Genomic DNA, 144,179 nt, shown 5'->3' with positions numbered 1-144,179 from the left:
TGCCCACCTCATAGAAAATTCCCTTTTCAAATAAGTGCCCCCTTCCCCATATGAGGGTGAATCCTCCACAGCTGTGCATCTGCCACATTAGTCGGTTTCTCAGAACATGGGTGAGTAGATTAGGGAGGAGACCTAACCATGCTGGGCCAGCTAGATTCTCCTCTCGGAGACTATGCACTTGTAACAAAAAAACCTCTTAGCCTGGATCTGTCTCCTAAATGGAGGAGCTGGGAACTAGAGAATTGTGAAGCATTACCGGTGTACTCGTAAGGCTGTGTCCCTCCATCGGGACCATTTTGTTCCCATAAGAAAAGGGCAGCCCTCTAGGTAGATGCAGCTTCAGATGCAGGGCACAAATGTATGTAGTGACCTTGGGCAGCCATAGCATTTTTCTTCATAGCTGGGGAGGCAGAAAAATTTGGGTTTCAGACAGAGCAAAATGAACCAAAAACGAAAGAGACAAAGAAAGAGAGAGAGAGAGAGAGAGAAAGACAAAGCCACTGCCTGGTTCCTGTCAGCTTTCCAGAAACTGGGTATAGTCCCTATTGAGATACCATTGCATATGCCTGAGAAAATCCAGTATTCTTCCCCAAAACTCCTTTTTCACTCAAGGCAAAATGAGTTGTGCTTTAGTCATGTAATCCCACAAGGCTGAGAGTAGTTTTTCAGAGTAACTTGCAATGTCAGGCACCTGCTATATATATTTTGAATGTGGGTTGGACTCCTTGTCCTTAATGTTGGCTGTACATCAGAAACACCCAAGATGCTTTTAAACCTACCAATGCACACATCCCACTGCAGACCAGTTAAATTCAAACTGGCTTGGATGGGAGGGCTCATGCATTTGATATTCTTTTAAAGCTTCTCTGATAATTCTAAAATGTAGTCAGGAACTATAACTGGGTTAGATGTTATGAAAATACAAACACTGAGGAAGAACTGCTAGAACATTAAGCCATTTTTATTTGTTAACTCATCTATGTTGAATCATTAATAGATTAAACAGTTTGGGGAAAGTTTTCAACAGTATGGTAGGGTCAGGGTAGCATCAGAAGCAGTAAAGAAAAATGTATAAAAAGACAGAGAGGATTCACAGAAAGATAGACAAGATGAAAAGGCAGAGGGCTGTGCACCAGATGAAGGAACAAGATAAACACCCAGAAAAACAACTAAATGAACTGGAGATAGGCAACCTTCCAGAAAAAGAATCCAAAATAATGATAATGAAGATGATCCAGGACCTCAGAAAAAGAATGGAGGCAAAAATCGAGAAGATGCAACAAATGTTTAACAAAGACCTAGAAGAATTAAAGAACAAACAAACAGAGATGAATTATACAATAACCGAAATGAAAACTACACTAGAAGGAATCAATGGCAGAATAACTGAGTCAGGAGAACGGATAAGTGACCTGGAAGACAGAATGGTGGAATTCACTGCTGCGGAACAGAATAAAGAAAAAAGAATGAAAAGAAATGAAGACAGCCAATGAGACCTCTGGGACAACATTGAACACAACAACATTTGCATTATAGGGGTCCCAGAAGGAGAAGAGACAGAGAAAGGATCCGAGAAAATATTTGAAATGATTATAGTCGAAAACTTCCCTAACATGGGAAAGGAAATAGCCACCCAAGTTCAGGAAGCACAGAGAGTCCCATACAGGGTAAACACAAGTAGAAATAGGCCGAGACACATAGTAATCAAATTGGCAAAAATTAAAGACAAAGAAAAATTATTGAAAGCAGCAAGGGAAAAACAACAAATAACATATAAGGGAACTCCCATAAGGTTAACAGCTGATTTCTCAGAGGAAACTCTACAAGCCAGAAGGAAGTGGCATGACATACTTAAAGTGATGAAAGGGAAGAACCTACAACCAAGATTACTCTAACTGGCAAGGATCTCATTCAGATTCGATGGAGAAATCAAAAGCTTTACAGACAATCAAAAGTTAAGAGAATTCAGCAACACCAAACCAGCTCTACAACAAATGCTAAAGGAACTTCTCTAAAGGGGGAAACACAAGAGAAGAAAAGGACCTACAAAAACAAACCCAAAACAATTAAGAAAATGGTCATAGGAACATACGTATCGATAATTACCTTAAACGTGAATGGAATAAATGCTCCAACCAAAAGATACAAGCTCTCTGAATGGATACAAAAAAAGACCCAGGGATTCCTTGGTGGCGCAGTGGTTAAGAATCTGCCTGCCAATGCAAGGGACACGGGTTCAAGCCCTAGCCCGGGAAGATCACACATGCCGCAGAGGAACTAAGCCCGTGTGCCACAACTACTGAGCCTGTGCTCAAGAGCCCACAAGCCACAACTACTGAGCCCACGTGCCACAACTACTGAAGCCTGCATGCCTAGAGCCCGTGCTCCACAACAAGAGAAGCCACCGCAATGAGAAGCCCACAAATCACAACGAAGAGTAGCCCCCTTTTGCCACAACTAGAGAAAGCCTGTGCACAGCAATGAAGACCCAACATGACCAAAAATAAAAACAAACAAATAAATAAAAACAAAACCCACATATATATTGTCTACAAGAGACCCACTTCAGACCTAGGGACACATACAGACTGAAAGTGAGGGGATGGAAAAAGATATTCCATGAAAATGGAAAGCAAAAGAAAGTTGGGGTAGCAATACTCATATAAGATAAAATAGGCTTTAAAATAAAGAATGTTACAAGAGAAAAGGAAGGAAACTACATAATGATCAAGGGAGAGAAAAGGAAGGAAACTACATAATGATCAAGGGTTCAACCCAGAAGAAGATATAACAATTATAAATATATATGCACCCAATATAGGAGCACCTCAATACATAAGGCAACTACTGACAGATATAAAAGAGGAAATTGACCATTAACACAATAATAGTGGGGGACTTTAACACCTCACTTACACCAATGGACAGATCATCCAAACAGAATATTAATAAGGGAACACAAGATTTAAATGACACAAAAGACCAGATAGATTTAATTGATATTTATAAGAGATGCCCTCAAACAACAGCAGATTAAACTTTCTTCTCAAGTGCACATGGAACATTCTTCAGGATAGATCATATCTTGGGTCACAAATCAAGCCTCAGTAAATTTAAGAAAATTGAAATCATATCAAGCATCTTTTCTGACCACAACACTATGAGATTAGAAATCAATTACAGGGAAAAAAACATAAAAACACAAACACATGGAGGCTAAACAATACGTTACTAAATAGCCAAGAGATCACTGAAGAAATCAAAGAGGAAATCAAAAAATACCTAGAGACAAATGACAATGAAAACATAATGATCCAAAACTTCTGGGATGCAGCAAAAGAAGTTCTAAGAGAGAAGTTTATAGCAATACAATCCTACCTCAAGAAACGACAAACATCTCAAATAAACAACCTAACATTACACATAAAGGAACTAGAGAAAGAAGAACAAACAAAACCCAAAGTTAGCAGAAGGAAAGAAATCATAAAGATCAGAGCAGAAATAAATGAAATAGAAACAAAGAAGACAATAGCAAAGATCAATAAAACTAAAAGCTGGTTCTTTGAGAAGATAAACAAAATTGATAAACTGTTAACCAAACTTATCAAGAAAAAGAGGGAGAGGATTCAAATCAATAAAATTAGAAATGAAAAAGAAGTTACAACAGACACCGCAGAAATACAAAGCATCCTAAGAGACTACTGCAAGCAACTGTATGCCAATAAAATGGACAACCTGGAAGAAATGGATAAATTCTTAGAAAGGTATAACCTTCCAAGACTGAACAAGGAAGAAATAGAAAATATGAACAGACGAAGTGAAAGTAATGAAATTGAAACTGTGATTAAAAATCTTCCAACAAACAAAAGTCCAGGACCAGATGGCTTCACAGGTGAATTCTATCAAACATTTAGAGAAGAGCTAACACCCATCCTTCTAAAACTCTTACAAAAAATTGCAGAGGAAGGAACACGCCCAAACTCATTCTATGAGGCCACCATCACCCTGATACCAAAACCAGACAAGGATACTTCAAAAAAAGAAAATTACAGAGCAATATGACTGATGAATATAGATGCAAAAATCCTCAACAAAATACTAGCAAACAGAATCCAACAACACATTAAAAGGGTCATACACCAGGATCAAGTGGGATTTATCCCAGGGATACAAGGATTCTTCAATATACGCAAATCAATCAATGTGATACACCATATTAACAATCTGAAGAATAAAAACCGTATGATTATCTCAATAGATGCAGAAAAAGCTTTTGACAAAATTCAACACCCATGTATGGTAAAAACTCTCCAGAAATGGGCATAGAGGGAAACTACCTCAACATAATAAAGGCCATGTATGACAAACCCACAGCAAACATCATTCTCAATGGTGAAAAACTGAAAGCATTTCCTCTAAGATCTGTAACAAGACAAGGATGTCCACTTTCACCACTATTATTCAACATAGTTTTGGAAGTCCTAGCCATGGCAGTCAGAGAAGAGAAAGAAATAAAAGGAATACAAATTAGAATCGAAGAAGTAAAACTGTCACTGCAGATGACATGATACTATACATAGAGAATCCTAAAGATGCCACCAGAAAACTACTAGAGCTAATCAATGATTTTGGTAAGTTGCTGGATACAAAATGCACAGAAATCCCTTGCATTCCTATACACTAATGATGAAAAATCTGACAGAGAAATTAAGGAAACACTCCCATTTACCATTGCAACAAAAAGAATAAAATACCTAGGAATAGGGGCTTCCCTGGTGGCGCAGTGGTTGAGAGTCTGCCTGCTGATGCAGGGGATATGGGTTTGTGCCCCGGTCTGGGAAGATCCCACATGCCGTGGAGCGGCTAGCCCCATGAGCCATAGCCTCTGAGCCTGTGCGTCCAGAGTCTGTCCTCTGCAACGGGAAAGGCAACAACAGTGAGAGGCCCGCATACCACCAAAAAAAAAAAAAAAAAAAAACCAAAACCTAGGAATAAACCTACCTAGGGAGACAAAAGAACTGTATTCAGAAAACTATAAGACACTGATGAAAGAAATTAAAGATGATACCAACAGATGGAGAGATATACCGTGTTCTTGGATTGGAAGAATCAATATTGTGAAAATGACTATGCTATCCAAAGCAATCTACAGGTTCAATGCAATCCCTATCAAATTGCCAGTGGCATTTTTTTATAGAACTAGAACAAAAAATCTTAAAATTTGTATGGATCCACAAAAGACCCCGAACAGCCAAAGCAGTCATGAGGGAAAAAAACAGAGATGGAGGAATCAGACACCCTGACTTCAGACTATACTACAAAGCTACAGTAATCAAGACAATATGGTACGGGCACAAAAAGAGCAATATAGATCAATGGAACAAGGTAGAAAACCCAGAGATAAACCCACGCACCTATGGTCAACTAATCTATGACAAAGGAGGCAAGGATATACAATGGAGAAAAGGCAGTCTCTTCAATAAGCTAGTAAGAACCTGCTGATTTAAAAGATAAATTAAATTTTTTAAAAATGGAGCTTAAATTCTTTTATGGGAAGAGGGAGGGGAAATACCTAATTTTAAAAAAAAATAGAGGACAGGCATTGAGTTTAGTTCATATTTTTTCAAACAGCAAATTATTAGGGCACTAGGAGTGGTTGTATAAACCAGTAGCTGATCAAACAGAAGGAAATGGGTTATGATAGTCATTTTCATTCCAAAAATATGGAATTCTTTTGAAAGGATATCTTAGAAAACAATATTTTGCTAAAATTTTAGCTAATATTTTAGGAGGCAGCATAAACTTCCAAGAATACTTGGAAGTTTTTTATTTTATCCCTCCCCTCCTTTCCCCACTGCTAACCATAAGATTGTTTTCTACATCTGTCACTCTATTTCTGTTTTGTAAATAAAACAGAATTTGTACCATTTTTTAGATTCCACATATTAAAATATGTATTTTTAAAGCTCTATTCTTGATTTCCCCACACTGTTCCCTGAACTCAAGTATGACTTCATTCTGCTTAAGACATTGTTGGTACTGTACTTCTTCTTAATGCATTCTATCTGGTACTGCGGCTATTTCAGCACTTGTCTTTGCCTTCTACTTAATTAGAAGTGCCTTGAGAGAAGCTTCTCACAGAACCTTCTTCAATTAGAGCATGTTAGTTTTATTTGTTGGGTTAGGCTGTATCATTTAGGCATAAATTCTACTGAAAATAAGGTAAACCATACCACAATGGCTTAAACCATGGGTTTATTTTTCTTCTGTAGCAAGAAATCTAGACCCATGCCCCTATGGTCAACTAATCTATGACAAAGGAGCCAAAGACATACAATGGAGAAAAGACAATCTCTTCAATAAGTGGTGCTGGGAAAACTGGACAGCTACATGTAAAAGAATAAAATTAGAACACTCCCTAACACCATACACAAAAATAAACTCAAAATGAATTAGAGACCTAAATGTAAGACTGGACACTATAAAACTCTTAGAGGAAAACATAGGAAGAACACTCTTTGACATAAATCACGGCAAGATCTCTTTTGATCCACCTCCTAGAGTAATGGAAATAAAAACAAAAATAAACAAATGGGACCTAATGAAACTTAAAAACTTTTGCAAAGCAAAGGAAACTACAAACAACAAAAAGACAACCCTCAGAATGGTAGAAAATATTTGTAAACGAATCAACCAACAAAGGATTAATCTCCAAAATATATAAACAGCTCATGCAGCTCAATATTAAAAAAACAAACAACCCAATCCAAAAGTGGTCAGAAGACCTAAATAAACATTTCTCCAAAGAAGACATACAGATGGCCAAGGAGCACATGAAAAGCTGCTCAACATCACTAATTATTAGAGAAATGCAAATCAAATCTACAATGAGGTATCACCTCACACCCATTAGAATGGGCATCATCAGAAAATCTACAAACAACAAATGCTGGAGAAGGTGTGGAGAAAAGGGAACTCTCTTGCACTGTTGGTGGGAATGTAAATTGATACAGCCACTATGGAGAACAGTATGGAGGTTCCTTAAAAAACTGAAACTAGAATTACCATATTACCCAGCAATCCCACAACTGGGCATATACCCAGAGAAAACCATAATTCAAAAAGATGCATGCACCCCAATGTTCATTGCAGCACTATTTACAATAGTCAAGTCATGGAAGCAACCTAAATGCCCATCAACAGAAGAATGGATAAAGAAGATGTGGTACATATGTACAATGGAATATTATTCAACCATAAAAAGGAACGGGGCTTCCCTGGTGGCGCAGTGGTTGAGAGTCCGCCTGCCGATGCAGTGGACACGGGTTCATGCCCCGATCCGGGAAGATCCCACATGCCGCGGAGCGGATAGGCCCGTGAGCCATGGCCGCTGCGCCTGCGCGTCTGGAGCCTGTGCTCCGCAACGGGAGAGGCAACAACAGTTAGAGGCCCGTGTAACGCAAAAAAAAAAAAAAAGGAACAAAATTGGGTCATTTGTAGAGACGTGGATGGATCTAGATACTGTCACACATAATGAAGTAAGTCAGAAAGAGAAAAACAAATATCATATATTAACGCACATATGTGGAACCTAGAAAAATGGTACAGATGAAACAGTTTGCAGGGCAGAAATAAAGACACAGATGTAGAGAACAAACTTATGGACACCAAGGAAGGAAAGTGGCGGGGGTGGTGCTGGTGGTGAGAAGAATTGGGAGATTGGGATTGACATATATACACTAATATGTATAAAATGGATAACTAATTAGACCCTGCTGTACAAAAAAATAAAATTAAATTAAAAAAAAAAAAAAGAAATCCAGATACAGGCAGACCAAGGTTGGCACAGTTTCTCAAGGAAGCAATACATTCTTTCCATCTCTCTGATTCTGTTGTCGTTACTATTTAGCATGTCACCTCATGGTCATAAGATGGCTGGTATACCTCTAGGCATTGCATTTTTTTGCAGGCAAGAAGGGGACATGTTCAAAATGTCCAAAGGAACATTCCAACCCAATCATTCCTTTTAAAAATCTTTCCTGGAATCTTAGCCAGCAACTGCTTATTGGTTAGAATTGGACACGTGGTTACCCCTGGACCAATACTGAAAAGATGATTAGGGAAAAAAGAATTATGCATAGGGGTTGAGCCAGCCAGAAACATTGTACCATAATGTTTTATTCTAATTAGACTTGAAATGAGTATTACAGATTATTTCGCACCCCCTACCGAGATCTGACAGCCAAGATAATCTTGGGCCAGAAATGTCTGAGATCCATAGCCAGGTAATGGCAGAACAGAGACTAGATTAAGATCCAGCTATTACCATTCCTAAGCCATCAAGTGTTACATACATCTGCACGTGGACATTTAAAAGGTCCTACTTTAGAAGCTATGCATCATTTCCAAAGACAGAATTTAGAATGTTGGAACTTTGCTTTAGCCATCTCCCAAAGAACCTTCCCCTTCCTATAAATCATCAGAGCAACAAATAGGAAAATAGAACTTTCAGTCCCACTTTGATTTAAAAGATGGCAAAATTAACTGTTCAAAATTTCCGTGGGATATGTCCTCCATAAGTTGTCCTCTTGCTTTGAGTAACTGGGAAAGTTGTTTTTAAAAATCTCTAATGCAGAACTAATTCATTATACAGTGAAAATCCAAAAGCGTTTACATGCAATCCCAATCTTTGTTACTTTCCCTTAGTATACACTACCATTGATTATTTTTGCTAGGAAACTTTTTTATAAATTATTGTTGCTATCAAATGACTTTGACCCTTGACTCCCCAAAATAAGGTTTTGCTAAATGTATACCACCTAAATAATTATCATTCCATAATTTTTGTTTCCCCAAATGACTAATTTTAGCTCCCTAGGTATGATATGCACACTTCAGGAATAAAACAGTATACCTCCATTTCAACCAACTAATGCTCTGCAAGAGTGTTGATTATTACTTCTCCACATCTATGATTTTTATCATTATGAATAAATGCTAAGTGGTAGTTATTATTAAGTTCCGGTTGCTATAAGTTCAACAAGACAGTGGATACACATCTTTGAATGTTAAAATAGAAATCAGTTGTATTCTTATGTTCAAACACGTTTGGGCCTGAATTTTTAGGACTTGTTTTTTCATAACTATATTATTACCCTTATACATATATGCATAGCATATACATAATTTAACCATTCAGCCATCTGCTGTCATGTTTCCTTTTTTCTTAACCACTTTAAGGATTATTCAGCAATAATCTTGCTACCACCACAAACTGTGTTAGGGATAATAATTCTATGAAAATTCAACCTCATAAGCTAGCATTTTAAATAGGGAAGTACAGTAAAGAAATGTATACAAAATGTTTTACATACATTTTGTAATACCCCTCCGTAGTTTTTCTAAATCAATTTTAATCTGTTTGGGATGTGTAGTTTATCAGTTATATTTCAATTTCTATGGCAACAGATGCAGTCATTGCATACACATTCTGCAGCTGGGTAGACAGACAGTCTCCTCTGAGACTTTAACTTGCAAATAAAGCAGTGTGTGAGTAAGAGGCAAGCGTTCCTCTCCTCCAGGAGACTGAGTACATTATACTTGCAGGATACCAGGCTGAGGCCATCCAAAGAAAGTCTTCCAAATGCAACCCTTTCTCCAGGTTTTCATGGAACGATTGAGACATCTTTGCACAAGGCATAAAGATACTTCCACTGCTGCTTTTCGAATTTGGGACTTAGGCTAAATAAAACACAATGGAAAAATGTTCACTAAGTACCTGGTTCTCATCCATTTCTTAAGACTTCCTGTGTTTCTGAAGTGGAAATTTATAAAAACACAGTTCAGATGTTCTGAAAATAAAACTTAAATGATGATGAAAATAAAGTAATAGAAGTCACTGCACACACACACAAAAAATTAGGAACCAAAGAAATCTCTGTAACAAAAATTCCTTAAAAGTCTTTTGTGATGCCCTGAAACTGAGATTGTGCATTCATTTGAGCTACTTCTTCTGAGCAAGTGAATGTTTTATACATAGTTGACTCAATTAAAGGAAAGATGCTTTCATTTTTTTTGTTACATAAAATTTCAAATATAAACAAAAATGGAAAATACTGTACAATGAACTTTTATGTACTCACCTCCCAGATTCAGTTATTATCAATACTTTTACATGTGTTTTATCTATAAACCCACACAAACTTCTTTTGACAAATTATATTAAAGTAAATCATGTCCTTTCAGTCATATATCTACTACATCTCTAATTGGTAAGGATTCTCTAAATGTAACAATTGTGCTGTTATCTATGACACTTAAAATGAGCAATTATTTAATATCAGAAATATTCTATTTTAAATTAATAATGTGAAAAGAGATTGATGTTAACAAATGAATCACTTTCATAAAAAAATTTGTTTTTCCCATGGAGAACAAAATACGTTTTAAAAATCACTTTTTATTTTGTCCCTAAATTTTGTTTTTCTTTTCTAGAGGAGGTATGATCATGAAGTTATTTCCTATCCTACAATAGTGTAGGGACTACCCATTGAAGAATTTAATTTTAATTAACTGAAATAATGTTTAGGTATCTCTGTCTTCAATTTCCCTTCAGTTGGCCCAGAGGTAAATACCAAGAGGTTATCATCCGCCATATACCCATCATTGCTTAACACTAATGTTTATTAAATGTTTCAGTAAATGTTATTGATTAAGCTATTTCTCCATGAAAACCTTTCTCTTAGAATGACCCGTGTTCCATTTGTTGAGTGTCTGTCTCTTTGCCTTTCCACTTAACTCCTATGAGAGTCTTTCTGATACATTTCCTTGTCTCTTTATTCTTGATTTGTCCACCTATTTATATCTGTGAGTATCTTTATCTTTTTTTCTTTTTCTCATTTTTCTTTTTCTCCATTTCCACCTTCTGTTGCCTCTAATCTCTGCCTCTCCTTCATGGTTGTTATATTTATTGAGTATATGGCAATATTCCGTGTTCTTAATTTTAAAAATAGATAAAAGAAACATTTGGGGCTTCTCTAAAGGAAAATAAAATGGCTTTTCACTTGATTTGTTTTCTTCCTTCAAAGTAGTAACTATCTTAGCCTCTTTGTTTAGAATACATATTTAGGCATTCTAAGAGGTATTGAATGTTTACTGAAGATGATTTCCAAAGAATTTTTTTTCAAAGAATAATTCAGTTTATTTAAACAAAAACAAAAACAGTTCACCCATTACTCCCACTTCCCCACTGCTCCCATCCCGCCCCTACCGCCCCCCAGCCTCTGGCAACCACCAGTCCATTCTCTCTATGAGCTTGGATTCATTGATTGCTATACCTTTCTTTCTTTCTTTCTTTCTTCCTTCCTTCCTTCCTTTCTTTCTTTCTTTCTTTCTTTTTCTTTCTTTCTTTCTTTCTTTCTTTCTTTCTCTTCTTTCTTTCTTTCTTTCTCTTTCTTTCCTTCCTCCTTCCTTCCTTCTTTTGTTTTTTCCTTTCCTTCTTTCCTCTCTTCCCTCCTTCCTTCCCTCCTCCCCTCCTTCCTATCCATTCATCCATCAATAAGCACTTAGGTTGTTTCCATATCTTGGGTATTACAAATAATGCTGTAATGAACATGGGTACTCATATATCTTTCTTTTGGGGTTAGTTTTTGTTTTCTTTGGATAAATACCCCAAAGTGGAATTCCTGGATCATATCATAGTCCTATTTTTAATTTTTAAAGGAACCTCCATACTTTTTTCCATAGTGACTGCACCAATTTACATTCCCACCAACAATGCACAAGTGTTCCCTTTTCTCCACATCCTATTTAATACTTGTTATTTCTTGCATTTTTGATAATAGCCATTCTAACAGGTATGAGGTGATATCTCACTGTAGTTTTGATTTGCATTTACCTGATGATTAGTGATGTTGAGCACCTTTTCATGTACCTATTAGCCATCTCTATGTCTTCTTTGGAAAAATGTCTATTCAGATTTTCTGCCTATTTTTTAAATTGAATTGTTTAGTTTTTGCTATTGAGTTGCATGAGTTTTTTATATATTTTGGATATTAACCCCTCGACAGATAGATGATTTGCACACATTTTCTCCCATTCGGTAGGTTGTCTTTTCATTCTGTTGATGTGCAGAAGCTTTTTAGTTGATGTAGTCCCACTTGTTTATTTTTGCTTTTGTTGCTTTTGTTTGGTGTCAGATTTTAAAAATCATTGCCAAAACCTATGTCAAGAAGATTACCACCTATGTTTTCTTCTAGGAGTGTTATGGTTTCAGGTCTTACGTTCAAGGCCAATGTTTCCTTATTGATTTTATTTCTGAATTACCTATCCATTGATGTAAGTGGGGTATTAAAAGTCCCCTACTATTATTGTATTGCTGTCTATTTCTCCTTTTAGGTCTGTTAATATTTGCTTTGTATATTTGGGTGCTCCTATGTTGGGTGCATAACTACTTACAAATGTTATATCTCACAGGTTTGACCCCTTTATCATTATGTAATACCTTTCTTTGTCTCTTATTACAGTCTTTGTTTTAAAATCTATTTTGTCTGATATAATTATAGTTATTCCAGCTTTCTTTTGGTGTTCATTTGCATGGAATATCCTTTTCCATATCTTCACTTTTAGTCTGTGTGTGTCGTTATATCTAAAGAGCCTCTTTTAGGCAGCATATAGATGGATCTAATTTTTTTTTTAATCCATTTAGGCACTTTATGTCTTTTGACTGGAAAATTTAGTCCATTTATATTTAAAGTAACTATTTATGTGCTTATTGCCATTTTGTTCATTGTTTTCTGGCTGTTTTTGTAGTTTCTCTCTGTTCCTTGTTTCTTCTTTTGCTCTCTTCCTTTGTGGTTTGATGACTTTCTTCAGTCGTAACTATAGATTTTTCCTTTGTGGTTACCATGAGGCTTACATATAACAGCTTATATCTATAACAGTCTATTTTAAGTTGATAACATCTTAAGTTTGATCACATTGTAAAGCTCAACATTATTACTCTACCCCCATCATGGTTTATGATTTTGGTGTCACATTTTACATCTTTTTAGCTTGAGCATCCCTTAACTAATTATTATAATCATAGTTATTTTCACTGCTCTTGCCTTTTAACCTTCATACTAGCTGTATAAGTGATTAATCCATTGTCTTTACTATATATTTACTTTCCAATGCAATTTAACCTGTCATATGTGTTCTTGTTACTAATTAGCACCTTTTCTATTCAGCTTAAAGAAGATCCTTTAACATTTCTTGTAAGGTCAATTTCCAAAGAATTGTAAGCATTTTTGTAACTAGGAATTTCACTCCTTCTTGTGGCTTCTATGCTAATAGTATAAAGGGAATTGTGTAATGCTCTGATTTTTAGAAAGGGTCACTCAGTTTAGAGAGTTTCAAAACATCACTCAGCAAATGAGTGCAGACCCCTCATAGTGCTCAGTGTTTTACTTAGTAAATTTATAGTTATTCCAATTGGATTCTGTACTAAGTACAGATTTTTGTGGGCTTTGTTAAAGTCTTAAACATGGAGGACATCTTAGAGACAATATACCCTAAAAGTCCTTCATTTTACCAGTTGGAAAACAGAGACCAGGGGAGGCTAGGTGACTTCCAAGTATCTCCTCATAAGTACGAAATAGAGGAAGAACTAGAACCTCAGTTTAATGACTATCAGCGTACTTCCCCTACAATTTTTGGAAATAGGAGATGATTATATGTTACATGGTGTGAGAGGACATAATACTTGCTTACATCAGTATAACATGCACTGTGAGTTGTTTTTTGAGGGTGCCTAACCCTCCCACTCTTTGATCCAGTGGTCTAGAATGTTGAAACACATTAGAAGGACAGCTGGCCAGATAGATAAAGAGGTATGGAAAGTTTAATCTGCTTTCATTAGCATCATGCTAAGATGCAGCTAATGGTAACTTTACTAAAAATAAGTCAGGATACCCTTGCCTGGGAATTTCAAAATGGGAAACTACCCCCAGTGAAGAAAAAATATATACATTGGAATGAATTTATAAAACAGTATTAGTTTTCATCTCTGAAAGAGAAAGGATATCGATTATTTTCTCTACCTTAAATGATCCCATGTATTTGTTGGCTTAATAATATAGTTCCTGTCATTTTTGTTCCATTTCGTTACTAGGTTCCCAAAAAGCATGTTACTTGCTTTAATTATATGATAAGCATAAATGGGTACACATGCCACATTCTTGCTGTGAATAAAGTGCCTTGATAATAATGATAATGGGGAAGATAATAACACACATGCCCTAAATACTCATTTAAGTGATTTAAACCCAATGCCTTTTGCTCTCCAAAAGCAACTTTAGGAAATTCAACCCCTAGTGGATAAGCTATATTTTAAGATGTTATTAACTTTACTTAATATTAGATATTTGTCTCATGTATTTTAAAAATTATTAGGTTTATTTCTATTATGTTTTTTAAAAACTCCCTTTTATGACACACAATTTTATTAAAAGGATACATTATCAACAATTCACTGTTTTTCAGTAGGTTTAGAACTACTGCTAAAAAAACCACTCTCCTTCATTCTGTGTTTCCAATGAGAAAATAAATAACTATTAGAAATGTCACTTCGGTGAGGTTATTAACAACCTTAAATTATAGGGAGGTTCCCCTGAAGGGGAAAAAAGGATGATAAAACACATCTACTTGAAATGGCTTCATAGTTTAAGCAAACAGCATAGCCCCCAAAAAAAGTTCCACCCAGCAGGAAATGGTAAGAACAGCCATAAAATATTCCAGAGAAATAGACTACTTCAACAAAAAATTAGGGGAAAAAAGTCAGCCCACGACATCAATTGAATTTTGACTGAGACTGTCAAAGACTTGGGCTGGAAAAACACAACACTAGAGAATCTAAAATTTTTAAACAGCACTGGAAAGTGCAGCCCCTAGGAAAAATAATGGAGGCTAATGCATAAAAATAAGGTATAGATACTGATCATATGTTGTAATTCAGTCTCTTTTTTTCACATTAAGCTTTAAGAATAAAATCGAACACTGTCACATCATAGCTAATTAATCTATTATAATATTATTAAAATGCACTCACTAAAAACACACAATTCCAGATCGCTGTACTTCACATCTAATTCATGCTGTGAACTATTAAAATTATTTCTATAAAAGTTTCTGCTGATATCCCCAAAAAAGTTCTTAACTTGCAGTAGCTTTCCCCTAACTTTAGTATCAAATAACAACCAAGAAACATAAATAGAATCTAGTCATAGGAGTTGACATAATGGGAAAAACTGGGGCCTTCAAAGTTAGTTTAAATGTTTACACTAGTTGCTAGTCAATGACCTTGGATAGGTTGCTTAACTTCTCTAAGCCTCCATTTTCTTTATATATACAGTGGAACTAATGATATTTATCTTATTGGGTCTCCTTTACCACTTAAGCAAGATTGCATATATCTTGGCTTAGAGCATGGTAGATGCTCAATTAATGCTTATTTCTTACATTTTTATGATTAGGATAGAGCTTGAATTAAAACCTGGATTTCTTTAAATGCAGGCCAGTGCTCTTTTCCTGTAGATTACACAAACTGTTGCAGTCAGCTGGAGGGCCACCCTGAGAAGAAGGCTGGAGAGTAAATATTTGTCTAAAGAAAACAGAAACCACCAAATGTAAAATAGATAGCTAGTGGGAAGCAGCCTCATAGCACAGGGAGATCAGCTCGGTGCTTTGTGACCACCTAGAGGGGTGGGATAGGGAGGGTGGGAGGGAGACACAAGGGGGAGGAGTTATGGGGATATATGTATATGTGTAGCTGATTCACTTTGTTATAAAGCAGAAACTAACACACCATTGTAAAGCAATTACACTCCAATAAAGATGTTAAAAAAAGAAAAGAAAACAGAAACCTTCATCAAGTTTAAAGTGTTCAGATAGACAGTATAGTAAGCAAGAAGACTGTGTATGAATCAAGTATGGAAGTGATGCTTCAGGTTTCTGTATCTCCAATATCTAGTGCATCATAGGAATCTTTGTGGAAACACAAGTACCCTAACACATTGCGTTGTGTTCTGCCTTTATTTTAAAGGTGTTTTCTTGTTAATCTCAAATTTTCTCAATGAAGCCTGGTATTTTTGTTTTCTGATTCTTAATAATTTGATTCTTATAATGTATGCATAGAGATATTTTATTTTACAAATTGTACAGGTAATAGTTAAGGGATTGGTGAGCATTTGTATAGAACATTGCCACCTTTGGTTAGGTTTTAATGAAAAAGCATATGTTTTAAGCGAGCTGTCTGGAAATACATCTTTACAAAACTCAGAAAAGGCTATGCAAGAGCTATCTCAAATATATTTACTTTTATTTAACAACTCCATTAGTGGTTGTGTAAGCAGATAGGGTAGGGGTCCCGGGAGAAAGAGAACCAGGCATGGCTTTCTTGACAAAATAGAAGCCATTTTTGGCCTAAGCCATTTTGTGATCTAAAACTGGCCACATGCTTGCCTTTGAACAGGTCTCAGTAATTAATGATCTTGAACAAAGAATGAAGACTGTTATCAGGCAAGAGAAGTAACAATAGCAAAGATAATATATCAGTTGTGAAGACTCCCATTTCTCTTTCAATGGAAAGATTAACCTGAAGGACTTAACCACCAGAACAGTGGAACCTAAGGTATGATGATGTTGACCTTTTCTGACCCTCATGAATTCAATCAACTAAAGCTTGGACTCAGTCTACCACCCAAGCCCCTTCATGAATATGCATATACACTTACCTTAAAATTTCCCCAATTTTGCTATTCAGGGAGACACTGCTTTGGAAAAGCCCCCTGTGTTCTCCTTACTTGCTGCAAATAATAACTCCTTCCTTCTCCCAATCTTTGGCTTGGTGGTGTTCTTTTGGCTGGACACTCACCAAGGGGTGAACCCAGTTTTAGGGAGCAGTATGATCTGATCAACTCAAAAGGATTTTCCCTCTTATTTCTACTTAGTTCCTGGAGAATGCTCTGAAAAATGCCACTATCAACTAGGTAAGTCTAAATTCTCAGTCTTTGTCCTATGATATGGAAGGGCATAGTCACTGAAGATGATGACTTCTACTTAGGAGGCCATGTTTAGTAAAGCAGAAATAGCCTTAGCAGCAAACTAAAGTTTCACCATACTTACTGGATGTCATTACTCATTGATTCCCATGAGATATGTATTATAGTTTTCTTTCTAGACACCTTTTTAAGAACTTGGCTCTACTTTTATTATCTCCTTTTAACAGATCAAGGAAATTTAACTTAGATAAAAATTCACAGCTTGATTGGGACAAAGGTGAAATGGAAACCCCAACTAATGACTCCAGAACCATGCTCATAAGAGCAACACCATATTCCTGAAATAGTTAATAAATATTTTTTCCCCTAATGGCAACTCATCTTCCAGGGTAGAAAACAAGAATTGCCAGGCCAAATCAGGAGGAGGCTGGCTCTGTTTTCCATTCTTTCACCTACCCACCCTTAGAAATTCCATGTGTTCCAATGACCTTAATTTGCCCATGTATTCAACATGCACTTCCTACCTCAACCTCTGTCTTGAATTCAAATTCCAAACCCACATTGCTGACCTTTGGCTGGGTGTCTCCTCTTGGATGCTCTACCATTACAGAGACTCAACCTGACCAAACTGAATGCTTCTTTTCCTGAAATAACTTTCCCTTCCAAACTGTCCCCAAATCACTCTTGTTTTTGATTTTTCCTTCTTCCTCTTTCCTTACATCCTATCAGTCACATAATCTTGTTAATTGGTTAATTGATTCAGTCTTTACATAGGTCCTGGGTATACATTGTGCCCCCAAGCACAGGCCTGGGAGCTAAGAATATCAAGATAAGTCTCTTCCCTCTAGGCTCACAGTGAATGGATTTCAGAGTCTTATTTAATGTCTTTCACATCCAATACTTTCTTTCCATCTCCACTACCAGTATTTTAATCCAATTCATAATCTTGTCAGGATCAGACTTTTGCAAGCATTTCCTAACTGGTGGTCTGTGGCTTCTATTCTCTGCTCATCCCTAGTCTGAGCCCCCATTCCTTGTGCTCCATCTAACCATTTTTTTCACTACCAACAGCAGACTCTTCCTGAACCCTGCTTTGCAGTGTTGCTTCTTTGCCCATATGCCTTTAATGCCTGCTATTGCTGGCAGAATTATGTTCAAACACATTAAGCTAATTTTCAAGGATCTCTACAACCTGCTCCCCCTTTTTTTTTTTTTTTCAACCTGCTCCTTTGTTCAGCTTTATTTCCTACCAAAGGAGTGTTTCGGAAAGTTTGGTACTCAGATTCCCTCAATCAGAACCACATAGGCATTTTTTCAGGAATACAGATTTCTTGTTACCAGTGAATCAGTTTCTCACGCTCATTTGAAAAACTGAAAAGCAGTCACTGACATCCAGGATCTGGTCTGGCCCTCACAGCTGGGCACTGTGTTTTCTTGTTGAACATGAGCCATGTCACAGAACACCAACATCAGACAAGGCTCCACAGTGGCCATGACAACCAACCTGCAATCAAGCATCAGCACAGACAAGAACAGGAACATTGTCTGTTTTCCTGTAAACGAGTCATATGCATTATTACTTATCTGAATCCTTTCTATCCTGCAAAGCTAACTTACATTCCCCTTCATCACTGAGGGCCCCCTGACCCTGCCATTGCACATCATTTCCTCCTTCACTGAACTCATACCAGTGTGCGCATTTGGAACTAAGTACAAAACATTGCATTGCTCCCTCATCCCTTAACACTGCATGGACCTCCTCTCCTTAAAAACTGTGGCTTTTCAACATCAGACTCTCCAGAGGAAAAACGATTCTAATTGATATCAACAGAAAAATCTTCCTGAATCCTACTTTGTAATGCTGCTTCTTTGCTGGTACACCTTTAATGTTGCTATTGCTGGCCAGAATTAATTTCAAATATTTCAACCTGTTAGGAATGAATAAACTGGGCTGTTCAATATCAGACCCTTAAAAGCAAAAGATAGGAAAGAGAGGGCATTCTGGGAGTGTCAGGTCTCTGCCAGGACCACATCTAGGAAGAGGCCCCCAGGAAGGCTCCAGAGGACAAACAGGAGAGGCAAAATCTGGCATTGTTGAGTAGCAAGGAGGAAGGTAATAAGTACATGAAGAATTAAATGAAAAATAATTAATGAATGCTTGTGTTCCTAGCAGATTTATCATCAGACATGCTTGAATAGCCCTACATGTTGATTTCATGTCTTTCTGATATTTTTCTTTTTTTTTTTGAAGAAAGCATGAATATGATAACTGGTCTTTTTTTTTTTTTTAACCCTCTTTTACCTCCATTTATTTATTCCTTTTTTCACTACACAAATGTTTTGAGAGCACTTTCCATATGTAAGGCACTGTGCTAGGGACTGGTGGCACAAAATTAATTAAGAAAGACAGGTCCCTGCTCTCACTGAAAGCCCACAATATACTGAATGGAAAGGGAAAATTAAATATCAGATTGCTCTAAATTATGCTAAGTACAGAACAAGGGACTATTGGACTACATAGGAAGGATTCTTGGAAGGAACAACTTTAAATGGACACCTAAGGGATTAGAAAGAGTTAGTCATTTTATAGAATTGTAGCGAATCATTTAATATATGTGTTAAGGTCTTTTTAAAATACCTTTATATCTAGTTACTCAAATAAAAAGTTTTAGATACCAAGGTTTAAGAAGTTATTTTCTAAGGACTTACCTCCTTCAATATGCTCTTGACAATTGCTAGCTACCTGCTTTTAAAATACTTCACTTTTCTGTCTCTCCAACATTTGTGTTCTTTGTATCTTATTATGTGAGTATATCTTTCTGTCCTGAAAAGCATTGTGTTGCAAGATCTTATAAGGTTTTCTTTGGTAAGAAATATCACTATGGCATAATGTCAGATCAAAAAATGGATCCGGGCTTCCCTGGTGGCACAGTGGTTGAGACTCTGCCTGCTAATGCAGGGGACACGGGTTTGAGCCCTGGTCTGGGAAGATCCCACATGCCGCGGAGCAACTAGGCCCTTGAGCCACAGCTACTGAGCCTGCGCGTCTGGAGCCTGTGCTCCGCAACAAGAGAGGCCGCGATAGTGAGAGGCCCGCGCACCGCGATGAAGAGTGGCCCCCGCTTGCCACAACTAGAGAAAGCCCTCGCACAGAAACGAAGACCCAACACAGCCAAAAGTAAATTAATTAATTAATTAATTTTTAAAAATTTAACAACATAAACATACAAGTTTAAAAATGAAAATAAAAATGACTGGCCAAAATATTGTTTTTAAAAAATGGATCCTCCATTGGGGAATATCATGACATACCACAAGTATTGCCTTCAAACATTCCTGGGAGCTGCTGCAGTTTATGTGTATTATTGATCAATTACTTTTTTCCCCCAATATTGTACAGACTACTTGGGTAGCAAATAACAGGAAGGCAGGGTCCATGTCTATCTTATCTATAGCAGAATGTCCTCCCAACACCTAGTACCATTTCTTACACCACATCATAATGCCCATAATATAAAGAAAATGATAATACACCTTTGCAAAAATTGGAGAGGATGTAACCAATAGTATAGGGAAACAGAAGAGGGTAGAAACAAATAAACCGAGGAATTTGAATTTTACTGGAGATAAAATGGTGGCAACTTGAAATGCATAGTGATCCAAAATTCTTGTGGTTTCAGAGAAGGTATACAGAAATAAGTCCACATACACTCACATTTCAAATGAGAAGAACTTGTGGTTAGAAGAGGATTACTGAATGAGACATGATCCTTTACTTCAGCAGCCTACAGTCTAGCTGAGGAGACAAGGCTCAAGAACAAGAAACAACCTGGTAGCAATTAAGTTCTAGGCGTGAGGTGCTGAGAGGCTGAGATATGAAAGAAGCAGACAGAATGAGGAGAAGGAAGAAGAACGTGCATTTTGAATTTAGTGTCACACCCTTTTATATGCTTGTCTATGTCAATTTGTTCATTTAAAAATATAAGTTCCTAGAGGGTAGCAACCATGTCTATTTGGTTGACTAAACTCTGATAGCTAGGACAACTTACACATCAAATGTCTTACAGAGTCTCCTAATCTATAAAGTAATTCTAGCTTCTCTGTAACTGCCTCCTTTAGGTCATTTCACCTGTGTCCTCTACTGACCTTTGGAGTTAAAGTCTTAGGTGCCAACTTTCCCAAAGTGTGCCAATTTTGCTGGCTCTCCAATCCTCCAGCCTCGACATGGTGATGGACGAGACCTACGGCATATATTTGCTTCTCTTAACTGACCTACTTAAACATGATATAGTCCTGTTTAGTCCTCTTGCTGAAATGAATTCCTGCCTGTCCTTTCCAGGCTAGACTGTGTGTTATCACTCCTGCCCCTCTGTGCAAGTTATCTGTTGCTGTACAACAAATTACCCCAACATTTAGTGGCTTAAAACAATGAACATTTATTATCTTATACAGTTTCTCAGGATCAGGAATCTGGGAGCAGCTTAGCTGAGTGGTTCTGATTCAGTCTCTCATGAGGCTGCAGTCACACTGTCAGCTGGGGCTGCAGTTATCTAAAGACTGGAATGGGGCTGCAGGATTCACTTCCCAGCTCACTCACATGACTGTTGGCAAGAGGCCTCAGGTCCTCACACAAGGGCCTCATTATAGGGTTGTTCATGGTACTGCAGCTGGCTTCCTCCAGAGTGAATGATGAGAGAGAGAGAGAGAGAGAGAGAGAGAGAGAGAGGAAGAGAGAGAGAGAAACACTGCTTCTTAGGACATGCACTATTAATTCCACCTTTTTCTGTTCATTAAGAGCAAGTTCCTAAGTCTGGCCAATATTCAATGGGAGGGGATTACACAAGGATGTGAATACCAAGAGGCATAAGGGGTTGGGGTTTTTTTTGTTTTTCTTTTGGCTGTTCCACACGGCATGTGGGATCTTAGTTCCCCGACCAGGTATCGAACCCGTGCCCCCAGCAGTGGAAGCGTGGAGTTTGAACCACTGGACCACCAGGGAAGTCCTATAAGGGGTTGTTTTATTACTTTTTTTTGTACTTTTATTTTATTTATTTAACATCTTTATTGGAGTATAATTGCTTTACAATGGTGTGTTAGTTTCTGCTTTATAACAAAGTGAATCAGTTATACATATACATATATCCCCATATCTCTTCCCTCTTGCATCTCCCTCCCTCCCACCCTCCCTATCCCACCCCTCTAGGTGGTCACAAAGCACCGAGCCGATCTCCCTGTGCTATGCAGCTGCTTCCCACTAGCTATCTATTTTACATTTGGTAGTGTATATATGTCCATGCCACTCTCTCACTTTGTCACTGCTTACCCTTCCTCCTCCCCATATCCTCAATTCCATTCTCTAGTAGGTCTGTGTCTTCATTCCCATCTTGCCCCTAGGTTCTTCATGACCTTTTTTGTTTTCTTAGATTCCATATATATGTGTTAGCATACGGTATTTGTTTTTCTCTTTCTGACTTACTTCACTCTGTATGACAGACTCTAGGTCCATCCACCTCACTACAAATAACTCAATTTTGTTTCTTTTTATGGCTGAGTAATATTCCATTGTATATATGTGCCACATCTTCTTTATCCATTCATCTGTCGATGGACACTTAGGTTGCTTCCATGTCCTGGCTATTGTAAGTAGAGCAGCAATGAACATTTTGGTACATGACTCTTTGAATTATGATTTTCTCAGGATATATGCCCAGTAGTGGGATTTCTGGGTCGTATGGTAGTTCTATTTTTAGTTTTTTAAGGGACCTCCACACTGTTCTCCATAGTGGCTGTATCAATTTACATTCCCACCAACAGTGCAAGAGGGTTCTAAGGGGTTGTTTTATAAAGTCACCCCTTTATAAGGTGACTTCTCCATTCTTCATTTGAAGTAGTTACCTTAGTTTTCTCATATATTTATTAACTTCCTCATGGAATTAAAGTGAATTCTAATCTGTTTGCCTGTGAAACTATGTGAAGTCAATATTTTATCTGGTAGCCTCAAAATAAGAGTTCCCCTTCCTCCTACTGACAAATTTTACCTTTTTGAGAATGAAAACATACTTGTGTTTCCACCCAATATTGTCTTCCTCTGAAAGCTGTAGGTTACCTCTTCTTGCTTATTTTGATTTGTAAGTCTGTCAGAATAACAGCACAAAACATTCTTTAAACTCACAATGTCAAAAAGCAAACAGAGAATTCCTTCTCCTCCTTGCTGCCAACTGAAAATATTCATATCCAAGTCCTTCGCCATTCAGTCAGCAGGGCAAACCCAATTCACTGTAAAAGCTAGCATTTGCCAAATGTTTTTTTTGGTTTACTTACATCGAATAAATAAAGAACTCTATTAATGTGAGCATTTGTTCATTTCATAAATAATTGAGATAATTCAGGGCTTGAGTCTTCAGTGTTTAGAGGAAGCAAGGATTCAGCAGCTCAAACATAACCTACTGTTGCCATGATTTGACTCGGGGCAAGATTCTTTTAAGCCAGGTATAAATTGGAAATTGGAAGTCAAGGTCATGGCCTCTGTCATTCAGGAATTTACAGCTGGTGAATACGTTAGAGCTTTGGTTCCTGAAACCATCCCTATTGTCACTAAGAAAGCAAAGACTGGTCTGATAACTCCCTTCTTGCTTTTAAGGCAGCAGTAAAGATTTTCCTTTCTTAAATGCATGCCTACTTGGACAGCACTGAAAGGATTGTCCTAAGAAGGAATAATACTAAAATACCCCTGATGGATGCTTGAGCAGAAGTCATTTGCATTCATAGATTTGGTCCTCGGTCAAGTGCATGAACAGAATGTAGACAGGATTGTATTCCAGTCTCAGTTCCACCACAGCTGTATTAACCTCAGCAGTATCTCTGAGCTTAGTTTCCTTAAAAGTGAAATGGGAATAATGAATAAATATACTTGCAGATTTGTTTTGATGACAAAATGTGTCAAAATACTGGTAAAAGGGTTGACACATAGTAGGCATTCAGGAAGTGCTGATTCTTCTTCCTTTTGTGTCCCATTAAAATGTGCTGGAAATAACTCTACCAGGAAGCTTTTTCATAGCTGTTGCCTCATTTTCTGGCCTGGCTGGCGAATCTGGTGTGGAGGGAAGCTTTTCTACCTTCTTCATGCAGGACATTATATTGTTAACTGTATTCCAGAGACTTAAGAGTGAATTAACTGAATATTTAAGTACTCCCTGAAGTCAATGCACGATTTAGGAAATTATGTATATTAGAATGTTATGCTGCAACATGATACATTAAGTCCCAATGAAGCTGTGGTTCCTAGTTCAGACTGTATTAAGTTTCTCTGCTTAAATTTTATTATAATGGAGATCATCGATATCAAGTGAATCAAGCCAACTATGAAAGCATCACTAATAAGAGAAAAACATTTTAATGTATCAAAAAACCACTCTATGAAGTTTTACACAAAATACACCACTTATTTCAGAGACATTTGCTAGAAAGTTGCTAATGTTGAGTTTTATATTAACTTATGTTTACCAAATGCTTTGCAGTCACCTTTATTTCCCACCTCCAAAGACTTCTGATAATGGATCAAATCAAACCACCACCTTGGAGAAATGATTTTGTTGAGATAGAAGGCACCATTACACCACACGCCAACTGAAAATTTAGGATAATTTGGTCTACAGTATTTTGTAGAGCCCCTTCTACTGTCAAAATAGCCAAACAATAGTGTTGAACTTTTTCTCAAATAATTGAAAACTATATTGTCTCCCAAACTCCCTTCACTTTGCCCGCAGAGCAGGGAAGAAGAATCAGAATCTTTTTCTCACTAGAACTTAATATACTCAACCCTGTCACATCATCTTGGTTTCCTTGTCACATTCATGCTTGATGTATTTTTGAACAATATCCCACCCATGCTCAGTCTTTTCCATCTCACACCATCCAAGTTCACAAAGGACTGCTATGTAAACCATGGTTCAATTTTTAAACATATAGTGATAAATATGACTCTGAAGAGAATGCAACTACTCATGTTGAAAATGAGTCCATCCTATCCCTGGAGACCAGGAATTTATGAGGAAGCCTTGGCAGAATCAGAGGCTGTTTAGTGAACATGGAAGCAGAGTAGATAATGTTAGATGATATTCCAAGTTAATGCCTTTAAGCTATGACTGCCTGATGCTCCCCTTCACTAAAGAAATGCTGCTAAACAGACTAGATATTTGACCAGTTCACAGGAGACAATATAGACAATAACTATATTGAAGGCATGCAAAACTTCTATAGTACTTTTTGCCTTCCTCTTAATAGGTCCCGTGCAGACTTGAAAACATGGGATATATTTGTTAACTATAGCCTATCTTTTCTTTACTTAAACACAATGTAAATGTTTGGACTCAGGCATTCTTACTTGTAGTCACCTTGATAAATCTTGGGTATTCCCGTATTACCTTAACTATGCATTTGCAAGTAAGCACATCTATTGATAGTTACACCATGTTATTTTTCCAAAATTCATCTTGAGAGGCTGTTCAAACCTCTTGTGCCCCACCTCACATTCTCTTAACATACTTCTAGCCTGGGTGTTATTATAACAACCAGGCATACACAAGCATAATGTGACAGCACTTACCTCCACTGCAATTCCTTGCTTTCTGCATCAGGAAATTTTTGCTGTAGCACCTGTGGGAATCTGTTCAGCTAAATTTTGACTCACACACAAACCTGGAACTGGGAACTGTGAGGGAATTAACAAAATGTAGGACAAGAGTCAGTAGAGAAATAATTCCCTCTTCCACCCCTTGGGTGGAGAACTCTAAGGCATGTTCCACACAGCTCCTCAGACTGTTCCCGTATGATAAGATCACATTGGTTGATTTGCTATGTTTCTTAAACGGAATTTTTTCCCCCTCAATTGAAAAATGTGAGATTTAGGAATATTTTAGTTATGCCCATTTTTACATTGGCAAGTAGATATGCCATCATGACTTTAAGAAGTATTTTATCAGCTCCCAAATCAATATGCATATTTTCCAGAATATTTAAACAAATCAAAATATTTGGACTATTAAAAAAGTAAACACAGCATGAGAAAATTTTTAATGAGAAATGTGAGTAAATCAAATGTTAAATTGCATGATTCTCTCTGTTCAGTGTTTTAGCATAAAAAGTGAAAAATTGGGAATTTCCTGGTGGTCCAGTGGTGAAGACTCTGCACTTTCACTGCCCAGGGTCTGGGTTCGATCCCTTGGTCGGAGGATCCTGCAAGCTGCCTGGCATGGCCAAAAAAAAAAAAAAAAAAGGAAAGTGAAATAGTGGATATTTGCCCTTGGAAACATATTGTTTTTCTCTTTTTAAATAATGGAAACTAGTAACAAAATAAAATTACTGCAGTATAAATATAAAAAGTGTAAAAGCCCTAGTATATGACATGATCTTTGAATTTGCCTCAAAATGATTTCCCATTTAATACCTTCCCTTAAATATTGATACAGAATCAGAGGTCAGCCAAACATCTTGGCAATGCTTAAGAAATTATACTTTAAATGAAGTATGCAAATACTTATTTTTGTTTTCTAATCTTAATTCAGAGAAGATGGAAAATACAAGTATTCTCTCCCTAAAGAAATATTAACTCATCAAACTGGGCTGCTTTGGAATAAAAAGTCCTACATGTGTGCCCTGTGAACTTATTTAATATAACTATGAGTACTGTAATTTCTGCATTTCCTGATTGGTACTAAAATTGCAAGTATATTAGTTTAATATTTTATAGGGGTTTTGGAAGACTGCTCTTGAAATTTTCAAGGTATAGGGTTGTTTTTCCTCTGGAAGGAAAATCCCAGCATCTGACAATAATTCTCTGTAATCTTTTACTTGGACAAAAGCTCTGATTGGTTATAGTCATGGCTTTTCCTCACACACAAATTGAACAATTTCACAAGTAAAGAGGCTTCACTTTTTTTCCCTTTCATTCAAAATAACAAAAACTCTACATCATACTCTCCCTTTTCCTCTGTCCTAGAGTCACCAAAGTATTAGGTCTAATCCCAGACACCCTGATTAGTTACCCAGTCTCCATAGTTACTTTTTTAATTTTTAAAAAAATTTTTGGCCATGCCCCGCAGCTTGCAGGATATTAGTTCCCCAATCAGGGACCGAACCCAGGCCCTAGCAGTGAAAGTGCTGAGTCCTAACCACTGGACCACCAAGGAATTCCCCATAGCTACTTTTAAAAAGGGAGAGTTTTGATCTGAGTACTCAGAGTGTGCTTCATGGTTTGCAACAGTTCCATTGACATTATCCTTTGTTCTGTGTGATGTTGTTTGTTATTTATATTTCTCTGTTTTTGTGACCCTACACATCCACAGAGCACTCTGTTATTGACTATAGACAAAAATCTTCTCAAATAATCAACCTTATCATAATTGTGAACTATTTTGTGGAAATAACAGGCTTATGTTCAGATGCATAGTCTAGCCTACATAAACCTCTCCCTCCCCAAAAATATAGGTAATTTTATTTTCATGTGGTCATAAGAAACAGTAAACTTCTTGTTTATTATTTTTCACAGCAATATTCATGGAGTTTACATTTTTGGTATATTGGTTACATTACCTAGAAACTTCCTAGAAATCAAAAATTCACTTAAAAATTCAAGAAAGTAGGCAGATGATTTTATAATTATCAAGGGCTCATTTTAAAAGTAGTACAAAACAGAGCTTCCCTGGTGGCGCAGTTGTTGAGAGTCCGCCTGCCGATGCAGGGGACAGGGGCTCGTGCCCCGGTCCGGGAAGATCCCACATGCGGTGGAGCGGCTGGGCCCGTGAGCCGTGGCCGCTGAACCTGCGCATCCGGAGCCTGTGCTCTGCAACGGGAGAGGCCACAACAGTGAGAGGCCTGAGTACCGCAAAAAAAAAAAAGTAGTACAAAACAAAGTAGCTAGCGCTTACTAAACACTTCTTTTTAGGCATCTGTGACAAATAATAATTAGGTCTCAATCATTCCCTCTGTCTTGGGTCATTTTCATCAACATGCTGGAATGTCTGCCTCCTTTAAAAAACATGCTTTGTGCAGTTTCCCTCAAGTTACTTTCTTTTCCTCTACTTTCCTAAAAACATCTTTTTTTTTTTAATTATTTTTATTGGAGTATAGTTGATTTACAGTGTTGTGTTAGTTTCAGGTGTACAGCAAAGTGAATCAGTTATACATATAAATATATGCACTCTTTTTGAGATTCTTTTCCCAGATAGGCCATTACAGAGTACTGAGTAGAGTTCCCTGTGCTATACAGTAGCTCCATAGTACTTATCTAGTTTACATGTAGTAGTGTGTATATGTCAATCCCAATCTTCCAATTTATCCCTTAAAAGCATCTACACTCACCATCTTCACTTGCTCTCCTCCTATTCCTATTTTTAAACCCCTCTAGTCAGGCTTTCATTCCTCCACTCCACTGAAAATACGCTCTTCAGGGTCATTATTCTTGCTGAATCCAGTGGTTTATCCTCAATCTTCATCTTATTGTACCTTTCCTAGAGCAGGATTTGACAATAATTGATCAAGCCTACTTTTTGAAAAACATTCTTCTTTTGATTTCAGAGACATCATACACCTGTTTTCCCTTCTACAAAACTGACCTTTTTTCTGTTTTTTCTTACTCTTCCTGGCCTCTAATTTTTTTTTTTTTTTTGGCCTCTAAATTTTTAAGAGCCCCAAAGTTATCTTCACTGAAATTGTAAGGTTTCTTTGTTACTGTTTTCATCGAGCTGAGGACTCTGTGGATAGAGATCCTGCTTCCCAGAGGGAGAACATTTCAACCAGGGGACATAGCAAGAGTCCAGTTGAACTACAAAGTATGGCTGCTTTTTGGGCACTTCTAGCTCCTAGTGTCCAGGGACCAGTCAGCAGGATAAGGAGTCACCATTTTTGAAGGGGAAATTGACCCTGATCATCAAGAGGAGGTAGGGCTGGTTAGAATATCTGTGAAGCCCAGGTGATCCACTTGGGTGACCCTTGGTACTCCTTGACCAATTCTGATGGTAAATTGAATTTACCAACTGTAGTAACTCTGGCCAGAGAAGGGCATGGTAAGCAGTGCTCAGACCTCAGAAGAAAGGGTCTGGGTCATGCCAGGTAAACCACTGAGACCAGAAGAGTTGATAGCTGAGGGTGAGGGGATCTAGAACGTATAGTAGAGGAGGGAGACAGCCAGTGTTAGTTGTGGCCCCATGACCAGCTGCAGCAGTGAGCACTCCAGCTTGTCCCACTAACCTTCCTTTTCCAAATTTCCCTCAGGAAGAAAGGCGCATGGGGAGCTGCTTCTGGAAAGTATGCAAAGATTGAGGGACACATGGGGTAGATTGTGGTAGCCATTGTGACATTTCCCCAGCTTCTGGGAAGGCTGCTGGAAGGTGATCCTCAGCTGTCAGCCTTCTATAGGGATTCCCTCAGCTGAAGAAAACTGCCTTGCCCAAGGTCACGACTCCTTTCCAGGATAGCTGGTATCCAGTGACTTATCAGCATGGGAGTATAAAGGTCTGATCCCAGTGTTCCAACCTGAGACAGCTCTGAAGGGCTGTCCCAGTTGCACACCTACACATGGGGTCAGCTGAGGATTCACTTTGACTGCATTTCACCTCAGTTTCTACCTCTGCCTGATCCGACTTCATTCTCTTCCACGAGTGTTGATCCTGAAAGCATTCCTCAATAAACTTCTTATACACTAATCTCCATCTCAAGGTCTGCTTCTGAGGAAACCCAAGTGGAGACAACAGGATATTGTCTCCAATATCCTGAACTCACTATGTGGCTGTAACCAGGAGTATAACTAACTATAATTCCTGAACATACCAAAAGGGTCTGTACATGCTTAGTATGTGTTTTCCCTGCCTCGAGTACCCAGGCTGTTTTTGTCAGGCCAACTCACATTCATCTTCTAAGACTCAGCTCAAGACTCAGTTTCACTACCTCCTTGAAGCCTCCTCTCAACATGTGTTCACCTCCATTCCCAACATGTGTTCCTTCAGAAGCCTGTGCTTCCCTCTATCACATATCTTACTGTACCAATCTGTAATTATATATTTACTTGCCTGTGCAAGACTGAGACTTTCTTAAGGGCAAGATTTGCCTGGTCTTTCATCTTTGTATTTTAATGCTAATACAGGGCATCTGACACAATAAGCAATCAATAAATTTATTTATTTATTTATTTATTTATTTTTTTGCGGTACGCGGGCCTCTCACTGCTGTGGCCTCTCCCGTTGCGGAGCCCAGGCTCCGGACGCGCAGGCTCAGCGGCCATGGCTCACGGGCCCAGCCGCTCCGCAGCATGTGGGGTCTTCCCGGACCGGGGCACGAATCCGTGTCCCCTGCATCGGCAGGCGGACTCTCAACCACTGCGCCACCAGGGAAGCCCAATAAATGTTTTTTAAAAGAATGAATGGAATAGAGATTTTTCTCTATGTCACAGGCAAATGTTTAGGCAATATAGATTTGAAGATACAGATTTTGGAGCCAGACTGGCTTGTAATGGAGACCTAGCTCTATATTTAATTAGAGGTTTGTTGAAATAACCTTGGGAAAATTGCTTAACCACCTCATTTCCCTTATTTATAAAATGGAAATTATAATAACACCAATTTTATAAGATTGTTACAAGAATTAAAACAATAATCATAATGGGCATGATATTATTAAATATCATTCTCATTTGTTGCACCCTACCATACAGCAGAGCACTAAAGCTTTTCACCTGTAATTCTCATTCAGTCTTCCAAACAAATCTACAAAGTTGATGGCAACTCCATAAAGATTAAAAAACAAGAACAGCAGGGAATTCCCTGGCGGTCCAGTACTCAGGACTCTGTACTCTCACTGCTGCCGTGCGGTATGGCCAAAAAAAAAAAAATTGACCATTATTTTAATCTGAAATTTTAATTTTTATTTGTTAAATCTGGCAAGCTTACCCAAAATCCATAGGTTTCATACATGACTAAAACCTGTTGCTAATTTCAAGTGGCGAATTACTTCCTCACCTAAAGTTATTTAAAAATTTCTAGCCAACACAAACACATCTGCAGGTTGAAATTTGTTAGCCACTTGCCAATTCACAACTTAAGCTGCACCATATTACAGTTAAAAAAAAATAAAGCCGTAAAATCGAATTTTAAATCTTGTATCTACCTAAACTCCATCACCAACTAAGGATGTAGCTAGCCTTCTGCAATTTAAGTTACCTGAATCTCACCTTTCCTTATTTGTAAAATTAAGAGGTTTGACTAGAAAATCTTGAGTGCCTTCTTCCTCTTAAAATCTAGTGTCCTATAACTCTACTGTGTTTCTTCTGTAGCAGGGTGTCAGGATATTAATGAAAACATATCACAAATGACACTTCTCTCACAAATAACATGTTTTCTCTCTCACCCAAAGTGTACTCCTCAGGAGGCCATATACTTATTTTGATGATAGTGCTGTTGCTTAAATCATTTTTGGAGAGCATAGCAACATATTGAATATCCTTTCTGGTGGCAAATTATTTTTCCATGAAAGTGGATTTGATTTTTGGAACTAGACCAAAAGTTATTCAGACCCAAATCCAATGGATGGTACAACTGAAAAATATATAGAAATTTTAAACAAAATACGAGATGTGTTTATCAAATAAATGAAACTGATTTATTTTTGGGAATCTTTTTTATTTTATTTTATTATTTTTTTGCTTTTGTTTTAATTTTTGAATCTTATTTTATTTACATTTTTATACAGCAGGTTCTTATTAGTCATCAGTTTTATACACATCAGTGTATACATGTCAATCCCAATCGCCCAATTCATCACACCACCATCCCCACCCCCACGTGGCTTTCCCCCCTTGGTGTCCATACGTTTGTTCTCTACATCTGTGTCTCTATTTCTGCCCTGAAAACCAGTTCATCTGTACCATTTTTCTAGGTTACACATTCTTGCGTTAATATACGATATTTGTTTTTCTGTTTCTGACTTACCTCACTCTGTATGACAGTCTCTAGATCCATCCACCTCTCTACAAATGACCCAATTTCGTCCCTCTTTATGGCTGAGTAATATTCCATTGTATATATGTACCACATCTTCTTTATCCATTCACCTGTCTATGGGCAATTAGGTTGCTTCCATGACTTGACTATGTAAATACTGCTGCAATGAACATTGGGGTGCATGCATCTTTTTGAATTACGATTTTCTCTGGGTATATGCCCAGTATTGGGATTGCTGGGTCATATGGTAATTCTATTTTTAGTTTTTTGAGGAACCTCCATACTGTTCTCCATAGTGGCTGTATCAATTTACATTCCCACCAACAGTGCAAGAGGGTTCCCTTTTCTCCACACCCTCTCCAGCATTTGTTGTTTGTAGATTTTCTGATGATGCCCATTCTAACAGGTGTGAGGTGATACCTCATTGAAGTTTTGATTTGCATTTCTCTAATAATTAGTGATGTTGAGCAGCTTTTCATGTGCTTCTTGGCCATCTGCATGTCTTCTTTGGAGAAAAGTCTATTTAGGTCTTCTGCCCATTTTTGGATTGGGTTGTTTGTTTCTTTAATATTGAGCTGCATGAGCTGTTTATATATTTTGGAGATTAATCCTTTGTTCATTGATTCATTTGCAAATATTTTCTCCCATTCTGAGGGTTGTCTTTTCGTCTTGTTTATGGTTTCCTTTGCTGTGCAAAAGCATTGAAGTTTCACTAGGTCCCATTTGTTTATTTTTGTTTTTATTTCCATTACTCTAGGAGGTGGATCAAAAAAGATCTTGCTGTGATTTATGTCAAAGAGTGTTCTTTCTATGTTTTCCTCTAAGAGTTTTATAGTGTCCGGACTTACACTTAGTTCTCAAATCCATTTTGATTTTATTTTTGTGTATGGTGTTAGGGAGTGGTCTAATTTCATTCTTTTACATGTAACTGTCAAGTTTTCCCAGCACCACTTGTTGAAGAGACTGTCTTTTCTCCATTGGATATCCTTGCCTCCTTTGTCATACATTAGTTGACCGTAGGTGTGTGGGTTGATCTCTGGGCTTTCTATCTTGTTCTATTGATCTATGTTTCTGTTTTTGTGCCAGTACCATACTGTCTTGATTACTGTAGCTTTGTAGTATAGTCTGAAGTCAGGGAGTCTGATTCCTCTTGCTCCGTCTTTTTCCCTCAAGACTGCTTTTGCTACTCGGGGTCTTTGTGTCTCCATACAAATTTTAAGATTTTTTGTTCTAGTTCCATAAAAATTGCCATTGGTAATTTGATAGAGATTGCATTGTATCTGCAGATTGCTTTGCGTAAGATGGTCATTTTCACAATATTGATTCTTCCAATCCAAGAACATGATATATCTCTCCATCTGTTAGTATCATCTTTAATTTCTTTCATCAGTGTCTTATAGTTATCTGCATACAGGTCTTTTGTCTCCCTATGTACGTTTATTCCTAGATATTTTATTCTTTTTATTGCAGTGGTAAATGGGAGTGTTTCCTTAATTTCTCTTTCAGATTTTTCATCATTAGTGTATAGGAATGCAAGGGATTTCTGTGCATTAATTTTGTATCCTGCAACTTTATCAAATTCATTGATTAGCTCTAGTAGTTTTCTGGTGGCATTTTTAGGATTCTCTATGTATAGTACCATGTCATCTGCAAACACTGACAGTTTCACCTCTTCTTTTCCAGTTTGTATTCCTTTTATTTCTTTTTCTTCTCTGATTGCCGTGACTAGGACTTCCAAAACTATATTGAATGACAGTGGTGAGAGTGGACATCCTTGTCTTATTCCTGGTCTTAGAGGAAATGCTTTCAGTTTTTCACCATTGAGAATGATGTTTGCTGTGGGTTTGTCATATATGGCCTTTATTATGTTGAGGTAGTTTCCCTCTATGCCCACTTTCTGGAGAGTTTTTATCATACATGGCTGTCGAATTTTGTCAAAAGCTTTTTCTGCATCTATTGAGTTGATCATATGGTTTTTATTTTTCAATTTGTTAATATGGTGTATCACATTGATTGATTTGTGTATATTGAAGAATCCTTGTATCCCTGGGATAAATCCCACTTGATCATGGTGTATGATCCTTTTATTATGTTGTTGGATTCTGTTTGCTAGTATTTTGTTGAGGATTTTTGCATCTATATTCATCAGTCATATTGGTCTGTAGTTTTCTTTTTTTGTAGTATCTTTGTCTGTTCTTGGTATCAGGGTGATGGTGGCCTCATAGAATGAGTTTGGGTGTGTTCCTTCCTCTGCAATTTTTTGTAAGAGTTTGAGAAGGATGGGTGTTAGCTCTTCTCTAAATGTTTGATAGAATTCACCTGTGAAGCCATCTGGTCCTGGACTTTTGTTTGTTGGAAGATTTTTAATCACAGTTTCAATTTCATTACTTGTGATTGGTCTATTCATATTTTCTGTTTCTTCTTGGTTCTGTCTTGGAAGGTTATACCTTTCTAAGAATTTGTCCATTTCTTCCAGGTTGTCCATTTTATTGGCATACAGTTGCTTGTAGTAGTCTCTTAGGATACTTTGTATTTCTGCGATGTCTGTTGTAACTTCTCCTTTTTCATTTCTAATTTTATTGATTTGAGTCCTCTCCCTCTTTTTCGTGATGAGTCTGGCTAATGGTTTATCAATTTTGTTTATCTTCTCAAAGAACCAGCTTTTAGTTTTATTGATCTTTGCTATTGTTTTCTTTGTTTCTATTTCATTTATTTCTACTCTGATCTTTATGATTTCTTTCCTTCTGCTAACTTTGGGTTTTGTTTGTTCTTCTTTCTCTAGTTCCTTTAGGTGTAAGGTTAAATTGTTTATTTGAGATTTTTCTTGTTTCTTGAGGTAGGCTTGTATAGCTATAAACTTCCCTCTTAGAACTGCTTTTGCTGCATCCCATAGGTTTTGGATCGTCGTGTTTTCATTGTCATTTGTCTCTAGGTATTTTTTGATTTCCTCTTTGATTTCTTCAGTGATCTCTTGGTTATTTAGTACTGTATTGTTTAGCCTCCATGTGTTTGCATTTTTTATGTTTTTGTCCTGCAATTCATTTCTAATCTCATAGCGGTGTGGTCAGAAAAGATGCTGGATATGATTTCAATTTTCTTAAATTTTCTGAGACTTGATTTGTGACACAAGACGTGATCTATCCTGGAGAACGTTCTGTGTGCACTTGAGAAGAAAGTGTAATCTGCTGTTTTAGGATGGAATGTCTTATAAATATCAATTAAATCTGTCTGGTCTATTGTGTCATTTAAAACTTGTGTTTCCTTATTAATTTTCTGTTTGGATGATCTGTCGATTGGTGTACGTGAGGTGTTAAAGTTCCCCACTCTTACTGTGTTACTATCGACTTCCTCTTTTATAGCTGTTAGCAGTTGCCTTATGTATTGAAGTGCTCCTATGCTGGGTGCGTATATAATTGTTATATCTTATGCTTGTATTGATCCCTTTATCATTATGTAGTGTCCTTCCTTGTCTCTTGTAACATTCTTTATTTTAATGTCCATTTTGTCTGATATGAGAATTGCTGCTCCAGCTTTCTTTTGATTTCCATTTGCATGGAATATCTTTTTCCATCCCCTCACTTTCAATCTGTATGTTTCCCTAGGTCTGAAGTGGGTCTCTTGTAGACAGCATATATATGGATCTTGTTTTTGTATCCATTCAGCAAGCCTGTGTTTTTTGGTTGGAGCATTTAATGCATTCACCTTTAAGGTAATTATTGATATGTATGTTCCTATGACCATTTTCTTAATTGTTTTGGGTTTGTTTTTGTAGGTCCTTTTCTTCTCTTGTGTTTCCCACTTACCGAAGTTCCTTTAGCATTTGTTGTAGAGCTGGTTTGTTGGTGCTGAATAATCTTAGCTTTTGCTTTTCTGTAAAGCTTTTGATTTCTCCATCGAATCTGAATGAGATCCTTTCCGGGTAGAGTAATCTTGTTTGTAGGTTCTCTCCTTTCATCACTTTAAGTATATCATGCCACTCCCTTCTGGCTTGTAGAGTTTCTGCTGAGAAATCTGCTGTTAACCTTATGGGAGTTCCCTTGTATGTTATTTGTCATTTTTCCCTTTCTGCTTTCAATAATTTGTTTTTAATTTTTGCCAGTTTGATTACTATGTGTCTCGGCGTGATTCTCCTTGGATTTATCATGTATGGGACTCCCTGTGCTTCCTGGAGTTGGGTGGCTATTTCCTTTCCCATGTTAGGGAAGTTTTTAACTATAATCTCTTCAAATATTTTCTCGGGTCCTTTCTCTCTTCGCCTTGTGGGACCCCTATAATGCGAATGTTGTTGCATTTAATGTTGGTGTCTTAGGCTGTCTTCATTTCTTTTCATTCTTTTTTCTTTATTCTGTTCCGCAGCAGTGAATTCAACCATTCTGTCTTCCAGGTCACTTATCCGTCCTTCTGCCTCAGTTTTTCTGCTATTGATTCCTTCTAGTGTAGTTTTCATTTCAGTTATTGTATTTTTCATCTCTGTTTGTTTGTTCTTTAATTCTTCTAGGTCTTTGTTAAACATTTCTTGCACATTCTCCATCTTTGCCTCCATTCTTTTTTCGAGGTTCTGGATCATCTTCACTATCATTATTCTGAATTCTTTTTTGGAAGGTTGCCTATCTCCACTTCATTTAGTTGTTTTTCTGGGGTTTTATCTTGTTCCTTCATCTGGTACATAGCCCTCTGCCTTTTCATCTTCTCTGTCTTTTTGTGAATGTGGTTTTTGTTCCACAGGCTGCAGGATTGTAGTTCTTCTTGCTTCTTCTCTCTGCCCTCTATTTTGGGGAATCTTAAGCCACAAGTTTAAAGCAGTTAGGAGAGACCTCTAAAACCTATTTTCGAGCAACAGTTGCATCCCTGGAATAAGTGCATTGCCTCCAACTTCAAGGGGCTCACACTCAACAGGGTGTGTAGGTTCTGCCAGTTGGTTACACAAAGTCACCCTCTATCAAGAAGCTAGTGATTCATTGCTATTCATGATAAAGTATTGAAAATACAATTCCATATGATTTATTACCCAAATGCTCTTTTATCCTGAGACATAGTTCCTTTTTGGTGAAATTTTCAACTATGTTTAAGAAAAGAAATGCCAAATCCTGATGGTTTTTTACCTCCCATCAACACACACATACATATATACATATAAAGCTTTTCTTAGCTCATTCATCTAATGATTTTAAAAGTAGCAGTACTTATACTCTACAGTGTAAAGATTATGTGACAATGGAAGAAAACAGAAAAAGTGTTTCTTTCAAAGGGAAAATGTAACATGTCATAATTGAAGATGATTCTACATAAAATGCAAATATTTAAAAATAAAACATATTTCTAGACAGAAACAAAACAGGGATAATCAAATAAATAAATCGAAAGCACACAAATTTGGCTGTATTTCTAGGCCTAGACCAATAAGGTATGTTTTATTGATACAACTATGGACAGACAAATTATAAAGGAGTAGAGTTGAAAGCCCCCTCCCAATTCTTTTTCTGTTTTCTCTCCACTTCCAATTTTCTCTTCTCTTTTCTTTCCTTTTTAAATTTTTATGGAGTACACATACGTTTTTGCATGGTGTGTATACAAGCACACGCATATGTTTAAGAACATTAAAAACACAATTCAAAGTCACTCTAAAGCACGATTTGGAAATATCTATCTAAAAACATTTAAATTTTACCTAACCTGAACTAATAATTCTGGTTTTAGAAATTTATCTTAATAAAACTGTAGTGGGTTGAATGGTGCCCCCCCTCCAAAAGGTATAATTCATGTCCTAATGCCCAGAACTTGTTAACATTACAAGGAAAAAGAGTCTTTGCAGTTGTAATTTAGTTAATGATCTAGTGATGATAAAATCATTCTTGGTGGGCCTTAAATCCAATGACAAGTGTCCTTGTAAGATTAAGGCAAAAGGAGATTGCAAAGACAGCTGAGGAGGAGACAATGTGAACGCAGAGGCAGATAATGAAATGATGCAGCCGCAAGTTAAGCAATGCCAAGAACCACCAGAAGCCAGAAAATGCAAGGAACATTATCTCCCTTAGAAGCCTAGGATCAGTGTGACTCTGCCACATTTCTGATTTTTAGCCCGTAGAACTATAAGAGAATAATTTCTGTTGTTTATACCCACCAAGTTTGTGGTAATTTGTTAACTGAACTCTGGAAACTAATACAAAAACTACCATAAAATCAATAAATATGATAAGTGTAGTTTAATATATAATAGCAAGATGAAAATGGCATCTTATGAAATAGCATATCTATAATAGAGGGATCATTAAAAATTATACCATAGGGGGCTTCCCTGGTGGCGCAGTGGTTGAGAGTCCGCCTGCCGATGCAGGGGACACGGGTTCGTGCCCCGGTCCGGGAAGATCCCACATGCCGCGGAGCGGATAGGCCTGTGAGCCATGGCCGCTGAGCCTGTGCGTCCGGAGCCTGTGCTCCGCAACAGGAGAGGCCACAACAGTGAGAGGCCCGCGTACCGCAAAAAAAAAAAAAAAAAAAAAAATTATACTATAGGGCTTCCCTGGTGGTGCAGTGGTTGGGAGTCTGCCTGCCAATGCAGGGGACACGGATTCGAGCCCTGGTCCGGGAAGATCCCACATGCTGCGGAGCAACGAACCCAGGCACCACAGCTGCTGAGCCTGAGCTCTAGAGCCCACCTACCACAACTACTGAAGCCCACATGACTAGAGCCCGTGCTCCGCAACAAGAGAAACCACCCCAATAAGAAGCCCTCACAGCACAACGAAGAGTAGACCCCGCTTGCCACAACTGGAGAAAGCCCACGCGCAAAAATGAAGACCCAATGCTGCCAAAAATTAATTAATTAATTTAAAAAATTATACTATAAACATATGACATAATATAAATCTTATAGCAAAATAATGTTAAATAATATATTCAAAGTACATAAAATGAAATGAAAAGACACATTGAAAAACAGCCTGTAGTGTATAAGTATTATTCCATGTTTATTTAAAAACATATATTGGGTATTAATACCCAGAATATATAAAGAATTCCTTCAACTCAACAACAGAAAAACCAAAAAACCTGATTTTAAAATGGACAAAGGAGGGAATTCCCTGATGGTCCCGTGGTTAGGACTCTGCACTCTCACTGCCAAGGGCCCGAGTTCAACCACTGGTGAGCGAACTAAGATCCTACAAGGCGCGTGGCTCAGCCAAAAAAAAGAGACGAAAGACTTGACGTTTCTCCAAAGATGATATACAAATGACAAAAAAAATACCAAAAGATTCTCAACATCACTAATCATTAGAGAAATGCAAATCAAAATCACAAGATATCACCTCATACCTGTTAGAATGTCTGCTATCAAAAAAGAAACAAACATAAAATAGCAAGTGTTAGCAAGGACATGGAGAAATTGGAATCTTTGTGCATGGTTCAGCTGCCTGAAGAAATTAAAAGTAGAATTACCATATGATCCAGCAATCTCACTTCTGGGTTTATATCTAAAAGAACTGAAAACAGGATCTCAGAGATATTTGCACAGGCATGTTCATAGCAGCATTATTGACAACAGTCAAGAGGTGAAAGCAGGGCATATGTCATTGACAGATAAGTGGATAAACAAAATTTGGTGCATACATACAATGGAATAGTATTTAGCCTTAAAAAGGAAGAGAAGGAAGGAGTACTTGTCATATGCTGTAACATAGATGAATCTTGAGGACATTATGCTAAGTGGAATAAGCTAGTCACAAAAAGACAAATACTGTATGGCTCCATACATATAAGTTACCTAAAGTGGTCAAATCCATAGAAACAGAAAGTAGAACAGTGATCACCAAAGGCTGGGAGGGAGGGAAAATGGAGAGCTGTTGTCTAATGGTTAGAGAGTTTTGGTTTTGCAAGGTGAAAAGTTCTGGAGATCTGTCACACAACAATGTAAATATACTGAACACTGCTGAACTGACACTTAGAAATAGTTAAGCTGGTTAAAAAAAAACCAAACTGTGTTTTTTAAAAATTTGCAGTTTATTGTATATGTAAATAAATAAAGCTGTTTAAAGAATATATTGGTGAACTATTTTAGCTAAGAAAATAACTAAGAAAATAAGACTCCAAAGTCAGACTACCTGGCCTCAAATCCCAGCTCTGCCACCTACTAGTGATGTGATCTTGGGCAAGTCATTTAATAAAGCTGTTCCTCAGCTTTCTTTGTAAAAGAGAGTTTATAATAGTATACTGCCTTATAGAACTGTTTTTTGAATTAGATGAGCTAATATTCATAAAACAAGGTCTAGTACATTGTGCTAAATAAATATGGTGACCTATCAATCTCACTCTTGATAGAAGAGTGAGATTGCGATTGTGAGATGAGATTCTCTACATAGAAATATTTACAGATTATTTCTAAGTAGATGTCCTACCAGAGATTTTAATCATTTTCTTCTCAGCTTATCTGAGGGTTCTTTTTAATATATATTTATTTATTTATTATTTTTGACCATGTTGGGTCTTCCTTGCTGCACGCGGGCCTTCTCTAGCTGCAGCGAGTGGGGGCTGCTCTTCATTGTGGTGCTCAGGCTTCTCATTGAGGTGGCTTCTCTTGTTGCGGAGCACGGGCTCTAGGCACACGGGCTTCAGTAGTTGTGGCGCACGGGCTTAGTTGCTCCACAGCACGTGGGATCTTCCCTGACCAGGGATCGAACCTGTGTCCCCTGCATTGGCAGGTGGATTTTTAAGCGCTGCACCACCAGGGAAGTCCCTTATCTGAGTTTTTAAATCTTTTTATTACATATATGTATGATTTTCATAATAAAAGCAATAGAAGGTTTTTTTATGAATACAAAATAAGTCAGATGGTCCATCTAGTTTACAACTTTGTCTCTTGGTAACACTAAGGTAATAATTTCTGGGCAAACATGGATTATTTATTATATTTCAAAAACCTTTCTAATATTTTTAGCACTGTCATTGACAAAAAGAAAGATACTGTTATATGCGAATGAAAATAACAGAGTCTACAATAACAGCCTGTAACTGTTGTTATGAAAATTATGGTCTATAATCCTTTAAATTTTTATAGTTATATTATTAACTATTAGAGTAATTTCCTGTTTGTAGGCTGGGTGACAATAACACAATTTAAATGCGAGACTGCAGAGGTATTCCATATGGATGTCTTCCTGACCCAGTATTTTTGCAATGCTGGGAAAAGCCATGGTAGATTTGGTGTTGATCCTGCTTTTCCTCTGGACAGAGTCAGTTCTGGCCTGCTCTGTCTCTCATTACTGTGATGACGGCCCTATCCAGATGCTAAATACTCAAGAGACACTCCAGTACAGTGTTAAAGACTCTGAACACTTCATCCGCAAAGAATGTAGCATTCCAAGAGAAAACAGGCCTCCTTCTGACACTAGTAAAATTGTGAAGGTGTGTGATAAATCAGGCATCAAAATGAGAGGCCACAAATTCTTAAATATACTCTGCCTCTTACAGTGAGTCCCTGCTCCTCTCTTTCCAACACAGAAATAGTCATATATTCTAAATAATGATAATAAAGCTTGCAAATACACATCAGTAGAAACAACTATAAAATATGTTCAACTATAAAGTGTTACAATAACCTATTATGCAGTTAAGAAGGCTGGTCTAGTTGGGAATCAATAAATAGAGGTGTAACTAACAATGACAACGTGTGAAATGTCTTAAGCTCTTTGAGGCGATTTACGTTGAGAAGATCGGCAGGAATATTTTGTTTTAAGAGCACTGGTTTCTTCCATTTTCCTTCTCTCTCTCTCCCTTCCCTTCCCTTCCCTTTTCTTTCTTTTCCTCCCTCCCTCTATTCCTTCTTTTCTTCCTCCCTCTTTCATACAGATGTTTTCACTCTTTCATATTCAAAAAACAAAAACTACAGGGGTTTAAAGGTACCATTTACTTGAAACATCAACTTTCTAAAGAAATACAAAATTTTTAAAATCTAAAATAATGACTTATCTATCTCAAAGAAAACAAAATGATGGCTTGTTTTTCAAACAAATAGATTTGGCTATAAACTAGAATTATTTTTCCATTGAAAAATAAAACTATTTTAACCAGAAATATGTAAAAGATTGTTTCTAAAATGACCAGTGCTTAGTTTTCTAACAAAAATGCAAAATAATCTGCCTGAGAACAATGGAAATATATAAATTATGACTACTGGTGCTAACTAAAATTTACTAAATATTAGATTTACTTATTATGCTAAAGCAATATGGAATTCCTAGTATTTTTTGTTCCTTTTTACTTTTTACTAAGATATAACTTAATATGAAGTAGAAAAGTTAAGTGTATACCTTGATGAATTGTTACATGTTACAGCCATGATCCACCAGCCAGATCAAGATAGAGAACACTTAAAAGATCACGTTTCCTTCAATTTTAGGTGTATAAATCTCTCCCTTAGGATGTAGTTTAAAATGTAGATTCCTAGACTACATTCCCAGAGATTCAATAATAATACGTCTGGGATAGGGTCCCTGAGACTGAATATTAAATAAACACCTCCACTTGGAGAAACTTTGCCCTCAAAGGAGGCCTAACTTGACTTATGACTCTAAAAGTTCCATTACTCTCAGCTTTAAAGATAATTTTATTAGGAAATCTAGGTGGCTTTCTACCAACATACATAGGACATTTGGTGTCCTTGTGTAATTCTAAGTTTTAGTGTGATTTTTTCTTTTTTTGAGGCAGCATCTTCCATATGAAGTTTCTACTAGTCCAATGGCAAAATGAAAAATTTTAAGTCCCTAGTGAATATATCCTAGTAATATATCCTTTCTGTAGAAAACTTTCAAAGAATGGGAAAACTTAAATCAAGACAACCAAACCATTGTTAATATATTGATTTATTTATTCCAGTGTTTTTCTATGTACAGTTTTTTTTAACAAGAATATATATATATATGTATTAATATATATTGTTCCTGCCATTACCACCCGATTTTTCTTCAGCATTTTCCAATGTCCTTAAAAACCCTTTCAATGTAGTTTTGTCTGTAGAATGTTCTGTCTTATGAAAGCATCATAATTTATTTTACTACTCTGTATTTAAAATTTTAAACATAGAAGTTGTTTCCACTTTAAAAAATGTAAAGAACACTATGATGAACATTTTTGTGCACATTTTAAAACTTCATTTTAAAATATTTCTTTAAGATAGATTGTTAAAGAAATTGATATGGAGGGTATAAGCATTTTTAAGGCTTTTGATATATATTGTGATTCAGTTACCTATTGCTGTATAACAAAATCTCCACAACTTAGTGGCTTAATATAACAACTATTTATTAACAATCATTTTTCAATACATAGTATTGACTGGGTTCACGCATGCAGCTGCATTCAGCTGAAAGCTTGACTGAGGCTGGAATGTCTAAAATGGCTTCACTCATGTGTCTGGGACCTTAGCTGGGGGTAGTTGGAATAGGTGGGAGCTGGCTTGACCTCTTTCTACATAGTCTCTCGTTATTCAGTAGTCTAATCTGAGCTTGTTTATATCACAGCTGTATCCCATGAGAATAAAAGTGGAAATGTCAGGGTTCTTAAGACCTAGAGCTAGAAGCCAAAGCAAGTCATGGCGTCAGCCCAGATTTGGGGGGAAGAGAAAAAGACTCCACCTTTTACTGGAAGAGCTCCAAAATCATGTTGCAGAAGGGTATGTGGGGTTGGAGGTATTGCTAAGGCCCTATCTGGAAACAAATGACCACATACTGCCATATTATTATTTTATAAAGCATAGATTTATTATAAAGATTATATGCAAAATGTACTTCCATCAGATTGGCATGAGTTAAAAAGTGTCAGCAAGAATGTGTAGCAACAACTCTCATATACTCCTGGTGTAGGTGTAATCTTGATGCTCATTTTACAAAACAATTTGTCATTAATTGCCAAAGGTCATAGGTATATACCCCCATGAAATGGGTGCACAGGTAGACCAGGATATATGTTCAATGAGGTTCATAGCCTCATCATTCATTACAGCCTCAATCTGAAAACAACCTAAAGTTCATTGACTCTAGAACATTATATTGTAGAATAGAATATATGGAAAATATAGAACAATGAAAATAAACAAACTATACACTCAGCATTATAGATGAATCCTTCAAACATGATGTTGAATATAAAATACAAGTCCTGGGAATTCCCTGGCGGTCCAGTTGTTAGGACTCTACTCTCTCACTGCCGAGGGCCCGGGGTTCAATCCCTGATCAGGGAACTAAGATCCCACAAGCTGCGCAGCGTGACCAAAAAATAAAACAAGTCATAAAATGATTCATAGAATTTGATTTTATTTACTTGAAGTTCAAAAACAAGCAAAAGTAAACTATTGTTGTTTAGGGATGCATACATAAGTAATTGAACTATAAAGAACAGCAGAGAAATGTTTACTATATTAAAGCCAAAGTATGTGTTTGGCCTGGTAAGGGGGAAGGAGGATGGAGAGGAGCATCCAGGCAGAGGAAAAAGAATAACTGGGCAATAGGAAGGAGATGACGGAATTTGAGGAGTTTAAAGGAAGCCAGTGAGCAAAAGGAAGAACAGGAACTTAGAGGCCAATGTAAGGATTTTCAGACTTCGTGCTAAGAGCAATGAAAAGCCACTGATTGGTTGTAAGCAATATGATTAGATTTTCATTTTCAAAGAGTAATTTTGTCTGTTATATATAAAACAGATTAGGGAAAGTCAAGAGTGGATAGAGGAGTATAGTTAGTAATCTATTTTAAATGGCTTCAAGTGGTACAGTGAGAGTGGTTAAGAAAAGGATGGATCTGAGATGGGCTTGGAAGATGGAATCAATAAGACGTGTTGCTTAGGGAGTTTAGAAAACAGAATGAGTCATCATGATTCCTATTTTCTGGCATGATCAACAAGGTGCCATTAATCAAGAAAGGGAACACTAGTGGGGAACTGGATCTTGATTTGGACTCCTGGAAAAGATGTGTGTACTAGATTCACTGTTTTAAATGTACTATTTAAAACCCACAAGTGCAGATGTTACCCAAGCAGTTGAATAAATGATCCGGAGCTCAGAAGACGTACTGATCTAGCGAGAGAAATTTGATATTTTTTTCTTTTAATGTACCATGGCAGTAAATGATACAGAGCATACCTGAAGTACTAAGGGCAGATAAAATGACTCAGAAAGGACAGATAGAAGCAAAACACAGTGAAAATGTTAATATTATCTATGTCCAAGGCACTATACATGATGCAGGTCACAAAGGTAAGTAAGATATGGTCCCTAGTTTACTGCGAAGTGGAGGAAACACTTAGATTATATAGATCTTACCTGGTAAATGACAAGAACTAAAAGATGCTTTGAGATCCCAGAGGGGTGCAGTTAATGCTGGAAACTTGAATAAGAATCAGTCATAAGGCGAAAGGTGGAAAAGGCATTCCAGGCAGAAGCAATAAGATGCACAAAAGCACTGAGTCTTGAAACAGTGTGGACGTGAGTAATCACAAGCAGTCCAGTAGCATTAACACGCAGGGTTTGAAGGTTGTGCAACAGGAGGTCAGACTAAAGAGAGAGAAAGGCCCCGGTTATGGACTGTCTCGCTTGCCCTTCTCAGGAGTTTAGGATTTATTGGGTAGGAAAGAGGAGTGTGTATTTCTACGTTAGGGAGATTACGTAGACCAAGCATGGAGGGTGAAGGCAAAGCTGAACACAGCAAAGCTGCCTAGGAAAGAAAGAAGCTGCTACATGTATGGGAAGTGGTGATAGGGGTAAAGAGGGGACATCACATTTGATAAATATTTAAGATTACCCTTTAATTCAAAGGGCCTGTGTGAAGTCTTATCCGCTTAGTCCCAGGTTTCTCCCAGCTTTAAATGCAGTTGACGGGTACTTGGGAGAGATGGCAGAAGCCCAGGTTTTAAATCTCTGAATTTCTACAAAACAGAAAGGAAAAACAAGCAAACCACAACCACTACATAAACAGAGCAAATACATGGCGAAGCCCAAACGCCTGGGCAACATATACCACAAAGCTAGGGGACCCCAAAATACACGTGGGTGCGGCCAAACCCCCAACAGTCAGATTCTCAGGGCCTGTGCGGGAGGAAGGAAGCTAGCGGGCGACGGCTGCTAAGCAGGTGCGGGCAGGTGCCCTTGGCCGCCAGGAGCGCTTGGCTCCCGGCTCAGCAGCGGGCAATGCGCAGCCGGCGAGGGAGCGAGCGCTTTGTCGGCTCCCGCCCCGGCGGCGCTCGAGTCCGCAGGACTGCAGGGGTCGGAGCAGCTGGGCCACCCTGTGACTCATCGGTGCTCCGATGTGAGACACGGCCCAACACTGAAGAAGGAGAAGCCGCTGAGAGTAGAATAAATCTCAGCAGCACCTGAACAACCAGGACAAAGTAAAGGAAGTTTCAGGGGGCAGGAAACAGGGCCAGGGAACTCCAGAGAGAAAGCCACCAAGGTTTTGACTGCTACACAAAAGCAACAGAAGAGGGAGCATGCTAGAGTCAGAAAACATTTTCTCCACCAGCCTCACTGTAAAAGTTCAAGGGGGAAAAAAAAAAAGACACCGAAAAACAAAAAAAACCCACAACCCTCCCCCCCCAATTTCCCATAGAAATGAGCATGAGGAAAATATCCAGGGGAAATCCCATACAGAATTTATTATAAGAAAAAATAAGGAGCAAACTAACATCCTTACAGACAAGGAAAGCAGGCCAGGAAGATGTGCCCACAAAAGAGCTCAAAACTGTAACCTACCATTTCAAAACAAACATAAAACACATTAAGAAAATGATTCAAGATGTGAAAGAACATCATGAATCAGAATTAGAAAAGCTCAGCATTGAGGTGACAGACCTCAGTGAAGAATTAGACTAATTAATTTATTAATTAAAAAGAATTAGATTAATGAATGCCTTAAAAGAAATAGAAAGTGCCAAGGGAAAGTTTTTCATTTTGAAAGAGATATTAGGGAATTCCCTGGTGGTCCAGTGGTTAGGACTTGGCACTTCCACTGCAGTGGCCCAGGTTCAATCCCTGGTCCAGGAACTAAGATCCTGAAAGCCACATGTAGCCAAAAAAGAAAAAAATAAGAGAAATTATTTTAAAAATATAAAAGAAATGAAGAGATAAAAACAGTGAATCTAGTACACACATCTTTTCCAGCATCTACAGACTGGGAGCTCTGCTTTTTACCTGTTGCTGCTTCACAGTCTTCCTCCTGGGCATCTTTGTATCTCGTGGGCCCCCTCAGCTCTTGTCACATGGCAAGTATAGAATACCTTTGTTAAATAAGTGGTTCTTAACTCCTGTGACAACTCCCTTATTCCCAATCTCCAGGACTCAGAGGAGTCTTCAAAGATAGGAATACCACTAACCCACTTCCCTTCCTCCATGGCACTGAGTTAATTTCCTATTGCCACTTAGGAGAATAAAAAAGGGGAGACCTCCCTTTCAGAGATCAATTACCAGGACTTAAGGCACTTTTCATGTTCTTTCCTTTTTCAGTAGTTGTACTTCCCCCTGTGCCCACTGTATCCTGGTATGTAAGCAAGTTTTCCTATCATGTAAGAAATTTTCAGAATACAAACATATTCTTTTGGCCTAAATCAGACATATTAATTCATTCAAAACTTCATTCAGCAAATAGTTGTCAAGTAACAAATAGTTATTGGGCAGTAATGAACAAGACCAAAGATTAGGTTCCTGCCTTCATGGAATTACCATGAGCTGAGAAAGATGTAAACCAGTCAACATGTAAACAAGATCATTATAGGTTGTGATAAGCAATGGGAGGGAAATTAACAAAGTGAGGTAATGTTGGGGGAAGCTATTCTAAATAAGAAAGTCAGGGAAGATCACTCTAACCACATCCTAGTCTTAAATCATCTGGTTAGTTGAATAATATTAAGATATTTAAGTGCTTTCATATGAATCCCAGTTGTTATTCCCCTTTGGGACGACCTACAGGCCTTCTTGCCCATGACTTCATTTCCTCCAAAAGGTACATGGATATAGAGGTACATAAATATGCCTCATTCCTGACCTTGAGAACCTACAGTGTAGTAGAAGGAACAGACATGCAAACAGATAAGAAAATACAACATGGCAAAGGGGATACCACAAGCACGAACAAGGTTACTGTTCTTCCTGGTTAACTCTTCGGTCTTGGGCCTCTGGTGTCCCTGGAAAACCCTGTTTACCTGTTTGGGTTTTAGGCTGAAAATTCTTCCTGGCTCCCTACATCATCTTAATATTTACTTTTAAGTTTTTGGCTATATCAGAAGTAACTTGACTTGCATGCATTACTAGCTTAATTCCCTCATAGCCGGTAGATCCCAACATTGGCTTGAGATACGTAACAAAGTACTGGGGAAAATATTTTTAAAAATTACTTTCTTAAAGAGCCCATATTGTTCATGTCAAATTTTTCAAATAAATGCTAAATAAGATGTCTGGCCAGATAATTGAAGCTGGCTGTTATCACACAAGAGAATGTATTCAAATAATAATTGTCATGATTAGAAGCCTGTACTGCATTTCAGTGTCACCGTTTTCCTGTCAGTAACCATGTTAGTCTGGTAACCAGGCAGTGAACATTTATTTGGACTGCAGGAATTTTTAAAGACAGATAACACAGGCACAGAATATGCTATAAAAGACACACAGAATTAGAAGTATTTGAACAGATACATAGGTATTTTAATTATGTTCTGAAGTGGCTAGTGGTTTATTTAGCTTGTCAGCTCTTAAGATTCATCACAACTCTTTCAGATTCCTCTGAGATACTTCCAACTACTGGGAATTGCTACCTTCCCCCAAATAATGGGGTAGGCGCATTCCAGGTGCTAGCATCAGGGACAGATGAGAAAGAGCAGTGATGTTTCCCTTTGCCCGATATCCTTCACTTCACATATTACAACGTCTCCAAGTGAAGTAGATTTAGCTGTCAATCCTAGCTTTATATGAGGTGGTAAGTGAAGAAAGAAGGAGATTTAAGTCCTCCAAAGGCACCTTCTCTCTGTGTGATTCTTTAGTGAGGATGACAGCAGGACTGAGGCTTCTGGAAATTCTCACACAGGAATTAGGTGGAATCAGTACATAAAGAGTTCCAATAAGGTCCCCCAGAGCAAGGGAATAAGGTCAGGAAAAAGTCAGCTTCTGAAGATACACACTCCCAGAAGCAATAATTATTTTGGAAAGAAAGACTGAAAACACCTAGCTGTACGATGTGTCCATGCTTTCAATCTAATTAAAGCACTACATTAATATCCCGTGCACACCTCTATCATTGCACTTACCACACTGAAATATAAATTGTTAGTTTAGGTATCTGTCCCTTCTGCCTAATCATGAGTTCCTTCATGTAGGAACAGCATTTTAGTTATTTTCTCACTCTCAGAATCTAGCACTGTGTCTGGCTAGAATAGGGACTGAATAAATGTGTGTTGAATAAATGAGTGGGAAATATAGTTAAAGAAGGCATACTGCAATAGGCATCTGCATGCAGTACGTAAAAAGGGTAATTGGATTAAATGTAATATTATTTAGTGTTATTTAGAAATATCTAAGAGAGCTATTGAATCAGAAGGCAGGAGCATTCTGAAAGTGTCCACTACAGTAGTGACAGGTATTCATTAGGCTATTCCAAGATATGGATGAGGGACTTCCCTAGCAGTCCAATAGTTAAGACTCCATGCTTCCACTGCAGGGGTCATGGGTTCGATCCCTGGTCGGGGAACTAATATCCCACATACTGCATGGTGCGGCCAAAAAACAAAAACAAAATATGAAAGAATTTCTTTCAAGAACATGTAGGTCTGGATATCCAGGCTCTATAAACATTTATTCATTTCCATAGCATTTGTTGAGTACTTGGTATATGTTAGGTACTGAGACAGGAACTAGGACTACAAAGACAGATATTCATAGTCCTTACACTCAAGATGTTTACAGCCTAATAGGGGGAAAGAAACATTAAAAAATAATAAAAGAGGGCTTCCCTGGTGGCACAGTGGTTGAGAGTCCGCCTGCCGATGCAGGGGACGCGGGTTCGTGCCCCGGTCCAGGAAGATCCCACATGCCGCAGGGCGGCTGGGCCTGTGAGCCATGGCCGCTGGGCCTGCACATCCGGAACCTGTGCTCCACAACGGGAGAGACCACAACGGTGAGAGGCCTGCGTACCGAAAAAAAAAAAAAAAAAAAAGTGGGCTAAAATGTTATAGACTCTGTGATAAAAGTTTGTTACTGGTAGTGAGAGGCTGGAGGGATTGCTTCAGATATGCTCTGCTAATGGGAGACACAGAATAAAGAAGATGATGCTTAATCCAAGTCTTAAAAAGTGAAGAGGTTGGGACTTCCCTGGTGGCGCAGTGGTTACAAATTTGCCTGCCAATGCAGGGGACACAGGTTCGAGCCCTGGCCCGGGAAGATCCCATATGCTGCGTAGCAGCTAAGCCCCTGTGCCACAACTGCTGAGCAACCCCCGCTCGTCATAACTAGAGAAAGCCTGCATACAGCAACGAAGACCCAGTGCAGCCAAAAATAAATAAATAAAAATAAATTTATTTAAAAAAAAAAGTGAAGAGGTGGTCAACAGGGTGGGAGAGGGCAAAAGGGCATTTTAGTCTGAAGGACCTGCTAGAGAGCAAGCGAAGAAATCATAAACTTGTGACTCCGTATAAATTTCAGAAGTGTTTTTTTCTACTTCTGTAAAACATAGCATTGGAATCTTGACAGGGATTGCACTGAATCTATAGATGCCTTTTGGTAGTATTGTTGTCTTAACAATATTAATTCTTTCAATCCATAAACACAGTATGCTTTTACATTTATTTGTGTCTTCTTCAATTTCTTTCGTCAATGTCTTGTAGTTTTCGGAGTAGAGATCTTTCACATCTTCACTAAATTTATTCCTAAGTATTTTATTATCTTTTATGCTATTGTAAATGGGATCAATTTCTTTATTTCTTTTTCAGAAATTACATTATTAGTGTATAGAAACACTACTAATTTTTGTGTGTTAATTTTGTATCCTGCAACTTTACTGGACTCATTGATAAAATCTAACAGTCTTTTGATTGAGTCTTTAGGATTTTCTGTCTATAAAATCACTGTCATCTGCGTATAGAGACAATTTTACTTCTTCCTTTCCAATTCTTATACCTTTTATTTCTTTTTCTTGCCCAATTGCTCTAGCTAGGACTTCCACTACTATGTTGAATAGGCGTGGTAAAAGTGGGCACCCTTGTCTTATTCCTGATCTTAGAGGAAAAGCTTTCAACCTTTTGCCATTGAGCTATGGGCTTATCATACATGGCCTTTATTATGTTAAGATATGTTCTTTCTATGCCTAACTTGTTAAAAAGTGTTTATCATGAATGGATGTTGAATTTGCCAAATGCTTTTCCTGCATCTATTTAGATGATCATATCATTCTTTCCTTTAATTCTATTAACGTAATGTCACACATTAACTGAGTTGCATATGCTGAACCATCCTTGCATCCCATGGATTAATCCCACTTGATCATGGTGAATGGCTCTTTTAATGTGTGGCTAAGTTTGGTTTGCTAGTATTTTATTGAGAATTTTTGCATCTACATTCATCAGGGATATTGGCCTGTGGTTTTCTTTTCTAGTGGTGTCCCTTGCAGTTTTGGTATCAGGATAATGCTGATCTCATAAAATGAGTTTGAGAGTGCCCTCCCCTTCATTTTTTGTTAGCGTTTGAGAAGGTTTGACGTTAATTTCTTATTAAATTTTTGTTAAAATTCACCAGTGAAGCCATCTGGTCCTGGGATTTTCTTTGTTGCAGATTTTTTTTAAAATAAATTTATTTATTTTTGGCTGCGTTGGGTCTTTGTTGCTGTGCACGGGCTTTCTCTAGTTGTGGCAAGTGGGAGCTACTCTTCGTTGCGGTGTACAGGCTTCCCATTGCGGTGGCTTCTCTTGTTGTGGAGCACGGGCTCTAGGCACGTGGGCTTCAGTAGTTGTAGCTTGCGGGCTCTAGAGCGCAGGCTCAGTAGTTGTGGCGCACGGGCTTAGTTGCTCCACGGCATGTGGGATCTTCCTGCACCAGGACTCAAACCTGTGTCCCCTGCATTGGCAGGTGGATTCTTAACCCCTGTGCCACCAGGGAAGCCCCTGTGTGAGTTTTTTGATTATGGTTTTAATATCTTTACTAGTAATTGGTCTATCAGATTTTCTATTTCTCCCTTGGTAAGTTGTATATTTATGAGAATTTTGCATCTGTTCTAGGTTGTCCAATTTGTTGGCATATAGTCATTCATAGTAGCCTCTTATGATCCTTTGTATTTCTGTGGTATCAGTTGTAGTGTCTCTTTTTTCAATTATAATTTTGTTGATATGGAACTTCTCTTTTTCCCTTGGTTATTCTAGCTAAGTGTTTGTCAATTTTGTTTATCTTTTCAGAGAACCAACTCTCAGTTTGGTTAACCTTTTCTATTGTTTTTCTATTCTCTATTTATTTCTGCTCTAATCTTTATTATTTCCTTTCTTCTGCTAATTTTGAGCTCAGTTTCTAGTTCCTTAAGGTGTAGAATTAGGTTGCTTTTTGGGGCTATTTCTCACTTCTTAATGTAGAGAAGCAAAAAAACTTGATGGCTTATTCGAGCAGAAGTTAGCATGGAAGGGGTGTACAGCTCTGGAGAGATAAAGTTCTAAAGAACATCCTACAGTGTGCTAAGATGTTTTTATGTTACACTATATGAAATTAGAAGTGCAGAGTGTATTAGTTTGCTAGGGCTGCCAAAATAAAGTACCACAGATTAGGTGGCTTAAACAACAGAAATTTTTTGTCTCAATTCTGGAGGCTAGAAGTTCAAGATCAATATGTTGGCAGGGTTGTTTCTTCTAAGGCTTCTCTCCTTGGCTTGTAGATGGCTATCTTTTCCCTGTGTCTTCACAAGGTCTTTCCTCTGTACATGTTTCTATCCTAATCTCTTCTTCTTATTAGGACACAGTCTATTGGATTAGGGCTCACCACAATGACCTCATTTTAACTTAATTACCTCTTTAAAGACCCTATCGACAAATACAGTTTCATTCTAAGGTACTGGAGGCTAGGGCTTCAACATATGAATTTCAGGAGAGGGGGGCACGATTCAGTTCATAACAAGGTTAGATGTACATTTAGGTCACCAGGACAGCAGGGCGGAGGACAGGCTAGATGGGTGCAGGGCTAGGGACAGGGAGACCCTTTGGATGACTATTGCAATAGTCCGTCTGTGTGAGGGATGATCAGAGCCTGAACTAGAAAGACAGAGGAAGGTGTGTCAAAGACAGATGATAAAAGAGTTACCAGGAGAAAGGGCCTGCAGGATAGAATCTAAACTCCTCAGCATAGTTCACAGAGCCCTTGACAATTCAGCCCTGACCCCTCAACTCAGACTCATGTCCTGCCACTTGCCATCACACATGCTACCCTCTAGGCATAAAGACCTTCTCAATGTCTCTGATCACACTATGCTTTTACTCAAGGTCAAGTCTGTGTGCCTGCTCTTCCCTCTGCCTAAAACATTCTTTTCCCTTTTTTTTTTTTGTGGTACGCGGGCCTCTCACTGTTGTGGCCTCTCCCGTTGCAGAGCACAGGCTCCAGACGCGTAGGCTCAGTGGCCATGGCTCACGGGCCCAGCCGCTCCGTGGCATGTGGGAACTTCCCAGACCAGGGCACGAACCCATGTCCCCTGCATCGGCAGGCGGACTCTCAACCACTGCGCCACCAGGGAAGCCCCTTTTCCCTTTTCTTAGTCAGTTAAACATCTATTCAGGTAGAGGTAGTCCAGTGTTACCTTCCCCATGAAACTCCAGCTTTCTCTGGCAGCAAATCACTTCCTCCTCCGGACACTCTGTGCATAGACTCTCTCACATGGTGCTATGATTATTTTATATTTTACATGCTTGTCACCTCCACTAAACTGTAAATTCCTTTTAGGCTGGGATTGGTTTCCTTTCTTTGTTTCCCCAGAGCCTGACATGGTGATCAGCAAATGAAAAGTGTTGCATCAATATCTGATGAATGTATGAGAAAGTCTTCACCTGATACCACCTAGATCCTACCAGGTGAGGCCTTGCCTGTCTTTCTTCTGTAATATCTCTTTTTAACTAAAACACTAGGAAGAGACTAAAGCAAGAAAGTCAGATTTTCCATATTTGGGGCTAAATCTCTCTTATAAAAAGAAATAAGATATTTTCACAAACCAGCAAGGAAAATTCCAGGGGAAAAGCCAGGCAAATCAGCAGAGTTTCCAATCTGTCACCACTTTAATCCTTCTTGTAAATCACTTCCAGTTTAATTGTAAAGGACAAAACACCACTGTCTTCATGTCTTTTTCTATTTAAGAACTTAATGAGTGGCTCCCATTGCCTATCTGGTCAAATCCAAGTTTCCCAGTCTGGTTTTGAAAATCTTCCACAGCCTGGCTGCATTTCACCTAACCAATTCACTGTCCACACGACAGTCAGAACTACCTTCCTGAAACATTCTCACACTCAAAAATATTTTAAGGCTCCTCATGACTTCAGATGAATTTCAAATTCCTCACATAAGCTTTCTACTGTTTGGCCCTTGTCTTGTGTTTTCTGGCATATCGTCTTCTATAGTCTTCAGTCTTCAGTCAACTTCCCAAGTTGTCTTTCCCAGATATTTCTTATATTCTTCTGTTTTTGTGTCTCTCTACTGTTCAAATCGTTCCTGAACCACCTGTAATGCTCTCTCCCACATCTGTTTTAAAAGTCAGCAGTTCCAATACAAAAGACATCCAATCCACCAAGCTTTCTCCATTTTCTCTACCCTCATGGAGAATCAATCTCCGTTTGGAGCCAGTTGCCTAGGACCACATGCTCTTCTCATATTCCCTACAGCTTGTCATAATACTCTATCCTTCCATGATAGCTATTTATGTAAGTACTGTAGCATGTCTATCAGCATACACACATCTTTTAAAACACGCTCCCTAGACCCAACATCTATCGTTCCATTTTACTGCTTCCCTTTCTAGTAAAATTCCTCAAAAGATCTGTTTATATATGGTGTTTCACTTTCTCTCCTCCCATCTTTTGAGCTCACATCAAACAGACTTTCATCCACCACTCACTGAAATTGCTTTTATCAAAGTCATCAATAACCTGCATATCTTAGAAAGTCAAAGAGCAACACAGTAAGTGCCCTACGTATAAACCTTCAAGTTGTGAGCTTTCAAAGATGTGAATGTGCATTCAAATGTCCAATCACATAAGTTAGTTCACATGTCTGGTGTACATTGTCACATGCATCCTCTACACGTGCTTGTGCTTTTGTGTACTTTACTGTACAGTACTGTATAGAGTACAGTAGTACAGTATCTTTATTTCAAGCCCAGGATGTCTGGAAGCAAGCGTAAAAGCGGCGGTGATGTAGCTGGTACTGCTAAGAAGCACCAGGAATTGGAGGCCCAGAGAAAGGACAAAGAGAGACAAGAGGAAGAAGAAGTAACTGAAGAACTGAAGAAATTCATGACGCAGGAAGTGGCAAGAGGATTTTCTTTATTTGAGGAGGCACTATTAGTTTTTGAGGCACAGGACCGTGTAGAATGGTACACGAAGGAAGGTTGCAGCAGCTGTTCAGAGTGCAATCCAGTGCTACCGTGTCATCTAAGATGAGAAAAAAAGAGCTATTACTCAGACGTCACTGGATCGCTTTTTTTAAGAGGGTAGATAGAATTAAATCCAGAAAGGAACCAGAACCTGTGCCATCAGCGTCAGCCATGAGTGAAATTGCAGCTTGCCCTCCGTCTCCTATTGCTGAGGATCCTTCAGCTCTACCATCTCCCACCTCCTCTCCCTCCTCCAGTCGGTAACTCCTCTTGCCTGTTCACTCGATGCCAGCCCCTGTATGCCACCTATTGTACTGTACTACTGTACTTTTCAAGGTACCGTACTATAAGATTAAAAATGTTTTCTTTATTTTTTGCGTCTGTTTGCTTTTTATGTATTATTTGTGTGAAAGCTATTAGAGTACAGTGCTATATAGCTGATTGTGTTAGGTGGGTACCTAGGCTAACTTTGTTGGACTTACAAACAAATTGGACTTATGAACGTGCTTTCGGAATGGAACTCGTCCCTATGGAGGGGACTTACTGTATTCAGTTGTCATCTTGAACAAACCATACCATTTGACACAGTTAATTGCTCCTTGGTGCTTGGACCAATCTCCTTCTTTGGTGCCTGGAACACCACTTTCTCTTGTTCCTCCACATTCCTCCTCCACTTCCTGGCCAGTCTTTCTCTGGTGTCTTTACTTGATCTGAATTATCCCAACCTCTACAAGTTGAAGTGCCTAAGATTTAGCCCTCCTCATCTCTTTTCCCAACATACTCACAGTCTGATCTCATCCAGTGCCATGGTTCTAAATTTCATCAGGAGGTTGACAAGATCTAGTCTTCTGTCTCCAGCTCTTACCTTTCTCCTGAATTCCAGATTCATATGTACCACTGCTTAATCAGTATTTCAACTTAGGTGTCTAATAGGCATCCCAAACATAATATGTCCAAAACTTAACTCTTGATTTCTCTCCTCTAAACATGCATCTATCACACCCTTCCTCATCTTAGCAAAGGGCCTCTCATTTCTTCTAGACCTTAGAGTCATCTTGGCCCCTTCTCCTTCTCATCTAATGCATCTAATGCACAAATTTTGCTAGCTATGCATTTGGAATATATTCAGAATTTCACTACTGTCCATAACTCTTTCAATGCTACCTAAGCCACCAATGCTGATCTAAGCCACCATCATCTCTTGCTTGAGTTATTTCAATAGTCCCTTAACTGGTCTCTCTGTGAATGAGCTTCTTCCCCCACCCCCTTCCAAACCCTCAAAGTGGCCTTTTTTAAAAGCATAAACACTGATTATATGCCTTCTCTGCTCAAAACCCTCCAGTACCTTCCCACCTCCTTCAGAATGCAACCCAAAGCCTTTACTGTGGCCTACAAAGCATTATGTCATCTGTCCCACCACTCCCTCTCTGAACTCATCTTCTTCCACACTTCCCCTTGCTCAATCAGTTCCATACATTGATACTTAATGTTCCTTCACCTGGCTTTTTCTCCTCTAGGCAGCCACAGGCACCCTCACTTCCTTCATATCTCTTTTCAAATTCTACTTTATTAGAGACGCCTTCTCTGACCACTTTATATAAATTAGCAACTTTTTCCCATCATTCTCACCCTGCCTATTGTTCTTCATAGCACTTATCACCACTGGACAAATTATGTATTTGTTAATATGTTTTTATCTGTCTCCCCCAACTTGAATATAAGCTTCTTTAGAGAAGGCAATTTGTTTTCTTTACTGCTATATTCCCAGGACCTAGACCAGTGCTTAGCATATTGCAGGTGTTCAATTTATATTGAATGAATGAACAAATAATTGCTACCTATTAGATTGAAAGCTCCTGGGCCAGAGACTAGCTCTTACGGATTATATAGTCCCATTAACACCTAGCTTAGTACCTGGCATATTAAAAGTTCAAAATGTTAATCAAATTGAATTGCATCTTATTTCTCACTGCTTCTCAAAGATGCTCTCTGTTCCTTTTTGGCAAGTTTCTGTACTTCTACCTGCTTCCTTCCTTCCTCTGCTGCGGCTCACTTCTGCTGGAAGCCTCAGTTCCTGCTTTTTCTCTCTTTAACTTCCTCTTTTCCTGTCTATATTCTATTACAGCTTTGGTCTCTGGGCTTACAGGAAACTTCATATTACAGCTATCACCTCTTAGAGGCTACAAAGACTATCCCCTACAATACAGCAGCCTATACCACCACTTATTCTTTGCTTCATGGAAATTCAGCCTTGCTTTCCCAACAATACTGTAATGACACTATGGCAGAGATCATATCATACTCCCAAATCCTTGAAAACAGCTAGTACAAGGTTACATGGATGGTAAGTGATTAACAACTATATCAACTGATCCAGAATAGTATCTCCATTTTTTTTTTTTTTTTTTTTTTTTTGTGGTACGCGGGCCTCTCACTGTTGTGGCTTCTCCCGTTGCGGAGCACAGGCTCCGGACGCGCAGGCTCAGCGGCCATGGCTCACGGGCCTAGCTGCTCCGTGGCATGTGGGATCTTCCCGGACCGGGGCACGAACCCGTGTCCCCTGCATCAGCAGGCGGACTCTCAACCACTGTGCCACCAGGGAAGCCCAGTATCTCCATTTGCATACTAGACAGCATCACTTGGGTAGCTAATAGGAATGTTATTCTGTCTGAAACAGAATTTCTGATTTTAGCACTCATACATATTCCTTTGCCATTCCCCCACCCACCTTTTACTGTCACCAGTAGGTATCCAGTTTTTTAAGCCCAAAGCCTAGGAGTCACTGTTTTTTTTAATTAGACTTTTATTCTGATTGTGGATTCACATGCAGTTGTAAGAAATAATACATGAAGATCCCGTGTACCCTTTACTCAGTTTCTTCCAGTGGTAACATCGTACAAACTTATAGTATACTCTGATGGTTCCTCAAATAATTAAACGTAGAGTTACCGTATAACACAGCAATTCCACCTCTGAATATATATGTAAGAGAACTGAAAACATATGTCCACATAAACATGTGTACACGAATGTTTATAGCAGCATTATTCATAGTAGCCAGAAAGTAGAAAAAAACCAAATGTCCATCAGTGGATGGATGGGTAAATAATATGTGGTATGTCCATATAATGGAATATTAATCAGACCTAAAAAGGAATGAAGTACTGATACATGCTACAACTTGGATGAACCTTGAAAACATTAAGTAAAGTGAAAAAAGTCAGACCCCAAAGGCCATATATCATGTTATTCCATTCATTTGAAAGTCCTGAATGGGAAAATCTACAGAGTGGTTCCTTAGGGCTGTGGTAGAATGAGCAAGAGGAGGAGATAGAGAAGATGAGGTAAGAGAGGTAACGGGTCCAGATGGTGCAGGGCTTTTTAGGCTATTTTGAGACATATGTTTTTCTCTGAGTGAGATTACAAGGCCTGCAGGGTTTTGAGCATAATCTGACTTTTAAAAGTCACTCTGGCTTATATATGGAGAATAAACCACAGGAGGAAAAGAGGGGAAGCAAGGTGATTCGTGAAAAGACTATTTCAAAAACCAAAGCAAGTGATAATGGTGTTTTGGAGTAGGGATTAACTTTGTAGGTGCTGTTAACTGATTGATCAGGACATGCTTTAAAGGTAGAACCAGAGGATTTGTTGGTGAAGTCAATGTAGAGTATAAGAGAAAGAGAAAAGTCAAGGACGACTCCAAGGTTTTGGGTCTGAACAACTGGACAGATGGAGTGGGCATTCACTGAGGTGGAGAAGAGTGTAAAAGGAGCAGGTTTTGACGAGCTACATGGGGAATTTGCTTTTGGACACGTTAATGTTGAGATGTTGGATATATGGAGTATTAGCTGTTAACTAATATGTGGACTATTAGCTGTTAACTAATAGTTTGTGCTGGGGCTCTAATTTGGGAGTTGTCAATGTGTGGATTGCATTTAAAGCCCTTAGGTTGAATGACATCACTTAGGGCATTGGCCTAGAGAGTGAAAAGGTCCAAGACACTCCAAAGGCACTCCAAAATGCAGAGGTCTGAAAGACGACAAGGAGACAAGAGTACTTAGAATAAAATACTCACATTCCCTACCTTAATGGAGACCTGGCCCTTCTCCATGTCTGTAACCTCACTCTCCAGTCTGGTAGGATACTCAGTTTTTGAAGGACACCAAGCCCTTTCCTGTCTCATGGACTTTGTCTTTGCTGTGCTTCCACCAGGCATGTTTCCACCCAGGCTCTAATTTTGGTCACCTGCTTCTCTTACCACAACCTCGACTAAATTGTAACCCTGAGTTTTATCTAAACACCCTAATTGAAAAGCCCCAAACTGGCACCGCGTCCCTCACCTCCCTGCCCCCCTGACACCAAGTTATGGCTTTTACTATAATCTGAAATTATTTCACTGTTTTTTGTCTAGAAGACCATCCCATCTTAATTTAACAAATGCTTACAAAACGATTACTATACACCAAATAAAAGCTCAGCTATTCCTCCTTGTACTTAATTTTCTGGAGAGCAGGGGCCTCATTATCTTGTCCTTTGCCGCATCTCCAATACAAATGACATTGCCTCAGCAATCAATTCTGAGTTTTCAGTATTTGTTAACGGAACGGATTGCGGGACACCTACAAACTTGCAAACAAAAGGAATTTTGCCCGCCCATCCACCCCGTCCCAGAGTTGCCGGGAAGGAGGAAGGGAGGGAGGACCTCGCGCATGCGCTATTATTCCCTGAGCGCTCGAGGCTGAACCCCGCCCCTTTCCTTTGGCTTTTTTAACCACTGCACATGCGCAGTAAGGGTCTTGTCCGTTCGTTTGTCGGCGCTATCAATAAAGTTTTAGCGACCGCACACTTCTCTTTTCCTTGGCAAGATGGCGGAGTACGACTTGACTACTCGCATCGCGCACTTTTTGGATCGGCATCTAGTCTTTCCGTTGCTTGAGTTTCTCTCCGTAAAGGAGGTGAGTGGGTTTTTGAGCGCGAGGAAGGCGTGGGAGCGCGTGAGATGCGGGGCAAGGCCGAAAGGCGGTGGCGGTAGCCTTAGGCCTTACCCACGTGTGAGGCGGCCCTGAGTTTGGTCCCGAGTCGGGCAATAAGGATCTGCTGGTAGTTAAGCGTCGTCCCTGTTGATTAGCACCGCGGAATTCGGCCGTGAGTAGGGGTGAGGTGACAATATGAAACTCAGGGGAGAAAGGGAGGGGTCTCTGCTTCACTTCTCGAGGTGCCAGTGCCGCTGGGACTTCCGCATCGTTCCTCTTGGAAGTTGACGATTGGCTGGCTTCCCTGTATTAATGCTTGAGCTTAACATAAAGCTGGCTTCGAGAAGCAAATTGGACTGTTAGAGATTTAAATTTTTCTTTTGGGCACAGTAGGAGGGGTGACCGTGGCTTTGTGTTTTTGCTTGCCGGATCGTTTGGAATGATTTTCTTACACTTAAATATCTAGCCCTTTGGTTTCCGTAAAGTTGGGAGTTCTTTGCGAGGAGTTTAACTGGTGTTTCGGTAAATAGCCACTTCCTAGAAGCGTAGCTTTTTTTTTTTTTTTTGCGGTACGCGGGCCTCTCACTGCTGTGGCCTCTCCCGTTGCGGAGCACAGGCCCCGGACGCGCAGGCTCAGCAGCCATGGCTCAGGGGCCCAGCCGCTCCGTGGCATGTGGGATTCTCCCGGACCAGGGCACGAACCCGTGTCCCCTGCATCGGCAGGCGGACTCTCAACCACTGCGCCACCAGGGAAGCCCAAGCGTAGCAAATTTTGTCTAGTGGGGAGGGGACCCCAAAAAATAATCCGACAGTAATTTTATCTTACGAGTTGTTTTTCGGTGTATAGATGTACAGACTTCGAGTGATTTAAATTGGTTGTTAATGTTCATTGAGCTATTCCGGATATCTTGAAAAAGTATTTGGTCCTAGTACCTCATTTAAAAATATCTCAGTCCTAAAAGTTTGGAGATATTAGGCTTAGTTATACCGTAGTTTATTGGGAAATTGATATATTTTAATAGTTGCAATAAAGTAATATTACTGTGATGAAGGAATTAGAATATTGGTCAGAAAAATGCATTCTATTTCTAGAAGCAGATTAAACCGCAAGTCTACTTAGGGCACTCTAGATTTGGGGAGTAGATTTTGTGTGTTCCAACAGCAATAAAACAAAAAAGCCCTACAAATAAACATTAAATTTTTCTGATAAGTTTTCAAATTTTCCCATGGTTCATTGGATAGGTATAACCCTCAAATTCATATGAACCTTTTCTAAACACCTACACACAACTTAAAGTTAATGATATTAGGGAACAGCAAAGTTTACTTTCAATAAATATTCAAGAATGCCTTGCCATATAAAGCTTTATCTTGAAATGCTTTTGTCTTGATTTTTCTTTTATAGGATGTACTTAACCTGTATTGTAGAACTTGCATAAAACAGCCCAGTCTGCCTTCTGTTTCTCTTTTGGATAATTTAGGATAATTTACCAAAGATCAAGGAATAGAAAAATATCCTCTATGCTTCTGAACTAGCCAAACTTCATATTTTTGTAATGTGTCTTTACACTTTTGTTTTTCAATGCAGACAGATGAAAGGGAGGAATACATAAGTGTAAATTAGTTTTTCATAGGGCAAGACCAAAACTGTGAACGGCAGCTGAGAATCAGTGGAAAATAACTGCTCAAAACCTGTTTCCTTGGAGAGAATGTTGGTAAGATGGCTGTGATACACCAAGGGGAAGACAGATGCTGGAGTATTTATTTATCAATTACTAAGTATAGGACTACCGTGGAATTGTGAGAAATCCAAGATAAAATCCAGACATCTCATCACTAAAAAACTCATCCTTTCGTGGAGATAGAGGTCTGTAATTATAAGGCTAAGAGTAATAAATGTCAGAAGTAGTGGCAGAGTGCTATCAAAATTGAAGAGGTACAGAAAGGATTCTGAGGAAGAGAGGCTTGAAGTTGAGTTTTGAAGGCTAGATGGTTAGGATAGTCAATGATCATGACACGTGAGGGTATCAATTGAATATATTTATAGTATCAATATGTTGGAAAATATAAACTCCATTGGAGCAGGAGCTTTGTTTTATTTCCTTGCTGTGTTCTCAGCAGATAGAGTCTGGCATAAGGGCTTCTCATGACTATTTAATAAATGAGTGAATATATATTTGAACCTTAGTGTTCTTTATTCTCAAGTGAAGTGGAAGGCCAGATAGTGTTTAGCAGCCTGGGTACTGAATTGGGACCTGGATTAGGATCCTGGCTCTGTCACTTAATACCTTTGTGCACTTGAGAACAGTTTCTTTCCCATCTTTTTTTTTTTGCGCGGTACGCGGGCCTCTCACTGTTGTGGCCTCTCCCGTTGCGGAGCCCAGGTTCCGGATGCGCAGGCTCAGCGGCCATGGCTCATGGACCCAGCCACAACGCGGCATGTGGGATCTTCCCGGACTGGGGCACGAACCCGTGTCCCGTGCCTCGGCAGGCGGACTCTCAACCACTGCGCCACCAGGGAAGCCCCTCCTTCCCATCTTAACTAAGCCTTTTCTCATGCGTAAAGTGTTGGTACTACCACCAGCCTCATAGGGTTGTTAGAAAAATTACATGAAATAGTACATATAAAGTATTTAGCCTTCTGGGACAGAGTAGGTACTCCTAAGTGTTTTCTATTAGGAGGCTAGGCCATCCTATAGGAGAGGCATTCAATTGGCTTTGTTTGTTTGTTTTTTTAAGTTTTGTTTGTTTTGGGCTGCATTGGGTATTCGATGCTGTGTGCAGGCTTTTTCTCTAGTTGCGGTGAGCAGGGGCTACTCTTCTTTGCTGTGCGTTGGCTTCTCATTGCGGTGATTTCTCTTGTTGCGGAGCACAGGCTCTAAGTGCGCGGGCTTCAGTAGTTTGCAGCACGTGGGCTCAGTAGTTGCGGCCCGTGGGCTCTGGAGCGCAGGCTCAGTAGTTGTGGTGCACAAGCCCAGTTGCTCCACGGCATGTGCGATCATCCTGGACCAGGGATCGAACCCATGTCCCCCGCATTGGCAGGCGGATTCTCAACCACTGTGCCACCAGGGAATTCCTCAACTGGGGTTTTGAGGAGGGAAATAAAGACTGGAAATGGTGACTGAGGAAACTGACCAAAGACAAATGCAAGGATTGGTAAGTTTGGAGGGCCCAACTGAGATTGGAAATCACACATTTATAAGTGGTCATTCTTGGAGTGAGAGAAATGGTAGTTTATTTGAGTAGTATAGAAATATGTGGAGGTAGGCTGGTGATAAATAAATGCCATCTAGAGATTGATGAAAAGGTTTGCTGATTAGAGAAAAGCACAGATGTGATTGAATAACATTATTGCCTAGTTCTGAAACATTTTATAGGTGACCTTAGCCATAACATAGAAAAGAGGGAACTTTTTTCCAGTGCTAGAGATAGACATTGATTGTATTTGGTTGGAGAAAATGAATGGAATAAATGTTAACCGCTAAAGAGAAGGGCTTTGAAATAGCCAAAAACAATATCCAAACTAATGTAGAAAGTGACAACCAAATAGGGTGATGTAAAAATTAGAAAGAACAGAGGGTATGTTGAGGGTGATGAACCATTTTAGAGGTAATAGTGGAAGAGGTGATGAATGTAAGTTAAAAGTCTTAGAGATGAGCTGATGAAAGTTGTTATGATTTGCGGGATAAAGGAATTTTAAGGCTTGAGGTTTTAAAGAATCATCAGTATGGATGTTGGATTTGTGGAGGATGATAGCAGGAGATGTCAAAAGAAGATTTTTAATCTATTAAAAAGTAGGAGTTGTTTTCAAGAGGTTGATAGACTGTGTTGGCAGACTATAACCTGTGAGCCAGATACAACCCTCTCTGCCTGTTTTGTATAGTCTCAGCTAAAAAAAATTTTTAACAGGTGCAAGATTTGCAACCTTTCTCAATTATAGAACAATAACTGTACACAGGTTAAGTGAAACGTTTCCTGCCCAAAAAGAATTCCATTCTTCTCATTAGTAGAACTGTATTACAGAAAATTTTATAACATATTATATTTTTTATTTCAAAAAGAAAATTGAAGCTTTTCTCTCTTATGGTACTTATATATAGTATCCTTGATTTTTGCTTTTTGGCTCACAAAATCTTACTGTCTTTTCTTTACAGAATAAATGTGCCTATGAGATAAAATTTAGAGAGGATGGTATAAGCAGATATAGATTTAAGAAGAGCCCAGTGAGGTCTGATGGCAGAGGAGAAATGCTTTGGATCTGCAGTTGGGAGAAACATTACAGATTAAAAGCTATTGATGAAGTGGTGAGGAGAGGTGGCATGCCAGGAAGAGGATGTTTTCACCTAAGATTAGGGTTTCTATGGGGCAAACTGAAAGGAAATTTCTTTTTTTTTTTTTTAAAGTAAACTTTTTATCAAGTATAATATGTGAACAGAAAAGTGAGCTGGGCTTCCCTGGTGGTGCAGTGGTTGAGAGTCCGCCTGCCGATGCAGGGGACGCGGGTTCGTGCCCCGGTCCGGAAGGATCCCACATGCCCAGGCGGCTGGGCCCGTGAGCCATGGCCGCTGAGCCTGCGCCTCCAGAGCCTGTGCTCCGCAACAGGAGAGGCCACGGCAGTGAGAGGCCCGCGTACCGCAAAAAAAAAAAAAAAAAAAAAGAAAAGTGAGCAACTATAAATGCTTTTTTTCCCCAAAGGAAAAACACTTATGTGTGACCACCATCCAGATCAATAAATAAAACGTTGCCAACATCCTAAATAACTGCAATTTATTTATCCAGTCTAAAGTTGATAGGACTTGGCTGTTACAAATAGTTCTGCTGGGAACATTCTTGGTAATGTCCTTTGAGTATACGTACCCATTTCTGTTGGGTACTTAGGAGTAGAATTGCTGGGTTAAAGAATATTTTAGCTTTAGAAGATAAAAACAGTTTTCCAAAGTGGTTGTAGTTCTGCCAGCAGAGAAGGTGTTCAGTTACTCTGCAACTATACCAACACTGGTATTGTCCAGTTTTTTTAGTGTGATTTTAATTTACATTTTCTTTATGACTGATGCGGTTGAGGGCTTTTTCTGGTGTTTGTTGGCCATTTGGTTGTGCTCTTGTGGAGTGCCTATTTAAAATCTTTTAGCCATGTTCAATTGGATTGTCTATTTTTTCTTACTGTTTTGTAGGAGTTCTTTATGTAGTTTGGAAGGTTCAGGTTTGATCTCATGGCTATACCGTTTGACCACCTTTATCTTTTCTTTTCATGGGTAGTAAAATGTTGTATAATCTTCCTTCATTTTTCTTTGCTTGACAAAATTAGATTTAGTACAAAAATCTTTTCTTTTGCTGAAACCTTATCTTGACTATTTGATTAAAAATTGTTTTGAATTATGTTACTGTCTCTCTCCTTGAATGCTATTGTGTAGAATCCTTAACATATTGCTCAGTACACTTCATGTTTATGTGAGTTTGCTTATGTATCTATTGGTTCCTGAACTGTGGGTTAAATTACGTTTCTTGAACTCTTTGCAAAAGCTAAAACCTGATATGACAAGGTTGACTGAAAGAATGGGTGCCAATTTGTTTCAGGGGTGTGTATGGGAAGCATTATAAAGGATTTTAACTATTTAGTGGAAAAGTATGTGGGGGAAAAAGGAGAGGCCACCTTAACGAGAAATGGGTAGGCATCATGTGGATGTGAGAGAGACTAAGAAGGTAAAACATTTAAGGGTTGATTCTTAGTTACCTGAATGTGGAGAGGAGTCAACAATACTATGTGCTTATCAGGGGAGTTGGTGTGGTTTATTTACTCACAGCCTTGTTCTAGAAAGACTAAGAGATGACATGTAGGGACACATTAAAAAATGAAGTTGGTGGGAATGGCTTTGTGGTATGTAATTGCCTTTATTTTAAAGTTGCTAGGTAAACAAAATATTTTATGTCTCTGTAGGCTGATTGCTTGCCTTGTTGTAGGAGGGTGAATTAATAGTATATATTTTATTAAAAAAATAGTTCAGGACATATGTTTCCAGGTACGCTATCTTAATATTAACCACTTTACTTGAGGGAACTTCAATTTATTCATTAGAAAGTAATTTTCTCTTGCAGATATATAATGAAAAAGAATTGTTACAAGGGAAATTGGATCTTCTTAGTGATACCAACATGGTAGACTTTGCTATGGATGTATACAAAAACCTTTATTCTGATGATATTCCTCATGGTAAGTTTTGTCATTACATCTGAAGCTTGACTTGTGAGCTGAGGCCACGTGTATTAAAAGTTTTGTGATTTATAAAAGTGCTTTAGCCAGAAGTCTTAATAAGTATTTGAATGATTTAAAAGTTCTTTGGATGAAAGGTAGTATGAAGGTTACAGGTCTTCTAAAGCAGTGGTCCCCACCCTTTTTGGCACCAGGGACCGGTTTTGTGGAGGACAGTTTTTCCATGGTCTGGGGGTGGCAAGGGGATGGTTCAGGGGGCAGTGCGAGCGATGGGGAGCTGCAGATGAAGCTTTGCTCCCTTGCCCGCTGCTTCCCTCCTGCTGTGCAGCTGGATTCCTAACCAACTGGTCTGCAGCCCGGGGGTTGGGGACCCTGTAAAATGTGTGAAACTACTTTAAAACATGGTCATCAAATGTCTGCAGTTCATAGTATGCAGCATCAAAGTTGTACTTATTAATCAGATTGCTTCCTTAGAATTATCTGGGAATTTTGCAGTTTTTTGACTTTTTCAGTTGGCATCTTGTGTGCCTTAGAGATTTCTTTTTTGTCTTGAAGCATCTGGGTTCTCAAAAGCATGGTCCCCAGAACCAGCATCCTCAGCTCACCTGGGAGAACTTGTTAGAAATGCAAATTCTTGTGCCATACCACAGATCTACTTAACCAGAAAATGTTGGCTGAAGACCAGCACTCAAATTAGGGAACTGCTGTGGTATATTTCGAAATCCTTGTTTTCTGTAGTAATAGATGTTCTTAAAACAAGCAAACAGAAAAACCCACTATGCACATAGTATTTTAAAAGATTATAAGAACTCAGTAGAGAAATACAGTTTACTTTGTTTAAATTGACATTTCTCAAAATTTGATCACAGATCCCGTCTGTGTTTGAGAAACACTCTCCTAGTATTAGTACTTTCTAATATATAATGTAGAAATTATTACATAAAACATAATCACTATTTTGACTTCTATTATAGTTCCCTGCAAGAACAGTAGCTCTTTAAATTTTAGTTTGTGGTAAAAAAGTAAACTATTTCTTAGTGAAACTTTAAAACATGCTAACAGGGTAAATTATGTGCAAGTTTTCTCTGACTTCATGATGTGGTAAAAAGAAACTATAGAATTGGTTTTGAGAGATTACAGAACTAGATTTAAAGTGAAAAGAGAAATTATTGACTGGATTTAAATTCCATTCAACCTAGTTGAAAACCTGTAGTAATAATATGTAAACCCCTCTGAGCCTCTTCAGAAACTGTGGGATAATCTCCTGAAAGAATTCAATGAAAACAAATATAAAAACACTGAGGATGAAGTGTCTGAAATGTAGAGTTAGATAATTGTTTCCTCAACAGCTCCTTCTCCTAGGCTGTATCTGTATATTCCTCAGTTTCTTCTAAGAGTAAGAAGAGGATTCACTGTTCCTTTATGTGCCTTTGCAGTGCTAGAAAGAAGAAATTGGATCTGAGGAAGTTACTGAGTTGGTGGCTCCTGGCATATGCATATATTGGGGATAAATAAATGCACAATTTAGATAGACTGAAAAATTTCCAGAGACATCCTCATAGTGAGCAATATAGTTTAACATTATAGTACTCCTTTGCATTTTTAATTAGCTTTGAGAGAAAAAAGAACCACCGTTGTTGCACAACTGAAACAGCTTCAGGCAGAAACTGAACCTATTGTGAAGATGTTTGAAGATCCAGAAACTACAAGGCAAATGCAGTCAACCAGGTAACCTCTTTTTTTAAAAATTATTTTATTGAAGTATAGTTGATTTACAGTGTTGATTAATTTCTGCTGTACAGCAAAGTGATTCAGTTATACATATATATACATATTATTTTTCGTATTCTTTTCCATATGGTTTATCACAGGATATTGAAAATAGTTCCTTGTGCTATACACTAGGTCCTTGTTGGTTATCCATTCTGTATATAATCGTTTGCATCTGCTAATCCCAAACTCCCAATCCATCCCTCCACCACCCCCTCCCCCTTGGCAGCCTCAAGTCTGTTGTTCTCTGTGTCTGTGAGTCTGTTTCTGTTTTGTAGTTCATTTGTGTCATATTTTAGATTCCACATATAAGTGATATCACATGGTATTTGTCTTTCTCTTTCTGACTTACTTCACTTAGTATGATAATCTTTGGGTCTGTCTTTGTTGCTGCAAATGGCATTATTTCTTTCTTTTTTATGGCTCAGCAGTATTCCATTGTTTATATGTACCACATCTTCTTTATCCATTCATCTGTCATTGGACATTTAGGTTGTTTCCATGTCTCGGCTATCGTGAATAGTGCTGCTATGAACATAGGGTTTCATGTGTCTTTTTGAATTATGGTTTTATCCAGGTATATGCCCAGGAGTGGGATTGCTGGATCATATGGTAACTCTATTTTTAGTTTTTTAAGGAACCTCCATACTGTTTTCTACAGTGGCTGTATCAATTTACATTCCCACCAACAGTGTAGGAGGGTTTCCTTTTCTCCACACCCTCTCCAGCATTTGTTTGTAGACATTTAATGATGGCCCTTCTGACTGGTGTGAGGTGGTACCTCACTGTAGTTTTGATTTGCATTTCTCTAATGATTAGCAATGTTGAGCATCTTTTCATGTGCCTGTTGGCCATCTGTATGCCTTCTTTGGAGAAATGTTTATTTAGGTCTTCTGCCCATTTTTCGATTGGGTTGTTTTTTTGTTGTTGAGTTGTACGAGCTGTTTGTTGTGTTTTTGTTTGTTTGTTTTTGCCACAGCATGCGGGATTTTAGTTCCCTGACCAGGGATTGAGCCCTTGCCCTTGCAGTGGAAGCGCAGAGTCCTAACCACTGGACTGCCAGGGAATTCCCTGTATGAGCTGTTTGTGTATTTTGGAAGTTAAGCCCTTGTTGGTTGCATCATTTGCAAATGTTTTTTCCCAGTCAGTAAGTTGTCTTTTTGTTTTGTTTATGGTTTCTTTTGCTGTACAAAAGCTTGTAATTTTGACTAGGTCCTATTTGTTTATTTTTGCTTTTATTTCTGTTGCCTTCAGGTAACCTCTCCTTAATTTGAATTCTAAAAATTCTGTTTTCTGGATTAATACAAATGTTAATTCATACTTTAGTAACCCAGTCTAAAAGTTCACAGTTTAAGAGATAGCCTTATCTGCTTTTTTCATTTATCTTTATTGTGTAGGGACAAGGAAGTCCTTAATTATAAATGTTAATAACTAAATTTTTTTTAGAACTTCTTTACCAATTAATCCAAATCTGATTATGCTGAGCCGCTCCCCCCTCCTCCCCCCTTCCCAGGGGACATTTGGAATGTCTGGAGACATTTTTGGTTGTCACAGCTGGAGAGGTGCTACCAGCATCTAAAGAGGAGAGGCCAGGGATGCTGCTATACATCCTACAGTGCATCAGGCAGTACCCTCACTTCCCCCAAAAGAATTACCCAGCTCAAAATGTCATTAGTCCTGAGGTTGAGAAACTGTGCCTGGGCAATACCTAGAGTACATGGGTTGCTCAATGTATGGGAAAACTGAGCTCACTCTATCACTTTGCTACGTTGTCTCATATCCTTCCATGCTCAGCCCAAGGAGGGTAGTATAGAGCTGATATGGTTATATTTTATTCCTGATTTCCTCTTAGCTAGAAATAGACATTGTTTAGTTTACAAAGAAAGCATGTTACCCTACTCTGGCTTTACTAATTGAAGCCCTTTGGGTCATTAAAAATGTTTAAAAATAGTCTTCTACTAAAACTGAATATTGCCATTGTGGTAAATCTTTTCTATCAATATATTCACCTGAGGAATTGTTTAGGATTTTACCATGTTGCACCTTGAGTTCTTAGGATATGTCATCAAACCAAATTTTTAGAGCGATTGGCTCTAAGTTTTCATTTGTGATTTGAGAAAGTGTTACCAGATATGTTTTAGAAAAGCAGCAAATACTATACAATTACTATACCTTACTATAGTGTGCCATGTTATATAGTATGTATATATATACAGAGATAACTATATCTTAACAAAGCTATTATATATATGTATTTTCATATATATGTATATAGCCTGTATATAGCTATCTCTGTGTGTCTGTGTATACTAGTATACACTTAGAATATCATGAGTAATTGTAGCCCTTCAAGTCATGTGTAAGTGCCCACAAAGGGACAGCTGAAATAATCCAGATGTTAGGGTACGACAGAAAATTTAGGATTTTAATTCTAAGTTTAGTCTAGTCACTTAAATACTGGGAAGTAATTGGATTAAGGTATGAATAAGATGAATATAGATTTGTTCACTAAATATTAGAAAAAGATAACTCCTTTTAGCTTAATAGGCAATAAATTGGAGATAAATGAAAGGATGGAAATGGGGTAAAAACTTGTAATCTAATTTATAACCTATTCATTTTCAAAGTAATAACCTCTCCCTGCCGATTCCCCATTTTAAAATTTCATTGAATATGTAGTTTTGTACTTCTCATACTTTCCCAGAAATACCGTATCAGCCAGAGGACAGTGATTATATGCCTGAGGTGTAAGGCGTATAACACAAAGTTATTCACTATGACCTACAGGAAGTGTTAAGGGTTTTTTTTTGAGATCTCTTTATGTTAAAATTTCATGCATGTTTTTATTTAGTATTATAATATGTTCATGTTAATTTTAGTGGTAACATATCCCCTCCCCATTAAACCTTCAAGTAAAATTATGCTCCCAAAAGACATGCCACGGTATTCATTCTTACAATGAGCATAAGAAAATGGTTTCATTTTTGCAAATGCCCAGAAGGCGGGCAACTCTGCCACCTGTCACTTGTTCCTTGGTGTCTTTGTCATCAATTTGTCTTTTACAAGGCTGCCAACATCTCAAGTTATGCAAAGCTAATTTTAAAAATGTTACATTGGGTTATTTGACACTTTGGTATGAATAATGATCATATAGAGTATGTAGCATAGATAGCATGTGAGTTAGGCATGATTTATTAGTCTTGTAAATTTGCCAAATCACTGTCTGTATGAGAAATACTAACATTGTGGAGGGGGACAAAATTTATGTACAGGATTAATTCCTCCTTGTTTGTATAGTACATTATTTCCATCTCTATCCTATTTTAAGAATATATTACCTATTAGAAAAGTATCCTCAAGAGAGCAGATTCCATTCTCAGTAGGTTAACACCTAAGTAGACCTCACTGACCTCACTATAAGAATAGTCAGAATGTTCTGGTTTTATTACCTAAAAAACTTAGATCATGTGGTGAATCAGAACACATGATTTTCGATTACAGCTAAAGAAATCTGAAAGTGAAATGTTAAGTTTGCAGTTGTCCTTGAGTTCCTATTCCTTATGTTCAAAACATGTAATGTTCTGTTTATTTTATTCCGGAAGTTTTATTTTTAGTGTTTAAGTATTAATATAATTAAATTGGCTTTATGTGAGTAATAAGATAGAAGTTGAATAGGCTTGTTTTGTTTTCTGTGGTCTATAAATTACAATAATTTTTGTTTTTTTATTATTAAGGGATGGTCGGATGCTGTTTGACTACCTCGCAGACAAGCATGGTGTAAGTGGTCTTTTAAAAAATTGTTTAGTTGTCATGTTGTAGTAAGGTTAATTAAAGAATAGTGCGGTATAGATAGATTCATGGCTTGACAAGAGTATAATTTCCAGATTAAGTTATTAGACATAATACCTGGTATGTTTTTGAAACTTTAGTTTTTAAAAATTGGTCCTGATTGGAAAATAATGTCCTTATACTTACCTTTTTAGATAACAGAAATTCTCAAATTGTTTGTTCCAGAATGATCATGTAATAGTTAGCATTTTATATTTCTGATGGATAAACAAGTGGGTAAAAACAGAACTAAATTTGAATTAGAATACCTTGAGCAATAGCATTAAGCTGCCTTGTGGAATACAGTAGCCCTTGACATTACCAAGACCTTCATAAACCCCCATATAAAGGAATGTTGTTATAGGCTTTCCTAGTCATCTCCCAGTCTCCTTCCCCTTGTGTTAACTCAAAGTGTGAGGCTACGTATATAATCAGTTCTTTAACTTGCATTCAAGTTTTATCATTCATTTAACAATTATTGTAACAAGAGACATGCTGACCACTGCAAAATTACTCTTTCTGGTTTCCATATAGAATGTTTGGCATATTTGTTAATGTTCTGGTTCAGAGCCCTTCTCTTGATTTTTTGTCTTTCACTTTGCTTGCATCATTAACTGTAAAAGTTGGTGTAATTTGGGGGCCAGTTTTTTCAGAGAACTAAAGTTTACTATACACATTATTTGTACAGAATCACAAAATCCTCACAGGGATGCATATGCTTGGTAGTTGTCTAAGCTCATTCACCAGCTAAGGGACTCACACATCAGACCTTCAGCTGTAATTCAAGTTTGTATCACAACAAAGTAGGTATTGTTACAGTTCAGAACTATGAAAGTTAAATCCAACAATTCCTAATATGTATTTTAACGGTCATGTGCTTTTCTGATTTTTGGGGGCGGGGAGAGGGTAGTAACTTTTGAAAGAATTGATATCTGGGGATATTTGAAAGAGTAAATGGTTTGAATTTTAAAACTCAAAGTTAAAAAATAGAATTTAAGCTTTTTTCCTTTTTTTAGTTTAGGCAGGAATATTTAGATACACTCTACAGGTATGCAAAATTCCAATATGAATGTGGAAATTACTCTGGAGCAGCAGAATATCTTTACTTCTTTAGAGTGTTGGTAAGTAATTTTTTTTTCTTTTTCTTCTCTTTTGTAGGTTGCCTTGGTTCCTTAAAACATGTCTGTAGATTTGATCTGTCCATTAAGTTTTCAACAGTTATTGGCAAAAGGAGAAAAAAATAAACTTTCAACAAAACCAAATAGAAATAGGAAACCTTATTTCAGGGCCTCAAAATTTGGAGGGAGATTTAACTTGTCCTTGAAATCCAAAAGTAGGAACCACTAATTTTTCATTTTATATATAATTGTATGATTTTAGCATTAGAATTCTATCATGTAGTGAATTTGTTATAGTATTACTGTACAGCACAGTGAGTGGCACATTGTGGGTGCTTAATATTTACTGAATAAATCTATTATTCCTAATTTTAATTCAATATTTTATGCTGCATATATTCCTTGAATTTGTTCTAAACAGCTGTGGAATTCTAATGATATCTGAAAAGATTTTATGCTTTAATAGTAACTTTTTTCTATTTACTTCTGCCCTCAGGTATTAGACTACAAAGCTCAATTTCTTTTCATTATGTAGGGAGTAGATGAGTTTAAATAGTACTGCTAGAAAAAATCCCTAACCTTTTTTTCTTCATTTGTTTACTTGACAAGTTTCCTAGATTCATTGTGTTTGTTAGGGAAGGAGAGTTGCATGAAGCCAAAGGAAAAATCAGGATTTCACATTGACAGATTTCTTTCTTATTCTGCCTTCTGTTTAGGTAATTATATTAATAAATGCCTTCTAAAGTTACCAAAATTCTCTTGTTTTAACTAGCGTCTCATTTGAGAAATTATAATTTGTTACTTTGGATTAGTAAGCAAGTACCTACATCTCTGATATCTCTAGTTAACTCTAGAAGTTGGGAAATGACCTCTTTAAGACAGGGACTTTTTGTCTTCCAACCTTGGAAGAGTCCGTTCTTTCTGTCTCTGTTTTCTGGTGCCTTTTTTCTTTTAGCCCCGCAAGTCACAAAGAAAAGACTCAATGGCTGCTATCTTTGGTTGTTCTCTAGGAAATTAAATTTTCCTTTTTTGCAAGTGAGGAAAGAGTTCAGTATTATTAAATCGAATAAATCCTACACTTAAAAAAAGTGCTTAGACAACTTCATTTTTTAAAGTACCATCCTTCCTTCAAAGAAATAAAGATTTCAGTTTATTTCCAAGTTTGATTTGAAAAAAAAATTATCCCATTTGTAAACGAATTCTTAATTTACAGTTTAGCTGTGGTTAGCTTGCAAGTGCATTGAAGGTAATGGGTGATGCTAAATTTGTAGCAGCTTATCAGAAAATTCCATCAGTTTTACTTTGAATATTATGAAGGATTTAGGAGAGCAAAAGTTGATTACTTTGGAAATGTAAACAGCTTAGACGAGGATTGTAAAATCAGAAGCCTGATATGATTACAGGTACATGAAAAGAGTTGGTTATTCATATCATTTGTTAATGCTGGGAGTGAATTTTGAGAATGAAGATTTAGTGTCATGTTAGAGTTCTAGCACAGTAAATTTATTGTTGCTGGTCAGTGAGTGAATGTGCCATTTTGCTAAGACATGGAAACTTAAGGTAACTGCTGGAAATCCAGATATTGAAACTCTTCTAGCATATCCACCCTTGAAAGCAGATTGGTATGAAGAGCCAACTGTAATGACATGGACTTGAGCCAGAGTAGTATGCATGAATCTTTTGGGGATTAAAAAACTTGCTACACTGCTGCAAAAAGCTTTTATCCTAACACATGTAACATATTTTAGTTTTAATAGTATTATTATGTTTATGTAGTATGGTTTCATAATTAGTCTGAAAATTTCTGCATGTGATAGGTATATACTTAAAAGTTTGCAGAGTTTTTATATTTACTTTTGTAAAATACAAAGATCTAATTAAGTTTCCTGTCTTAAAAAATTCTGGGTTGATCTTAAGCTTTTACATTGCCTAGCAGATCTTATGATGGAACTCAAATGATGTTTAAGTGATTGAATACCATGGTCTGGATACAAAATTAATGTTTTACGTTAAGAGCAGTCAAAATGTAGTGATTGGATAGTGTTCAGAAATTAGGTGCAGTTCATTTTAGTTTTTGTCCCATCTTGTGCCACAGAACAATTGAGTTACGTGGGAGTTGGTTACTTCATGTTGGCATATTGATAAAGGCTAACTAAGCTAAGTTTAAAAATGGATTATTTACTTTTGATTAAGATAGACACCACTAATGAAATCTTGTTAATAGCAAAGATAAAAATCCTGTTTTGGATTTGGGATAAATAATGTCAATGTTTTTGCTTATTAGTTATTTAATTTTACTTTTTTGCAAATGGCCTGTTTTCATTTCTTTTCTGGTGGTTGATTATTCTTTTAAATCTATGGTTAGGGAAACATAAGCTATGAAAGAACCATTGTAACTATGATCTGAGATTAGAATTTGACTCTCTGAGTGACCTATTGTAGGTTAGTGTTGTATAAATTAAAGCTGTATGACCCTAGAATCTACTTTTATTTTTAAAAGACTTCATGGCTTTTAGAATACACCAAGTGCTTAAATGCACCCTATTTGATTGTGAAGCTTCTTTGAATCATGCTCTAAGAAATGCATTAATTTGAATTGAAATGGTGGGGCAGATTTGTTAGGAATTTTTGAACACTTTTGTTTTAAAAGTTATTAATTTATAACTGTATTGTAATTAATCACTGTATTGTAATTATTTTGTTAAAATTTGCCCTCACTGTGGCCTTTGGTCTGGCTCCAAAATTTAACCCCTCTCCTCATCCAGCAGCTATTTGAAATAAAAGTGATTTTAAGATGCTAGGACTGTTGGTGATCATATTTGTGTGTGTGTGTTTCACTCAGAATTTAAAGTTTATCTACTGTAAGTACTTGCCATTCGATTTAAAGGTACTTTCCCTTGACTCAAGAAAGCTTGAGTAATGATGATTTGGTGAAGTTTTAGGCTCTTGACTGAAGGTTTGGATCTGATGTACTCTGAAAATGTCACTGTAAAAGACATCTATTTCATATCGATTCTCAGATATATTTTTATCCCACTTTAACATCTAAAATTAGGACGTGTCCTGAATTGACCTAAAATAATATACCATAAAATTGATGACATCTTAGATTCAATGAAATATTAGTACTTAGATTTCTTTGTAAGGATAAAACGTTTTATCCTTTGTAATTTGAACAATAATTTTATAGATTTTTATATAAGGTTTTTTTGATTTCGGTGAGTTTTGACAAATGCACATACCTGTACAACTACCACCAAATCAAGATAAAGAATATTTCTGTTACCCAGAAAGACCCCTTGTTCCCCTTTGCAGTCATACCTCATCTCTGGTTCATCCATTGGTCTGCTTTCCATCCCTGTAGATTAGTTTTGTCTGTTCTAGAATTTCATGTAAGTGGAATGATATATGTAAGCTTGTGCCTGGCTTATTTTGACTAGCAAGTTTTTTGAGATTCGTTTATATTATTGTATGTATCAGAAGTTTGATTCTTTCCATTGCTGACCAGTATTCCATTCTATGAATATACTGCAGTTTATTCATCTATTGATAAACATTTGGATTACTTCTGGGTTTTGTCTATTTCAAATAAAGACATGAATATTCATATACAAGTTTCTTGTGGTCACACATTGTAATAATAATAAGAACTAGTGATTTCATGGTTATGTTACAAATTTTAATTTGCAAATTTAGTCTCTACTATTTCCCTGTTCTTAGAGTTTGCTAAAGTGTTTTCCTGTACATTTGAATTAATTACTGACATCAAAGGAAGAATTTCAGTATAGGCAGAGTCTGACTTAGGTATGATTTTGATCCTCATAGTTTAGGCAACCTATAATACTCTGATATAATCATTTCTATTCTCATTATCATTGTGGTAATGACTCACATTTCCCAAGTTTTTATCATGTGTCAGATGATGTTGTAATCTTTTTACATGTATTATGTAATTTAAGTCATACAACAACTGAGGTGGCTTCTGTTACTAGCCCCATTTTATAGATGAGGAAGCTAAAGCACAGATGGTTCAGCTGCTTATAGTAAGTGGTAGAGCCAGAATTATTGGTGGTTGGATTTCCAGTCCTGCCCATATGATTTTATTTAACTTGTAATTATAATATGTACCAATAGTACTTTACAATTAATAGTACCATGTAAGTGCTTCAGTGAAAAATTCAAAATTTCAGCTTGGGGTATAGAAATGTTTTCTCCCTCCAGTACCCTCACTTGCTTCTGCTGCTTTAGCACAGTTCAGAGTCATTATATCCACTTTCTTTGCCTTGTTTTGAGAGTCCTGCTTTACTTGTTTTTGTTATTAGCCTAGTCCTTATAGGTGTTTGGGTTTATGACCCACTTGCATCAATGGCAAGAAGAGATAGAGTGACCCTCATTCCTCCTTTTTTGTAGGGTTAAGACTGCAGTATGAAATTTTATAGCTTTTATGATTAGAAGTATAATTTTCAACAAATTATGCTCTCCGTGCATCAGTTCCCCTCTTTAAAATAGGGATAAAAATCATTATTTACCTTCCAGGGTTTTAGGGTTATATAAGAAAATGAACTTCTGTTTCTCAGTACATATTCCTTTGATAATTATTAATGTTATTAACCAGTAGACCTGCTTTTTCTTCTCTCTATGACCTCTTCCATTTATATCATAATTTGGAAGTTTTTTTGTTCTGGAAATAATTTTTCTAAATTTTAGATGAGACACTCAATTCTTGATTTTCACATCTTCACTCCAGGAATTTTTAGCAGCAAATTGCCTCTGAATCTAACTTCGTTTGCAAAGTTTTGAGTCCCTAAAATTTGATTAATTGTGTATAAATGGTCTGAAATGGGTTACACGAAAACACTGGTGCTGTATCCTAGTTTTAAGTTATTTATCTTCTGATCTAGACTGACTATCAAAGACCTGAGTATTTTTAGTAAATCAAGTTAAATGAAATCTATTTGAATCAGCTTAACCAGTGTGATCCAAATAAGGGCTTATATAACTGGAGTTTGGGGAAGAGTGCTATAGACCTTTTAGTAGGCCCGAGGGATATGTAGGGTATAAAATATACATTATCTTTTTTCCTCCAGAGTATTCAGAATATAATTAATTATGATTGCTTAAACAGGTTCCAGCAACAGATAGAAATGCTTTGAGTTCACTCTGGGGAAAACTGGCCTCTGAAATCTTAATGCAGAATTGGGATGCAGCCATGGAAGACCTTACACGGCTAAAAGAGACCATAGATAATAATGTGAGTTACACTTTTTCAGGGTGATTTTCTGAAATTTCTATGTATCCTTCATACTTCCTGATAAGGAGAACACTGTGTACTTTAAAAAGGAAGGAGGAAAAGGAGGGAGACTAAACTAAAATGTTGACCTGATATAAAAATCACAGTGGATTAGTGGCTTGATTAGTTTTACTGAATCTCCTTGAAGGAAGCTGTCAAACTTCTTTTGGCTCTTAGAGAAAATAACTCAGTTTTCATTTTTCTTAGAGCTGTGGTGCCTCTTTGATCTGTTCCAGTGGAAATGACATAATACTCTTAGTGCCACCCATTATTGAAAGTCTAATGCAGAAGATGACAGTTTTCATCTACTATTAATGTCTAATAAAACTTATTATGAAGTGTTTAATTTAGTCCTTGCTTATGAAATGTTTTCTGAAATATGTATAACTTGGAGCCTCTGTAAAAATGGCTTAGTGGACATTGTTGAATCTGTCTCTGAGAACAGGGAAATTTTGAATGTCAGGGGTCATGCAGAGAGTAGAATGGTCTGGGGGATTGGACTTTGATCATAATGATCACTGTGCATGCTTTAGAAGGTTCTCATTTAAAATAAAATTCTGAGATCAGGCATGTTTATTCCCTTTCATCTTTTTCATATTATTAATATTTCCTATGTATACCTTTTTTAATCCTTTAGTCTGTGAGTTCTCCACTTCAGTCTCTTCAGCAGCGAACATGGCTCATTCATTGGTCTCTGTTTGTTTTCTTCAATCACCCTAAAGGGCGTGATAACATTATTGATCTCTTCCTTTACCAGCCACAGTAAGTTATTTCACTGTATAGTTTTGACTTTAATTATATGAAATCAAATAGGATTTTTAAAATTTAAAATGTACTTCTCTCTAACATTTGAATTTGTTGTCACATTTTTTCCCCTCTTCATGTGGTAGATTTGCTTGTTAATTGAAAAAGCTTACATGTAACTCTTAAGTAAATTATTTGATAAAAGTATACTCTTAAGCCCTTTAAAGTGCTATTTAAGTTTGGTCCCTGGGCCAGCAGCATCAGTATAATGCAGAGTCTCAGGCCTTATTCTAGAAGAACTAAATCAGAATCTTCAACGTAAGAAGAACCCAGGTAATTCATGTATACATTAAAGCTTTAGAATTAAGGCTCTAGGCCATATTATTTGGAAGGAAGATACACATTCCAAGAGAATTCCTTTTATATCTTCTTTGTTCCATCATCCAGCTTTTGGTGATAAGAAATTCACTGCTTTATGAACTAGACTGTTCTACTGTTAGCTAGAAATCATTTTTTAAAATTTATTCTTCCATTTGAGGTCAATGCCTCTGAATATTCTATTATTTCTTATTTGGTTGGAGCAACAGAAAACTAGACTGCTTTATGAAAATACTTCAGATACTTGAAGATAATTTTCCTTATTTTTCTTTCCTTCAGGCTAAATATCTCTAGTTTTATTAAGTAATGTAGTTTGTCACATTCTTTAGTATTTTGGCTGCTGTTCTTAGGTAACCACCAGTTTATCCACAGCTTTTTAAAAATCTGGATCTTTAAAATTGAAAGCTTATTCTAGGATTGTTATCTAAGCTTTATAGATTACAGTGGCAATATTAGCTCCTATGACCAGTACATATACTTATATTAATTTAGCCCAAAATTGCATTCTTGGTATGACTTATTGACTGCATTGTTGGTTAAGTCTCACATAACACTTTGAGCCATATTTTTGTTATTTTTAACTCAATTTAAGATGGAGATCCTAATACATTTCAGTTGATATCTGCTTATTGTCTGTCAAATTAAGATTTTAACATTTTTTTCTAAAATGCATATTTAATTTACAGAAGTATAGTTTAGGAATAGATGGTGTAATACCCATCTAATAGAAAATCAATGAACATTGAACAGTGTATTTTTAAATTTCTTTGTAATTTTTTAAGTCTTGAAAATAAGGTAATAATACGTTAGCGATATTTTTATATAAGTTGATGAAATATAATCATCTAAACTGAGTCACATGAATAAACATGTTCTTTAAATACTCCGTGTAGTAAGATTTTTGAGACTATAAAATATTTGACCTATTCAGTTAAGTTGTTAACATAATCATCTGAACTTTAAATTTAAGAGAAATGAAGTTATTGGTGGCGATACAGATGAAAAATATTTGCCAACCAAGAATTGCCAGTGATTTTTAAATGTAGAAATGGAGGGGTTTTGTGTTGTTTTTTGATGTGGGCCATTTTTTAAAGTCTTTATTGAATTTGTTACAATACTTTTGTGTTTTTGGCCACGAGGCATGTGGGATCTTAGCTCCCCAACCAGGGATTGAACCCACACCCCTGCATTGGAAGTCTTAGCTACTGGATCACCAGGGAAGTCCCAGGGAGCCATTTTTAAATGGTTTAAATTGTGTTTTCTGCATTAAATGCTAAATGTTTGCCTGAATCTGTCAAATAGAAGCACTTTTATCAGAAATATGCTTGGCTTATTTTTTGTATTAACATTACAACTTCAGTATTAATGTATTTAGTTAGTATTTGCATGACACGCAGGTCCAATTTGTTAAAACTGAACACAGGCAAAGAAGTTTTCGTAATAGGAAATTATTTCGGTCTTCCCTTGAAAAAACAAAACTACATGGCATTAAGTGAGGTAGAAGATGGTGATTCCAGCATTAAATTTTAAATGTAAATTATAAGAGATAAGATTTTGTAATTTACATGGTATTATAGTTATTTCTTCTTTTATTAGAGATGTTCAAGTATGCCTTCTAGATTCACATTATTCACTAATGTGAACATAAAAGCTTCATTCTGTCTGAGCTGTTGTTCCTCCTTTATTGAAGAAACCCTATTTTGTGGGAAATTAAAAATTTTAAAGCTATATGTTTTACTGTTTGCTGGATGCTATGATAGATTGTAATCTGGAAAGTTATATATAAGTTGTAGTCCATATGTTGCATTAAGTAAAAAGCTCTTGGGAAAGGTTAAAAAAGAAAAGCCACTGTGTACTAAACTAAGATCCTACAAGGGTGGTATTATTTTGTTCTGGCTTTTGGTATAGGAAGCATGCAACTTTATTTTTACAGTATCCTAGGGGTTGATTTGTGAAGAACAAAGCTGAACCAACCTCAAAAAGACTGAGTATAAAACCAGAATGCCATCATTATTTGCAATGAGAAGTGCTTAGAGGACTAAGTACATGAAACATGACCAGATTGTTCTGACCCTATAGGTTTAACACATAGGAAGCTGTAGAATACAGAAGATTCCTTTATGAATATTTGGAATCAGAATAGAAAATTAATTTATGTGACTGGAATGTTTCATGGCACCATCAGATTAAGCATCGGGTTAACATTTCCATTTCCACAATAGGAATATCCTTGTCATAAGGACCAGATCATGAACATTTTTTGACATGTTATGTCACCCTAAACATTTGGATGGGCATTTCCAAGATTTGCTTTTTACTTCTCTTTTTATGATTCCATTTCATATCAGTATCTCTCACTTTGTTCCTATCTTCCTTCCCTGTCCCCCTATGTTGATTTAAATATGTTAGTATTTTGTATCAAGTTCTTCTCAAGTCTTCCTGATCTGGTAGTTTTCTCTTACTAAATTGATTAATCTCTCTCTGCTCTGGTGCATTGTTTATTTAATCCTCTGAGGGCCGTCTTATTTCTGTTATACTCTGATTCTTGAGAAGTACCTTTTTCATGCACCCTTTGGGCAATCATTATATTTTAGAAGAGGCTTTTTTATTTGTGATACTGACAGTTGCAATCTTATGCAGTAGTTGAGACATACCAATAATGGATGAATCTGGAGTACCCAGAAAAATGATTGGTAAAACATTGCAAGAAATTTGGGGATGTTGGTGAATATAAAATAGTTACATACCTATCTTTAATGTTAAACTATCCGTGCATCTTATGAAAAGAGATGTTTGATGAGAATTTCAAACTCAAGAATTAAGGGTATATTTCTCAATATTTATGGAGATTAATCGAACATGCATTCAGGAGATTAAAAGTAACATTATTATGTAGTATTTTGCCTCCCTCCTGAATAATACAGCCTGTACGATTGCCTTATGAGTTGATTGATATCCCTAGAATCATGGCTGGGAGTAAGAGCCTTCCCTGAATGAGCAGATTTGACTCAAACATTGGATACTGTAATAGTTGGCTCTAATCTTGATATCTAGTAGGTGGGTTAAGGATCGATAAGGACAGCTCTTCTTGAACTCAGTCATAGGAATCCCTAGGCATTGGCTTTCCATGCTACTGCTTACAGGTAGACTCACTCTGCTGAAATTTTTTTTGTGATAAATTTATTTATGGCTGCATTGGGTCTTTGTTGCTGCGTGCAGGCTTTCTCTAGTCGCGACGAGCGGGGGCTATTCTTCATTGTGGTGCATGGGCTTCTCATTGCGGTGGCTTCTCTTGCTGCGGAGCATGGGCTATAGGCACGCAGGCTCAGTAGTTGTGGCTCGCGGACTCTAGAGCACAGGCTCAGCAGTTGTGGCTCACAGGCTTAGTTGCTCCACGGCATGTGGGATCTTCCCGCACCAGGGCTCTAATCCGTGTCCCCTGCATTGGCAGGCAGATTCTTAACCACTGCGCCACCAGGGAAGCCTTCTGCTGTAGTTTTTGCAGTTACATATGTATCCAGAAAGGAACATTAAATTCAACTGATTTTTTAAAAATATTTTTAAGTAATGAAAGGAAGTATACAAACAAGGAAAGTGAAAATATTCAAGCCCACTGTAAAAATTCTATAATACAAATAAGGGGGAAACAGTATGGATTAATCCCTGACAACCTTATGGCTTATATGAAATCAAAACAATATATTTAATTCGTTAGTAGAATCATTTATTATAGATATTAGAAATAGAAAGGTAGTTCAGTTGAGATTGCAGAAAATTTTGTTAAAGATAAAAAATCAAACTTTTATAAAGGAAAACAATGCAAAAAAGTAGATTTGTTTTTTAAATTTTAAAGTAAGATAAAGGTTCATGGTCATAGAAATATAATTAAAATAACAACTTAGAATTAAGACAGTTAATTATCAAGCTGTATTCTACAAGTAGGCTTAATGCCTTCATTTGCATTTCCATGGTTCATATGCAAAAAAGACAATACCTTATGCCATTAAAAATCTCTGAATAAATTTTTAAAACTAGAAATTTTATAGCATGTACTTTCCGGACACAAAACAGTAAAACTAGGAGTTATTAAAAGTTTTATAAGTAACTGAATCAAAGAAGAGATTAAATGTTGATAATTATGAAATACCTGCCAAAGCAGCACTCAGAAATTAATTCATAGCTTTGAGTACTTGTTCAACTTTTAAAACCTTGAGTAAAAAGTACAGAAAAATGGAACAAAGGCACTGAAAATAAAATTAGTAATATATTAGTAAATGTTGAAATTACTAATTTTGGAGCATTAAAAGAACTAGGTGTACGTGGGGAGATATTCTGCATCCAATTTTGTGAGGCAAATAGGACTAGCCCTATTAGAACATTCAGTAAGATCCTCTTACCCCCTCCAAGACCCAAATCAGATATACACAGTGAGGAGAAAAAACATTGGATGTTGAGAAGAAAATAATACTGACATCAGAATTATCTTTGGCAATATTATTGTTACTGGTGAATGGTTCTTAAACTTTTTAGTCTTGAAACTCTTACACTATCAAGAGTTTTTGAGTGTAGTTTTGTATGTGTTGGCTAAATTTATTGATATATATACTGTATTAGAAATTAAGAAATTCTAAAATATATTTATTAATTGACAAATAGTAAATTGATTATAGTTATATATATTCTTATGAAAAATAACTTTAAAAAACCAAATTTAGTGATGAGTGGCATTGTTTTACATTTTTGCAGACCTTTACATTTCTGGCTTAATTGACAGCTAGATTTTCGTGTTTTTTTTCATATCTGATTTTCATTCAGTCTGTTGTGATAGGTCATTTTGTTTGAAGGATAAGAAGAAAACCAAGCCTCACACATACATGTAGTTGGGAAAGAGAGGTGTTTTACTAGCCTTTTCAGAATATTGTGAATATCCTTTTTTGATCATACACCAGAACTCAACAAGTAGTAATTTCTTAAAAGGTACTGAAATGTGGGATTTGAAACCATATCATTCAGTTTTTTGGATTCTAAACTATACTAGAATTCTAAACTATATTGGTTGATTTTGCAATTTAAATGGATCTTTTACCCATGCATGATTTTTTGACCGTATGCATTGATTGTTTGGGAAATACTGGTTCAGGGAGTTATGCAGGTATTCCAACATATACAGCACCATTATACAACACCAAAAAAATCACACTCATTAATTTCACTACTAAACCCATTAGAAAAGGCTTTTCAAAAAGTATTGGATAATAGTCAAACTCTTGATGACAGATACAGATTTTCCAAAATTTTACCCTTTTTTTGAAAACTGATTTTTATCATTTGTTTTTATTGAAGGATAGGCTCAACTTTATTATCTGGAAAATGTCTGCCAAATACTCAAGTCTGAATGGCTTTGGTTTGACTGTCACTCCTTCAAGTAAAAATAGTGTTCTATGAGAAAAGCAGCTGGTTCACCTTGCAACTCAATCATTGAACATGTACTTTTCCTTAAGACAACCATGACACTGTAGTGTACAGCAGAAGATCTTTTACACACTTCCCATTTTAGTCATACAGAATATTAAAAAGATAAGTATGCACGGGTTGAAATTTTTGAAAATTAATAATTTGTACTGCCTAATCAAAGATATAGTTGAAATTGGTTTTTTTTTTAACTGTAAGAGTTTGGTTATTAATAACAGTGACTATTATAGTATGATGTCACTACCATGGTTTGTGCTAAGGTACCAGATGATTTCATTTTTTGTTTACAGTTCAGTGATTTTTAGTTACTTTACCAAGTGGTGCAGCCATCACCATAAGTCAATTTTTGAACATTTTCATCCTCACAATAAGAACCCTGATGCCATTTGGACTATTTTTTTTTAAACAGAAGTAGCTTGTTCGCAAAATGTGAAAAAGAAAACTCAGTAGTATTACAGTTTTAAAATTTCATCAAAATACGGTGCTTACCATTTTCACTTGCCATAGGGTCAGGTTGCCATCGTATTTTCTTCCTCATTAGTAATGTCTTAATGACTTACTCTGGTTTTTGCTTGATTCTAACTTTTTTCGCGTGAGAATACACCCAGTTGGCTTGACAGATCATTGTTTCAGCCATTTTCCTAGGTTGCATATTCTTTAAGTAGAATAGCTTCTAGTAAGTGTGTAATTTGCATTTGTATGTCTACAGTCAGTATGCATTTTTCAGTTGTCTCTGATAGGTAGTAGGTATTAATGGAGAAAGTATCATATTTTTCTGTTTTTAATTTCCAGTAGCACAGGAATACAATTTAATGTGGTTCATTGAGTGTATGTTAAATTGATAGTTTATATAGATTGTGATTTCAGGCTTTTTTTAAAATACGAAAGTACTGTTGAGATAATTTATACTTTTGTCCTTGAAGTGAAAGTTTAGATCCAGTGCAGGTTAAGTCTCTTACATCATATATATTATCATTTCTGCCATAATTTATTCTGAATCCAAAATGGAGATGATTTACACATTTGAAAAATGTTCAACTTTTAAATGTAATATAATATGTAAGATAAAGTATCAAGTGTAAGCTAGAACAGTGTTCGTAGGCTATTAGAGATGAGGCTTTGCCACCAAATGTAGATGCTATTAAGGAGAAGAATGCATTTGTAATACAATGCCCTAGTTACTCTCCAGTTGTAAAAAGAAAGATTCAAAGTTCAGTTAGCAAAAGAATGTTTAATTTGTTTTCTAAATAAAGATATCATAAATATCCTAAGAAATTTCAAGTTTTACTGTTAACAGTCAACTAGATCGTGTCTAGAATTTGTCCTGATTTACCCTCTGCCTTTATTTTTCCTAAATTTTCTAATTGTTCCTGATAAGAAAACTTTTTCATGCAGGTGTTTTACCTGCTTTAGCTCAGGATGATCTCTAAAAATCCATCCTCTGCAGTTCTACTAAGTCTTGCCTTTTTGATTTTTTAAGCCTTTCTGGAAGTACCTTTCCCTTTTTTGTACCAATTCAAAGCCTGCCTGTTTTTCAAGCTCCAGCTCAGGTTTACTTCTACATGAGGTCCTGTATATTGTGCCTACCTTATATTGATAATTTGGAATTTAATTATTTACTGTCTTTTTTAAAAAACTTACAATTGCCTTATCTCCCCAACTAGATTATAAGCATATTTGAGAGCAGAATTTTTATTCTTTATGTCCTTATAGTATCCCCCATATAATACTTAAATATTTTTTATTTGGTGGCATATTTTGTCTTATCCTTTGATTTCTAAATGTTCTGACTTACCATTAGAAAATATTGTAGAAAAAACTTCCATAAAATTGTACAATTAGAGCAGGGCTGTGCTAGAGGAAAAATAAACATTTTTACTTAACCATCATGAAATTACACTTCCAGACACAGTAAATACTGAAGCTCCTGTTTAAAGGAAAAATTAATTTTAAGTTAGATTTCAAAAATAGGGGAGGTATAGCCTCCTTTCTTGCCTAATTTATAATCCAAACAAATAACATAACAAGTAGTTTAAGAACCTACTTAGCTAAATACAGATGTATTATGCATGCTAAACACACTGTAAATATATAACACTTACCAGTGAGACCTCGAGAAGTTAGAGTCCAGTGAAGATGAAAATTGATTTGACTTTTAAATTTTGATTGTTAGAGATGAAAGGAGATGGATGATAACAAAGAGAAGTAGAACAAAAGAGTACAATGGTTATGTACAGGCTGTTAAATAACTATATCTATGGTTTTGCTTTTGTTCGAACTAAATATATAATTACGGATCCTACAAGAGTGTGAAGTAAGGTAATGTCCCCAGAATCACCCTTAATCCCCACTCCCTTCCTTTATATATTGATCTATATACATAACATACATACATACATACATAGGAAGGATCACTTCTGCCCTAGCATGTTTCGAAGTCAGCCATGGTAATGCTGTATACCAGGAGTCTGCAAACTATGGACCATGGGCTAAAACGTCTTGTGGCCCACTGCCTTTTTTCTTATGGCCTGCAATCTAAGAATGGCTTTTACATTTTAAATGGTTGGGGAAAATAATGAAAAGAAAAATATTTTGCAGTGTGATAATTATATGCCATTACAGTTTTAGTGTCCATAAATTTTTATTGGAACACACATTTATATATGGATATATCTACATACACGCACACACACACATCTTTGGCTGCTTTTGGATTGTAATGGCAGAGTTGAATTGTTGTGACAGAGATCATATATTATTGCACTCTCCCTGCCTCACTCTGCTACTCAGTGCTCTTTGAATCCCAGTGACGCTGCCCTTGTACCTGGACAAAGTTTCAAGTGCCATGTGTATCACTATACTGCAACATTTTACTTCTTTTAGAAAAGTGGACTCAAATGTGCTTAAATGTTTTTTTTAATAAATGTATTAATTTATTTATTTTTGGCTGCGTTGGGTCTTTGTTGCTGTGCGCAGGCTTTCTCTAGTTGCAGCAAGTGGAGGCTACCCTTGCAGTGCACGGGCTTCTCATTGTGGTGACTTCTCTTGTTGCATGGTACGGGCTCTAGGTGCGTGGGCTTCAGTAGTTGTAGCTCATGGGCTCTAGAGCGCAGGCTCAGTAGTTGTGGTCACTGGCTTAGTTGCTCCGTGGCATGTGGGATCTTCCCTGACCAGGGCTCAAACTTGTGTCCCCTGCATTGGCAGGAGGATTCTTAACCACTGTGCTACCAGCGAAGTACCAAATGTGCATAAATTTTAAGGCACAGTGCAGTGGGAATTATTTTGTTTCAAATTAGAAAGCAAAGCATTGAACTGACAATGTAGATATGCTAAGAGAATACAGTATACATCTACATAACCAGACTGTAAGCACTCATTACAATATTCCCAACTGATTACAAAGCAACTGTCAGAAGAATTAGGAAATTTAAAACAGAAGATCTCATCACAGCAGAATTTCCTCACAAAAATTAATGAAAATGAGGCTTCAACCAAAGTAAGTTTCTGAGCGGCTCTTTTGTTAACCAGGTAAGGAAAGCCATTTACCAGTGGTGATTTTGTTAAATTCTGTTCAGTTGCAGTAGCCAAAGAAATATGTCCAGAAAAAATGAACTTGTTTAAAACTTTTAGCCTTTTGGTGAGAACAGCTCCTCGGAATTGAAAATGTTGGGAGCAGCATCAGTAGTCAATTAAAATATAAAGTATATGATTTTTAGTGGTTTTCCTGGGCTCTTGATGAGTTGAGAGATGTTTACCAATATGGCTAGTTGTTGGCTTGAGGAGTCAGTGATGGATTTGAAGTGACTGAAGAACATGCCTCTATGAATAGTCTGGAACAACTACAGGTGAAAATGTTTTCAAAATTGAGGAAACACTAATTTAGTACAGCCTGAAGTGGAATCTGCTAAGATGTGTTAAAACTTTTGGTGGCAAATATGTGTGGAGGAGAAAAATGCTTATTAGTTGAACAGATTTACAAAGCTTGTGAAAATGTGAGGTGTTCAAAGCCTATAGTTACCCATTGCATTGTTCATTTCCAGGTACTTTGTGGGGAAAATTCTTGAATCCATGGTGTATTACTGAACCATTCGTGTCAACAGTGAACTTCATTTGCTATTGTGGACTTAACTGTTCTCAGTCCATGAATTTTTGTCAGATCAATAGAATATCTTGATTTTTCCTGCTACCACAGTGATAGGATGGCTTTGCAGTGGCAAAGTCTTGTTGTGACTTTTTTGAGGTTGGAGCAAGACTGAAATTTTCCTGAACAAAAAATTGCCCTCAACCACTATTATCGAGCCATGAATGGCTCTGGACGTTAAGCTATAGACTTGATAATGTTTCTGAATTCAACCTAAAATTACAAATCAGAACAGTACTTATATGCAAAACTTATACTCTGGTAGTCACTTTGATAATGCCTAACATAGCATAAATCCTATGTCCAGCTGCTTTATACATTTTCCATTCTTTCAAAAGTTAAGAAATGAGACTCTCATTCCCACACGTTTGTAGTGGACACGTTTTTTTGGGCTCAAGTTACAATTCCAGAAAGTTTTAGACCTCATTGTAAGCATTGGGTTGGCCAAGAAGTTCATTCGAGTTTTTTTGTAAGATCTTACAGAAAAACTGAACCTTTTTGCCAACCCAATACAAAGGAAATTTCTGTATTTGAAAATTCATTTAACTGTGCAATTGAAACAGAAGCAATTTATCTGTAGTGTAATGATATGCTAAAAGGCAGTATCAAAAGAACTTAACAGAATTCTGTAAAAGCCTTCCATAAAAGCCTTCCAAGTGATAAATATGCTCAATTAAAATCTTATCAATTGATATCAGAGGTCAAATATGTAAAATCTCGTTACAGATCAGCATTAACAGATAAACATTTGCAATAAATTTTAGTGATAGGGATCTCTAACTTTGAACACAGTTAAGCAAAGTTACCCTATTAAAGGAATTTTATTCTTCTCATTAGTAGACCTGAATTATAAAAAATTATAGTCAACTATTATATTTTGCATTTCGTCAGTAAAATATTTTGGAAATTTGTTTTCTTGTTACTTAGGTTATTTAGGTACCTGATTAATATTCTCAGTCTTGCCTCTCAACCTGTGAACCTAAAATATTCATTATCTGCTCTTTACAAAAATTTTGCTAACCCCTACCATATACTCACATAAGAGAGATGATTTTTTAAGGAAGTCATTCTCCAATAAAAACAGTGAAGTTGGGGCTTCCCTGGTGGCGCAGTGGTTGAGAGTCCGCCTGCCGATGCGGGGGACGCGGGTTCATGCCCCGGCCCGGGAGGATCCCACATGCCGCGGAGCGGCTGGGCCCGTGAGCCATGGCCGCTGGGCCTGCGCGTCCGGAGCCTGTGCTCCGCAACGAAACAGTGAGAGGCCCACGTACCGCCAAAAAAAAAAAAAACAGTGAAGTTACACGTGGTGCAATGATACAGAGAAAGGATAAGTAAAAATAAATGTTTAACATCATATAAAATAAACTTACAATTTTTTATTTTGTATGGAAAAATCTATGAATGAGTTTCATAAATGCCTACTAAAATTACCTACTTCAAAACTGATGAAGAACACCAGTCATGCTCTGCTGTACATGATGTCTCTGATAAGAATATTGAGGCAATCACTTGTACTGAGTGAACATTGCATTTAAAATTTTCTGCCTAAAACTCAGGCTTAATTTTTCAGATAATGAAACTTTTAGCTGATTTGTGTAGTTATCTTTCCTTAGAAATTGTTTTATTCTTAAGTGAGTGTTGATTATTTTTATACCTTACCTTTTTTAGAGGAAATTTAGGGAGGGCTAAGTGGGACTAGATTTTATTTGTTAGGTTACTATCAGATTCTAGGGTCCTCTAAAGAGTTCAGACAGCATTTTATGGGGAATCTGCAATATGACAAAGTATAAAGATTTATTAACATTACAGTCTGGGAGAACTTGGAAGATAAGGTATCTGAGCTGGACCTTGAAGGATGGCTAGAATTTAGGCCTTTAGAGGGATGTGTTTGGAAGAGCAGTCCATATGGAGTGAGTTTTAAGAAGTGAGGGAAGCAAGAGGCAGTCGGTGGTGTGGTGGGAGATACATCTGGATGGGCACTTTGGGACTTGAAGATTTAACTAAGAGAAATGGACTTTATTGACAAATGTTTCCAAGCTTGGCATAGTACCTGGTGCTCAGAGGTTCTTACTGGATAAAAATTGGGGAGCTATATAAGGAAATTGAGCAGGAGAAATACAGGATAAACACTGAATGACAGAGGGTAACCAGCTGGGGATCATCAAAATAGTTTCCAGTCTTTCATCTCCTGAAATTATTTTTTTAATTCTTTGTGTTGAGTGCCTGATTCTCTAATTGAGTAGTGTTTTTTTGCACATAGGTTTTCACACATTTGTTCTTCTAGGGAAATGAAATCTTTTGAAACAGAATGACAGCATGTATAAGGGCCTTGCAAAATCCTCTTATTCAACAATGGTAATAGGATTATTTACCTCTTAAGTGAGTCTGTCATCTCACTCCAAATTGGGAAATACCAGCTGGCATTCTCATCATTTAGACTTTTTCTTGGAGGAGATGGCCCTTACAGCAAGGGTCTCCAACTCCCAGTCTGCAGACTGGTACCCGTCCTTGGCCTGTTAGGAACCGGGCTGCACAGCAGGCGGTGAGCGGTGGGCAAGCAAGCAAAGCTTCATCTGCCACTCCCCATCACTCCCGATCGCTTGCACGCTCGCATTACCGCCTGAACCCTCCCCACCATCGAGCACATTACTACCTGAACCACACCAACTCCCCCCCCGCCGCCCTCCCATGGAAAAATTGTCTTCCACAGAACTGGTCCCTGGTGCCAAAAAGGTTGTGAACCGCTGCTTTATAGTATTCATTCTTAAGTTTTTGCAATCCTAGTTTTCTGAAACAGTGCAATCTAATGGGCTGCTCAAGTGTTTTATTTTTATTCTTTTATAACTTAATTTTTTTAATATTTGGCTGCATTGAGTCTTCTTTGTTGCGCACGGGTTTTCTCTAGTTGCGGCGAGTGGGGGCTACTCTTCGTTGCAGTGCGCGGGCTTCTCATTGTGGTGGCTTCTCTAGTTGTGGAGCACGGGCTCTGGGCGCGCAGGCTTCAGTAGTTGTGGCACATGGGCTCACTAGTTGTGGCTCGCAGGCTCAGTAGTTGTGGCACATGGGCTTAGTTGCTCCACAGCATGTGGGATCTTCCCAGCCAGGGCTCGAACCTGTGTCCCCTGCATTGGCAGGCGGATTCTTAACCACTGCAGCACCAGGGGAGCCCCAAGTGTTTTTTTTTAAATCACAGGTGATTATAGATCTAAAAAAACTGGGTAAGTGATTAATATTAAGTAACTTTTATATTTTTACCTTAGGTATCTTAATGCAATTCAGACAATGTGTCCACATATTCTCCGCTATTTGACCACAGCAGTCATAACAAACAAAGATGTCCGAAAACGCCGGCAAGTGCTAAAAGATCTGGTCAAAGTTATTCAACAGGTAAAAACTAAAATCTGTTGATTTTTAAAATGTGCCTAAACTTTAAGTCTAACCTCTTTTTCTGAAAAAGTAGGACTCTTAGTTCTTAAGGTAAAAATGTTTAAAAATAGGAGGGAAGTATACATGAAGAGAAAAGAGCCCAAGAACCCCAAATGGGCATATACTACTTTTAAGTTCATGATATACTTATGGTAGATGTAGTATGAATGAATACTACTCTCTGCTAGTTAGATACTTACTATGCATTGTGTATTAGTGTTGCTCTTATTGCAAAGGGTGAAGGAGATCTGGAGCTTGGAACTTTTTGTTGGAAGGTCATTACCTACATAGTTCCAGAGTAGTGATCTTTACATAGAATATAATTTTAATAGTCCCCAAGTTGTACAAAAGCTATAGCCCTACTGATTGATTTTTAGTGAATTTCTTAGCAGTAACTATGGGTTAAAAAAGAACTTAAACATTTATTTGATCTAAGAATAATTTAAGTACAAAAAGACAGTTTTATCCTGAAAGATATGAATACCCTTTTACTTGGAGAAGTTCATCACTGTTTATTAACTAAGGGAGACTTTTGGCAGTAGAGGAATTTGAAAGCTTTTGGAATGGTTCTAGGATGAGAATTTAGAGAACTTGGTCTGGAAGGCATTATAAGGTTAAGGTGTGGCCTGCAATCAGGATATGAGCAATTGCTTTGAGAAGATAATACTAGGTAATTTGTTAGAAATTAATGGTAAGGGAGGAGAAAATAGGAAGATTGGGCTATTCTGGGGACGGTCTACTAAACAGTGTTGAATCAGATCCAACTTAACATTTGACTTAATTTTACAGGAGTCTTACACATATAAAGACCCAATTACAGAGTTTGTTGAATGCTTATATGTTAACTTTGACTTTGATGGGGCTCAGAAAAAGCTAAGGGAATGTGAATCAGTAAGTACAAATTTTTACTTACAAATTAATAATATTCTTAAAATTTTGAATATTATAAAAGTTAACCTTGCAGGGTTTTATTAAAGTGATTATATCAGAAATGTTTATTAATCTTAATATGCAGATTATTTAGAAATGTGCTGGGTTGAAGACATTTTCAATCTTATTGCCTGAGTCTATCCCTTTTGTTAGGACAGTTGGTTAAAACATGGGGGCTTTATAAATTCACACATGTCTTATCCTGAATGAGTAAATATGTGAAATATTTTATATGTATGGGCAAGATTATATGGAATTTTCCATCACAGTTGTAATTCCAGTGTGTTACGTAAGCAGGCCTATCTTCAGAATTTTTCTCATGATTGTATTTATCATTTGCTATAAATCAGTCAAGCTAAGAGTGTGAATTTTTTAACTACAACGTCTTCTGTTAGTTGGTAGAAACTAAAGTTCTGTGAGAGCAACTGAAAGAGTTAGATTTACGGGTTTTCTTTGAATAACTTAGTTTGCAAGTTTTGAGAAACTAAGAATTTACCTGTTTAAGGCATTTACCAAATCTACAAGTTACTAGCTGTCAGTTTCATTTTTGAACCCAGATATTAGCACAAAAATTGGAAGAGTTTGTTGAAGGACTTAAGATCTTATTTGTCTAAGGAAAAGGAAATTATGTAAGTATACCTTTAGAGGTGATTTTCAAACATTGGACAAAATTAGAATCCAGTTTAATAACTTGTGTACTTGCAGTGAAATGTGACATTGTTATTTAAATATTGGTGTATATTGTAATACTAAGTATCTAGGCCTTGCCAAGGCAGTGGGGCACTTGGTTGCTATTCTTGAAGTTAGAATATTCCCTTCTAAGTATAATACCATCTGTGGAATAGGTGCCACCCTTTGAATTTTTTTCTTTTGTAGATTTTCAAGTCTACTTACTATCACAAAAATATGCATATCTTTAGTCCATTTGTAACTATCTTAAATAGCTGGAAATATGTTATCTACAGAACATTTATGTAGGATAGAGACAGGACAAAGCTGCTTTGTCACAAGATTGCTCAAGTCATCAATGGAACAAGGAAACAGTGCAGTTCTTAGCTCTTTTTCCTGTAGCATTCGTTTACTTCTTGGTTAAATTGTTAGAGACTTGAATATAGTGTTCTAGAAAGTGCTGTGGTGTACAACTTGTGATAGATGAGAGAATTATAGTGAATGGAATAATGAGTAAAGCACAAAGAAAGTATTTGTGACAAATTTTTCAAAATTGCTTGTCAGCACCGTTTTTTCTTTTTCTTACATGCATAGGTGCTAGTGAATGATTTCTTCTTGGTGGCTTGTCTTGAGGATTTCATTGAAAATGCCCGTCTCTTCATATTTGAGACTTTTTGTCGCATCCATCAATGTATCAGCATTAAGTAAGAGCACTCTGATTTGATTTGTATTTTCTACTTCTAAATTCCTGTAAATTTTCATTTATTGTAAAGTTATACTTAATAGGATTCCAGTTAATTGGATTTTTATTTTATTTCTCTTTGCTTTAGAAGAAAAAGGAAACATTGTCCTAGTAATTTATTAAAAATCCTAGCTTTTGTTTGAATTCCTGGGTGCTACAGTCCTTCTTTATCTTTTTTAGTTTCCATGTGTGTGGGAAAGCATGAATTTTGAAAATGATAACTTCAAGGCAGTATTATGATTGTCAGTTACCTTTTTAAAGAGTTACCTTTTAAAATAATACTATTGTACCATTACGTAGGGAGAAAAGAGCAGTGACCAGTTTTAGAATGGTTTTTAACAGGGGTTCAAATAAGGAGTTAGTCCTTAGTAAATTGGAAATGCTGTTGAAAAGACCAGATTTGGTAATCATTTCAGTTAATTAAATGTTTTATTTAATTATATATTTGAATTCTCATATAGTAAACTCTTGTGACATTCTAAAATGTTGAAACATGGAAAAATTATGGTGAATTTCAGTTGGAATTTTCTCTTGTGTGAGGAAATTATTAGGAAAAAATTGTGAAACTTACATAACCTATTAGAAACTAATTTTACATATTAGAATTTGAAAAATAACAGTGCCCTTTGGCCACAGATGAAGTCGAACGGTAAATGCTCCTTAATGTTTAAAAACTAAGCTACTTTAATGTTTGCCTCTTAGGAATTGTATGTAGACCAAAGTTTTTCTTTAGTGCCATTCGTTTTTGCTAAGGCATCCATACTTGCTTGCCTAATTTTAGTGGATTGTCATTGAAGTGGTTACTCAGAGTTAGAATTACAGTGTGAGTGTGAGGCTTTTTCTATGGTAGTTGAAGCCTTGACCTGTTTTAGTAGTACTTTAGCTAGCAGACATATAATTTTACAAATCTGATTCTCTTAAAGAATACATGGCAATTCCTAAAATGTCATTCGTTGTGAAATGCAATATTATGTATATGAGTATACATATTTATGTATACATATATGCAGATAAAATAAGAGCCCCTTCACCTTGTTTAGCCTGTACCTCTATTCAGCTTTCCTCCTGACTCTATGGAATCATACGACTCTGACTCTGGAAACCCAATTTTACAAAACACTGATTCAGTACAACTCCTTTGTTTTGTAACTCCCTGTTTATAGCTGAGAAACTGAAGGCTCAGAGAGATTAAGCAGCTTAGGGCTTATTTAATGAAAGAGGCTGAGCTAATAGCTCTCTGACATTCATTGTCTTCACCCTCATTATAAATTCTTTCTTTTTCATTGTGAGCAATTGATATTTTTAGAAACAGCAGATTTAGACTAATTTGTCATTAGTTTATCACTTGAGCCAGAGGATAAAGATGGAAACCATAAGACAGTGTTTAATTTTTTTGTGCAAAATCTGTAGAATTTTGATTTTTATTTTACAAAGAGATTCCCTGAAGCAACTGCGAACTTTCTGAGTCAGATTTTCTGTGTATGCTATGCTATGCTGTGTAATAAATAGGGCTACTATGCTGTTCCATTTAGGGTGATAATTCCAAAGCACATCAGGATTGAGAACCATTGCATCAGGTCACCAGTTTTTCTTAGGCACATAATTACAGCCTGCTAGGGTAATGAAGTGAAAAACCAGTGATTTAATATTTTTAGTATATAATGAATTAAGAAGGTAGAGGCAGAGCATAAAGTATAGCTTCATGTGAACAAAGAAATAATTCTTTTTAGAGTAACAGTGAGATCTCAGGTTGTAAGGTTTACGGGGTGATAGTGGAGAGTATGTGGCCAATAGGCTCAGTCCAGGGGGCTACGCTTCTTCATGTTTTTTTAAAATTATTTATTTATTTATTTATTTATGGCTGTGTTGGATCTTCGTTTCTGTGCGAGGGCTTTCTCTAGTTGCGGCGAGCGGGGGCCACTCTTCATCGCGGTGCGCGGGCCTCTCACTGTAGTGGCCTCTCTTGTTGCGGAGCACAAGCTCCAGACGCTCAGGCTCAGTAGTTGTGGCTCACGGGGCTAGTTGATCCGCGGCATGTGGGATCTTCCCAGACCAGGGCTCGAACCCGTGTCCCCCGCATTGGCAGGCAGGTTCTCAACCACTGCCCCTCCAGGGAAGCCCCCTTCATGTTTTTAGAGCTGCTTTAATGGGTTAGGAATATGGCTGAAAATTATGTTAAGCATCTAAGTTGGGCTTTTATAAGTACAACAAATGTCTTAATTCAGACCCCAAGGACTTGGAATCCATAATAATGACCAAAATAGCTAATGTTTACCTTCAAACAATCCATAGAAAAAATTATTGTTCTCTAGTCGAGAGGTTTTTAAACCTAGCTGTACATCAGAATCATCTGGAGAACTTAAAAAACCACCAACAACTTAAACTTAAGAAGAATAGATTTTCTGGCTTTACCCCAGACCTTCTGAATCAGAATCTCTGGGATCAAGGCTTGAGAATTTGGTTTAAAACTTCCCAGGTCCAACCCCCCAAAAATGAAGTATTCTCAGAGTGGGGAGGGGGAGATCTCAGCATCTGTATTTTTCAAAGCTCCTCTAAGTAACTCTGATGCAAAACTTCTTTTTTTAAATTACGCTTCTTATTTTGAGATGATAATAGATTCACCTTGAGTTGTAAGAAATAATGAAGAGATCCCCTATGCCCTTTACACAGTTTCCTTCAATGGTAACATTTTGTAAGCCATAGTAAAATATCACAGCCATCATTATTGTTGTTGATATATTCAGATACAGAACATTTCTGTCACCACAAGGATTCCTCAAATTGCTCTTTTATAGCCATACCCACTTCCCTCCCACCTCTCTTTAACCCCTGGCAACCACTCATCTGTTCTCCATTTCTGTAATTTTGTCATTTCAAGAATGTGCAAAATTTTTAAAAGATAGTGTTCAGTTTTCTTTTTTTTAATATGATTTGCTTTTATTTATTTTTGGCTGCGTTGGGTCTTTATTTAAATTTAAATATTTATTTAAAGATTTAATTTAAATTTAAATAAATTTATTTATTTATTTAAATAATAAACATTATTTATTTATTTAAATAATAAATATCATTTATTTATTTTTGGCTGTGTTGCTGTATGCGGGGGCTTTCTCTAATTGTGGCGAGCAAGGGCTACTCTTCGTTGCGGTGCGCAGGCTTCTCATTGCGGTGGGGCTTCTTTTGTTGCAGAGCACGGGCTCTAGGTGCACGGGCTTCAGTAGTTGTGGCACATGGGCTCAGTAGTTGTGGCCCGCGGGGCTCTAGAGCGCAGACTCAGTAGTTGTGGCGCATGGGCTTTGTTGCTCCGCGGCATGTGGGATCTTCCCAGATCAGGGCTCGAACCCGTGTCCCCTGCATTGGCAGGCAGATTTTTAACCACTGTGCCACCAGGGAAGCCCAGTGTTCAGCTTTCTAAAGAGGATAAATACATATGATATACATTAAGATATAATTAGTTAAGAGCAGTGTAACTAGTACAGTTGTTGAAGAAGAAAATATTACAGATGTGAATGAGTGCCTCTTGGAGCATAGTCTTAGAGCTTAAAATCCAGAGGAAGAAACAGATATTAAATAAAGGTAAGATTACAAATTATGATAGGCATTTTGAAGAAAAATACAGAGTAATTAGAATGACATGGACATTATTTGTATATTGAAAAATCAGAGAATAATTTGGATTGAAGTTTCAGTGAACTCTCATAATTCTCCAAATGGGATATATTTAAGTAGACTCTTCCACCATATATTAATTATGACAAATTACTCCATTCACTAGTTTATGCTGGCCTATCTCTGCTGCTAATTAATTTAAAGTTATTTGATATTCGATCTTTTCTAGGGTTGGGCGGGGAAGATTTGTCTCTGTCTTCCTTTCTGTCCCCCAGCAGACGCATATCAAATGCTATTCAGTATTATAAAACGCATGGTTGTTTATTAAATAACTCTTTCCATTTGTGATTTGGAACATTCTCTGTTAGTAGGATTCTTCACTAAGTGGCTGTAAGCACATGTGATAGTCTTATCTTTGTAAAAATGCATATTAAGAATGTTTTTATCGGTTTATATACAACCCTATAGATTTGTAGGATAAGTTTCGAATCTGTTTCCATAAAGTATACAACATCTGTCAAAAAAGATTACTGTGGTGGGATTTAATTTAGTATAGCTGAATAGTTTATCAGATATGGTGTGTGTCTGAAATTTAAAAGCTGTTCTAGAATAAGTCTTGGACCAGTTTTCAATTGTAGATAAAAGCAAAGTATGGAAGTAATATTTTGAATGTGTATGATAAACATTTTGGAGCATACATTAATATAATTTCCCTATGGGGATTAGTTTTGGCTTTTCACAAAAGTATGTATTTGCCAACTGCTCTTGCATTTAAGTTATGAAGTCATTCTACTTTGCTTATTTTATTAAGTAACACTTTAGATCTTAATATTTTTCTTAAAGTTTTTATTACCATGTAGCAATTTGTATTCTTAATTATACTTCCTGATGTTAGAAATAAAAAGGTGTGTTTCCAGATGGAGATTAAATCATTTTAACAGCCATTATCACTGTATTTCTGTGTTAACTATAAAGTAATATACTGTCTTTTTTTTATCAGAAGTTTCTTTTTTAAAAAATTTATTTATTTTTATTTTGGGCTGCGTTGGGTCTTCATTGCTGAACATGGGCTTTTTTCTGGTTGCGGTGAGCAGGGGCTACTCTTCGTTGTAGTGCGCAGGCTTCTCATTGTGGTGGCTTCTCTTGTTGGGAGCACGGGCTCTAGGCTCGTGGGCTTTAGTAGCTGTGGTGCACGGTCTTAGTTGCTCCGCGGCATGTGGGATCTTCCCGGACCAGGGCTCAAACCCGTGTCTCCTGCATTGGCAGGCGTATTCTTAACCACTGCACCACCAGGGAAGCTCTATACTCTCATTTTTGACTAATGTGATGTTGCAAAATTCAGTGAGAATTTTCATTTGTCACACACAGAATTTAGCATTTTCTCAGTTTTCTCCTGGTTTCTTTCTATTTCCTCCTAATCTTACAGTTAAACACAGTTTACACTTAACGCTTATTCTTCAATTAGTTGTCATAGCATACAGTTATAAAAGACTGCTGCTCTTTGGATATGCTAAATAGCCACAGTCTTCAGTGAAAAGCAGGCCAGAGTTTCCATAGTTTAATGCTAAAGTCAATACTATTTGAAATAAATTGTGCTTATCAAATAAAATTTGGAAAGCCTGGTTATTTAAACAGGTAATTCATATGCCTGTGAAATGCTGGACCCCAAATCCTTATTTGTTAAATACTAATATTAGGGCAGGGGCTATGGGAGGGTTCAGAAAAGGGAGACTGTCTAAAAGATTAGTCATTGAAAACCTGATAGACAATCAGCCTAGAGTTGATGAAAGCCTAATTGGTTCTCTAGATTTAGATTTATATATTTTATGTGCTTAAGTGGGACCACTGGTCTTAATTACTTCCCAGAAAGAAGAAAAGTATCTGGTTTTGTGCTAAGAGTCTTGAATATGTTTTATTAATGAAATTGAATAGAGAATGAAATACTTATTTTTTCTATGCCTTGAAATAGCACTTAGGATTCTATCTTTTTCCCCCAAAGGAATGATTTATATTTTTATTTAGTCAAAGTTACTAACCTTTTCCTTTATGGTACTGGATTTTGTATTTTATTAAAAAGTTCTTTCTCATAATAGGTTTATATGCTATTTATATGTTTTTTTCTAGGACCTTAATGGCTTTATTTCTTCTACTTGAATCCATCAATGATTATTTGGGAATAGAGAATAGTTTCCCCCCACCCCCAATAGCTAGCCAACATGAGTTATTGAAAAACTATCCTTCCCCCGACCTATTTGAAATGCCACCCATATCACATTTTAAATTCTCATTTATATATGGGACTTTTTCTGAACTTTTTAATCTTTTATAAATTGTGTGTTGATTTCTGAACTTAGCACCAAATACGTGCTAAGTTAACTTAGTACCTTTTTTCAGATAAGGTAGATCTGTAGTATGTTTTAGTATTCAGTATTTATTTTCCATGTAATTGATAATTGCCACTTTTCCCTCATTTGCTTCATTGTTCTTCCTAATGTCTTTTTCATTAATTCTACTTCAGGTTCTTTGCCAGTTTATAAATCTCTTCTGAAAATTGATTATTTTATTAGTTTTATCTTCTTCAAAAAAATGTGAACTCGTTGCTCTTTCTGCCAGGTGCATATTTATCTCTCTTTGTCATTTGTTCTGGGGATTTCCTTAGCTTGTCTACTATGATAGTGCTCCAGTTTCGTGGACATTATGCCTTCCTTTTTCTTGGTTTATTATCATATTTGGTAATTATCATATTCTTCAGCGGCTTTATAAGGAAGGGTACTTTGGAGGTAAATTTTTTCACATCTAAAATTGTGTATTTGACTCTCATACTTGAGTAGTGGTATTGCTCAAGGCATGGTATTCTCATTTGAAAACTACTCCAGAATTTTGAAGATGTGATTCTCTTGCTTTCTAGCTTTTGTTGTAGAAGTCAGAAGCCATTTTTATTCCTCATCTTTTATACAGGTGTTTTGTTCTCCTGTCTAGAAATGTGGGGGGAAGAAGCTTTTTTTTTTTGGTCCCCATTGCTCTGAAATTTTACAATGATATGCCTTAGTTTAGGTCTGTTTTAATTCTTTATGTAGGACCTTTTTAATTTGGAAGCTCATGCTCTCCAGTTCTGGGAAATTTTCTTGAATTATTTCTTTCTTCTTTATGTTCACTGTTTATTCTTTCTGGAACTTCTATTGTTCAGGTATTAGACCTGCTGGACCAGGCTTCCAATTTTCTTATCATTTCTCTATTTTCCATCACTTTGTCTTTGTGTTCTACACTCTGGGATATTTTCTCAACATCTTTCAAATCTTCTGTAGATTAAAAACAACAAATCTCTAATGTTATTCTTTAATTTCCAAGAGCCCTCTGTCACTCTTTTCTCTGAATATTTTTCCTTTATAGCATTCTGTTCTTATTTTATGAATGCAATACTACAGTGGTTTTTAATTTTGCTAAGGATATTAATGATAGTTTTTGTTGTAGTTTTCTTTTTATAAATTGAGATATAATTAACATATAACAAAACATTACATTAGTTTCAGGTGTACAATATAATGATTTGATATTGTATATATTGTGAAATGATCACCATAATAACTGTAGTCAGCATTCATCGCCACACATAGTTGCAAATTTTTTTTTCTTGTGATGAGATTTACTCTAAACTATAGTCACCATGCTGTACATTATATCCCATGACTTATTTTGTAACTGTAAGTTTGTACCTTTTGACCCTTCACCCAGTCCCCACCGCCCTCCCCAATCTCTTCTCTGTATCTATGAGCATTTTTTGTTTGTTTTAGATTCCACGTATAAATGAGATCATATGGTATTTGTCTTTTTCTATCTGACTTAATTCACTTGGCATAATGCCCTCAAGTTCTTTCCATGTTGTCACAAATGGCAAGGTTTCATTCTTTTAATGGTTGAATAATATTCCTCTGTGTGTGTGTGTGTGTGTGTATCACATTTTCTTCATTCATCCATTGATGGTCACTTAGGTTGCTTTTGTGTCTTGGCTGTTGTAAATAATACTGCAGTGAACATGAGTTTAGGTATATCTTCTCAAGTTAGTGTTTTCATTTCCTTCTGATAAATATTCATAAGTGGAATTGCTGGATCATATGATAGTTCTATTTTTAATTGTTTGAGGAACTAACATACTGTCTTCCATAGTGGCTATACCAATTTACTTTACCACCAGCAGTGCACAAGTGTTCCCCTTTCTCCACATTCATGCTAACACTTATTTCTTATCTTTTTGGTAATAGCCATTCTAACAGGTGTGAGATCTCATTATAGTTTTGATTTGCATTTCTCTGATGATTAGTGATGCTGAGCACCTTTTCACGTTCCTTGGAAAAATATTCAGATCCTCTGCCCATTTTTAAATTAAATTACTTGTTGTTTTGATATTGAGTTATATGTGTTCCTTCTGTGTTTTGGGTATTAACCCCTTAAATACATGGTTTGCAATATTTTGCAATATTTCTCCCATTTGGTAGGTTGCCTTTTCTTCTCATTGATGGTTTCCTTTACTGTGCAGGGGTTTTTTAGTTTGATGTTAATTTTTGCTTTTGTTGCCTTTGTTTTGGGGTTTGTTTTTGGTATCAGGTCCAAAAAATCATCACCAAGACTTATGTCAAGGAACTTACTACCTGTGTTTTTTTTTTTTATGGTTTCAGGTCTTTTTTTTTTTTTTTTTTTTGGTATGCGGGCCTCTCACTGTTGTGGCCTCTCCCGTTGCGGAGCACAGGCTCCAGACACGCAGGCTCAGCGGCCATGGCTTACGGGCCCAGCCGCTCCGCAGCATGTGGGATCTTCCCAGACCGGGGCACGAACCCGTGTCCCCTGCATCGTCAGGCGAACTCTCAACCACTGTGCCACCAGGGAAGCCCTGGTTTCAGGTCTTAATGTTCAAGTCTTTAATTCATTTTGAGTTAATTTTTGTACATGGTGTGAGGTAGTGGTCCAGTTTCATTTGTTTGCATGTAGCTGTCCAGTTTTCCCAACACCGTTTGTTGAAGAGACTGTTCTTTTCCCATCGTGTATTCTTGCCTCCTTTGTCATAAATAAATTAATGCTTGGGTTTGAGCTCTCTATTGTGTTCCATGGATCTTTGTGTCTGTTTTTATGCCAGTAGCATACTGTTTTGATTACTGTATCTTTGTGATATAGTTTGAAGTCAAGGTGTGTGATGCCTCCGGCTTTGTTCTTCTTTCTCAAGATTGCTTGGGCTACTTGGGGTCTTATGTATTACTGACTTAACGTATTCAATATCGTGTTGTTGTGTCATTTGAGGAGGAGAGCTCTTCAACTAAAAGATGGGAATAAGGATTTACACAAAATATTTTAAATGTCTTTTTAATTTATCTTATTGAAGTATAGTTGACTTACAGTGTTGTGTTAATTTCTGCTGTATAGCAAAGTGATTCAGTTATATGTATATATATTCTTTTTTTATTTCTTTCCATTATGGTTTATTACAGGATATTGGATATAGTTCCCTGTGCTATACAGTAGGACCTTGTTGTTTATCCATTCTATATATAGTAGTTTGCATCTGCTAATCCCAAACTACCAGTCCATCCCTCCCCCAGCCCTCCTCTACCTCAGCAACCACAAGTCTGTTCCCTGTCCTTGAGTCTGTTTCTGTTTTGTAGATAAGTTCATTTGTGTCATATTTTACATTTCACATATAAGTGGTATCATGTGGTATTTGTCTTTCTCTGTCTGACTTCACTTAGTATGATATCTCCAGGTCCATCCATGTTGCTGCAAATGGCATTATTTCATTCTTTTTTATGGCTGAGTAGTATTCCTTTGTGTATATATACCACATCTTCTTTATCCATTCATCTGTCATTGGACATTTGGGTTGTTTCCATGTTTTGGCTATTGTGAATAGTATTGCTGCTGTGAACATAGGGGTGCATGTATCTTTTTGAATTATGGTTTTGTCTGGATATATACCCAGGAGTGGGATTGCTGGATCACATGGCAACTCTTTTTCGTTTTTTGAGGAACCTCCATACTGTTTTCTCTAGTGGCTGCACCAATTTACATTCCCACCAACAATGTAGGAGGGTTCCCTTTTCTCCACACCCTCTCCAGCATTTGTTATTTGTAGACTTTTTAGTGATGGCCATTCTGACTGATGTGAGGTGGTACCTCATTGCAGTTTTGATTTGCATTTCTCTAATAATTAGCAATGTTGAGCATCTTTTCATAGGCCTATTGGCCATCTCTGTATGTCTTCTTTGGAGAAATGTCTGTTTAGGTCTTCTGCCCATTTTTTCGGACTAGGTTGTTTTGTTGTTGTTGTTGAGTTGTATGAGCTGTTTGTATATTTTGGAAATTAATCCCTTGTTGGTCGCATCATTTGCAAATACTTTCTCCCAGTCAGTAGGTTGTCTTTCTGTTTTGTTTATGGTTTCCTTTGCTGTGCAAAAGCTTACGTTTGATTAGGTTCCATTTGGTTATTTTTTGTTTGTTTGTTTTTTTGCTTTTATTTCTATTGCCTTGGGAGACTGACCTAAGAAAACAGTGGTATGATTTATGTCAGAGAATGTTTTGCCTATGTTATCTTCTGGGAGTTTTATGGTGTCATGTCTTAAATATAAGTCTTTAAGCCTAAAATATCTTCTTTAAGCTGCCTACTGACAGGGTTGAGATTTTTAGTGTAATCTAAATAATCTGGAAGTTATTTTTGAGTTTGAAACCTAGATTGAATTAGGTATTTTTCTCAGAAATTCTGCCTTTTGATACATTTTGTCTTTTAATTTATTGATAAACTAAATTATTTTAAAAACACAAAATTAACATGGTGTAGGATAGCTTAAGGCAAGTTTGTTTTTTTAAGCTTTAATAGGATATTAAATTTTTATTTTTAAACCTTTACTAATATTTTCATAAAATCAGTAGAATGTAAGAGAATTGTGGACTTTGAGGATTTCTATTATTTACTTTTACTGTGTATATTTTCCTGTTACTTGAAAGAAACTGGATTATTGCCACGTTCTCTTACTTATTCTCAGAGTGATTGGTAGCCTAGATAACCTGCGGATACCATCAATAATTTACTGATACTTCTCGGACCTTATTTCAAGTTTTTCTTTGACTTGATTTAAAAGTAAAGGATCAACAAGCACATTGCAAAACAGTAAATCCCCAAAGTGGGATTATGGGTCAGAGTATGCAGACATTTGTGGGTCTTGCTGCATGTTGCCAGATTGCTCTAACCATGATGGAATATGAGACTTAGAATATGTATGTAAAGAAAAAAGAGGGATGGAAAATTCTAGGTAGAGTTATACAGCGTAGAATTTTCTTTCTTTTATCTTAAAATTTGACCTTAAATATTCCTTTACTTAAACCGTCCTCAAACTTCCAGACTGGAACTGGTTAAACCCTTTTGCACTCACATAGCTCCTTTCACTTTTTTATCCTTACACTAAAAATAGTTTATATATTTGGGGTATTAGGTGATTGTCCCCTATTTCCCAGTCTCCAGCTTTAAACTTTATGAAAGTGGGGAGCAGACTGTATGTTGTCACAAACATCTAACATAGTTCATATTTTGTTGAATGAATGATTTGGTTGGTGTGTGGTATTCATGAGGAAGAATAAGAGAAGGCTGGAAAGGTAGATTGTAGCTAAATTGTAGAGAACCATGAAAGAGAAACTTGGAAGTTTGAATTTTATTGTTTTGGTAGAAGGGCTCTATTAAAGATTTGAAAGGAATTTAGGAATAAACTGGTAGTTGGGTTTTAGGACTAAGCTGACAACTATGTAAAATAGATTAAGGAGAGACTCGAGGTAGATTAATTAGAAAATTAGGAAATAGTAATGGAGCCCTAGGGTAGTGACTAGGGTAGGAATCAGACAATAAGTATTTATTTAATTGCCTCCTGTAGACTGTGCTAATTGCTGGATATATAGCAGTGAACAAAGAAGCTATGATGCATGCTCTTGGGGTACATATACAGTCTACCATGAAAGCAGATACTCAGTAAAACAACTACAGCTCTGTGAATGCTCTGAAAAAAATAGGGGGCCTTGAAAGCATCAAACAGATCTGTCATGATTGGCAGAGGTGTCTTGGAAGGCTGATGAGGGCGCTGTTTTAACTGATAGCCATGTAACACATAGCTTAGTGAAGAAAAAGGTGGATTAGCCTTTTAAGCAGAAGGCACAGCATGTGCAAAGGTCCTGAAGTGGTTAAAAACATGGTATGTTTAATGAACAGAGAGGTTTAGTCTGGTTGGTGAAGAGGAGAGTCTTTCAAGATGAGAGTAGTTTGGTAGGGAACTTAGATTAGAGGCAGTGGTTAAAGAGATAATTGATAGGACTTCTCAGTTTGTTATAGGCAGCAAGAAGAGGAATCTGATCAGTAACTTAGGCTTGAGACTGAATGTTTCATTATAATTTTAATTATGTAAACAGCCTGGATAAACAGGTTCTATATTATAATTTTTAAAAATCTGTATAAAACCAACTATACACAATTAGTAGCTACTAGGAATAACGTCTATTTTGAAAAGCAGTATATAGAGATCTTGAAGATTGGAGTTTTAATATATTCAGTATAAATTATTTTCATTTGTGCTTTTCAGAGTAAAATGGTCTTGACCTCACTTTAAAGAGTTGTATTTTGGGGGAATGCAGGAGACATACAAAAGAGAAATTGTTACAAGAGTCGATAAAGTAATATCTTTTGGAAAATATGTTCTTTACCTTTAGAGTAGCAGCTTCAGATAAAAGTATTAGGCAGTTGGTTACTTTAGCAGCACAGAAGAGAATGAAATTTATTTATTTATTTATTTTTGGCTGCGTTGGGTCTTCCTTGCTGTGTGCGTGCTTTCTCTGGTTGCAGAGAGCAGGGGCTACTCTTCGTTGTGGTGCATAGGCTTCTCATTGAGTTGGCTTCTCGTTGCGGAGCACGGGCTCTAGACACGCGGGCGTCCGTAGTTGTGGCTCGCAGGCTCAGTAGTTGTGGCGCACAGGCTTCATTGCTCCACGGCATGTGGGAACTTACCGGACCAGGGCTTGAACCCTTGTCCCCTGCATTGGCAGGCGGATTCTTAACCACTGCGCCACCAGGGAAGCCCAGGAGAATGAAATTTACACATCTCTAAGTCAAGTACCTGCAGGAAACACAAGGAGTTTATTGGGAAGCCACAGGAAACACCAGCTGCAGGAATTTTTCCTTGTCAAAAAAAAGCCTGGTTCTTTCAGTAAAATGACACACTTCCCTACTTCTAGTAGCTTAAATAAAATAAGGTTTGGTTAGAGAGCAGTAACAAAGAGACTAAGATGAAACCTGATCATGAAATTGAAGTAGTAGTCATGGACTAATTGTTCTTTGTGTTTGCTGAGAATGTGTACTTACAGCAAAATTAACCATAAAAAGACAGACAACAGAATTTGACATGTAAATCCAGGGAGTTTTATGGTTGAGTTGGCTCATACTCATCATGATGTTTTTAACATCAAGCATATTTTAGGGATAAATTTTAAATGATTGTCTTCATAGCTTTAGTTTGTAATTTAGTGTGTAATGATTTTATTGATAGTCTAACTTAATTTTTACATTTTGAATGAAATTCTTCTCTTTGACAATAAACATATAAAATAGGGATAGCACAGATTATATTATTCCCATAAAGGTATTTTTATTAACTTGATTGGTTACTTTTAGGTTGGGAGCTCCGGAATTACATAATTATATGATTGGCAATGTCTTGGATATTTATGTTATAAAATTGGGAATGCAATCAAATCAGGAATTTTAGTTTATAATATTCTAAGGAATTATTTTGTTACTGATATTCTAGGTTTTTTTTTTTCCATTAAACCAGTGATAACATTAGAAGGCCTAGCAAGTGTGCAATATCTTCAGTGAAGGCAAGTAAAAGGGGACAGTTAATGTTTGTGTCTAACACCTGTGTATATGCATATATGTATACCATCCTTCCAAATACTATACATGCATATGTAGATACTCTTTCATCAGGTGACTGACTGGCTTACCTACTAGCAAGGCTTGTGTTTGTGTTACTCCTGATAAATTAAGCTCTGCAGTGGCCTCTTTTTCAACCTGACCATAAATTAGAAAATGCAGATTGGTTGATGACATCAAAGACTTTAGATCAGGGTCTTGGTGTCTGTCATCTTTTTCCCTCCCCCTCTCCTTTCGGGTTTTCTGTGTATGTGTGTCTGTCTCTTTTCCCTTAAATTCAGTGGTCATTTAGGTTATATAGTGTTCTAGTTCTAGGGAGTGTCCTTAGAATTTATAACAAACATATGTAGCGGCCCTGAGTTTTAGTTATGTGTTACATTTTATTATTCTTACTACTGATGTTCCTTGTAATAGGATTTCTGTAATACAGAATATGGGGCCCTACCTTCAAGGATCTTACAGTCTGGTTGGTGAAATGAGATAGATTGTGAATGGTACAAGATAATAGCACAAACATCAATAGTGCACTTTTAAGACTCATAATATTTAAGAGAAGGTGACCCATAAGTACCTAAAAGTTTCTATTCAGAGCATAGGTCAAAGACTATGTATGTGAAACTAAGTTTTTAGACCCAGTTAATGTCATTTTTTTCTTTTTTCATTAGCATGTTGGCAGATAAACTGAACATGACTCCAGAAGAAGCTGAAAGGTGGATTGTAAATTTGATTAGAAATGCAAGACTGGATGCCAAGATTGATTCTAAATTAGTGAGTATTATGTTATCTGTGCAAAATACTAGATATCAGTTGCTGATTATTTGATACTTTGGGGAGAAGTTTTTATTAGGACATTTATTCTATTAAGAATTTTTGTTTTAATGTATAATAATTTTCTGAAGGCAACAGCAACCTCCTATTTTGTGTTGTTGGATGAATATTGTCATCTCTGTGCATAAAAATATTTGCAACAGACATGTAGGTTGTGATGTCATCCTCATGACTTACCTGAGAAACTTGGTTGTTAACATTACAGGATCAGTTTCCCTCTGTCTCATTGTAGGGTCATGTGGTTATGGGTAACAATGCAGTCTCACCCTATCAGCAAGTGATTGAAAAGACCAAAAGCCTTTCATTTAGAAGCCAGATGTTGGCCATGAATATTGAGAAGAAACTTAATCAGAACAGTAGATCAGAGGTAAGAACCACACATCTTCTCTTCTGTCTGGGATTTAGCAATAATGTAATATAATTGTTATATGGACTTCATTTGAGAACAAATTAATTTTGGTTGTATCTGATTCTGTATTTTTGGGGCTATAAACATTTTATTTAAGAAATTACTAAATGGAAAAGGTTTCTCTTAGATGTATTATGCATTAGTTAAGGCAGCAAAAAAAATTAAGTGTTCCTAGTTTTAACCATAATTGGGTTATTTTTCTTTTACCCTTCCTGTGTGCCTTCATTATCTCATTTCCTCAGTGTTTTTAACACATCATTTTGATACTGGCAGATGATAACTTACATGTGTTATCTCTCAAGTGTTTGAAATTCATTTTCCTTTTATTCAGTAAATCTAAAGAACTACTTCTGTAAAAATGTTGATCTTATATATATTGATTTTATAAAATTTTATTTTATCTGAAAGTCATATTTAATTTTCAGAAAAATATATCCCCCTTTTTGGTAGAAATCCTGCATATTAGATACTAAATGAATTTGTATGGCCTTGTAATTTTGGGATTCCAAACTACCTCTAATGCTCTTTAGTCATTATGATTATGTATAACTGGAGGGTAGGACATTTTTAGGAAACTGTTGAGGCACATTCAAAGATCTCATTTGATTGAAGTTTTAGTATCAGATTTTGTCCTTAGCATAGTCCTTCAGTTGTAAAAGAGAAGGAAGAATTAGGAAATTATTGTCCTTGCCTTTTCCATCCAAGTCCAGAATAACTGAGCCTGAAAAATAACTTTTATGTAATGGTTGTTTCCGTATGCTTAAGGATCAATTTGTATTGATTTTAGTTATAATATTGGTGATATTGTCCTTGTCATACTTTATAATTGGTGAGAAACTGTATCAGATGGTATTTTGGTGTGTTTTGTTGTTGTTCTGAGACACCTCGCATTTAGTAATTGAAGAGGTTGTTAAAATCTTAGAGAATGCTTTGGGAGGAGTATTGCTAAAAAACTTTGCTAGTATCACTTTTTTTTGAAACTGGCTTTTCAGAAAGTATTTCTTTTCACCCTGTTGATTTCTCTTTGTGTATTTTAGGCTCCTAACTGGGCAACTCAGGACTCTGGCTTCTACTGAAGAACTGTACAGAAAAAATGAAAAAACTATAAAAGAAAGGTGAAATGATAAAACCATTATACAAAGGTGAAACATTTTATAAACAATTAACATATTTAGCATAAGTTTTGGAGAATTTGAATAAAATTGGCTATGTTTCATTTATGTCATTATATTTCCTTGTGTATGTAAGTGTGTGATTTTTTTTTAACTTTTTATTTTGGAATAATTATAGATTCACAGGAAGTTGCAGAAATAGTACAGAGAGGTCCTATGCAGCCTTAATCTAGTTTCTCCCAATTTTTTCCTCATGTGTTACTATAATACAGTATCAAAACCAGGGTATTGACATTGGTACAATGGTGTGAATAGCTCTGTACCATTTTATCACTTTTTTGGTAACCATCGCTGCAGTCAAGATACAGAGCTATCATCATCATGAAGATCTCCCTCATGCTACCCCTTTGGAGTCACACCTACTCCAACCAGCCCTAACCTCTGGCAACCACTCGTCTGTTCTCTGTCTCTATAATTTTGTCATGAGAATGTCACAGCAATGGAATTATACAATATGTGACTTTTTTGAGATTAGCTTTTTCTACTCATAATGCCCTTGAGATTTCTTTATCCAAGTTACCATATATATCAGTAGTTTGTGTTTTTTTTATTGCTAAGTTGTATTCCATGGCATTGATGTACCAGATTGTTTAACCATGTACCTATTTTAGGATATTTTGGTGGTTTCCAGTTTGGGGCTATTAACAAATAAGGCTGCTATTTCTTAATTCCTTAAAGTGACTCTTTAGTCACTCACTAGGCAGCTACAGAGACTTAAATAGGAATATAAGTTGAATTTTATAAATACCTCCTTGAATATTTTGTGCATGTGCGCACATGCACACACACAAACACAGAGTTAAATAGACACCTAAGATATTCAAGAAGTATATAAAGCCCTGGTTGGGTCTCCTTTACCTAGAAGTGGTTTGATGTTTCATTTTGATTGTTGAACTAAAACCCAGTCACAACAGAAGTTTCTGTTTCTGCTCTCAACAAATGGTACAAAGATAAAAGATACATGCATACTGTTCTTTTATTTGACACCTGGTCAGGCCACCCTCAACATACAGTTAAATTTGGAGAATACAGGCCAGATTTGGCCCTTGTGCTGTGGTTTGTGGTATTGGTTCTTCTAAACTGTAATCCAAAGGTGTTGAAGCTAGGAGGATTCCTGGTCAAGGTAAGCCAAATGCTAATTTTTGATTCATCTATAACCAGTGTTGTGAAAATGCCAAGTTTAGAGGATCACTTGTAATACAAAATGATCAAGGTTCATAGAGAAAGTACCATAAAGTGGCATATCAGTAACTAGATAGAAGCAGACCCTCATTACCTCATGTGTAGGAGCTAATTCCATGGCTCAAAAGTACAGAGCTATAAGAAATGGAGCAGTAGTTATATAAAGTTGCATGTATTACTCAGGCTATGTAGAAATGGGAAGAATGTTTAAGATGCTTATGTTTCCATCCTCACCAGTGACCCAAGGGCAAAACATTCTTAAAGGCATCATTAATATTCACTTTTTATCTTAAGATAGCTCAACCAAGCCATGTTAATAGCAAAGATTTCTAGGTGATTATATCACTAGCAATTAAAAGCAAGTCTGACAGTTATTTAATACGTCTTAGTGGACCTATAAAAACTGCAGGGAGGAAAGATAGTATGTGACTATTAAGCATTTACTATGTGTCAGGCATTTTTACACCTATATATCTAAATAACCCTAAGGAAAAGAAAAGGAATCTAACATTTGAGTGCCTCACTTATGCCTGGAAACACTGAAATTTTTGTGCAAATATTTATATATTGTTGATGAGGAAATATACACAGATGGTTACTCAGGGTCATACCTAGTAAATGTTAAAGGAAGGAATTGAAAACAGGCTTTTTCAGTTATGTCACACTGTCTCTCCTTACATCATTATTGCTTTATAAATCCTTCCAGACTAAGTTTACATAGGGTTATGGGATGTATGTTTAGTAGGTTGTAAATGAGAATCTTGATCCACAAAACCATTTAAGTCTCTTGGCACTATTATCTTCAAATGAGAGCAATAGGGTGTTTAGTTTAGTTTTGTTTTTTAAGCCAGTATAATCATCTCATGCTATTGGCCTCACAAAAGAACCTATTGGAACATACAAAACTTTAATGAATATCTCTGATTTTTTTTTCTATTTATGTACCACTCCTTCAAGATTATACATTATATGAATAGTTAATGTTCACATTTTCTACCACTTTTTGCTTTTCAAATATTGCTGCCCTTCGAAGAAAGATGATGCCACTATGGATTAAGAGTATCAATCAGAAAAATAATAAAACTGTATATAACTAATGGCCATTTTTACACATTACCAAACTTTGTTCATTGTTGAAGTGCACATTTGAGGTTTGCATAAAAACAAATTACTTGGTTCTGGATTTAACCTTAAGTTTTGATAACAGGCAAACTGTCCCAGTAAGATGTTGAGCACAAATTACATACTGATTAATTTTTTTGTGCTCTTTATTTTTTTCCATTCAATAATAGACCCTTCTATGTGTCAGCAGTTTTTACAGGCACTGGGAACACGTCAGAGAAAAAGAGTTCATGAAGCTTAAATAGTTGTTTGTGTATCTTTTTTTAAAGTAACTATATATTCACAAGCAGTGTGTTTATGCTTTTTAACATATGAAATATACAAAAGAATATATATAAATAATATCTCCAGTTTAAAGAAAAATAAAATACCCATTTACCAGTATCTCCTACCTACTACTCAGCTTAAGAAATTGAATGGTTCTAGTAACTTTGAAGAGCTTGTGAGCCCCTCACTAATTGTATTTTCCTCTTTGCCCCTGAGAAGTAACCATTACCATGACCTTTGTGTTAATTTCTTTAACATCCCTAGCAAAAATGCCTGGTTTTGCATGTTTTTGACATGTATTTAATTGAAATCATGCTTTGTATTCTGTGGCTTGCTTTGTAAACACCGAAACTTATCCATATTGATTTATTCATGTTGCTGTATTCAGCTGTAGTCTATTCTTTTTCACTGCTTTGTAATATTCCATTGTCTGAATATACCATAATTAATTCATTCAAGGATTGATGAACACAGGGTGTTTCCAGCTTCTTATCTGGAGTTTTTGGAACCAGCCTGACAGTCATGTGCCTGTTAACTGGAATGTTAAATCCATTCATTTTATTATGATTACTAACATATATGGGTTTATTTCTACCATCTTATTATAAGCTTTCTATATGTTCCACTTTGTCTTTTTTCCACTCTATTTCTTGCCTTCTTATGGTTCCATTTTTCTTTGATCTTCTACTAGTTGGGTAGCTAAACATTCTATTTTTATAGTGGTCACCCTAGAAATTTTAACTTGTATTTTTTAACTTAATGTCTTAAAATTAATATCTTTGCCCCCTGCCAACAATATGAAGAAAGCTTCGACTGCAGTCATCTTTCTCTCAGCTTGTTATTTGTGTCCATAGTCTGTCCTTTTCATTGTAACCGCATAAATAAGACATTATTTTGTACAATAGTACCCTTTTTCTTGTTCATTCTTTTTGTAATTACATTTTTTTCCCCTCAGGTTGCTTTTAGCATTTCCTTTTCATTGGTGTTCTACAGTTTTACAATGAGATGTCTAAGTGAATTTTCTTCTATTTATACTGAAAAGTTTTCACTGGGCCTCCTGATGCTGAAAATGGCTTTTGTGTTGCATTAGTTCTGGAAAATTATCTCTTTGGGTATTTCCTTTTCTTGGGTCCTCAAGTTTTTGAGTTCTCACTCCAGAAGAACCTCCCTCCCTTTCATATTTTTTTACCTCTGTCATCTGTGCTGCATTGCTTTTTGGGTAATTTCTTCAGATCTGTTTTCTAATTCATTAACAACCTCTTCAACTGTGTCTAATTTGCTGTTAAACATCCATTCAGTTTCTTATTTCAGTTATTTTCTGCATCTTTGGTAGTCTCTTATCTTACTTTCAATGCCCACTTGTATTCTTTACATTTATTTTATATTTTATGTTTTGAATCTATTTCTCTGCCACTACTCTTGCCCAAGCTAGCATCTGTCACTTAATGAACACAATAACTTCTGAGTTACTCTCCCTGTAACTATTCTTGACACCCCCCCAATCCCACCCGTTTTCCATATTATAGAGTTCGAGTAATTTTTTCAAATTTAAATCTGAGTGTTTTTCTTCACTGAAATTCTTCAGTGGCTCCCCATTGTTAGCCTGAAGACTGAATCCTTAACCTGGCTCTCATTATCTGGCATCTGCTTGCTGCATCAGCCTCATTCATTATATGCCAGCCTCAAGCCCTACTGACCTCAGTCCTTAAAGCAGTAGCTTCAAGCTATTTTGACTGCTGCAGAGTAAGGAAAACATTTTACATCATGACCCAATACTATAAAAATAAACATATTTGATGCAAAAGTTTTATAAAACAATACCCACCCTTTTGATATGTGGTGATCTCTTTTTATTCTGTTCTGTTCTATTGCTTTCATAATCTACTGTTTGATATTAATTCACATTTGAAAAATACTTCTCTAAAGAACAACAGTCCTTCCCTATGCTTTAATGTTTGTAATGCTGTTCCCTCTGCTTGGGAATAAATTTTCTCTGCTTCCACTTCCCACTTCCCAGAAGCACACGTGTACTTTTTTTGTTGTTTTTTAATATTCATTCATTTATTGATTTGGCTGTATCAGGTCTTAGTTGCAGCGCGCAGGCTCTTCGTTACGGTGCGCGGGCTTCTCTCTAGTTGTGGCACGCAGGCTCAGTTGCCCCGCGGCATGTGGGATCTTAGTTCCCTGACCAGGGATTGAACCCGAGTCCCCTGCATTGGAAGGCGGATTCTTAACCATTGGACCACCAGGGAAGTCCCCACACATGTGTACTTTTAGTTTATGTTTTATTTTTCCTCCAGGACTCAACTCACATCAAAGAAAACTTGACATTTCCTTTCTCAAGGAAGATTTTCCTTACCCGCAGACTAGGCTAGATTCTTCTGTCACAATCTCGGTCTCATTTGTATTATTTACCCCACTATAATTATATTTAATATTTTATAATTAATTGGTTCATTTCTGTCTTAGGCTGTCATTTTCATTTGTTTATGGATAATACGTGTCTTTTTCATTGCTGAATCCCTAATGCCTGGCTTATAGTAGGCCCTTGATAAATTATTGAATGAATGAATGAGTCTTGTTCAGAATTGTACAGTGGAAAAAATGTGGACTTAGAGGGGGAAAGGTTGATAAATGTACCTGTTCAAAAACTTTTAAAGACTTCCACAGCCCTTCTTTCCATGAATTTAGAGTTGATGTCTGAGACACACAAACATAATACAATTTGGTAAGTACTATTGTATGTGGAAACACTTAGACTGATGAATTGTTGTTATAGGATACGTTTTTATTTTATGGTTAAGGTTAGTTGAAAAGTTGTTAAAATCAACATGATAACTGCAATTTAAGAAAAGTTTCCAAACTTGTCTTTCTCTGGGTCTTGGCTCTTTCTTGGTAATGATAGAAGGAAAATAGAGGCAGATATTCTAATGATCTCAGATGTTTTCCTTCCTCTCTACTTCCCAGTAGTCAGGAAAACAGCTGAACAACATATAAAACTATTGACTTCTAAAATCACAATATTCTGAACTCAGAATTCTGTTTGTCAGCCTACTGTTGATCCCCACATCTAACCACTGTTTTGTTTTCCATCTGGTAGATGTGTGAACAAAGGAAGAGGTACAGGTATCCTCAAAAATCCTGAAGCATCTTGAAGAGGTCACTTGGGAAGAAACCTTTTTGTTCTAGTATCACTGCTAACACTGGAGCAGTTGAAGCCCTAAATCAGATTTACCTCAGCAGTAGACGTCAGTAGTAAAATACTGAGTAGTAACAACCATCAGTAAGAGAAGTAACCAAGGTCAGGTCCAAACTATCTGCTAGAGTGAAATGTTTAAAACTTTCAATGAGTCTTTAATTAGACTCTTAGAAAATGGCCTGCTGTTAAACTGTTTTAAGTGTTTTCCATGCATAATTTACTCCCATGCATTTTAATTCTCTCAGAGAACAAGCCATCCTCTGGAAAAGTGTTAACTTGCTGGAGAGGTAGCACAAACACTGTTAAGTTTTGTTAATTTTTCATCTCATGTATTTAATAAACTGTTGAATTATTAGAATCTGCAAGAAATAACATTAATCTAAGGCATCTCCTATTTTGGTTCTAAAACTGATTCTTGTGCTGACTTCCATTTAGTCTGCTGAGATTGGGAGAACAATGCCAGACTGATTCATTTAGTTTTTAAGTATTGTGAGGACAATTGAGGAGAAGTTGACATTTTGAACTGGGAAACAGCATGGGTACTTAGGCACAATTCCAGGTAAATAAACGAAGTATTGCTTATGTGCATGTGTAAGTCTGATGGCTTAAACATATACATCGAAGATTCCATGTGGATCTAGACAGCAGCTGTTTTGAGGACCCAGAGGTATGGCTTATGTGCACAATGGCATGGAAAAAGCAATTGGATCGCAGAAACACTTTCATTTAATCAGGACTTGAAATCTGGTGCTCTTCTGAGGGAATAAAATATAGTATTGGATTGCTTTTATTTGTGGACCTTTTTTTTTCTTGCCTTCTACATTGCCCTTTAAGCATAATAACCATAATTTCTTCATCTTTGTACTCCCTAAACAGTAGGCATAATAGTAGATGCTTAGATATTTACTCCACTACCTATCTGTTTATTCAGGTACACAGGTGATGTTTGGTAAATATTAAAGCAGCAGTCTAGCAGAGAGGGCATTGCTGTGATTCCCTCTGGTTTCCTCAACTTAGGGAGTATGCAGCTTTTCATTTTATTTTAAAGACAAATGGTTTGCATAGAGAGGAAGCACTGATTAGTTGTGTCTTTGTTCAGTTGGCTAATTAGGACAGAGCTGTTGGACCTTCTGTGCATAAGCCAGTTAGTGTTTCTCCACTCCTAGCCACAGATTTGCACCTTGAAACTTTGCCAGCTGTTTCCTAAGTGCATGCTATGAGATGCCAGGAGACCAGAAAACAGTGCACGTAGATCCGCTTAAAATCATCACAACTTTTAAAAACAAAGCAAACAAAACATAAAGCATGAATCCCATAATGGCAAATCAGAAGCTTTATCTTTGTATATTGAAAGGTCAGTAAATCGGTGTTATATGTGCTGCTGTCATTGTAAACACTACGTTGAGTGGGACAAAACTTAAGAAGCTATGACAGGTATTGGAACTTTTGTTATCATTCTTACTTAAAATTTTAAATTTCTGCTGGTGAGTTAGAATAACCAGGCCTAGAAAATACTGGGCAGACTGTGGATGGTTTCCTTGATTCAGAAATCATCCAGAGTTCTACATGATCAGTATGTTTTAATAGATGACATAATTAGAGAACATTCTTGGTTGTCTAGGCATAACTAGACACAGTTATGGGACTTTGGGCCTTGTTCTTTGAAGATTTGTAGGACTCAAATGCGGTTTCACAGTCAGTAATAATGCCTCATATTTGCTTCATTTTCACTTTTTGTTAACATTCATCTGTAATGATTTACATCGTCTCAAATGAGTCTCAAAACAGTCTTGTAACTTGGACATTATTGTTCAGGTTTATCATTTGATCACCTGGCAGCCTTTTCTTATCTGACCATTAGTGACTTAAGGAACTCTGGGAAGAACAGTTGACTATATAGTTTAAAAAAAAAAAGTCCCATACTGACAAAATTATTTCTTATAAGATGCTATTACATTCTCTTATTAGAAAACAGAATGAAATTTAAGTTCATCATTCATCAAAGTTAAAAACAATACTAAAACAGTTTGCTCCCTTCTAGAGCATCTAAAGAAAAAATGAGAGAATTCCCTTTGGCATCTCTGGATATTTGAATAGACAACAAGGAAGAACTGTAGCTTTTTTTTTCCTTTTTCTTTTTCTTTTTTTCAGCTAAATTATCCTAAGAACACTCTGCTCCGACATAAGAATGCCAGTGGAATAGGAGATGGTAACACAAGATGCACCAGGAGACTCGAGGTTTTGTGTGTTTGAAACTTATATTCTACTATAATGACTAAATTGTAGAGAAGCAAAACTAATGTGTGTGTGTTTTTTTTTTAATTTACCCAATGTTTTTTGGGTTTTGTCTTCTAGGAGCAGACAAACTTCTTTTGTTTTTTGTTTGCTTGTTTGTTTTTAAAAGTTCACTCTTAAATTTTATAAAACAATGTAAGACAAGGAAAATTAAAAAGTTGTCCTACATTAGAACAATATATTTGCTCAAAATAGAAATGCCAAAGACATATAAAGGTATAAAGTGGTATGCAGTGTTTTTTCACATAATTTATTTACATTGGTAAGACTTTTTTGTCTTTCAACTTTTAATTTCACTATAAACAAAAGTGAAGTAAATACACTTCACTGAATTTATCAACTGAATACTAGATGGGGCCTCAGTATTTAAAAGAGCGTAACTCTTTTTAATTCAAGAATAATTATGCTGGGTTCTTATGTATGACTGGACAAAAAAACATGCGGTTGTATGTTTTGGCATATGTTCTTCCAGTTTTTTCAGTGATAGTCATGATAACCAACAAAGGAAATTTAGATTGGAAGGCCTTTTTCTGTACAAGATTCTAATAATCACCCTAAAAATAATTCCAGCACCTATTGGTTACTTTTACTTGAAGTCCTTCAGTGTATATATATATATATATATATATATATATATATATATATGACATAGAATCAATGACATTAAGTGGTGGAGAATAGGGATGTGGAATTAAGAAGAATTAACTTTTGGAACAGATACCTGTACAATACCATGCTCCTTTCCAGCTCCACTGTTGTTACCAGAAAAAGATTTGGGTAAGTAATTATGAAATTAGTAAAAATATAATGTTTTTATACCAGACTTTTTTTTCTATCAAGCTTTTTCCCCCTATCATTCATGTTTAAAGCTTTCCCAAGCAAGCAGAATGAAAATTGTAAATCTTAGCTTTAACGTATATTATTACCATAAAGGAAAGGAATCTGTACACACATACACAAACACACACACACGTAGAACAGCGATGTGGGTGTTGTGCAATCAACAAAACTTGTGCAATAATTAAAGAATTTTTAAACTGAAGATTAAATTGGAATGTTGTTATAAACATAAGGGAAATGGCCAACATTTTTCGTTGTATCAAAAGAAAACTCATTTCTAAAAATAAGCACCCTCTTTGTGATGACCCTTTAAAATAGTTTTAAGTGATTCCATTCACAGATGAGCTTTTGGGTCTGCAGCCCGTTGCTGTAAGTGGTTTGCTCTTTGATCCTGTAGCCTTTAATCAGGTGTGTATAGAGAAGAAGAAAGCACTGGCATGGCGATATCACCCTCCAGACACTGCATCTCTCTGAAAGTGAACATGCCATGACTAAAACAGCCTGCTGGGTCCTGAAAGGTTTCCTTTGGTGTATGAATTTAAGAAAACATTGCTAAGCTTTATTTTACCAAATTGAGGCAAACATGGACCTTTCTAAAGTTACCAAATTTAAAAATCACCTTTACCAAAAAGAGAAAGAAAAGTGTTTTTATCTTCCATGTTTCATTTTAAGTTCCCAGAAATTAGAATTAAATGAAAGGATTGAGAATGATACCTAGTCTTAACTCTTGACCTTCAGTGTTCAATTCCTTTGCAATGCAAAACTGATTTGGTGTAATCCTTTTTTTTTTTTTTTTTTACTTAGAGTGTCTTGGATAGTGCCGTCAGAAATGCAAAAACCAGGAAATTATTCCTTTTATTCCACTTCCCACCCCACTCAGATCCACACTTCTTATCACTACTGATTCTGTTGTTTAGATACCAGACCTTCATCCTTTCTTCCAGGTCCTTTTTCTCTTCCTATGGAAACAGTTTTTTCCCTGATAACTTAGTGACTTAAGAACTAGGTTTGAGTTCTTCTTTACCAGACATAAATTGTTATAACTTGGCCTTGGGCAAGTTACTTAACCTCTCTAAAGACTTTTTCCAATACATATTTCGTAGGGTTATGGGGTTAAATGAAGCAATTCATGCACAGTAATTAACACAGTGCCTGCCCTCAGTAGCTGTTAGCAAGCACTCACTATTTCCCTGTTTGCCCTTCCCCTCCTTGCTTCCCTCACCTGCTCTCCTCACCCTCCTTTATCCTTCTCCCTCCCTGCCGTTCGTCCTCTTCCTCCCCCAATTTGAGTGAATGCTTGGCACAGGGTAACTACTCAATGAAGTGGTAGTTTTCATTGTTATGAAACTGCATTCTCCTCTCCAAGAAGCAAGCCCTCATTATTTCTCTTCTGGAACACTGAATTTAGTTAATTGGTCCACATGCCCTATTTATTTATGTCCTTCACAATAAAGTTCTGTATCCATTGATTTAAACTTCTAAAATTCAGTTTTTAAATAAAATCATGTGAAATAAATTCAGGACCATGAAATTATTGCAAAAACCACTGTTAATAACTTAACGCTTTTGCTTTCTGTTCATATCCTGTCTTCATGTAGATGCTCCATACAATTGCTATCTTCATATAGACTTATTCTGAGGATTTTTAAATTACTCTGAGAACATGTATAAAGTTTTACTTAAAGACACTTTACCATGTGCCAGGCACTGTGATTTAAGTGCTTTACATACATTATCTTATTTAATTCTCAGTAACCCATGAGACGTTTAGTATTATTGCCATCCATTTTACAGGGAAGGAAGTAAATAAACACAGAGAGTCATTCTCAGGGTCATACAGCTATAAATGGTATAGAAGGATTTGAACCCAGATGCTCTGATTCCAGAGCCTATGCCCCTAAACACTAGTCTATACTGCCACGCTGCTTCCAGAAATAATTAAATAATTTAATAAAGTGCATCCTTAGCCTAGTATTTTCTGAGTACTTGAGTTATAATGAAGAACACTTCCTGGAAATTAACTTTTAAAAGGAAAAAATTATTTTCTAATAAAACTGAAAGATAAATCTGAAAATAAACCTTATGTTGACTTTTCATATTTTTCATGGCTAGTCCATAAGGTTTTCTCATTCACTAATTATCTGAAAAAAGGGAATATGTCTGAAGGATGGCATCTGTTGAAGAGACAAAATCATGACCTATGAGAAATAGTTGAAGAATCTGGAGGTATTTAGCCTTAGGAAGACCCAGGGGGGATGAAAACTTTTCAAATATTTGAAGAGCTTGCATGTGAAGGAAAGATTAGACATACTCTGTGTGGCCCAAGAGGATAGAATTAGAACCATTTGTTGGAAGCAATTAGATGAGAGCTTTCTAACAATTAGAGCTATTGCACCATTGAAAATCCCATTCTGAAATACAGTGATAAGACCTTTACCAATCACAGTTTATTTCTACTCATTTTCTAGCTCACACTTTCAGGAAAAGGAAAGGCAGCTCATTTTTTGCAAGAACCCTCAGAGAAGTGTGCTCACTTGGCACATTAAAGTGTGCTCACTTGGCACATTAAAAAATTGGAATTTCATAAAACCAGAAACCTCCTAATCCCACAATCTAGGGACAATAATTTGGTATATTAATAGCATCTTTTTTTGTGATTGTAAAATGAATATTGTAGAAAATTTAAATACAGAAAAGCATAAAGAAATACAAATATAGGAAAATGACAGAAGTAAAAACAATTCCATAATCTACATAATCACTTTTATTTTTCTTCTAGTCCTTTATTTTGCTATTTTTATGTTAAATTTAAATTATAATTTTTAATGAGAGTTACGCTTTACAAATTTTTGTAGGCCATTCTTTTCACATAGCCTTATATTATAGACATTGCCTCATTTTTTTAATATTTCAAGTACGTAATTGTTAATGGAGACTTACGGCTCTATCTTATGAATGTACTGTGATATATTTAACCAGTTTCCTATCACAAATAATTATGTATGCAGTGGTTTGTTAGCATAGTGATGTTGCAATGAATATCTTTGTATATTATTAATTATCCAAATGCTAATTGTGCTCTTAAGTTAGATTTCTAGGAGAGGAATTAATTCCTCCAAGGTTCTTGATATTTCTGACCAAACTGACCTCTGAAAACCATGTATCACTTTACTTTCTCACTATCAGTAAGTTATATTAGACTTCTTAAAATAAACTTTTATTAAATTATAGTTGTAGATTATGCAGGAAATTTTAATTTTAATTTCTTTAAATAAAATTAATAATCCATATTGATTTCATATGACTAATGACCAATTACAATTTTTCTTTAACATAATTCATATTTTCCCCCATTTTTCAGCTGTATTTTTTTTTCATTTTAACATCTTTATTGGAGTATAATTGCTTTACAATGGTATGTTAGTTTCAGCTTCACAACAAAATGAATCAGTTATATATATACATATGTTCCCATATCTCTTCCCACTTGCGTCTCCCTCCCTCCCACTCTCCCTATCCCACCCCTCCAGGCGGTCACAAAGCACCAAGCTGATCTCCCTGTGCTATGCGGCTGCTTCCCACTAGCTATCTACCTTACGTTTGGTAGTGTATATATGTCCATGCCTCTCTCTCGCTTTGTCACAGTTTACCCTTCCCCTTCCCCATAGCCTCAAGTCCATTCTCTAGTAAATCTGTGTCTTTATTCCTGTTTCACCCCTAGGTTTTTCATGACATTTTTTTTTTCTTAAATTCCATATATATGTGTTAGCATACGGTATTTGTCTCTCTCTTTCTGACTTACTTCACTCTGTATGACAGACTCTAGGTCTATCCACCTCATTACAAATAGCTCAATTTTGTTTCTTTTTATGGCTGAGTAATATTCCATTGTATATATGTGCCACATCTTCTTTATCCATTCATCCGATGATGGACACTTAGGTTGTTTCCATCTCTGGGCTATTGTAAATAGAGCTGCAATGAACATTTTGGTACATGACTCTTTTTGAATTATGATTTTCTCAGGGTATGTGCCCAGTACTGGGATTGCTGGATCATATGGTAGTTCTATTTGTAGTTTTTTAAGGAACCTCCATACTGTTCTCCACAGTGGCTGTATCAATTTACATTCCCACCAACAGTGTAAGAGGGTTCCCTTTTCTCCACACCCTCTCCAGCATTTATTGTTTCTAGATTTTTTGATGATGGCCATTCTGACTGGTGTGAGATGATATCTCATTGTAGTTTTGATTTGCATTTCTCTAATGATTAGTGATGTTGAGCATTCTTTCATGTGTTTGTTGGCAGTCTGTATATCTTCTTTGGAGAAATGTCTATTTAGGTCTTCTGCCCATTTTGGGATTGGGTTGTTTGTTTTTTTGTTATTGAGCTGCATGAGCTGCTTATAAATCTTGGAGATTAATCCTTTGTCAGTTGATTCATTTGCAAATATTTTCTCCCATTCTGAGGGTTGTCTTTTGGTCTTCTTTATGGTTTCCTTTGCTGCGCAAAAGCTTTGAAGTTTCATTAGGTCCCATTTGTTTATTCTTGTTTTTATATCCATTTCTCTAGGAGGTGGGTCAAAAAGGACCTTGCTGTGATTTATGTCATAGAGTGTCCTGCCTATGTTTTCCTCTAAGAGTTTGATAGTTTCTGGCCTTATATTTAGGTCTTTAATCCATTTTGAGCTTATTTTTGTGTATGGTGTTAGGGAGTGATCTAATCTCATACTTTTACATGTAGGTGTCCAGTTTTCCCAGCACCACTTATTGAAGAGGCTGTCCTTTCTCACTGTACTTTCAGCTGTATTTTAAGAATTTATTCATAGGAACACTATACATCAAAGACATTAAAACTATCATGTGTTTTGTTTTGTCTTGAATGTATTTATGTATTTTTAACACTCAGAAGTTTTAATTTGTAAGTGATCATACTTCTCAGTATTTGTGATTTCTTCCATTGCTATTACGCTTTTAAAAATCCTTTACATCAGTCCTTCCAAGTTAGACACCTTGTATCAGTAACAGTTCAGAGAAGCAGAACCACTAGGAGATAGACACACACACACACACACACACACACACAGGTTTGTTCTTATGCAATTGTAGGAACTGGTTAAGTAGTGTCTGCAAGGTTGCTTGTCTTTGATGCTGTAGCTTGAAGTTCAAAGGGCAAGCAATTGGGAAGGAAAGATGGAGGTAAAGTGGGAAGAGCAAGGACAAGGTGGAACCACAAGCATGAGCTGGGCCCCACAGGGATGGAGTAACACCAGTGCCTGTTCTTGTTGCCTCTGCCCTTGGTGTTGTGGCATGTGTGTCTGCCTTTGGTCATGGGTCCAAATACATACCTAGTCCAGGAGTTAGAGCAACTGAAAGAGGATCTAGGGGAAGGCAGAGGATTGTATGTAGGCCTGGCTGCTACATCACACCAAGAGATGAAACTGCAGATCAGTGACAATGTGTACAAGGTACAAAATGCCTGCTGCCTTGCTCCCACTCCAAACCTCCCATAAAAATCTCTCTCGTTCACTCTTATGAGAAATAGAAAGTAACAAAAGAGAGTTGACACATGACAAAGCACCCCACACCTAAATTTTTTCTAGTTTTATTAAATTAACTTGGAAAGAAATGATATCTGCAAAATTAGCCTGTCCATTCAGGACCATGGTATGATTCTATGTGAGGAAAGTGCCATAATTTGGTCATATGAACCCTACATAATTTCTCTTACAGTTATTTTGTATTTCTTGTTTTAAGAGCAAATGGAATTCGTTCCAATTACTTTTAGCTAATTGAAAAGAAAGTTATTACTTTTAGCTATTACTTTTCTATTCTGCTACTTTGCTGAAAACCTGTTAATTTTAGAGCTTTGTTAAGTTGATTTTCACTAGTTTTCTAAGTATGTAATTGTATTATCTACAAACCATAGCATTAATCCTTCTTTCTATCATCTCATTGTTCTGGAATTACTAATAGGTGCAGTGTTAACCAATAGTGATGATAGTGGGTATCCATTCAGTTTCCTGATTTTACCAGATGTTTTAAAAACCTTGAACAGCTACTTCTGTTTTTGCTTGTTTGGTCATTTCTAAAATCAGGAATCTCTGTGAATGCCATTTGACATCTACTGGCATATGGGGTAGAATACATTAATAAATTTCTCAAAAGTGGAATATCTGCATTCCTGGAATAAACCCTGCATTGTGCTGGTGAAAGATTTACTTTTTAATGTACTTTTGAAATGTGTTGCTAATAATTTATTCTTTAAAGTCAGTATTTCTAAGTGAAATTGATTCAGTTCTTTATCTGGTGTCAGTTTCCGAGTTATGCTAATTTCATAAAATTAACTCAGTAGCTTTACTTCCAAACTGTGTGGCAGTTTGGTTTTTGAAAATATGAAAGACCTTGCCAGTAAAACTGGTACCAGGCATTTTTGTGGTAGTTTTTAAAAATTAACTTTTTATTTGAGGTAAAACATACATATGGTAGAGTGCACAAGCGTAATGAAATTTTAGATACAGATAGACACACATACACACCTCTGTAAACAGCACCTAAATCCAGATATAAATCATTTCCAACACCCTAGTCAAAATTCCTACAAAGCTAATTACTATTCTGACTTGAAAATACTTTTTATTCCCATTTTTTTCTTATGGGAGTAGTTCCAGTGAACACATGCCCTCCTCCTTCACCACTGTATTAGTTTGCTAAAGCTGCTCTAACAAAATAAGACTAGGTTGCTTAACCAACAGAAATTAATTTTCTCACAGTTCGGGGGACTAGACATCCAAAATCAAGGCATCAGTATGTTTGGTTTCTGCTGAGACTTGTCTCCTTGATTTGCAGATGTTCTCCTTCTTACTGTGTCTTCACATGGTCTTTCCTCTGTGAGTGCACATCCCTGGTGTCTCTTGGTATGTCCAAATTTCCTCTTATGAGGACATAAATCAGATTGGATTAGGTCCCATCCTAAGGTCCTTATTTTAATTTAATCATATTTAAAGGCCTTATCTCTAAATACTGTCTGCTGGGGGCTAAGCCTTTAACATAAGAATTTGGGGGGAAGCACAGTTCAGTCCATAAGAGCCACCTAACAATTTCTAAGACCTTCACTGTATTTGGGGAGTTTCCCACTTCAGTAGTATACACTTTAGAAGCTAGAATCCAGAAACTCATTTTTCAAGCAGGTGCCAGGGCTTCTGCAAACTCCTATGATTATACTGCACAGCTTAAGGAGATGGTATTCACATAACTCCATTGAGAATGATTCTTCACAGTTTTGCCGTGTTCAACTTCTTTATCATATGACTTAGGCCGATTATTTTCCAACATTTTGAAACTACTGTCACAAAGGAGCTGGTATCTCAGAAATCAATTCCAGTGCTGATGAGAGCAGGGCCATGAAACTTCCAGAGACAGAGAATCTAGTGACAATGCCCACTGCCCAGTGTGTGCAGCTGCAGTATGTACCTTGAAACTACTGAAGTGGCAGTTCCACAGGGACCATCCAGCAGAGTAACTTGGGCATCATTTCTGTCTGTATGGTTTCCATGTTGGAATAGCTGATTTTAATAGAGATTCAGTGACCACATAATATACTTTACAAAATTGATTTTTTGCTTGAGCTCTTTTCAAGTTGATTCTTTTGCTTGCAACTAAGCCCTACTGGATACATTAGTTTATTCAGCGTTTTTGCTTTTTAGAAAACAGAAGGGTTTCTTGGTGTGTGTTTGTAAAATATAGCACATATCCAAGCAAGAAGAAGAATATAAAAGTGTATATGTGCAGTTTAAAAATAATAACAGATTTCTATGAACTCATTACTCAGGTCAAGAAATAGACCATTGTCTTTACATGTTCCTGCCGTTTGTACCTCTCCCCATTTTGACATTTGTGTCAACCATCCCCTTGCTTTTCTTTAAAGTTTTTACCACCAACATATGCACCACTAAAGAATACATTATGAGGTTGTGCCTGTTTGTGAAATTTTATATAAATGAATCAATGTTGTATGCATTTTTCTATGGCTGTTTCCTTTTGCTCAACACAATATTTTTGAGATTTGTCCACATGGATGCACATAGCTATAGCTTACTCATATCACTCTGTGTCATGATCTGTTGTGTGATCCCATAACTTATTTATCCCTTCCATCAGTGATGGACTTTTATTTTCAGGTTTTTACTGTTATGTAAAATGGCACTATAAATATTTTTATACATGTCTTCTGGTGCACATGTGCAAGAGACACCCTTAGGGTATACCTAGTAGGGCATCTGGTGGGTTATAGTCTTTGTGTGTATTCTCATTTACTGGATAACACCAAAATTTTTCCTGAGTGATTGTATCAGTTTTTAATTCTAATAGCGGTGGATGAAAGTTCTTTTTGTTCTGCATTCTCATTAGCACTTGATGTTGTCAAACATTTAAATTTGTGGATACAATCTAGTATAAATGTCATCTCACTATGATTTTCATTTGCATTTTCCTGATTTATCAATTAGATCAAATATCTTTTATTATACGTGTATTTTTGTTTCTGCTGTGAAACTTACTTTTTCCCTTTTTCCTATTAAGTTATCTTTCTAAAACTGAAGCATAATATTCTTTATATTTTATTTATATGTGATCCTTCATTGGTTATATATTTTACAGATATTTGCCTTTCACTTTCTGTGTAGAGTCATTTGATAAGCACAAGTTCTTAATTTTAGCAGTCATTTAATAGTGTGTTCCTTTGATTTGTCTTTTTTGTGCTTTAAGAAATCCTTTTGTACCATGAGGTCTTCAAAATATTCTCCTACATTGTTTTCTAAAAGTTTTATAGTTTTGCCTTACACACGTGTCTGTGAAATCCTTCTGGAATGAGCTTTGTGTATGGTGTGAGGTATGCGTGCTCTGCAACACTATCTGTGTCATACAGCTAATGACCAATAGAAAGGTGTTTGTTTTTAAGGTCTTTATTCTCTTACCATGCTAGTATTGATTTTTGACTTAATCACACTGTAGTTGGAGAATAAGGTCTGTGATCCCAGTTCTTTCAAGTTGGTTGTAAATTGTTTTATGTATGTGGTCACTTGTGGTAAATATTTCATTTCTGCTTGATAAAAAATAGTGCATTCTACAGTTGGGTGCATTCTCTAGACTAACATTGAATAATATTATTCAAATTGTCTCTGTCCTTAAATTTTTTCTACTAATTCGGCCAATTACTGAGAGAGTTGTGTTAAAATCTTCTATTATTATGGTAGATTTGTTTGTATCTCACTGAAGTCTGTTAATTGTTGTTATATATGATTTGAAGCCATAGTATTAGGAATATACAAGTCTAGAACTCGTAACTTCCTATTCATCAGTATGTAGTGAACCTCTTTATTTTAATAATGTTTTTTGTCACAAAATCTATTGTGTCTGATATTAGTATACAGACCCTAATTTTCTTTTGGTTCAATATTCCATGCTATTTTTTCCAACTTTTTCCTTTTAAGCTTTTTATAGTTATGTTTTAGATGTACATTTTTCTTTTCTTAAATGTATTCTGCTGATCTTTGCCTTTTAATGGGCTTACTTAATCCATTAAAACTTACTTTAATTACTATCTGTAGATATAATTACTGTGTATGTATGTGTAAATATATATGATATATAAATATATGTTATAATAAATGTTAATATATAAATTCTGTTTATATAAATATGTATATTTTAAATTACTATACACACATACTTGGATTTTTTTTCTAACATTTATTTTGCACTTCCTTTTTGTTCTATCTTTTCAAATTTCTCTCCTCTTATTTTTCCAAGTGTTACTTTTCTCTACTATTTTGGATCAGTCTTATTAATAGCTACCATATCTATCAAATAATAAAAGAGGTATTATTTCAAGAATTTTCCTAGAAATTTTAACATGCATTAGTTAATTAATTAATTTTACATTATTAACCTGTAGATTTAATAAAAAATATTTATTCCCACCTGAACAATATACAAGCTTTAGCACAGTTGATTTCAGTCACCTGTCCCCCATTTGCATCCTATTGTCATGTATTTTAATTCTAACTTATCTTGTTTTTATTTTAATCTAGAAAGATGTTAGTATTGTTTTATATCATCAATATTTGTTTGAATTTATCCATATAACCCTTTCCTTCTTGAACTTTAAACTTTTCATCACAGATCCTAATCCATGTGTCTGAAACACATATTTTGGGATTTCCTTTAGTAATATTTTATTGATAGCAAACTCACTGTTTATCCTTCTCTGAATACAATTTTTATTTCACCTTTAGTTGTAATGACTTTCTGGTTATATTCCTTCTGGGTATAGAATTCTGATAGTTTCTTTCTCTTAGCAAAATTGAGTGCATTTCATAGACTTCTGGGTTCCATTGCTACTATTGAAAATTCTGCTGTCAGTCTAAATTTTGCTCTTTTGAAGATCGTTTATCTTTTTCTCTTAGGCTTTCCTGAAGATCTCTATCTTTGAAGTTCTGTAGTTTCATTATGATGTCTAGCTGTTTTTTTTTTCTTTTAATTTTACTTAGAATTCATGGAACTGTTTAAGTGAGTAGAAGATGATAGAAGATGACTTCCATCAGTTCTGGAAAATTTTTCAGTCAATATCTCTATTTTTCTCTATACTTATTTTTTTGACATGTTCCTACATCTCTTTCACATGTCTGTCAAAACAGTGCATTAGTAACCTAATAAATAAATCAGTCTAAAACAACAATAATAATTTATTATCTCCCATAGTCTCTGTTGGTCACATTCAGGATATACTCAGTCAATTAGTCATTGTTTGGAGTCATGAGATTACAGTCCTGTGTTGGCTGGGGCTGTAGTTATCTGAAGGCTTAGAGGGTCCTGGAGTACGCATTACCAAGGTGGCAAATAGGGGCCTTATTTCCTTTCTATGCGGATAACTCCACAGGGCTAATGGAGTGTCCTTATGGCATGGCACTCATATTCAGCTTTTTTCTCATCATAAAGATGGGAGAGATGACTTCCAAACTCTTTTCATGTCAGAGCAGGAACTGGAAGTGCTGATTTTGTCTTTTGAACTTTTGTTTGAAATTTTTATTCTATCTGTTCTGTTTTGGATTTTAAAATCTTCATCATCTTTAGTAACATTAGTTTCATAACTGTAGTAACTTATCTTTCTCTTTTCCATCTGAACAAGATTTTTATAAGGTTTTTTTTTTTAATTTCTTCTGCTCTTTGATTTTTCTCTCTTTTGGGGGAGATGATTTCCATTCTTCTGAGTTTTTAAAAAATTTCATTTCACTTGCCATATAAATGTCAAATGGAACTGTGGGAATGGATGAAATTGCCTCACAACAGAATGGGAAGAGAATCTAGCCCTGGGAAACTCCAACATGTAAAAGGTAGAGAATGAAGCATATTATTTTTATAGCTTGTTGAATGTTAGTTTTTAAATTTTCATTTGCTATTTTTTAAAACAGTAATAAGGATTGTGAATTTTTGCCTTTGGACAACTATGACTATATTCCATAACATGTAATCCAGTAGGAGAAACACTTTAACACTTTTAATTTTGAAGGAGTAGGTTTGTCGGTTTAAATTTCCGTTATTAATTTATAATTTTATTGCTTTGCAATCTATAAAGTAGACTGCTATAATTTAGTTTTGCAGAGTTTATTTATATTTTTTGGTCTAATGGATGTTACCATGTTAATTTTACTTAGATGCTTTAAAAATTATGTGAAAGTGTTTTCAGAGTGAATCATTAATTGATTATTAATTACTTTTTCAAATCTCTCTTATTTTTTTTTCTAGCTGATATGACAGAATTTATAGTGGCATGTTGAAATTTTCTATCTAAAGTGTATTTCTAAATATTTCACAGATATTTTAATGATTCTTTTTACAGTTTAGTGCTATGTAATTTGATACATAGACTTTTATACAGTTGTTATTAATTTTTATAATGTATTATTATAAACACGTGTGTATCTTTTTTCCCACTTAATGTTTTCTTCCTTGAATTCTCCTTTTTATGAAATCAGTCTTTTGACACCTGTTTTATTTCTGTTTGCCTAATATGTTTTAAGGTATCTGTTTATTTTTAAACTGATCTATTCTTTTGTTAGTTTCTTCTCTTGTCTGAACATTTGCCTTTTATTTTTACCTACTCTGATGTCTTTATCTTTAAATTGAGGCAGTTCCAGTGCTAGTTCTATGTCTATTTTTATATAGTTGAATGCATACTGAATACATAATTTTTATTATACGTTTCTGATTTTGCAGTGTGACAAAGCAGTTTTCCTTATCAAAAATCTTCTCACAGTTATAGTGAATAATGTTGGTGTACTATAGTTTTACTATAAATTTTCTATTATTAGGTATTAGGTTGTTCCTTTTATTTTTGTAATTGTTTCAAGTAATATTTCAATAAGCTTCTGTATTTTGATTTAGGATAGATTCTCAGAAGTGGAATTAATGAGTCAAAGTGCACAAATATTTATAATAAGTCTTTTGATACATAGTTCCATTTTTAAAATAAATTTATTCTTTTCCCATCAGTGACTGACACTGAATCCAAACAAATATGCTAGAACTTATATATCCCAAAGTCTCATCCTCCTTAAAGTGGACATTCTGCACAGATAAGTGTTTATGTAACATGCAGCAAATACTGAAACTCCTCTTTATGAGTTGCCCTCAAAGCTTAACACACAACTTTTTAGTGATTTTTCACGCGATAATCTTAATTTTTTAGAATAAATTTGATTTTTAGAAATGGATGTCTTTCAAATTCATGTCTTATGACTCAGAAGGAAGAACAAACCCTTTGATGAAAGTCTTGTATATAGATACCTGGATAAGGCAAGCTTTTGGCCCAAGTCTGTCTGACTTCCAAGCCTAAGCACGTAATTAGACTTACAGTCAGCAGAAAAATATTTATTGAGCACCCATTTTATTCTAGGCATTATGCTAGGTGCCAAGAATACAGTAGGAACCATAGCAGACATGTTTTTGGTTCTTCTGCTGCTAAGAGTTTACTTTATACTCAACTTTCTTCTTTCAGTTATACTCTTTTAAACATACAAGTAATGGTACTGGTAAGTAGTGCTTGTACTCACCACCTTATGAAAATGTCATTTCTTTAAAAGCAGAAGGCATTCTTTTTATCTCTCAACTGCTATGCATTAAGGTTGGTCAGTTAGTACTTGCTCTAGTGAATGTCTGATTGTATATTGATAGCTTTGACTCAAACTCATTTTAGGTAGGGTGACCTTATAATTTATCATCTAAGCTGGAGTATATGATTGCCCTAACTTTATGTAGTGTATTAGAGAAAGAGTTTTACAGGGCAGCAGACAGGTGCTTTGAGGATTTTTTTAAATGTGCTAAGAGGATAGAAAAATGAATCTGATTTTAGAGGACTTCAAGATAAATTTCTGTTGTGAAAAAAACACTCTTCATTTAAATAAAAAGTGGAAGTTTAATAAATATTTCTTAGGACCTCTTTTATTCCAATATCTTTATTTTATTAAGTCAGATTTTGAAAATTACAACCATAGCTTAAAATATAGATCACTCTTTTTAAAGTCCAGTGCAGCGGCATAATTGTTTAAGTATTCTGGGAACAGCAACGATTGGTCCTAAACTTATAGAAAATAACTTAGGCATAAATTTTGGAACCTCCAGAAAGAAGATGGGCACGGGGCATTTTCCAACTCATTTCTCTTGGCATTTAGCTTGTAGGGTCAAAAAGCATCTGAATTTTAATAACTTATATGCTTGAATCATTTCTTGAGCCCTATTTTGTTTTCCTCAAGTCAGCAAGAGTATATGAAGCAATAATTTTAAAGGACATCTGGAAAATACTTGATATCATCTCCTGCAATTCCCATAATTTTATTTTTAATTCAGGGTCACATGAACCATAGTAACTTCTTTTGACTAAGAAAAATTAGTAATTAAGATATTTAATATATTACTCTGAAAAATGTCCATAATTATTTGAAACATAGAGATTTAGGAATGTGTGTTTGGGGAAGATGAAAACCCACCATTTACTCATTTGAAGTGTCTCGTGAGTTTCCTAGATAAAGTTGGTTCTAATAAGTGACTTTTAAATTAACACAGCAAAATTATGTCATAGGTGATGAGACAGGTTAGAGTTAGGTAAATCATAAGAGCTCTATTTAAACATAAACCTTATTTTGGATTTGCTTCTTCTTACTAATGGTGAGTACCTTGTATGCCATAGGTTGAGATCTCCTAAAGACCCATCTAGAGCCATTAGTATCAGAATCTTTGGGGATTCGTGTTTAAAATGCAGCCAGTTTGAAAACATCATTTTAACTGATCAATCTTTAGCAAACCTGTCCAGGAAAAAGAGAGGAAACCCAATTTACCAATATCAAGAATGAAAAAGGAGATATTTCTACAGACCCTAAAGAAATTAAAAGGGTAAAAATACTGTGATCACCTCTATGCTTATAAATCCTGTAACAGATTAAATTGACAAATTCCTCAGAAGACACAAATTACCAAAACTCACTCAGAAATAGATAACCTGAATTGTTTTATACCTATTAAAGAAATTGAATTTATATGTTAAATACCTTCCCACAAAGAAAACTGGTTCCACTGGCAAATTATACAAAACATTTAAGGAAGAAGTAATATGAATTCTGTACAACTGTTTCAGAAGATAGAAGAGGAAGAAACACTTCCCACCTCTTTTTAAGAGGCCAGCATTATTCTGATACCAAAACTAGACAAAGACATTACAAGAAAAGAACACAACAGACCAATATACCTCATGAATACAATGACAAAAATCCTCAACAGTATATTATCAAATGCAGCAACATATAAAACAGTAATGCATCATGACAAAGTGGAGCTTATCTCAGAAATGGAAAGCCAGGTCAACATAGAATAATCAATCAATATAATTTACAATATTAATAGATGAAAGAAAGCCACCTAACCCTTTAAGTAGATACAGAAAATGTACTTGAAAAAATTCAACAACCATTCATGATAAAAATTCACAGCAAACTAGGAATGAAAGGAAATTTCCTTAATCTGACAAAGGGTATATACGAAAAACTACAGGTAACATCACAACTGAACATCTATATGTAAAAATAAGGCACCTTGACCTATACCCCATACCTTATACCAAATTTACCTTTAAGTGTACCATAGGTATAAATGTAAATGGTAAAACTATAAAATTTTTGGAAGAAAACAGGAAAAAATCTTTGTGACCTTACATTAGAGCAAGAATTCTTAGATACAACATCAAAACCATAATCTATAGAAGAAAAATATTGACTAATTGAACTTCATAAAAACATTTTTACTCTGAAAATGGCACTGTTAAGAAAATGAAAATGCAAACCATAGACTTGGAGAAAATGTTTGAAGACCCCATATTTGTAAAGGACTTGGATCCAGATATATAATGAAAACTCAGAAATAAGAAAACAACCTAATTTTAAAATGGACAAAAGATTTGAAGAGACAGTTCACCAAAGAAGGTATACAAATGGCAAATATGCACGTGAAAATATACTCAACATCATTGGTCTTAGGGATATGCAAATTAGAACTACAATGTGATACTACTACTCGTAGATTAGAATGGTTGAAAACAAAGACTGACATGCAGCACAGGAGGGTGTGCAGCAACTGGAACTCTTCTTTGCTGGTGAGAATACAAAGTGGCATTTTGGAAAACAGTTTTACAGTTATTTATAAAGTTAAACATGCAATTAAAATACAACCCTACAATTCCATTCATAGTCATTTACTAAGTGAAATAAAACCTGTGTTACATAAAAACTTGTATGTGAATGTTATGACAACTTTATTCCTAATTACAAAAACCTACAAATAATCTAAATGTCTTTCAACTGGGGACTGGACAAACATACATATAATGGAATATTACTCCTCAATAAAAAGTAATGCACTATTGACACATGCAACAACATGAATTAATCTCAAGTGCATTATGCTAAGTGAAAGAAGCCAGAGTCAAAAGGCTATATACCAGAAGGTGTGGCCAAGATGGTAGAGTAGGAAGACCTGGAGTTTACCTCCTGCCATGGGCACACCAAAAGTACAACTATTTACAGAGAAACTATCAATGAGATGGTATAAAGAATGAATTTTTTTTTTTTAGAAAAACATTCATTTTATTACCATATGGTACACTGGATATTAATACAATGACACCTACACCAATACCAATCTCTATTTTTCAGCATTGTGTATTAATATAAATGCTGATAATTTATACTAATAAAACCCTATTATTTTTATTAATTTACTCACACTGAATGAGTGTTGTGAATAGTCAAAATTTAGAATTAAATGTACCCCAGTAATTTAGCAATGACATGGTAGAGAGCTCAGAAGTTTCTTTTGTTCTTCTTTAAGCTATTTTGGACTTCAAAAGATACTTTGTGAAGAGAGCACAAAGCCTCTATAAAATTACATTACGTTGTAGTAACATCTGTAAACAATGGTTAAGGTAAATTGCTAAATCTTCACTAATCAAAGAAGAGTATAGGCATTTTCTATAGTTTATACCTTTCCACACTAAAGGTATAAAGAAAGAACTACATATAGAGACATGTAGTCAAGACCCACACTCCCAGGGAGGTGATCTACAAGTAGGAAGATAATCACAATTGCAGAAGTTCTCCCCAAGGAGCAAATGTTCTTAGCTCCACATCAGGCTCCCTAGCCCAGGGGTCCTGTACTGGAAAGGTGAGCCCCCAGAATGACTGGCTTCGAAGGCCAGAAAGACCTCCACATGGGAGAACTGGAAGGCTGTAGGAAACAAAGATTTTGCCCTTAAAGAGTGTGTGCAAAATCTCATGCTCCAAGTCCCAGCACAGAGACAGCAAATTGAAAAAAGCCTGGATCATGCCCACGTACTGAACTTGTAGAGCCTCATGGAAAGAAAGGAGACAACTGGGACTCCCCCTGGGGCCATAGATGCTGGCAGCAGTCATTTTCAGGAGCTCTTTCTACCACAAGGATACTGGTGCTGGCAAATGCCATTTTGGAGTCCTCGCTCTAGCCTATTAGTCCTGGGCATCCCTAACCCTGTAGCCAGCCAGCCAGAATCTGACCCCTTTCACCAATGGACCAGCACTAGCTGAAGTGGACCCTCCAGAGAGCCATGCTGAGACCCTGCCCCTCCCACCAGTGGATGGCACAAGTCTCAGGATGGCACCAACCACAGGATTCCCTGGGACTTGGCCCCACCCACTTGCAAGCTGACACTAGCCCTAGGGCACCCAAGGCCTTGTAGCTAGCTGAGCTAAGACTCAGCCCCCCCACCAGTGAGCCAGCAGCTACTACACAAGACAGGGCCTGGCAGCCAACTAAGCCAGAGAACATGCCCACAGTAGTTGGTCCCACCAGAAGAGAATGACCCATGCAGCCCACATAGGGGGCACTTGTAGAGCATATAGCTCAGGTGACCAGAGGGGAGTGTGCTGCTGGGCTCCACAGGACATCTCCTATATAAAGACACTTCTTCAAGATTGGGAAACGTAACCGACGTACCAAATACATGGAAATAAACACATAATTAGGCAAGATGAGACAGAGGAATATGTTCTTAACAAAGGAACAAGACAAAACCCTAGGAGAAGAACAAAGTGAAGTGGATATAAGCAATCTAACTGATAAAGAGTTCAAGGTAATGATCATAAAGATGCTCAATGAACTTGGGAGAAGAATCGATGAACACAGTGAGAAGTTTAACAAAGAGAAGATATAAAGGAGAACCAAATAGAGCTGAAGAATACAATAACTGAAGTAAAAAATACACTAAAAGGAATCAGCAGTAGATTAGATGATACAGAGGACTGGATCCATGAACTGAAAGACAATAGTGGAAATTACCAAGATGAACAGGAAAAAAAAAAAAGTTTTTTTAATTGAGGATGGTTTAAGAGACCTCTGGGACAACATCAAGCATACTAACATTCTCATTATAGGGGTCCCAGAAGGAGAAGAGACAGAGAGAAAGGTGCAGAGAAATTATTCGAAGAAATAAGAGGTAAAAACTTCCCTAACCTGGGAAAAGAAACAGACAGCCAGGTCCAGGAATCACAGAGAGTCCCAAAGAAAGATCCACACCAAGGCACATCATAATTAAATGCCAAAAGTCAGAAACATGAATTTTAAAGGCAGCAAGAGAAAAAAGTCACATACAAATGAATCCTCGTAAGGCTGTCAGCTGATATTTTCAGCAGAAAATTTTCAGGCTAGAAGAGAGTGGCATGATATATTCAAAGGGATGAAAGGCAAAAACCTACAATCAAGAATTCTACCTGGCAAGGTTATCATTCAGATTTAAAGGAGAGATAAATGGTTTTACAGCCAGCAAAAGCTAAAAGAGTTCAGCACCACTAAACTGGCTTTATAAGAAATGTTAGAGGGACCTCTCCAAGTGAAAAAGAAAAGACAACTAGAAATATGAAAATTATGAAAGAAAAAAATCTCATTAGTAAAGGCAAACATACAGTCAAGGAAGTAGATCAATCACCTATAAAGCTAGTAGGAAGGTTAAAAGACAAAAGTAGTAAAATAATTTATAGCCACAATAAGTAAAGGATACACAAAACAAAAGGTTGTAAAATATATGTTAAAAATAGTAATCATGGGAGGAGGGGAATAAAAGTGTAGGGTTGTTCAAATGCATTTGTCATTAAGAGATCGGCAACTTAATCAGAGATGATACATAGATGATGATAGATGATGATGATAGATAGATAGATCACTATATATAAACTTAATGGTAGCCACAAGCCAAAAACCTATAATAGATACACAAAAGAGAAAGGAATCCATAAATAATACTAAAGATAGCCATCAAATCACATGGGAAGAGAGCAAAAGAAGAAGAAATGAACAAAAATGAACTATGAAAGCAACCTGAAAACAATTAACAAACTGTCAATAAGTACATACCTATCAATAATTACTTTAAATGTAAATGTACTAAGTGCTCCAATCAAGACTGAGAGTGGCTGAGTGGATAAAAAAATAAGACACATGTACGCTTACCTATGAGAGACTCAGTTCAGATTTAAAGACACACACAGACTGAAAGCGAGGAGATGAAAAAAAGGTATTCCATGCAAACTGAAATCAAAAGAAAGCTGGAGTCACAATACTTGTATCAGACAAAATAGACTTTAAAACAAAGACTGTAACAAGAGACAAAGAAGGACATTACATAAATGCTAAAGGGATAGATCCAACAAGAAGTTGTAACAATTTTAAATAAATATGACCCAACATTGAAGCACCTAAATACATAAAGCAAATATTAACAGACATAAAAGGAGAACTTAACAGTAACACAATAGTGGTAGGAAACTTTAACACTCCACTTACATCAATGGACAGATCATCCAGACAGAAAATCAGTAAGGAAACACTGGCCTTAAATGACACATTAGACCAGATGGACTTAATAGCTGTATATAGAGCATTCCACCTAAAAGCAGGAGAACACACATTATTTTCAAGAGCACATAGAACATTCTTCAGCATAGAGCACGTGCTAGGCCACAAAAAAGTCTCAGTAAATTTGAGAAGATTGAAATCATATCAAGCATTTGTTCGACCACAATACTATGAGACTAGAAATCAACTACAAGAAAAAAACTGCCAAAAACACAAACATATGGAGACTAAACAATATGCTGCTAAACAATCAATGGGTCACTGAAGAAATCAAAGAGGAAATCAAAAAATATCTGGAGACAAATGAAAATGTCTCCATTTTGGACCAAAATCTATGGGACTTAGGAAAAGCAGTTCTAAGAGAGAAGTTTATAGTAATACAAGCCTTCCTCAGAAAATAAGAAAAATCTCAACTACCACATTAGCAAACTGAAGAATAAAAATTATATTATCGTCTCAATAGATGCAGAAAAAGTTTTTGACAAAATCCAACATCCATTTATATAAAACTCAACAAAAGAAGTATAGAGGAAACATACCTCACATAATAAAGGCTATATATCAGAGACTTAGAGCCAACATCATATTCAATGGTGAAAAGCTGAAAGAATTTCATCTAAGATCAGGGACAAGACAAGGATGCCTACTCTCACCATTTTTATTCAACATAGTATTGAAATTTGTAACCATAGCAATCAAATAAGAAAATGAAATTTAAAAATTCCAAGTTGGGAAGAAAGAGTGAAACTGTCACTGTTTGTCGATAACATGATGCTATATATAAGAAATCCTAAAGATGACACCAAAAAACTATTAGACTAATAGACAAATTTAGTAAAGCTGCAGGATACAAATTAATATACAGAAATCTGTTGCATTTCTATACACTAAAAATGAACTATCAGGGAAAGAAATTAATAATACAATTATATTTACAATTGCATCAAAAAGAATAAAATACCTAGAAATAAATCTAACCAAGGAGGTAAAAGACTTACACTAAAAAAACTGTAAGGCACTGATTAAAGAAATTGTGGGTGACACAAACAAGTGAAAAGATATGCTATGCTAATTGATTGCAAGAATTAATATTGTTAAAATGACCATACTACCCAAGGCAATCTACAGATTCAATGCAATCCTTTTCAAAATACCCATGACATTTTTCAGAGCAATATAACAAATATTTCTAAATTTTTTAAGGAAAAACAAAAGACCCTGAATAACCAAAACAATCTTTAGAAAGGAGAAGAGAGCTGGAGTTATCACAGGCCTTGACTTAAAACTACACTATAAAGTTACAGTAATTAAAATAGTATGATACTGGCACAAAAACAGACACACATTCATCAATGCAACAGAGTGGATTGCTCAGAAATAAACCCACACTTACTTGGTCAATTAATCTATGACAAATGAGACAAGAATATGCAATGGGAAAAACTGGACAGCTGCATGCAAAAGAATCAAACTGGACTAGTTTCTCACAACATATACAAAAGTAAACTCAGAATAGATTAAACACTTAAATGTTAAGACTTGAAGTCATAAAACTCCTAGAAAAAAAAATAGGCAATGCAATATTTAACATCAGTCTTAGAAGTACTTTTTTGGATATGTGTCCTCAGGTGACAGAGACAAAAGCAAAAATAAACAAATTGGACTACATCAAACTACACAGCTTTTGCACATTGAAGGAAACTATCAACAAAATGAAAAGGCACTTACCGAATGAGAGAAGATATTTGCAAACATATATCCAATAAGGGGTTAATATCCAAAATATACAAAAAATTCATACAACTCAACATCAAAAACAAACAACTGAATTAAAAATTGGGCAGAGGAGCTGAATAGACATTGTCCTAAAGAAGACATGCAGATGGCCAACGGACACATGAAAAGATGCTCCACATCATTACCCATCAGGGAAATGCAAATCAAAACCACAGTAAGATACCACCTCACACCTCTCAGAATGGCTATCACCAAAAGGACAAGAAATAACAAATGCTAGCAAGGATATGGAGAAAAGGGAACCATTGTGTACTATTGATGGGAATGTAAATTGGTACAACCACTATGGAAAACAGTATGGAGGGTCCTCAAAAAATTAGAAATAGAACTGCCATATGATCCAACAATTTCACTTCTGGTTATCTACTCAAAGAAAACAATAACACTAATTCAATAAGACATATGCATTCCAATGCTCATGCAGCATTATTTACAATAGGCAGGATGTGGAAGCAACCTAAATGTCTATTGATAGACAAGTGGATAAAGAATATGTGGCATAGGGGCTTTCCTGGTGGCGCAGTGGTTAAGAATCTGCCTGCCAATGCAGGGGACATGGGTTCGAGCCCTGGTCTGGGAAGATCTCACATGCCGTGGAGCAACTAAACCTGTGTGCCACAACTACTGAGTCTGTGCTCTAGAGCCTGCAAGCCACAACTACTGAGCCCATGCACCACAACTACTGAAGCCTGTGCGCCTAGACCCCATGCTCTGCAACAAGAGAAAACAACGCAATGAGAAGCCCAGGCACTGCAATGAAGAGTAGCCCCCTGCTCACCACAACTAGAGAAAGCCCACATGCAGCAACAAAGACCCAACGCAGCCAAAAATAAATTAATAAAAAAAAATTAAAAAATAAGAATATGTGGCATATATATATGTATATATACACACACACAGTGGAATGTTACTCAGACATTTTTAAAAAGTGAAATTTTGACATTTGCAATAATATGGATGGACCTAGAGGATATGATACTAAGTAAAATGAATCAGACAATGACAAATATCACATGATCTCACTTATATGTGGAATGTAGAAAAAAAAAAACAAAAACGGACTCGTAGATATAGAGAAAAAACTGGTGGTTGCCAGAGTGGAGGGGGGAAATAGGTGAAGGGGATTAAGAGATACTAACCTGAAGTTATATAATAAATAAGTCACAGAGATCTAATATACAGAATAAGGAATATGGTCAATAATATTGTAATAACTTGGTATGGGGACAGATGTTTACTAGGCTTATGGTGATAATTTCCTAATTATGCAAATGTCAAATCATTATGTAGTACATCTGAAACTAGCATAATATTGTACAACTAATTTCAATTAATAAAAACTTTTGAGAATTTAAATTATGTTTTAAAAATTGTTCTCTTTAATTACTGACTGCTAATTACTGAGTGCTAAAATATAAGGTGCTATTTGACATAAGTCCAAGTACTCAATCTGTGTTCTTTTTCTATTATAAAACTATTGAGTTATCTTAAAATTAAAAATTTTTTAAGAAGTTACAATTTGTATATTAAAAAGTGCTGAAATTTCAGAGTTGGGCCATATTCAACTGAAAATTCATGATGGTAACTTATGTAGGAAAAAAATAGACTATATACCATGTGATTTCATTTATATGATGTAAAACTATAGAGATAGAATACATATCTAAAACTATAGAGATAGAATACATATCAGTGGTAGCCAGGAACTAAGGGTAGGGGGAAAGTCTGAGTCCCAGAGGGTAACCAAAGAGATCTGGGGGAGGTTGATGGAACTGTGGTGTGTCTTGTTTGTGGTAATGGTTATACAACTATGTGCATTTGTCAAAACGCATAGAACTGTACACTGTAAAGAGTGAATTTTACTGTTTGTAAATTAATATAAAAATCCATCTACATCTCTGATTTTTTTCACTTGTACCATCTCTCAGTCATTTCTGTGCATACTAGCTTTTTAAATTCCTCCCTGGTTAATATAAAAATCCATTTACATTGTTGATTTTTTTCACTTGTATCATCTCAGTCATTTGTGTGCATACTAGTTTTTATTTTTTGATTTTTTGGCTGTGTTGGGTCTTCATTGCTGCATGTAGGCTTTTTCTAGTTGCAGCGAGAGGGGGGCTACTCTTCGTTGAGGTGTGCAGGCTTCTTATTGTGGTGGCTTCTCTTGTTGCAGAGCACGGGCTCTAGGCATGCAGGCTTCAGTAGTTGCAGCATGTGGGCTCACTAGTTGCGGCACATGGGCCCTAGAGCACACGGGCTTCAATAGTTGTGGCATGCGTGGGCTCAGTAGTTGTGGTGCACAGACTTAGTTGCTCCGTGGCATGTGGGATCTTCCCAGTCCAGGGCTCCAACCCACGTCCCCTGCATTGGCAGGCGGATTCTTAACCACTGCGCCACCAGGGAAGTCCCCCATAATAGTTTTTTAAATTCCACCCTGGTGATTCAGAAAGTAGCTTTGCAAGGGGCATCTCTACACTTTTCAGTTTACAAATTGCTTTGCAGTTATATAAGCAAAAAGTTAACTAAATGCCATTTGGGTGCCCAAGATTTAGCTACATATGGTAACTCATACTAAAAGTGTAAAGTTTTAACTATTATTTAATTAAATGACATTATAAACTGTAAAGTAATACTTACTGATGGTCATAATTGTACTTACCCCACAATGGTTCTGAAAGCATTATGTGGTGCTTACTTTTCACTAGTTAGAGCAACAGATGCAGCACAGAATACAGAGA

The 144,179-nt window shown here is 36.4% G+C and overlaps 1 protein-coding gene across 1 annotated transcript; it reads left to right on the top strand.

Moving 5' to 3' along the window:
* The first annotated feature begins 60,371 nt into the window (after nt 1-60,371).
* EIF3E (eukaryotic translation initiation factor 3 subunit E) lies at nt 60,372-111,310 on the top strand. Its single transcript, XM_027131605.1, has 13 exons — nt 60,372-60,551; nt 66,663-66,777; nt 68,388-68,505; nt 72,282-72,324; nt 73,392-73,496; nt 78,619-78,744; nt 79,421-79,545; nt 92,779-92,905; nt 93,734-93,835; nt 95,138-95,247; nt 109,509-109,611; nt 109,904-110,038; nt 111,118-111,310. The coding sequence occupies exons 1-13, from the start codon at nt 60,462-60,464 to the stop codon at nt 111,154-111,156; spliced, it is 1,338 nt and encodes a 445-aa protein (XP_026987406.1). The 5' UTR covers nt 60,372-60,461; the 3' UTR covers nt 111,157-111,310.
* The last annotated feature ends 32,869 nt before the right edge of the window (nt 111,311-144,179 follow it).

The sequence above is a fragment of the Aethalodelphis obliquidens genome, unplaced genomic scaffold (genome assembly GCF_003676395.1).
Source record: "Aethalodelphis obliquidens isolate GAN/ISIS:26980383/991018 unplaced genomic scaffold, ASM367639v1 scaffold39, whole genome shotgun sequence".
NCBI classification, from domain to species: domain Eukaryota; kingdom Metazoa; phylum Chordata; class Mammalia; order Artiodactyla; family Delphinidae; genus Aethalodelphis; species Aethalodelphis obliquidens.
This window is presented reverse-complemented; position numbering and strand designations above follow the sequence as displayed.

Bases quoted from the DNA above. Each gene is read 5' to 3' on its own strand.
- EIF3E (XM_027131605.1), top strand. From the start codon at position 60,462: ATGGCGGAGTACGACTTGACTACTCGCATCGCGCACTTTTTGGATCGG. The intron at 92,906-93,733 runs GTAAAAACTAAA...TTAATTTTACAG, and splicing joins TGGTCAAAGTTATTCAACAG to GAGTCTTACACATATAAAGA. The intron at 109,612-109,903 runs GTGAGTATTATG...GTCTCATTGTAG, and splicing joins CCAAGATTGATTCTAAATTA to GGTCATGTGGTTATGGGTAA.